The 144,179-nt window shown below is 30.1% G+C and overlaps 1 protein-coding gene across 2 annotated transcripts; it reads left to right on the forward strand.

The window, feature by feature from the left end:
- The first annotated feature begins 14,115 nt into the window (after positions 1–14,115).
- Positions 14,116–102,961, forward strand: Etf-QO (electron transfer flavoprotein-ubiquinone oxidoreductase). Of its 2 annotated transcripts, XR_012758306.1 has the most exons (12): positions 14,116–14,275; positions 28,637–28,744; positions 44,105–44,257; positions 46,099–46,257; positions 57,335–57,531; positions 67,637–67,849; positions 71,962–72,137; positions 75,079–75,290; positions 76,169–76,348; positions 78,647–78,868; positions 97,469–97,711; positions 102,539–102,961. XR_012758306.1 is itself a non-coding variant. In XM_075378907.1 (11 exons), the coding sequence occupies exons 1-11, from the start codon at positions 14,242–14,244 to the stop codon at positions 97,630–97,632; spliced, it is 1,818 nt and encodes a 605-aa protein (XP_075235022.1). In that variant the 5' UTR covers positions 14,116–14,241; the 3' UTR covers positions 97,633–102,961. The 2 variants fall into 2 exon arrangements, 1 of the variants encoding a protein (XP_075235022.1); XM_075378907.1 differs by having other exon boundaries at positions 97,469–102,961.
- Positions 102,962–144,179: the final 41,218 nt, after the last annotated feature.

A 144,179-nucleotide genomic window follows, 5' to 3' on the forward strand; every position in this document is an offset into this window, starting at 1 on the left:
TATACACTGAAGCAACACAACTTCCACTTAATGTTAGAAATTTTATTAACGACATCCGAAATCAACGCCGTTGGATTAGTCTGTAATTCGGTTTTGTAAGAATTTAAAATAAATTGTTTTTCTTCACGACTTAAGGGGTTTTATCGTGGCCTACACGAGAACAAATGAGTAATCATATGAAAAGATCAACGGTTTTAATGAACTGAAAGACGTGTAATATTATAAATTTATAAACGTTTGATTACACGAATACTATATGACTAATTATACGGCGACTAGTGTAAGTAATGATTATTGTGTTCTATATAGATAAGCTCGCGTTGTGAATCGGCGCTGATACAAGGGACGTGACTCTGCAAAAACATGACAAAATTACTAACACAAACGCAATGTTGGTTTAATCTTCACTCTACAAGCTTTCTTTCTTTTTCCTGTTTAGTCTTCGGTAATTACCGTTCAGATAATACTTCAGAGGATGACATGTATGAGTGTAAATGAAGTGTAGTTTTGTACAGTCTCAGTTCGACCGTTCCTGAGATGCGTGGTTAATTGAAACCCAACCACCACCAAAGAACACCGGTATCCACGATCTAGTATTCATATCCGTGTAAAAATAATCGACTTTATTAGGACTTAAACGCTGGAACTTTCGACTTCCAAATCAGCTGATTTGGGTAGACGCGTTCACCGCTAGACCAACCCGGTAGGTTTCATTCTACAAGCTAACTCAATACAGTCTAACCCAATAATTCCCAAATTGTGCGTCGCGGCCTCTTCACAGGGGCGCCGCAAAATATTTTAAAAGCTTCATAATTAATCGAACCAAGAAATTTATAACTATTAATTTAATGTTAATAAAGAAAAAAAAATAATGAAGATACACGAGTTTTATTTACTTTTATCTCTTACTTAGGAATGGTCATTTTTTTACTTATGGTAGGGTGCCATGGAAAGATTTTGACTTGGAAAAGTTTGGGAACCACTGGTCTAACCTATACATTTCTCCCACTTTCCAAGATTTAGTGGTTAGTCTACCGCTTTCCAAGGTTCATCTCGAAGAAAACAATGATTTTTAAATATTTTTTAACGGTCTCTTCTTTAGTAGTTCCTACCGAAATTTATCAGAAAATGTTTTACCTCTCTCATATTCAAAGCGAAAGGAAACTATCATGGTTGTTTAATAAAAAAAAAAGAAAGAAAAGGAATAAGGAAAATATTTCCTCGAAATAAAAAATCTGCAATTTTGCATTGATTTTAGATGGGCAGTACTTGCATTTTAACCGGGCAGTACGGAAATACTAAAATAGATAAGTTTTACTGATCGTTTCAACATCAATTAGTTAATGCCTTCGGCAACTACTGAAAATGCTGTTGTCCTCTTTCAGGAATTATTTTTTGCCAGGTTTCTTCTTGTACATCCATCTGTTATTGCAGGACCTAGATTATAGCTACCGTAATCGCTTATTATTATCATCAATATTCTTTTTTTTTAAACCGTTTATGAAATTACACAGGGAAAGTTTCTAGCTGTAAACGTAATAAGAATTTTTATCAATGATTTCTTTATAATAATTGAAATTGAACTTATATCAGAAATAATTTTTCAACAATGTTTTACCTGTATTGGTTTGGAAATTTGTACGAGACATTACCCTGTTCAAAGTAAAAATTGTTGTTTTTTTTCACTTGTACTTACAAATTGTTTTGAGATTTGGTAATGAAACCGAGCTTTAAAATAGTGATTAGTATTTTTTTCTGTTAGTAGCTTGGGTCGATTAGAAATAAAAACTTAAGAAGTCATTTTTATATTGGGAAAATAATTTTTATCAAGGTATTTTTTTTTGTCTATAACGTGGATTACTATTGAAATGTTGACTAAAAATTACCACTTTTCTTTCATTGTAAGTGTAATCTTTTCTTGAACAATTTCACATTAACAGAAGATTTACTGGGCGTATAAGGAAATATTGTTAGCATTTCACGTGATGTTAAGGAGAGGGAAAAACGATTTAAACAGATAATTATTGTGAAATGAGGACAAAATAATAATTATGAATTCACTTTTCTATATAATTGCCTTCCTGTTTACATTATTAAAATAATTACTCATCGCCGAGTTATACAAAAACATTTTAGAAAATTAAAATCATCCAGTATTCGTTTTGTTTTAAAAATAAAAACAAACAAAATTTTTTTTAGGACATTAACAAAATATATTGAACTAAAATTTTATTTTTTCATCGTATTCACTCACGGAAACAAATATGCCACAATCAATATAAGTAAATTGTTTTTTGATCGCTATGAAATAACGCAATGTATCACGCTATAAAGGCCATTGACCTCAATATGTGGTTCATAGGTCAAACTAATTTAATCAGAAATAAAATCCGATCTCATTGTGGTATGAGAATAAAAATCAGATACAGTATTTAATTTTTATATAAATGAAATATTTTTTATACAGATAATTACCCACTTTTACATAAATTCAGGATTGGTTAGTATTTCTATATATATATTCTAGTTTATTAAAAGTTACGATGTATACTCTACGGGCAGTTCAGCCTATTTTGATATAGTGATTATGCAACCAACAAACAGGAATCAGAGTCCCTGCATTGGTCCAGACTGTTTTCCTTCACCAGATCTTACCAAGAAAGATCTGGTCTTATATATCAATGTGCAAAATAGAGGTCGATGATGAAAAATAATGATTTATCCTAAAAAGAAGTGCAGGAAAATAACCCATATAGAAAAAATACAAGATGCCATTTATGTACCCATCCTGTCCATAGTCCTTTGGAAGATTCAGGCATTTTTATATAACATAGTAACTATACATTACTAACCTACAAATAGGTATAAAACAGATAAGAGTAATGCTGAAAAACAAATTTAGTTTTCGTTTAGAAATAAGAACTGCTCAAGAACAATTAAAGGTTCCTAAAAGGACCAACTGTAATCATCCCCAGAATTTTATGATATATATTCAATTGACTCTCCATTAATATATAAAATAAGCAAAAATAAATCTATACATTTAACTACACTTACCAAGCAATTGATGGGAAGATCATTTAAATGGGTTAGTAATATATTATAAATCGTAGAACAAGAATAATATGTTTTTTTTTACTTTAAAGGAGTGTACTTTTTTTCTGTTTAGCCTCCAGGAATTACTGTTCAGGTATTACTTCAGAGGATGATATATGTATGAGTGTAAATGAAGTGTAGGCTTGTACAGTGTCAGTTCAACCATTCCTGAGATGTGCGGTTAATTAAAACCCAGCCACCAAAGAACACCAGTATCCATGATCTAGTATTCAAATCCGTGTAAAAGTAACTGCCTTTATTAGGACTTGAACGCTGGAACTCTCGACTTCCAAATCAGCTGATTTGTGAAAATGTGTTCACCACTAGACCAATCGGTGGGTAGGATTGACACCTACTGCCTGAAAAGAACCTACGAGTAAATGGTATCCTTTGGAATTGCTTTTCTCTTGCTGCTACTTCTGTGTAAATAGAGTTTAATTTCCTACCATCGTTTATCTCTACTTCCCTTTATTGAGTTTTGTGGGTGTAGCTCAGATCCTGCTTGATCCATACTGAGGATATTGCAATCTATAGACTTAATAAATATTTGTTGTGTTCTAATAAAGAGGGGGCTATCACTAGATCTGTGTAGGGATATTTTGGAAAATACTTCTAGTTTTCCTAAGGGGATTATAGCGATTCTAATCCAACTTAAAATAGAATAATCGAATAACATATTCTGAATGACTCTATAATGTGAACAAGAAATAGACAAATCTTTGTCAGTAATATAATTTTAATTAAACAATAAAACTACATCCATCTGTTTTGATTTTAGGGAAAATCTTTTTACAAAAAAAAAGTATTTATTTATTTTTTTCATAAGATAAATGACTTTAGTGTAAGTGCCAGAAATTATATCACAAAATTTTAGAATTTGGAACCGTTTCAATAATTTCCATTTGTTATATGAATTAGAAATTAAGTTTAACGAAGTTAAATATAGAACTTGTTGCGTAACAATTATAATTAAACCTTCTGTTTATTATCTAACTAATTACTGTATAACTTACTGAGAAAATACATAAAAAGAATGACAATCTAATAATTTCTGGTTTAAGTAAATTTTTTTTTAGATAGTGTAATAATAATATTTGTGTAGTGTACATTAAAACAGATTATAATATTTTATTACTTTATAATACAAGTATATAATAATTAATGGTTATAATAATTATTTAGATCAGTGTTACAATACTTATTTTCTGCCTCTACTGTCCTTGATAGGGCTTGGCCTTCCTCTGACTACCTCCTTCTGTTGATCTCTTACCTTCTCCCACAAATTTTTAATCTCTCTTTTTCTTTATTATATCTCCTTTTTTGTACTATCAATTCTTCTATGTAATAATTCTATCCTGATATCCTTTTCACGTGAACCACGTGGTTTTGGGATCTGAGGGATGTGAAACGCGAAGATATGTCAAAATTTTCCGAAAGTTGAATCATGTTACCCATTACAATAGGTAGCTTTCTCATGAAATCTATGTAAAAGAGTGGTTTGAAACATTGATTTTTTTAAATTTTAATTGTTGAATTTTTATATTTTCAAATTATTTTATCAATATTGTTTCCTTTTAAAATGATGTAAAAAATTCTATAACAACTTTGATAAGAGATGTTGACTTAATTGAAATAGCAGCCGGTGTGTAGTTTTAAGTGCACTTTTGCTGTAAGCAAAATAAAAGTAATTGTAACATTTTATCAGATTAAAGTTGTTCAAGATTTTACAATAAGAAAATGCCATCATTTTGTTTATTTGATGAATTCAATGATCTTTATTTAGAAAATAATTTTATTCAATTACCATAACTAAATGATGATTTAGAATAGAAATCACTTTCAAAAAAGGGCATAACCATTCTCCATAACAAATGTTATTTTAAGGAATAAAAATCTAAAAGAAATCTTTAGGTCTTAAGATTTAAATCCTTTTTTTATTTAAAAAATTTTTATTTTTTGCTAGGAAAGTTGAGTAAAGTGGTTTTCCACTGATTTCATTATAGAACTGAATATACTGTTGCACATCGGTATTCCAAGCACACCAAAATCCAGTTAATATTCAGCCTATTAAGTGACACTAGGTCATTCATTAGTCAGTAGGCATCAGTGTACACCAAAGGGGTTTATTGTTTAATAAACATCATTGCTTTTTGAGAAAACACCTCTCACGTGTTGGGTGCTTTATATCCTTCTCAGCCATGTAAAGGGATAAAAAGACCTAATTAAAATTCAGCAATTGTTCGTATCTAGTCTCATAGTGACCTTTGTAAAAACAGTGCTTTTAATGGAACTTAAATGACTACAGAACTTGAAAAATGTAATGAAGTCAAAGTTCTTTGTTTAAATGCCAAGTTTTTTAAATTCTTTTTCCCCTCTTAAACCCTTAAATTATAATATTGTATGTTTATGTAATTAAGGCCCTTTTCATCATTTTCTAGTAGTATTAGTAGAAACTAAATAATTATAAAATTGATTATCATACTTACACGTTTAGAAACAATTTAACTTACTTTCATGAATCACATTCAAGAATAAGTTCAGGTTAGATTAGAATCTGATCTTTGTTGTTTTCTAATTAGTTATATGTACTAAGTAGCGAGTTTATGGTAATTTTTTATTAACTGGGAATAAACTCTCCAGCGGGTTGATAATTTAATCAAGTAAATAATACAACCGCTGTCATAAAATAAAAAAACCTGATATTTATATAAATATGATGCAAAAATAACTACAAACAACCTGAAACAATACTATTGACTTAAATAAGTTGAAATTACAAAAAAAATTATAGTACTACTTTTTGAAGTTTGTTTTTAATTTTTTATAACAATTATTTTATTTAACGGGAAGCTGAAAACATAACTACAATTAAAAATAAATGCTGGGTCATTCAAGGAAATGCAAAATGTAGGAATTTTATATCTTGGTAAAAATAAGAAGAACAGGAATGCCAAGAAATAATTTTAAATAACTGCTGATTCATCATGACTTATGTATGGCTAACTGCAATGCAGGAATATGCATTATATATTTTTCACCTGAAGGATTCTAAATAATTTTTTAAAAGTTTTACATGAAAATATTTTGACTATAAAAATGATCTCCAGTTGTATATCGTACTATAACTTACTAATATTCAGAAATGATAACAAAATATATATTTTTTAATGTGATATAAAGTAATTTTGATAAGATTTTGAAGAGAAATGCACCAAAACTATCTACAAAAAAAATATGTAAAACTAATTTTGTTTTTATTTACCTTATTTTTTTTATGAAGTTTTTTTTATTTTAAAGACCATTTAGGGTAGTTTTTTCTTTGAAATATACTGAATTCTTTTTTCATATAAAATGTAATATAGAGTATTATGACGTGAACATTAGATTAACTTAATTCAGAAAAATTAAACTGAAAACATTTTACTTTGTGAAAAGTAAAACTTAATATATATAAAGAAAGATATGTATAATACAGGTCAAGTTGAGACCCTGAGTATTTTTTTTTTACATTAAATTATATAAGGGAAAGTGTGCTGAAATCAAAGAATTTTACGTCACAGTTTATGCCTTTTTCTTTTTTCTGTTTAGTCACCGGTAACTAACATGTAGGTAATACTTCAGAGGATATGTATGAGTGTAAATGAAGTGTAGTCTTGTACATTCTCAGTTCGAATGAGATGTGTGGTTAACTGAGACCCAACCATCAAAGAACACCGGTATCCACGATCTAGTATTCAAATCTGTGTAAAAATAACTGGCTTTACTAGGACTTGAACCTTGGAAATCTTGACTTCCATATCAGCTGATTTGGGAAGACGCATTCACCACTAGACTAACCCGGTGGGTTAGGGTTTATGCCTATCTTGATGTTTCGTAACCACCTTTAACAAAAAAACACAACTTAAGAATTGAAAAATTCCTGAAGGAGTATGTATGTTGGGCCTTTTTTTGTTTGATACCTCCAGACTGATTTGTATGAAATTTATCAAAATGATTTTTGTACATGGGACATTAATGCCATTTAGTTTCGATTACAATCAGTCAACAACGCAGGGAGATAATGATCTTACAGTTCCCATATCTCAAACTTTTACTCAAAAGTGTAGAAAATTTAATACCCTTTAGATGATTCAACATATTTTTTGATGATCTTTAAAATGATATGTGAAGAAAACAGCCTTCTTTGTAATTTCTGAATCGTCTTGTATTAATTACTTTTTCTATTAAATTATGTATTTGGGCAATTTTGTTTAATGCAAGGTACAATAAGCCTTTTTTTTTTGCTTTCTCTTCAGTTTTTGTTTTTTTCTTTTTCTGTTTAGCTTCTGGAACCACAGTAAGGTATTTCTTCAGGGGATGATATGTATGAATGTAAATGAAGTGTAGTCTTGTACAGTCTCAGGTCAACCTTTCCTGAGGTATGGTTAATTGAAACCCAACAACCTAAGAACACCAGTAGTACCCAGAATCTAATATTCTGGGTATTACTTTTGTATACCATACAAAAGTTCTAGGATTTAAACCTTAGAAATCTCGACTTCGAAATCAACTGATTTGCAATAAGTAAAGATCAACCTGCTGGGTTTTCAGTTATTGCTTTGCTCGATATCTTCAGACTGCATAAATAAATTTTTATGAAATTTTGTACAGTTAGTTCTAAATGATTAAGTTACTATGGTTCCTGACCTCAAAATTTTACTCATAGTGCAATAATTTTTTTTTACATAATTCTTTTCTTGCATTCCACTTTATTTCCTCCTAAGTAGTAGTCTATCTGTCCATTGAGGGCAAAGTCGTTAGTGATTAGGAAAACTAAGCAATTCTTGCCGGTTTTTATTTTTAAAGAGGTTTAAATGCATTAATTCTTTAAAAAAAGTCATGTACAAAATAAATACTAACATATACAGATAAATATATTTCATTAATAATTAATGAATGTTTTATTACAGCAACGTTTAGTACATTTACTGTTTTAATTAAGGGAGAAGGTTGTACTGTTCACATCAGTTTTTGTTTTTACATGAACTGGGTAAATTTTCAATAGGTATATTGTTAAACCTGATTCTCAGTTATTATTTCTTACCTCTCCTCTTTAAACAATTTATTCTAAAACAGTGAATTTGATTAGCCATAAAGGCTCTCTGTTAAAGCTGTAAAAAATATTTCATGTAAAATTTGATTTAATTTTTTTATGAACGAGTAAACGTAAACAGCTATGGTCATTAGCTCGGCAGAAATCGGTAGGATATGAAAATATGCTATGCCTGAATGCGATTTTAACACAGTACCTCCACCAAAACTGCTGAGATGATGCTACCTACTCAGCCACAGAGGTTGGCAAATTCTAAGTATCACTGATGTGATAAAATCCATCTATTAATGTAAAAAAAATTCATAAAAATGGATTGGATTTATATGAATGTTTTTTAAAGAAAATCCTTTAAAAATATTTATAAATACTGTATTAATTTAGTTATGACATAAACCACAAGGATCTTAAAAAGCAAAGGTTTTCCTATGAAAGAATGAACAAAATTTAATTTTCATGAATATATATAATTATTATTATAATAAAGCATAAATTTTAATACAACATATAAATAGGATAAATTATTTTTTTTAAATACATATTTTTTTTTATTCTTCATAAATAATTATTACACTTCACATGAATACAGAAACAGTACAGTACATAATGATAAATAACAGTACATAATGATTGCCAATACTGGATATTTTTTTAAATACTTTGTTTAATTATCTACCCTAATATGTATAATACACACAAAATGAGGATAATTGCAACATACATCAAGAAATTTTATATATTTTTATGTAAAATAATTTAATACTTATTAAATTTACATCAATTACACTACAAAATAAAAACCTACACAATTTTTACATACATAAGTAAGGTATTTTTATTATCACAACACTTAAATGTATAATATTGCTAATCTTCAATATAATTTTGATAAAACTACCATAGTACATCAGTAAATTTGTGTCCCAGATTAATGAAAATTAATATTAGATATAATTTACTGCCAGTTGTGAGCAGAATTTTTTTAAACAATACAGTAAAACCTCTCAATTTTGATCAAGTTTAATTTAACATATAACCACGATTGAGGTTAGTTTTTTCTAGAACTATTTAGTTTTGATAATTGAAAATTATTTATTAAAGTATATTTATTCTTCTATCACAATTACTTATGTAAACTGTGTGAAATTTAAACCTGAAATAGGTATTTTATTGCAGAATATAGTCTCTACTGTGCATGATTATTTTTATAGAATAAAATTTAAAAAAAATATATATATCAATTTTGCGTATTTTATCAAAAAAGAATGCGATAAAAAAACGATAAACAAGATATACATATTTATCGTAGGAGAGTTACCATTTTACCTAACAATTAAAAAAAAAAAACCTAATAATTTGCAAGATTCTAAATACAGTTTTTATAACTTTTATATTCATGACAACGTCCCTTAGAACTCAGTTGTTTTAATCTGTGTGTTTATCACAAGAGTAAAGAATGAACTAAGTGTCAACATACTTATGCTTCAAGTGAGTTGAAGTACTGATATTAAGTTATGCCTGCTCATTGGAGAAAAATTTTGTCACAAAAACAATGCTCTTATCATTTGAATGATGTCAAATGTAGAAATGGTTTACCGTTTAATAATTTAATTTAAAAATAAATAATTTTGTACGAACAATGATTGGTTCATTCGTGTCAAAGTTTAAGGGAACAGGATTAATTTATGATAAGTAATAATTATGTGCAATTTAAAATTAAATCGATCAATACTTATTTATTTTTCTATCCTTAAAAACATTAATACATTGTTTTATTCAATAACCTATTAACATAAATCTTGAACCGAGAAGGTTTTACTGTAAGTTAATACACGTATGCAAACATAGAAAAATCAAAGCAAAAATACAGCATAAATCTATAAGTAAAAGTTACTTCTCTGAATTACTACTGTACATTTAAAGAGCCTGAGTACGTAAACAGTCTATATATATCATTAATTTATACTTATATATTTATTCAATAAACACTTTTGTCATATAAAATATAGTAATTTATTCACTTATTTTATTCATCATTCAAATATGATATACAAAATACTAAAATTTTGCATTACAAAAATTATTGTGCAGTTTGTTTACGAATTAATTCTGCTACTTAGAATATCAGTATTATAAACAGTGTTATCTAATACTAATCAAAATGCAGTCTGTATTTAATAACTTGAACTTAAAAGAAATAAAAATTTTTTTTTTTTAAATAAAAAGCTTTTTATAACTTTAAAATTATTATGTATGAATGCAGTAATTTAAGGTTAGTTTTATACAATCAAAGAATTACTTTTCTTTTTTTCTACTGAAATATGATATTTTTTTAATAAAGTGATTGAAATTTATTTCATGTAATATTAATTAATGAAAAAATTCATTGTGTATGTATAATTTGATAAATATATATAGCATGGTCCAGCAAACCATTAACTCAGGTACTGCTTATTCTTCTTTACTAGAAAGCTAACTCAGGTTTGATTTATTTGTAGGCACAATCTGTTTACAGAGTAATTTTATAATAATAATACCAATAATAAAAAGTATACAAAATATTATATGGAATTCATTTACCTTAGAATGATTAAAATCAATTCATTTTATATTTGTTTTTAATTTTATAATAATAAAATATTACAATGGGAAATAAATCATTTATTTTTACTTTATAACTTAAAAATGTAATCAAAGTATGTTATGTGAATACTGTGAGTATAAAAGTTGGAAGGAATATCTTAATGTTAGGGCACAAACTCTTGCATAATACATAATTTGAGATGAGAAATCTTAATATTATTGTTGAATTCATGAAAATATATTTAAATAAAATTTGGTGCAATATTTCATTTCTATATAATAAAATTTTACAACCATTACATCCATAAATGTTTTTTCATAATAAAGTGATTCAATACCTTACATCAATAAAATTAATTAAAAAAATAAATAAATATAAAAAACTACAATTGAAAAAATCTTAAATACAACAGGGAAATTATAACTGCATTTTATCCTAACTGTATGTATTATTTTTTGATTGGATATATATCTCTCGGTTTGTTTCTTATTGTAATTTTCACTTTAACTTGAATATATTTGTAATATACAAATATAATAAATAAATCAAAAACGTTTTTAATAGCTTTTTTATCTCTCCTTATTGTTATCACATATTTTCTGATATTGTTATATAGAGTTTATTCATTAAGATTTTGTTTACAGTATTAACTGCAACAGTGTAACATTTCACATTTCATAACTGGACAACATTTAATTTAATTTTAATTGTGAAAAAAAAAACAATGCATAAGTAAAAATAAATGAAAAGTAAATTTTAACTCGGATAATCGTTTGTATGAAGTTAAATTATGTTTGAATACTTTCCACTGTTAAATTTTCTGTAATTATACTTCACAATTATTAGATAAAATATTTTGATTTTTTTTAAAGAAAATTTAATGAAATTAAAAAAAAACAAATGTGTGCATTTCAGATTTGCTTGTCATTAAATGCAATGTGCGATAACTAACATAATATTTTTATAAAGGGTAAGGCACCTACTTTATTTATTTTTATTGAATAAAGAATATTATACAAAAAACTTTATCAGTTATTGATGTAAACTATAATAATTTTATAAATACTGTAACGTACACATATATAAACTTTTAAATAATACTGATTTAAAATGATTTTAAGAAATATTTTCAGCTTGGCAGTGCCCTAATATTATTTCATTATTAAACAGAATTTTAACAGTATAAATCTTTCCTTTTTTGTTATATTTTTTTAAATCAGAAGAGTTCAGTACAGCGATTATTATACTGCACAATATGTTGTACAATCGGTATATTTATAAAAAATGAAATAAATTGTTAAACAAATGGTTTATAGCATCAATAAGAAAACGTAAATAATAAATTGCACCTAAATCCAATAATCTAGTTATCTACATAAAATAGAACCAAAGTACAATGCAACTGAAAACACAATCAAACACAAATTTTTTATTTATACGCACAAGATTCATTCAGAAAAATAATATTTACAAACTAGCATTTATGTAGGCCAAAATTATTTACAATGAAAACGTTAATGAAATTGCTTGCACTCTCAATTCAAATTTCTTTGGTAAATCTATTTGAAAATTTTTCTTTTTTTCTAAATTAGATTTTGCGTAATTTTTTCTTCTTAATAGAAAATGCAATTTTAAAAAAAATATACCTCTTCTTGTAGATGTGAAGAATTAACATATAGTTTAATTTTTTTTTTATTAAACCCCAAATTTTTCTGTATTTTTACATATTGTGACTAGCATTGAAAAAAAAATACTTATATATATAAATATATATTAAATTATAGAAACCTAAGTAATAAACAATTAACATAAAATATTCTTATCAAATGGAATGTAATTTTTAATAGTTATGTAAAATAAATGCCCCCCAATAAAAAATTACCTGAAATCTATACTATACACTCTAAAGAATAAAAAAATTACAATTTAAATAAGTAGTACAAAATTACAAAATAAATTGACATTTATTTTACTAATTTGACAAGAAAAGTAAAATCTGAAGAAATTAGTTATAAAAAAAGTTAAATCAAAAAAATTCTGCTAAAAATGATACTTATAGTTAAAAACCTCTATAATTGGTTTTTGTCTTTAAGTTTGTGCAACTTTTTTTTTTTTACAATTTTTTAATACATAGATGCATTTTTTTGGTGGTAGGGGGGGTCATAGATCAATCATTACTGTTTCTATAATAGTCAGCCTACAAATCATATATTAAAATAATATATAATAAACCTTAAGAACATACGCCAAATTCATGCAAGATATAAATACGTAAAAATTCTCCATTAATAAATAATTTGTAATTACAAAATACAAAGGTATAACACTGTATCACTTTTAAATGTTAAAATTCCCTAGTAAAACACAATACGGGTAACTATGAAATAAAAACTTACTGTAACCGGTACGTGTTGAAACATATATAATCAATCCCCTTCACAAAAATTTAAAACAAAAAGGGAATAACTAATTAATACACATGTAGTAGTACCTGAAAAGTGTAATAACTTCAACAGAGGCAGACGGACTTCCAGGGTCATTGATCGAACACCGTTCATCGGCGCCGCGCACATGTATATAGGTGTTGAATCTTCTCTCATCCTATCAAAGTGAAAATTATTGAGAAAAAGATATTATACCAATATTCTTCAAGATTCATCGTCCTCCATTACGCTCGGTAGCGATGATTGATGCAATGTAGGCGAGCTAAGCGATGTAAACGCTACTAACCACGAATCCAGTTCTCTAGGAGATTCGCAGATGAAAGTTAAACACATCGATGTATCAAAGCCACGTTCACGAACGGTAAAACCAGCTTGTTTTGAATCTGACAACCTATCGACGCATGTATTTCTTAAATTGATCACGCCCAGCGGTCGACATACTTTCTTCTGTGGATATATGGCTGCGAAATGTTCCAGTGAAGTTCTGTAAACTTTTACGTGCACCGACTGACGATGATTTCCAGGACCCACTAAAGTCATATAACCACTCATAGCTTCCAAATTACGATGCGTGTAATTTATTTTTTTATCAAAAAATGCGGTACTGCTACTGCAAGCAACGTCTACTGGCATGATGATGGTAATGATACGGTCAACTAATATCACGTAAGACTCGACGAGACGATTGAGAAATTTATGCCACAGGCAAGGCTCTTTACGATTTATATATATCGAACGGCGACTTGTGCGCCACCACCAAGATGTGGAAAACAAAGATAGCGTAGTACACTATTGATATCTAGCGCTGAAACAAAGAACTACATCGGTAACTTTAGACGTCGATAATTTTGCAATCTATTGGTAGTAGACTGAACTACTATGATATACTGAAAAAAAGCAGTGACCGTGAAATCAGCTGTACTTTTTAATAGTTTAATTATTATTACTATGTTGTTAACGTTAGCTTGTTCGGTGATTGGGATATCATAAAATTCAATTATTGGTTTGTTAACCCGTTTGTGATTGAAATGGCTGCTAGTGTAGTTTTAAATTCAAAATGTGGTGAGTAGTTTTTATATTTTTAATTCAAAAATTTTTGGTTAGATGTATATCGCGTTTTTATCATAATGTACCCATGACCCCGATTTATTTACTGTTTCACATAAGAGGGTGAATTGGTTTTTTATTTGCCCTTTAGCTTGCTTCTTAATTACGTTTAAAAATTTGTTTTTCATCGCATTTATTTCATTTTTTCATAGTTTTTCATTTTATAGGTTATAGCTCTTGGTTCATTATTAATACTTTGTGTTCTACATAATTTAAACATGCAGTATGAAATTAAAATTAGCCCAGTTATGTTTAAATAATTTAGAAATGTAATAAAATTTATCAAATGTATTAGTAAATTTAACTTTTGCATTTTATATATATATATTTTTTTTTTTAACTTGCAAAATTTTTAATACATAGCATAAAATAATTTTGTTTTTGTAATATATTAAATATGCATATACCAAAGTACATAGTACATGAACTGCATTGTGTAAAAACGTTAATATTTTTATGACAAGTTGAACCAGATTTTGTAATAATTGTTTTTAAATAACTTAGTTCAAAAATGTTTCAATCGTATTCATAACCACTTTCAATGACTTCTGTTGATGTTCTCACTGACTTGTACACAAAACAACTAAAACTAAAAGCAAAGATAAGCAAAACAATAAAAATGTATAACATTTGTACACATACACGCTCAAACAGTAACAGAAAATAGTAATGCATTTAAAATAATTTGGATTAATATGATCTTAGGCAAAATAAAAAACTAAATAAATCGCACTGTGTATACATATGTATATATAACAGTTGACATCAAGGAACACCAATCGCTGAAGTTGATCGCTAAGATGTACAAAAACATTTTGAAAGCAATAATTATAAAATTTGTTTTGGTTTATTGTTGCAGAAGTTTATGTTTCAAATTTATTATCATTGTGCTCTGTCAAAAAAAAAAAATCATTTTTAAATTTTTATATAGGGGGTACTTTGTAGCATACTTTTATTATTAGTATAATGTAGTAAAAATATATCTAATTACAGATTATGTTTTCAATTCATGATTCAATTATGTTGAAATTTGTAAGTGAAAGTAAGTTAAATTATACTAAATATCCTTTTGTTTTAGTATGAAAGGTCTTTCTAACCTTTTGTGAAGTTTCTTGTTGAATGGAGTCTACTAGCAGTTGATCTGTTCCTTAGAGATTTTTCTTCTTGTTGTTCTTAATTCGCATTTTTATGTATGCCAGTTTTAGCGGTTTAAAAAATTGCCTAATGTATATGATTTTGATATCTATTTTTATGATGATTGTATTTCAGTTTGTCAACTTTATAAAATTTATGTTGTGTATACTCTGCCATGTTTTCTCCTGTTAAAATTTTTTTTTCATTCAGGATTTCATTATACACAACCATTTGTTGTATTATATAGTGCCCAGTTTCTGTTATATAGTTGTTGTAAACAAAGATGGATTTTGTTCCATGAGATGTTTTATATGTCCATTTATTAATCACTGATACGTGTGTCTTCGTTTTTACAATATTTTATGTGTTATATTTGTTGTTACTTTTATTGGTTAATCCTCATATATGCAAGTCATCCACCTGTCAAACTAACTTAAGAAGATAGAAATTAAACTTTAGTTGGTGTTAGAGAAGTTTTATTAGATTTTGTGAAAATTTTGTTACTTTTCATACGTGAACAATATAAAATCTGATGATATACTAAAATAAAAAAGCTACCATTTTGATTTTTGTAAAAGATTTTAAAAAAACTGACTACATTCTGTGAAATTATTACAAATTTGTACCTTCCTGAAGTTTATATGGTAAATTGTATGGCAATTTACTTTCTTGGCATGAAGCTCTATAACTATGCTGCAAGAAGGAAAGTATTATATTCAATGAAAAAATGGGGTATGGGTTTTTTTGCATTTATTGACATTTCATGACTGAGAACTCAAAAAAAAAAATGTAAGGATAATATTCGTATGTATGTACTTCATACGTACATGTATGAAGCTTAATAACTTTTGACTGGTTATACCGATTTTGATGAAATATGGTACAGAGATTTGTAGTTATAAAATCTCTGGAACAGTTTGTCGGTAAAAGTTTGGGATCAATATTTTCAGGGTGTGTAATAGATAGTTTCTTTGAGTTCAAATTTCTCAAAATTTTTCAAACATAACCCCATTTTACATTAAGTTCAATTAATGCATACATGTTTGCCGGCCTCCGTGGCGCGAGTGGTAGCATCACGGTCTTTATCCGGGTTCAAATCCCAGTCAGACATGGCATTTTCACACACGCTAAAAATCATTCATCTCATCCTCTGAAGCAATGCCTAATGATGGACCCGGAGGTTAAAAAAGAAGAAAAAATCATACGTGCTTATGTTACATTAAAAAAAAAAAAATTGCCCATAAATTCTTCCCCTTCCTCAAAAATCGAAAAAAGGTGTCTTTCTGTATTGCATATTTTTTTAACTAAATATTTTGTATGTTTTCGTCAGCACAGTAGCAGTGTAAGTGGCCAAAAAAAATATATACTAAAATACTTTGCGGAAGGAGCCAAAGTTTAAAAATATTGATTTTTTTTTAAACTTTTTTTTGTATCACTATTTTTCCACCGTATGAGAATAAATAAGTAGTGCTAGTAAAATATAACATCTTTGTTGTCAGCTCATATGTATATATATATTTTTTTCTTTTAATAATACTGTAATGTGATCTTTTTAAAAAATGCAGGCAACAGTGGATCAAACGTAACACTGATTACTATTTTTCTGAACTTTTCTGTTTGTGAATATCAACATTCAACATTGCAAAGATTTTTTGCAGTGACTGTCCTGCCAGCTGCGGTGGCTGTGCCCCATCACATGATAACCAAAAACTGTTTCGTGTGCTGTTTGTTAGTGATAACGGTGTTTTTTTTTCCATTTCACTCTGCATTTTTACATTTAACCATTTATTTATTTAAAGCGTTAGTTAAAACAATACTTATACATTATTTTTTATTTAATTTTCTCATGATTAATTGTATGTAATTTCTCATGGATAATTTTGCAAATGAAAAACTATAAAAATTATAAGTTTCCGCAAAGACTACAACAGCAATATTCCTACTATTTTAGCATGTCAGTGTATAACTGAAAATTGATTAAATAATATACTAACAAAAAAGCATGGAGAAAAAGCATTATTATATGTATCGCCAATATTTTAATAATAACTGATCAAACATATTTCATTTACCACTGTTACACGGTTATATTAAAAAATTAAATAAAATCCATTATCCAAAAACTTAAAAAGCAAGAAGTTGTAGAAAATTTTGGACCCCCAGGATATTTTATAAGAGACTTTTATATGGGAAAAATGGTATGAATGGAAATATAATATTATTCCAAATAGCAAAAGCTTTCTTTTTAATGATTCTCTAAATAGTTAATTCCAGTCATAAACTCTAAGTATTTATAAAATAATTAGAATTACATTTACAGAGTATACCATGAAGTTCCCGCGGGACTTTCATAACCGATTCTACTCGTGAAAATAATGGAAAAGTTTATATAAACGTATGATCTAAAACAGTGTTTTTCAACCCAACTGAGACTGTAGACCAATGACAATTTTAAGCTTGTATTGATGATCACACAAAAAATTACGTACCCAATTGAAGAAAATGCAGGTTTTTTTTCGGATTAATTACCTTTGTTTTTTTTTTGTTTAGCCTCTGGGAATTACCGTTCAGGTATTACTTCAGAGGATGAATGAGGATATGTATGAGTGTAAATGAAGTGTAGTCATGTACAGTCTCAGTTCGACCATTCCTAAGATGTGTGGTTAATTAAAACCCAACCACTAAAGAATACCGGTATCCACGATCTATTATTCAAATCCGTATAAAAGTAACTGCCTTTATTAGAACTTGAACTCTCGACTTCCAAGTCAGCTGATTTGAGAAGACGCGTTCACCACTAGATCCAACCCGTTGGGGTAAGCGGACTAATTCAGACCTAATTCAGAGGAAAGCGTAAAAGGTTCAGACAGTACTGTAAACTCGCAGTTGTACGGTAAGCAAGTGCTCGGGTTACTAAGTTGTGTGCATTATTATTCCCATTAACAAAATGAGTAATAATGCATTTAAAGGTTGTAAAACTATGTAATGAGCATAAAGAAGTTCACGGACTACTAAAATTGTTATGCGCTCCATCAGTGTTCCGCGGACCACCGGTTAAGAAATGCTGATCTAAAATGCTCTCCGAGTTACGGTTAACAAAAGATTTCGGCTATCCAGGTGAAATGAGGTCGTATTGAAATTTTTAGGACATTAATTAAGAAGCAGAATATGTGATTTCTTATGATTTTTGACCTGAAAAATGAAATAAATTAGAGCCCAGAACCATATCTGCAGTACTTTTTGAGAAATACGGAGTAAAAACCAATAAATTGTGTTAAAAATCCCTGTATTTTATGTTTCACGTATAGTAACTTTGTTAAATAGATAAAACGTTTAAACAAAATTTATCGAAAAATTTAATTCTGAACAAAATAATATTACGATAAGTTGAGTAAAACAAAGAAAATTTATAAAATTTCGAATTTTATTTAGAAACAGTTCACTAAACCAAAGTGCATACCAGATTATAATAAATGTTCAACAATGAGCCCGCCATTTTCAACACATTTCTGGACTTTTTTACATCAATTTTCTCAGAATTAAATTTTCAATGAGTTTTGAAATAAATTTTACGCATTTTTTTGTTATTTAACAAAGTTTTTGTATTATAAACGTAAAAAACATGTTTTTAAACAACAGTTCTTTCTGTGTTACATCATATATTATGAAAACTACTGGAGATATGATTCTGGAACTTGGTTTATTCAATTTTTCAGATCTAAATTCACATGTGAACCATCAAGTTTAGCTCTTAATTTGGGTTCTTAGAATTTCACTGTGGTTTTATTTCACTCTTTGCCTAGTAATCGGGGCGAAATATTTTGCAACCGTAACTCAACTAACGTAGCATTTCCAAACACATGTTATTTGATCTTTTTTCATTATTTTTGCTAGTAAAATGAATTCAGAAAGCGCCGATAATACTACGTTAATCATTCTGTATATATGCTGTGAGACTGAGGAGGAAAGGGAAATATTTTGGAAAATAAGGGAAACATTCATCAAAAAAATGTCCGAAAAGGCCTTGTTAACGAAAAATTTCGCCCTGTTTCAGTTCCCCCGGTATAAGAGGTAAATTTGATGTTTTTTAATGTTTTTTGACATAAAAAATGTAATTAAACAGGTCTCAGAACTGGATATCCCGTAATTGAGCCGTCAGCTGCGAGGAAGTTTGGCGAACAGGAATTCCGGCTGACACAATTCCTGACCGGCCATGGGGTCTTTTTCATACCTGTGTAGACGAAGAAGAGCTGCAGACCCCTTCTGACCCTACTGTTGGGAGTTAGACACACCGGAACACGTGACATTCCAGTGCCAATAGTACAGTACAGTCACGGAACGCCGTAACTGGACATCTCGAGGTAGGGACCATCGTTGGAACGATGTTACGCAGTTCCGTGGACTTCGACACTGTGACGGGTTTTGTGTTGGGAATACCGCAAATGAAATTTCCGGTAGCGAGGGGGTGAAGGACAGTTCCGTACGGAGCTACCGTTCGCCTCGGGTGATGTAGACTCTCGAACCCCTGAGCTAAAAGACTGGGCCCCTTCGAGAGTGTCGCCGTTAGAGGCGAAACATAAAGAACCGAGTCCCGGTTGCTGGGTTATGGAGGCCGGAAACGGCATAGCCGGGCCTAACTGCTTAATTGGGGGTCTGGTTTCGGGAGGGAGGGATAAAAAAAAAGAAAGAAAAAACTTAAAACAGAAAAAAGTGATGAAAAACAGGTTTTTTTAGCTTGAAGTATAACTTTGTTAAATGATTAATAAATACTACAAATTTTATTATAAAAACTTATAAAAAATTTAATTCTAAGAAAATTGATGAACTAAATCTATGAAAAACAAAGAAAAAATAAACTTTTATTATTAAAAACTACAGAACAAAACTTAACAGAAAAATATTATGAATTTATAAAAAGTAAAAAAAAAAACACTGTTTTTAGTACAATAAATTTAGACCTTAGTAAAATAAAAACACTTCTAATTTACTTAAGAAAAAGTTCTCATTGTGGTTTAAACTGCATTAATTTACAACAAGTATTTGAAAATCTGACCATCGACATCGATGCACTTTTCAACTCGTTTCCTTACATTCTGTCACCAACCTAATGATTGTGTTCCTTGATAAGGGCAGCAGCATTGAGAATGTGAGAGATCATTCATCGTGTGTGTTTACATTTTGCTTGTATATGTCGCATTTCATCCATCTCCGTAAACAGTACTCTAAGAGAGTAAGGTCTGATGATCTAGGTGACCAATTTACCGGCCCACTATGTTCACTCCATTTACCAGTAAATTTTTCATTTAAAAATTGTCTTACTTCATTCGTGTTATGTGTTCCATCAAGTTGACAGTACATTTCAATTTGTTTCACCAGTGAGAAACTTTCAAGCACTGTTAGAACCTCATTGTTTAAAAATTGCAGATAATTTCTTTCCGTGACACGTTGTTCTGTTATTTAAAGGTCCTATTAATTGGTTGTTGATCATGCCACACCAAATGTTCACAAAAAATCTTTGCTGGAAATTTGATTTAATTACAGTATATGGGTTTTCCTCAGACCACTAATGTAGATTCTATTTGTTGTTTATGCCATTACGAGTAAAAGTAGCTTCATCCGAAAATAATATGAACGGAATTAAGTGGCAATTATTGTTAACCCAGTGACAAAATTGCAGTCTTCTGAAATGATCACCAAGGTGAAGGTGTTGAACTTTGTGAACATGATAAGGACGCAGTCCTTGAGATTAATTTCTTCCATGATGTACTTTGTAGAATTCTGAATCTGATAAAAATTCTTCGTATGCTCTTTGTAGGACAGCTCTACTACATGAAGAATATTTTCTATTTCATCACAATATATTGGTTGATGCTCAGAAGAAACACAAGCACTGGGAAATCTACCATTCTCACGAAGATTATTAAAAATTCTACAAAATCTTTACCGTTTGGGACTAATCCTGAATACCTTCGTTGATATTCTTAATATTTTTCTGTGTAGTTTTCTTTTTAATTATAAAGGTAATTTCCCATGCTCATAACTCACTTGCTCTCTGCCCAAGATCTTCTGAGAAGAAATCTAAAACCGAGTGCAGGAAGTGTACTTTTAAGGACATATTACAACCCAAATTTTTATAAGATGTTTTAAGATAATTGACAATATCATGGTAATTTTCTGTCTTTTGATTTCCCAAAAAAACTCTGAGTAATATTTTTTAATGCTTGTCAATCTGCTTTCTCCAGTGGATTCAATAGTTCCTCAAACTTTTCATCATTCATTAATATATATATTATATATTAAATTTGTGGACCCACAATTATTCCTTCTTTAAGTTTTTCATAATTTTAGGAAACTTCTGTTTAAGTGCATGAAACCAGGAGTATTGACCATTGCCTTGACAAAATTCTTCATTAATCCTAGTTTGATATGTAATGGAGGTAGATGCACATTTTTAGGATTGCACAATAGGTCATGTTTTACATTTTTTTGTTCAGGAATGACTGATTCATGTTTAGGCCATTCTTTTCTAATGAAATGGTTTTTTCATTCCCCACTATCCCATTCACACAAAAAAAATAACAGTACTTTGTGTAACCAAGCTGCAGACCAAGAACAAGTGTAATTACCTTCAAATCACCACAAATATTCCATTCATATACTGCATATTGAAGCTGTTGCAGTATAAATTTAAAGTTTTCATATGTTTCTTTCATACTAGCATAGTGAGCTGTAAATGCTGATGGGAATTTATTACCATTATGCAGTAGCACAGCTATTAAACTAACTTTAGAGGTATCAATGAACAAGCGCCACTCTATTGGGTTATGTTCATTGCAAAGTGTCTCCATAAGATAAGAAATGTCATTACAAAACACAAAGCCATTTTCTTCAGAAAAATAGTCTAAATTCAGATTGACGATTACAATAAGTACATATCTTTGTATTCTTTTGAAGAAGATTCCATCCTTTTAGCCAGGAAGCAAGCATTTCAGACTGTTTTTTGGATAACTTTAAGTCTTGTATGAGATCGTTAAGGTTTTCTTGAGTCAGTAAATGAGACTAAGTTGAACTGCTTTGTATCAGAGTTGTATCACCAGAATCTGTTTGTTTTTCTTTCTTACTTCCATCAGACTCTTAGCTCTCTTCATCTAACGTCACATGTTCTGGAGGCTTTGGTACGGGCAATTCTTCGCAGTGTGGAACTGGTCTAATTGCAGGTTGCAAGTTAGGGAACACCACTGTTGGTTTTGATTTTGACATAATCCCTTTAGTGTTTGTTAAGCAGTGAATAGTCAGAATAGTGATCTTTGTGTTCCCTTCAAATCATAGGGATAGCAAATGGCATGTGGTGTGTGTCATTTTTCCATGCAGTGAGAAGCATAGTGCACAATAAACAACGAGATGTGGCGCCTAGGGCCTTGTGCGTCACTTTACCACATACATAACAAAAATTGTTAGGCTGACTTAAACTCTAGGCATTTTGTAACTAATGACTAATTTAAAGAAATAAAGTTGTAAATATGTAATACACAATAATTCAGACACACAAAGCACTCACAATGACGTGTTTACTGGTTCACTACTATCTAACAACTGGCATTGTTCTAATGAATGTGTGCTGCACTAGAGCATGTTTGTACATGCCTATAACATCTGAACCTGCACAACAATAACAATGCTACCCTTTGAGTTAGCTCATTTGGTTCCATTATATTTACAGTGCTCTTGGAGCTTTTAATTGACAATCGACAAATGGATGAAAAAACGTTTTAAAATATTAAAAAAAATTAAAATAACAAAACAAAAAACTGTAGGTGATGGAGAAATTCTGAATACATATTTGAAAACAGGATAAAAAACTGCATTTAAGTACACTTATTGGTACTCATGAAAAAAAAATCATGTTGACCAGTGTAATAATTCAATAATAACAATAAAAAAAAAAAAAAATATCAGAATGAAGTATTTATGTACTTTTCATTTTTTTTAAATGTGTGTATGTAATTTAATAGGTGTACAAGGAAATCAGATTTTTTAATCAAAATTTAGCTAATTTTTAACAAATTTTACTACCACTTCTATCACATACAAAACATTGACAAAAGTTTCATTGATGCATATGAGGTAATGGATCTTATTTCAGCAGCTTTTCCTAATGGTGATTGGAAAGTAACCATGATTTTTCCTTAACTTCCACTTTTTCCCATCAGTTATCTATGTGTTTGATTTTTCAACTTGTTCAATTATTTGTTATACACATAAACTCTCATTTTTGCATACTAGATTCAGCAAATCTTTTATTAGATAAGAGCACACATTAACTCATTTTTTATATAAATTTTATACAGATTCTTTTTGATCCTCCATTTTAAAGTATTATGAAGTGATTAAATTCAGTTTACTTACATGGTTATCAAAACTAAAATATTTTGCTTCAATATTGTTTCATATATAAACAGATATCTCGGACAGGCATGCCAGTTTTAAAAAAAGAACTTATTTTATAACTGAATATCTCTAATGGAAGAAATTGAAAAAAATTGCTCAAGTTTTTTGTTTAACCCTTGAATACATACGTATATATATATATATATATATATATAAATGGATAAATTATTTCTATTACCAAATAATTATTTTGAATTTGGAACTAGTGAAATATCAATTAGAGGTGCTCTTCTAAATTGTAATTTTTATCCAATCAAATTATATATGATGCTATGAATTAGAAACTGTTCACTTTCAGCATTTTTAATTTGTTTCTTTTTATTGGTTAATTAATTATATTTTTTATGTTAATTGTAATATTGTTTAAAGTGCATAATTATTAGCGTATTGTAAAGTATATTATATGTGTTAACAGTATAATGTATGTATATATTATTTAACTGTTTGGTTAAGAAACTAAAGGGTCAAATGATTTGAACTTTTTTGATGATGACATCTGTTACTGGTTTCAGTATTATCACTCATAACTTTTAAAAGAGAAAGTAATTTTTCTTTCTGAATAAATATTTATTTTTTAATGTAAAATTTATATTCATATATGCCCTTAATTTGATATTTTGTTAATATATTTGTATTACTATTTTTTATATTATGGCATTTTGTTAGATGTAATGATTTTGTAATAGTATAATCTAAATTGGGTGCTCCATTTGTACAAGAATGTGATCTGATTATGTAATAATAGTATTTTAATATATCTATTGCTTGCAGACATATATATATATATATATATATATATATATATATATATGTGTTACTTCATTTTTAATTATTTGGTTGATGCATTGACTAATATGAATGTTTAATTTTCATATTATGTTATTTCACAACAGAATCTAAGCCCAATTACAGTTAGTTATTTGGTGTTGTCTCAATTCAGATTGACCACCTCTGAAATACCATTAATAATCAACTATATAAATTTACCATAAATAGTATATCCATTTCCAGTTATACCAAGATTCCATGCCAGGCTTACTATGAAAAGAGATTGCCGAAATAAATTCCCATTCCCATCTTCACTTAGCCAAGTATATTGATTCGTATTGGTGTGCCTAGCCCACATAAATGCAGTTTAGTCCTACAGATGACTCCATTCTGCTGAGCACATTTACTGACTGTAGAAAATCTGCATTAATGGCAAAATTATTCTAGTAAAGTCTCTTTGGTAGAGAACTTGCATGTGCCAGAACCTGTATGACAAATTTCAACACTTTTGGTCATTCAGTTGATAGTGAGTCGTCATTTAGCACAGTTGGGTTTTTAATATTGTGTGTCAAAATAATATGAAGTTTAAAGGTTGAGTAACATCTCAATTTAAAATGTTTTGTAAAATTGAACACATCAACAGAATGTATTTAAGTGCATACTGAGGCTTACAGAAAAGACTATATAGACTATTTGTGTGTATGTGTCTTGAGTAGCACAAAAGAGTCAGAACACAGAAGACAATGAACATCCTAGATGACTTTCCACTTAAAGAGCCAGAGGAAATATAGAAAAATTTAGTCAGATTTATCAAGAAGAATTTTGATTTACAGATGGAGGATACTCTACATATATTGTAAGCTTTGACAGAAGCTCTGCAGGGAAAATTTAGCATTAGGATCTCAAGATGAAAAATGTTTCTACTGAAATGAATTGTAGGGTTCTTAGAATAAAGCAAAAAGAATGTTGATAGAAAATTTCACTACAGCAACTTGATACCAACCCCGATCCAAGATTTTGTAATTAATCTATCATTAACGACAAAAGTATTGTAGTAACATTGTTAAGGTATGTATGTATTATGTATTTCAGATGCCCTAAGTGTGTGTTCATTGATGAATTGGTATGAAACGCAAGTTTTTTATAAAAATGAAATAATATTTATATAAAAAAACAGAAAACTTTGGCTGATGCTAAGTTTACTTATGGGAGGTGGAGTGAAATGAAATGGTTTACTGATATCTTCTTCACCTACCTGTTGCACAGCAGAATAACAAGTGTGCTGAAATGCAGGTTATATTCAGTTCCCTTCTACAAACTATTTACCACAAGAATTAGCTGTATAGTGAGCATGACTACCCTCGATTCTGACTGGTATCCCTTATACCTAAGGTGCTTTACAGGTATCAGAACTATAATAAACACTGGGGTAGCATAAGCCAAGAGATTAGTGTAATCCACTAGAGTAAAATGATTTCCCATTGTTTTTTTCACTGAGCTTAATATACTGTTGCATATCATCACGTCAAGCCAACATAAGTTACATTTGTGTTTGTAAGTGTTCTCTAACACCTTTCCTTTATTCATAACAGGAGCCGGCTATATAATGAGCTTCATTAATCTCAGAAAAAGCGCTCTGAATAGTGATATTTATTCTTTCTATCTATTGATCATTAGGATGATGGGGACAAATTGCATTAAGAAAAAAATTACCTCTTTCGATAAAACAGCAATGAATTACATATATTTTGTCTTATCAGTAAGTGAAAAGTAATTTTATATTTAACTCAATTTGAATTGGGGTCCTGTTCCATCTCAGAACAATCTATTCATCCAATGATGTTTAAAATAAAATCCCATTTATTCAGTTCTTGTTCTTCGGTATTAATTTTTCTTGCTTTTACTCTTTTGAAATCTACTGTCTAGACTTTCAATCAGTTAAGCAATGCTTTTTTCTTTCAATAACCACCTATTGTTCTTATTGTAACATTTATTGTTCTTTTACAAATAGAATCAAGATATCTAATGGAAAGCTAAAAATAAAACTGAACCTATTTTTGTTCTCATCATGAATATATATCTTTTAAGATTAGCAAAAACTAAAAGTTAATTAAATCAAATGGAACTTGTGAACCTGAAAGGTGGTGCAATAATTTTTGAGATCTGATGAGTAATTTTATTTTTTATAACTCCTCAAACTTGACTGTGCATATTTAATATAGGTACATGCATTAATATAATTAAGAATGATTACATATTTTAGCATCCCATGTCACCAGTTCTAAATGACTCCATCAATTTTTTAAATACACTACACAATACATTTGCATAATATAATGCACAATGCTATTTGTTATTACTGACTTAATTAAATTAATAAAAATAATATTTTTACCTTCATGTCTTTGTTAACTTGAATGGTTTCATTGTTGGGGTGATGTTTTGATGCGGTTCTTTACCAGTCATGATATGGAAAATAATTTATCTTCCTCTCTTTTGAAGCACTTAAAAATACTCAAATTATATTTTGATTTAATCCATCCGAGTCAAAATCTCTGTGACTTGTCTTAAATGCTGAAATTTCTTTGTGGAATATGTAGCAAGAACAATAATCATTAAGTATTCATCTTTTTGTTCACTTGAACAATAACAATATAATCTGCACAAATAGTAGATCTCTCATTTATGGTCATCTTCTTCTTTAAACTTTATGACATTATTGCCTTAAACTTTTTTTACTTAATATTGTAGATCTATAAATTTCATCATGAATTTCGGTAGTGTTATGACCTTCAATTTTGTTATGTTGAAGTATACTATCTCAGATGGGACTTCATAAGAAGCAGGATTTTTTGTCATTGCAGCCTTCACCGCTCGTATTTGTTGTTATTGGAATTCAAAAATCAACTAATGCAACATACCTTCAAAATTATTTTATTCTGCCCTGATTTTATTTATTTATTACCTTATGATAAATTTATTGCTGTTATTTCATATAATTATCATATTTTTGTATTAAGTTATCACATGTAATGTTGAACATCACCTACATTTTAGTTATGTGACACTAACTATTTTTTATTTAACTAGCAAAAAGGTAACAGAACCATTTCTTTTGTTACTTTCTCTAGTAAGCCCGGTGAAATCTTGTTATTCTTAAGTATGTCTGTGTCATATTTGAGAGTGACTTGTTTGAAATTTAACAAGACTACAACTTCCTCTGTTTTAGTTCATTAATTTTGTACTTTATAATGCTGCTCTGACAGCTTTCCTTTGATCCTTCCAGGCAAATGCTGGAGAAGTTCCTTTTTGTTTATTTATTTAGTATAATTCTGAAAAGTTATTTATTTAGTAATGAACCAGCTGCAGTTATTAGGTATGAATGATATTCAATTCGGTATCGCCTAAATTACATTTTATTAGCAGGTAACGTTTACTTATTGTCTTATACATCATGATTGTATAAAGATTTTGATTCCTTAATTCTAATTTATGTTTTTAGTATTCTTGAGTTTAAAAAAAAATGGTTTTTACAAAATTTTGTTTTCATTTCACAAAAATGTATTGCAGGTTGTGGATTAAGACTTTTTGTGTGATTATAGAGATCAGTCTACCTTAGTAAATTATAATTTTTAATTGAAATCATATCTTTTAAAAAATATTGTTTGCTAGGCTTGAAAATTTTTTATCATTCACCAGCTTAGGCAAAAGTAAATAGATTATATACTCGTAATGTAAAATAAATACAAAATTGATAGATATGAAAGACAAAGAGTTTTGAATTATGTGCTATTGCACAATGATTTTACCTGATTTGGTAGCTAAATATTGTCAGACAATAATTGAACAGTGTCGTTATTACTCTTGTTTATATCTTTGATTAAATAAATAAAGAATATAATACTTCATTTATTTTTATTTGCATTGAACTCTCATTTATTTATTGTATGTTTTGTATGATTTCAGTGCAAAGGTTAACATTATTTGCAAAGAGATATTACAGTGAACAAGCGTTTCCTAAGATTACTACTCATTACACAATTGTTCCCAGGGATAACGATCCAAGATGGAAAGGTCAGTTGTATAATTCCTTGTCTTGCATGCGCGCACGCGTGCGCGCGCGCACACACACACAAAAAAAAGCTGCAGCATATAATTCTAAATAATTTACATTAGTTTAAATATAATTCTAAAAAAATATCTGTATTATGAATATATTATTAATTAATTGCAACTTTCATGTTAGTATCAAAGAATAGAATTTATTATTTCATTGATTAATGGGAACAACTTTGTTAAAGTAAATAGTTTAGATTTTTAAAGATTTAATAAAATATTAAACTCTCCCGTCACCATAACTAAGATAAAATTTATTCAGTTTTTAGTACGCATTTTTTATGATAATTTGATTAAATATTATTTGTTAATGAAATTTCTAAAATATTGCATGTTGATTACTGTTCTATGTTGATCCCTGTGTACTTCAGTCACTCTGAGAAGTAATATAAAACATACCGTTATGATGTACATTACGGAATAGAAATGTTAATTAATGTACAGAATTGGTGGTGTCTAGGTATCTGCAGTCAGAGTAGACAATTTTTTAAATTTCTAATAGTTGAACATTATAAAACACTCAATTATGCAATCATCAATAAATACTTAGACGTTTGTGTATAGGCCGTTTGTTTTTGGCAGCTCAATTTTAGACAGATATCCAGTGCGAGGCTATGACAGTTTGTTTTAAAGGCGTTCGTTAGAGGCTAGCAATAGTAGTGTGTGTGCATTTCATTCTGTACCTAAGTTCATGCTGTCAATGTCAGTGCTTGTACAGTAAGCACAAGAAGTGAGATGCAAATTACCGTGTAATTGTGTTTGTATTGGTTGGTTATTTATATTGTGTATTCTACACAATTCTATATTTATATTGTGTATTCTACAATATAAATGTGTTCTGTTTTTATCAAATTGTAAATATGCCCCCTAAAAAATTAACAATATTCCATAAAACTCTTTGTAGTCAAGCTAGAGAAATAGCGACTAATGTATATAAGTTTATGAACAAAGAAGCAGTTGTTGCAAAAATTGTAATGGGGTAAACAAAGTTCGTAAACACATCACAATCCACTGGTATTTCAAAATGATCCATTAGTTGAATAATAAGAGTTTCAAGAAATTGGTGAAAACACAAGTACATCTTTTAGAACTCCAGGTAAAAAAAACAATGTACCAAAACAAATAAAAAATTTGTTACCAGTTTTAGGAGAATCTATTTGTTTTCAGAGAGGGAAAACTAGTCTTAATAAAATTTTGAAAAAACTGGGATTTAATTGGGTGGGTAAGAATAAAAAAATAACTGTAAAATTTTAATTGAAACATATGACATACAATTAAAATACATACAATATTCTTAACTCATTTACAACAGTACCATCGAGAAAATGGACCTATTATTTACACTGATGAGACTTACATTCAGAGTAACTACATCGAACCAAAGAACTGGCATGACAACTCACCTGAAGGTTTTACTGTTGCTATATCAAAGGGCCAGAGGCAATTATAATCCATGCAGGGAGTATAAATAGTTTTGTTCCAAATGCATCGTTAATATATAAATCAAATCAGACCGCCAGTGGTTATCATGATAATATGAATTTTGCTAATTATGAACATTGGTTTATTTTGGAATAATTAATTCCAAATTTACCACCTAAAAGTGTTGTAATGGGTAGTGATTCTTATTAACAAAGAAATTAACAAAACTCTTACATTATCGTGTACAAAAACTTTAATGAAAGATTGGTTAACAAAAATGAAAATACCATTTTCACAAGACATGCTGAAAAAAGATTTGTATGAATCTGTTCAACTTCATGAACCGAGGCATAAGACATTTCAAATAGATAGGTTGCTGGCAGAAAAAAGCAAACTGCGTTAAGACTGTCACCATACCACCCTCATCTGAATCCGGTTGAATTAAATTTGTGTGATCTAAAATCTTCGGTTGTTAGAATCAGAAATGTTACTTTTAACACTAATGACGTGGCTCGTTTATGCTAAGAAAGGTTTAATATAATATCTAAAGAACAATGGAAGTCGAAGTGTAATCATGTCATTACAATTGAAAATGTATATACAAACAGAAGGCCTGCTAGATAATGTAATTGACAGTGCTTGTATGAATTTATAAGAGGATAGTGATTCTGAATCTGATACTACTAATTTGGAGGATGAAAGTGAACAAATGTCGGTAGTTGAAATGTTCACTGACATTGACTGATTGACATAGGCTCTACTTGTTCTATAAAAGAAATGGGCTCTACTTGTTCTATAAAAGAAATGGGCTGTTCATAAAATTATAAATTTTTAAATTACTGTACACCACCAAACTGTGTAACATTAAAACGTTAAATTTTATTAATCATTTTACTGTTGCATGATATGTTTTTAAAACTGTAACTTTTAAGTGTAGAAATATAAATGTATTGAGGATGTCGTAAAAGGTAAGAAGTTAAATTTCATTACTTAATAATTACATAAGTAACTTATTACTAGGTCTACAAAAAAGTATTTTTACTTTCTATTCAAAGGAATAACATAATTTTTTACCTCCCAGGATACATAAGATGCAGCTGGAGAAGCTCTAATCAATAATTGTGACTATGACTGTACCGTCTCTGTAGTTGATTAAGTTTTTGTCCTTGGTGAAAATACATGCGTACTCCTCGTTTCAGAGCGGGTAATTTTATGATTTATGCAGCTATGTCCAGTTGCCAAAAATAAACAGTCTGGGTACATATGTAATCAAAATTTGATTTAAATAAAAGAAGATCTGAATGGTAAAATTATAATAATAATTGAATAAACAGCATGTAACAAAACACTGCAAAAAGTGTGTTTCTGTACAAGTGTATAAAATAAAAATAGTTGTTTATGAAAAATTATGCAGTTTATTTTTGACAATCCCTATCAAATGTAAAAAGGTTTTTTCTTACATTTTATTTATGATAAACCGAATGTTTAAAAATGTTACTGCACATTTTTTTACAAGCTTAACATGGTTTAAAAATAATTTTTTTTTAATTTTAATTTTAATGTTTACGTTTTATAAACAATGGTAGAATTAATCTTTTTGTAATGTTTTGTAAATATTGAATATGTAGTTATTAATTATTGTTATTATTGTCATTGCCGTTTTTTAAAATAATTTTTTGAATTTATTCCAATGTTTAGCATAACTCTTTCTTTGTGATGTTTGAAGTAATATCTATCTAAGTGATAGTGATATCTGAATTGTAGTTTTGTTTTACATTTTGTTTTTTTTTTATTGAAATCTGGTGGGAGGTTTTTAAAATATGTATTGATTATTTGTAATATTTTGTAACTAATTTTTGTGTGTGATATCTCCCTGTCGCTTTAAACTATACTTTTCGATTCTGTAAAGCAAATTTGAGAAAATTAAAGAAGTATGAAAATAGTTTTCATCATGCAAATTGATTGTAAATTTAATGAGGTGTAAACTTGGCTGTCATCAAGCAGTTACATTAATGTTATACCTTATAACCTGGATACAACTACCAGCCAGGTAGAACCAACTCTGTTCTGTGAGGAAAAGAATTGATCGGGTGTATAGAATTTATTCATTAAAAATTAATTTATTGATAATTTTAATATATTTTTAATTGTATATTAATTTATTTTTACATTATATTACATTTCTCAATTATTATTTATTTCATGTATATCATTTAATCTACATATGTTGAAGTAAAGTTTATTTCTTATATATCTTTTGTCTGCAATAACAATGGTTTATTATTCAGTTCAATGATTTTAATAGAGGTCTATTTTCTAAAAAGTGTTTTATTTGAACAATACACTTTGTCTATTATGATTTAATTATGAAAACATAAGATGTAAAACATTGTATGGTTATTATTTTGTGTAATATAACTCGATATTTCTATTGTTATAAACTTTATCTTTTATTTCTACCCCTTAAAAAGATATTTTTCAATATTTTCAAAAAACAGTGACATTCATAATTCCTTTTTTTAAATAATTTGAAATGAAAAGATATTTAAGATGTTTAGCTAATTTAATAAAAATTTCAGTAATGGAAGAAGAAGAAGACTGGTACAGATAATTTTTATTCTTTTCTGATATCTGTATTTTTCCACCTTCTGCTGATTCTTTTAGCATTGTTTAAATCGACCCTTCTTTTCATGATATATCTCGGGCAGTTTGCTTTTCTATTCTTATTTATTTTAAGTTTCTGTTCTTATTAATTTAATCTTTTCCAGCCTCCTCCATGCCCATATCTCAAACACATGTGCTACGATCAAATGCCAAAACAACTGTTAATTTGTGTCGTAAATTTAATCTACCTAGAAACATCCGTGGTATCTTGTACAATGATAATGAAATTTTGGATCGGATGTTTCTGTATTTGCGTAGTACTAGGTTACTGCAAAAAATTTAATATTGTCATATATATTTTTTACGCTAGAAGAGTTTTGATAATTTTTTTCCCTTGCTTTCAATTTTGATTTTTTTGGTTCTATGTCTTAAATTTTATTATCCGAGTAGGGAGTCTTTCGCACTCCCTATCGGAATTAGTTAAATTTTATATAGTTTCCTTCTCTATTATTTTAGCTTTTATATTTTAAAGACTCCATCTGTGATATTAGTTTTGAGTTTTATTTCACTTTTTTAACCTTTGTTTTAACTTAGTTTTAAATTTTTTATTATATAATTTGTATTAGTTTTATTATTTTAGTGTTATTTTACCTTTTTATTAAAAAAATTCCGGGCGATGATAACGCACAGGCGTTTTTCGCCCTCCCCCCCAAACAAAAACTTAATTTCAGTTAAACGATTCTGTAGCTATTGCTATTCTTGTTTTTATTTTGTTTTCATTTTTACAATCTTCCCTTAACAGGGTACTTAAACATATATGTACTGTTTTATTTGCTTCTTTTGTGTAGATATTCATCGGCTTATTGTTTTCTAACTATTAACTGTAGCTTTTCTAATATTATTTTTTATTATATGTCATAATTTATTATAATTTTGAAATAATCACTTGGAATATTGTGTGTTTCATTTAAAGATTTGATATCATTTGTGAATCTTATTTAATTAATTCTTCTTCCTTCTATGGTGATTCCTTCATTTTTTCTACAGCATCTTCTTCATTTCTTAAAAGTATACATAATAAACAAGTTTGGGAATAATTAACACTTTCCCTTACTCCTCTTCCTAGGTTGATCATTCTGTTTTCTCATTCTCTATTTTTATAACTGTATTTGAGTCAGGTACAATTCTTTAAGTAATGTTCTAACTTTACATTGTACTCTATTTGAATTTTTAATATTTCCAATACTTCATCCCCTCTGACACAATCAAATACTTTTTCAAATATCTTTTTGTATAGAAAACATATATATATATATATATATATATATATATATATATTCATTTTCCTCTTCTAACATAGCTCTCACCAATGTTTTTTATTAGTCTAGTTACATAGCTTGCCGCCTTTCTTTCATGAGTTCATATCATTTTTCTGTAAGTATTTTTTTTGGTACAATTTTTAATCAGTATTCTTTTTAATATAAATTAATGTGTGATGTATGTATACCTTCAGTTTAGTTGTTATACTGACTTAAGGCCGCTTTATGCTTTCCTTTTGAGTTCGAATTAGGTATGAAGCACATATTTGTGAATTTTCTCTTGAATTGTAATTCTGTTATATTTCCTAAACACATCAGGCTTATTCTGATTCATAAAAAAATTTAAAAAGTTAACTACATTGCTATTGAGGGCTTTTTAAATGTTCATTGTATCTTGTTTTTCCAATGTAAAACGTACAATCATAACAGTTAAGTTTATATATTCCGAGGCCATTAAGACCATTGCTTTATTTAGTGATTGTGTACTGCTTGGTTTTATATATGTTTTTATGTTTGGTTGTTTTATGTAAGGTTTGTTTTATGTTTTTTCCTGAGGTCTATCCTATATTCAACTTAAAATTTTTGGGCTATTTGCTCTAATTCTTTAAGTATGCTAAAGTATGATGTATTTTTGATTTTGGTCCTATATAAAATAAAATAAAATGAGGGTGCTGTTATATCAGTTTGTAGATGCTATATATTTTGTAGTGTTAAGTTCTCTTTAAATATGGTAACTGTTTGTTCAGGTTGTACCTTATGAAATTTTCTTCCTGTTGTTAGCTAAATCTAATTTTAATTTCTGATTAGCTAAGTTTACCAAATCATTTAATAATGGTATTTTTTGTTCTTGGATGTTTGTAGAATTTATTGGATTTTAATTGTAATCATGAATAGGAAGTAATGACAGATTTATCAGCAAATACATTGTAGAAAAAAAGAAATATTATAAACAAAATACAAACTGATAATATTGTTTATATATTAACTGTGAGAAATGTAAATTGGTTGAATAATGAAATGATAATGAATTGTTATTATCATTTGGAATGTTTAATGCATTCTTTTAGATAAACAAAATGTTAGATAGGAAAATAAGTTTAGCCTTTTTTTCTTGAGCATAGTATTATTATATTATCTTTTTTTTACAAAAATGTAAGTGACAGCATGCAGATAAAAATTTCTAAAGAAATTTAATTAAACAATGTGTTATGTATGTTTTTTAATTTTTATTTTATACATCATTGGATCAAGTCTTAAGAATCAACTACTTTTTTGTGAATTAAATGTATTTTTATCCAACTTAAGTTGATTATGTTTTTTAAGTGAGGGCCAGTCGAACTTTACTGTTTGTTATACACAGATAACTCTTGTGTAGCACATTTATTTGTATCAGTAGCTATGTGGTAGCACGTCCAGTCATGTTCCTGTTGATTGCAGTCCTTTTAAATGATTACCAATGCAAATAAACTCGTGAAGTGTGAAATTCAAATAGTAATTAATTTCTTAATGTCGAAAAACAAATCTGCTGTTGTAATCCACAAAGATATGATTATGGCTTAAATTTTATGCGTGTAGATAAAGTTAGAAAATCATGTCGTTCGTGTTTAGAGGGCAAGACTAATGTTCATGATGAAGAACATTGTGTTAAGTTGTCTGTAATCGCAAATGTTTTTTTGAAAAAAATTTACAAAAACCTTCAAAAATAGACAATTTACAGCTTCACAATTATCTAATGAATTTCTTGATTTTTATGTCATTTATTCAGTCATGTAAAAACTGGATTACAGGAAGTTGCGCATTAGGTGGGTGCCAAAAATGTTGACAAATAATTCAAGGAAAAAGTCTTTCCACACTGCTACCAAAATGAAGGTGATGAACTGTTTAACTATGTCGTGACAGAGGTGAGACTTTGATATCCTACTCTAATATGAAACAAAGCAGCAGTCTATGCAGTGCCAGGATTCATCATCTCCCAGGCCCAAGAAATTTAAGAAAAATATTTTGGCAGAAAGCTTATGGTCACTTGAGACAACCGAGGGATATTGATTATTGAGTTCTTGATCCTGAGAGTATTGTAAATGCCTATTGGTATTGTGAAATTCTTAAAAAACTTGATATACTATTTAAACAAAAAAAAAAAAACATGGGAAGCTCCCCATTGGGATTATGTTTCCACGCAATAATGCCCTGGTAGAACAATTTAGAGCAGGCCCTGTCGCAAGTATATTTTTTGATTGCAGTGAGCCATCACTTTGAAATAGACAGGACCAATTGCTGGCATCTTTCTGCCCATCTGATAGGATCACCCAGTTTTTAAAGCTGTCCTTGAAAATTCTCATTTACAATGGTACGAGTCCCATCTATGATGTACAGCACCAATGAATGTTTTTATCCTCTGTGGAGACTCAATGTGATAAATTTTAATTATGACCTTATAACCTTTAAAAAAACAAAATCTCCTATTGCCTTTAAGCAAATGTTTTACCAATTTCTATCGAAGACAAACCCAGACACAGTAGTATACACAGATGGGTTGAAATACAATAATACTGTTGGATGCACTTTTGTTGTATGTTACAGAATGTATTTGTTCGGTCTACCTGGTATTACAACTATCTACAATGCTGAACTGTGCGTCTTTAAACATCATCGGCTTAAAATATCGTCTCGTACTCATTTGTAATGATTCGTGTAGTGCACTGCAAGATGATTTGTATTCTAAACATCCTATCGTCACTGAAATTCGTACTGCAATCGCCGAGTTGAACTGTCACAACACGACAAGTTAGTTCTGCTAGATCCCTAACCGTGTGGGAATCCTGGGTAATGAACATGCAGATTCTGCTACTAAAGATGCTTTTAGCCAACTGTCTTTCACCATTCGTGTTACTTCTACAGATTTTATTAATTCTATTAAACACACACTTCGTGGAAGGTGGGAGGGTGACTGGACTACTACAGTAGATAATAAACTCTGACACATTAAGCGTACTATGCTACCATGGAGCTGTTTAATCTGGGAAAACTGTAGAGAGGAGGTTATTACTTGCCATTTACAAATAGGGCATGCTAATCTTTCACATGGACACCTAATAAGTCAGATCGATGCAACAGTTTGCGATCATTGCGACTGCCTACTAACGACGCACTACATCCTTATGGACTGTGTGTGTTATCCAGCATTGCGGCGTAAATTTAAATTAGGAGCTAACATCCTAGATATTCTAGGAAACAATACGATAATGCTATCGAATATCTTGTTTCTTTAGGCCATGCATCTGTTTACGGGCTGTTTAATAATAATTTTAATTTGTTTTCATTTGTAACATTGTATTATGTTTTTTCTGGATGATGATAACGCAAAAGTGTTTTTTTCCCTCCCAAATATAAAAAAAATCATACACTGCAAACAAAAACTGTTTTAAGAATTAAAGGGAATTTGCTAGGAAGTCTTCGAATACCCTCTGTACAGTCCTGATCTTGCACCTACAAATTATTACCTTTTTCTCCATATAAAACAATGGCTTGTAGAGTTTTGAAAGTAGTAAATAGATTGTTTAAATCACTCTGGTAAAATGTTTTCTATTGTTAAATAATAGAGCTAATAGTATGATAAGAAAATGTGTTACATTGAATGGTGACTATATGGAAAATAATAAATAATTCATATATTATGTTTATTTAAATTAATAATAAAGTTTATAATATGTTACTCACTTCTTTTTTTATATAAAATGACCATCATTTAAAAAAAGCCTCTTATATCAAAGAAATGTTTACTTTTTATATTTAAGTCTGGTTTACATGATCTTCTGGTTATACTTTTATTGTAAAAAGTTATTCATGCTTGTAAATGTTACATTTGGATAAATTACTATTAACATCTTTTAAGTTATTGGAATAACTTAACCCCTCTAGGTGTGAGAGAAGGGTCGCATGGGTAAATACCAGATATGCGAAATGTAGGGATGCTTCATAGGTTAGGGACAGGAAGGACAGCTCTGTAGCTGAGGGATGGGCTGGCTGTCCAGGAGAGGAAGCCGGCATGTCCTGATGATGCTAGGGAGACCCCGGTGGGATGCCTCTACAGAGGGCTAGACAGGGAGGGCAGGCTGCTGCCACGACACCAGGTGATGCTAGATTGGCAGACTGGTTGCCTTAGGGGTGTTTAAATCAGAGAAAAAAGTTATTAGAATAAATTGAAATAGAATTAGTATACTGCATTGCAATTTTGTATGCATTTTGGTATTCCCTATAACTGTAGAATCTAGAAATCAGAAATTTTACATACTTACCTAAAATGATATATAGATGTGGAGAATGAAAAAGGAAAAAATAATATTGGTATTCTGCCATATAAAAAATACAATTTAGTCTAAGTTTTGCACATAGCACATAGCATTAAGTTGTTTAAATTTTGGAACATTCAAACACCAGTGTGAATTTAAATGAGTCATTCTCATTTACTGCTACATAGTTAATAATTTTCTTAATAAAAGGACATTTTGTAACTTCGTTTTTGCTTTTATAATTTTCTGTTAAAGTATATTTATGATTTTATATTTTCAAATTGCATAACATTTTTTTATTATTGTTTAGTGGTAATGTTAATGGTAAAGTTTTTTCTTATATAGTAGCTGGTACATTTTTATAAAACCATCCTTAGAGGCTAATGAAATTAACCCAGTTTAAAATTTCAGCTGTTTAAATCAAAAATATTTCAATTTACTACCGATGCAAAAATAATTGCTTTTTTATTGCAAAAAAATTGATTGTGCAGAAACTATTGCTAATATTTTTTTTTCAAATGGCTTCCTTGAACAATTGGCCAAATTAAATTTATATAAAATTGTGACCTTTTTGAATGAAAATTCTGTAGTAGTTACATAATCTTTACATAAAGAACTGAGGTTATCTTTTGATAATTTAAAAAAAAATAATTGTAAGGTTAAACAGGACTTGTGTATCTCATTGAATTTATACACTGAGTAAATTTTCATATGAATTGAATTGTTTGATTTGAAATCCCCGTTCTAAAAAAAATTTAATTTGATTAATCATGAAAATTTTAATATCTGTATTAAGTCTTTTTTAATAAAATTCTCATCCAGACAAAATTTACAATTTTTTCTTCATAAATCCTTTACTCTGTTGTTCATGTTAAAAACGCTTAATTACAGTGATTATTAGTGCAGTTCAAATGCATAAATGTGTAAACTCATACTGTCAACACAAAAAAATGAACTAATAGTAAAATGGAATAGAGGTTGTAGTATCTAGAAATAACAAAAGGATGATTAAATTCTTTCTGGTAACTTGCAGTGAATATTTAAAAGAATTATGAAATATCTATTTACTATATTTAATTATATTTTTATATTTATAGTTTTTTTTTGTGTTAGTATTTATCTAAAATTAAAGTTCTAAGCTTCCTTAATCATTTATTGACCTATTGTAACTATGTAGGATTTTTCAAAAACCAGTTTTTATTTTTCTGGTTGTTAATGTATTTTTTAATCATTATTATTAAAATATTACCATCTCCCTCTTTATTGTTATATTTCTGGATATATTGAGTTCTTCCTGAGCCCTGCTGATGATTGTAAATATCTCTCTGTACATTTGGTATTGTAGTGTAACATTTAGTATTGTAGCTTGTATATTTTTAAAATAGGTTCAAAGGAATTGAGAAATGTTGAATGATACTGTTCTTAAAACAGTTTGGATTTAGTTAAAGTTTTTTTGGTTTATAAGCTGTTCATTTTTAGTTCAAGAAACACCATTGTAAATGCAATTAAAATAAAATTAACTTATTTTTAATTTTAGAAACGTTCCCAACTTCCTTAAAAATTATAGTTTTATAAATGAATTTATTTTTGTACTGTTTTGAACGATTGATTGATTTTAGTAAAAAAATATTTGTTAAAAAAGTATTTATCTCAAAGTGATGTGTTATTAGGGTGGGGAAATAAACAGACTTCATGTGGGTCTTCATCTCTCTGTAAAAGTTAATTAAAAGAAAATAAGTTGTGTAAATTGCTTTCTTTTAAACTGACTTCATATAAAGGAATATTCTACAATTACATTAATTTCCCGCCTAGATAGCGCTGTAGTAGAGCTATATCTCTAAAGGGAAAGTATTGTAATCGGTTCAATTTGGGTATATGCAATTTTCACCGGATCTTAATGTTGACACCTAAGGAATCCAAAAACCGGATGGTAACTTTCCGGATGCTAATGTTCATATGTATGTGTGTGTTCGGTGTCAGCCTCCTCCTCATAAGAAAAATAACCTTATATCTCCAGAACTACTGGACCGATTTTTACCACACTCGGTCATATGACATATATATACGGGGCATTTATACCGATAAATTTTTTCAACTTAAAAGCTCAAGGGGGTGAGGCTGTATAGCAAGGTCACCCTCAGTATCTTGAGATTTCACCTAATTAAGGTCATATTTTTCTTTGGCACATTTGTTAAAAATTAAAAATAACAATATTTGCAAAAAAATACTTTGCAAACCGCACCCACCCCAAAAAATGCTCAAACTACTGTTTTGTTCTGATGGCACTTATGAGTAATAGAATTAAATAAATGAATAATATTTAAAAAGTTAAAAAGTAACTTCGTATGGCTGGGTCTTGAACTTGATGGTCCGGTCGACACGGAACCTGATGCGTTAATCTTCACAACACGGAACCTGATGCATTAATCTTCACGGCTACACCAGTCTGCCGTAAACTAAATTTGTTTTATGTAAGCTGTGAAATTACAGCTTACAGAGCTGCCTTTACTAGGACTTGAACACTGGAACATTCGACTTCCAAATCAAATGATTTGGGAAGACGCGTTCATCACTGGACCAACCTGGTGGGTTATTTTTAGTGCCTGTCCTTCTTTTTAATTAACGTTAAAAAAGTTTATTTAATTTATATTATTTCAGTATTTCAGCTTCTGTACTGAAATTTTATTCAATTTATTTTCTCTAAATAAGGCATTATTTAGATGGAAACATATGCAATCTTTATCTTGTGGATATTGAGTAAATTCAACATTTTTTATACAGTAATTTTTTGTTCAAATAACCTAGTGAATTGTTGTTATGCATAATATTCTTATTACATTTTGATACTAGATTGTGTGGACATAACTTTGCACACAACAGCCTAAAAGGCATTTTTTTATAATCCTAATTTTCTGATCCTTCTTGTGCGGTTTTACGGACCTAGCAAAGACGTAGAACTTGTACCCAGAAAACAAGATTACACACAAATTTTTGTTTTGATATATTCTTTTTTCCTGCCAGTCCCTATATATATTACAAGAGATTAGGATGCATGTTGTTAACTGATAATAACTTTGGTTAGGCTTTTTGAATTACCACAGTATAAGAAACTAAAGCTCCCAGTCTGATCTATTTGTATAACTGTTACTACAAAATGTTATGATGCTGAAGATGTAGTTTATGTATGATCAAGTTAAATTTCATTTAACTTGATCTTGAAAGGGTAAGTAATAAAAAATGAATGATTTATCCACAAACTGACTGGGAAACAGGATAAACAATCTCATCTACTTCTAAAAGATGCTTCAAAACCTAAACCAGGTCTGGATATTAATCCTATCATCAGTTCTTTAGGAGAGTAGAATATCTTTACCCAGGACCTGGTTAAGGTATTTTTAATCAACAATTTTGGGCTGAATGGCTTGAATAATTGTAAGAAATTGCATTTTCTTCACTTACTAAAAGTTATTTAAGAATAGACAGAGGTGAAACCTTGTTCTTCTTTAGAATTTGCAGAGAATGAAAATATTCTAATGGAAAAAAGCTACGTATCCCCAGAAATAGTGAATTGTTTCTGGAAAAGTTCATTAATGTTAATCCATTATTAATTTCCAAAATGTTTGAAGATACTGGGAAAAGAAATGTGTGTGTGTGTGTGTGTCCATGAAATCGATATATTCAATTTGAGGATGATTTTAATATAAGGTTTTTATTATTTTTCTGAAAATATTTTTATTTATTTATTTTATTAAATATTTTTATTTGTTTTTTACAGATCATTTGTACACTTTTGTACTTTATTTGGTATGGATATTCTGCATGCAATCATACACATTCCTAATATTATTCCTGATAATAATTTTTATTCCTTTACTCCTACTCACTTTGATTCCTTCTTATTGGTTTGTATGACTTTTTTTTCTATTTTAGTCTATTGTGTTTATATGTAATATACCAACTTTTTTATTGTGTTTGTGATTAATGTAGTGTAATAATTATTTGGTTCTAATTTTAAAACAATAAGGATATGTAATCAAATTTTATGTTTGAAAAATTAAATTTATTTTTAAAGAAACTATTATATGTACTGCCCTGAGGCAGGTCCTTTCTTCACATCCATTTCCCTTTTCCCAACTGCCTCTTCTAGTAATTTTTTAATGAATCCTTTTCCTTTCATGTTATGTCCCATATGGTATACCTTTCTATGTTGATTTATTAATATTCTGTTTTTGTTAACCTTCCTTATATTTCATTTTCACTTTTTCTATCTACTTAATCTTCTTAGTACCGGCAATTCGTCATCAAAATAGGCTGTATTTGAAAATCGTGCGTTAGGGGTGATGAGGGAAGCTTAACTCCAGATTTTTAACATCTCCCTTCCCATATATTTTTGAAAAACTCGAAATACTCAAAAAGGTTTTGAATGCGTTTTTCTCTGAATCTATGTATTTTAGAGAAAAGTTTAAAAAAAAAAATGTAGAGGACATTCTCCTTTACAATTAATGTCTTTGAAGTTATGCCGTATAATTTGAAATTGAAATACTAGGTGGCGGTGAAGTTGTAAAAAACATTGTAAACGAGTAGACCGGTTTTGAACATGTGCCCAATTCACAACACTTTCACAAGCTACAGCTCCAAAACAGTAAGTTGTACAAGAAAATTGTTTAAATAAAAGTTGTCTGTTTTTTGAGATGAACAACTTTTCCAAGTGCAATACATGAAAAACATTTTTTTCCGGTGAAAAAACCGAAAAAACATGTTTTTTACAACTTCAGCGCCACCTAGTATTTCAATTTCAAATTATACAGCATAACTTCAAAGACATTAATTGTAGAGGAGAATGTCCTCTACATTTTTTGTTTTTGGAAAACTTTTCTCTAAAATGCATAGATTCAGAGAAAAACGCATTTCAAAAACTTTTTGAGTTTTTCAAAAATCTATGGGAGGGGGATGTTAAAAATCTGGAGTTAAGCTTCTCTCATCATCCCTAATATATGGAAAAAACATCAATTTGTAGGTAAGGATTTTAAATAAAAATACAAATTGACTGTACTACCTCCAATTTTTATGTCCAAATTTTAAATGGCTCTAGTCTTTCTTTTCTTAGTATCCTTGTTTCACATCCATATAGAAGTACACTCTAACATAATAATTCACAAATTTTATGATAGACTCCTTCTATTCTAGTTCCACACTATTATAAAATAACTGTTTTTTTTCTTTTAAATGAGTCTTTACCTATTTTCATTATTCTTTTTTATTTTTTTGCTATTATTGTTTTCACTTTATCTAAGTATCTATTCAGTTTTATTTGCTCAGTTCTTCCTTTTGTGCTGATATTAATTGGTTTTGAAGATTCAATAGCCTGCCTACAGATCAGGAAGGCTAGGATATTGTAAGCAGTCTGGGATCAAGACTGTAAAATATTTGGGTAAAAACATAAACATTTTATCTGTGTTTTGATTTTTAAAGCAAGTCTTTCAGGAGTATATTCAAGTGAAATTTATAATGCATTTCATAGTACATATGTAGGTTATATATTTATATTTTCTTAGATTATTTAACATAGAAAAAATGTTCTGTATATAATAATCACAATAATCTATAAAAGCAAAAATAAAACTTCTGATCTCTATCAGTTGCAAGTAGTCTCTTTGTTTTATCATATTTAAATTTCATTACAGATGTAAATATGGAAAGATATGTAGATGAAGCAGATGTCTTAATTGTTGGAGGGGGTCCAGCTGGTATGTCAGCTGCCATCAGATTAAGACAGCTTGCTGAAGCAAATGGAAAAGAATTAAGAGTATGCCTTGTTGAGAAAGCTGCTGAAATGGGTAAAGTATTTTTATTATTAGTTTATTTATCTTTTTTTTCTTACTTATTATATATATTTTTTTAATAAAGTAACAGCTAAAAAGTATAAGAAAACTTAGTGTTACAAAATGCTGTATAATCTTTATTGTTGTTCGCTGTTATTTTTTGTGACTAAAATTGTTGAATGTAACCTTATAAAAACAGCTCAAGTTTTGCTTGTGATACCAGACACAATAGGGAAAATGAGATGTGAAGTAACTTCATGTTGCTTTCTTTATAGAGCCAAGTCACTATCATACGAAACATAACAAAAAGCAGAACAAACTGCCGGTAAAATGTAATTCTATAAATGTGGAATTTTCACTCTATTTGCAAGAGGGAGTTTGGTAGAAAACATAATTATTTTCAGCAAAATCAGTGAAATTAGGACGACTGTTGCCAATTATATCTTTTTGTATTAAGACTAGTACAGATAGTATGAATCGTGAAATAAGCTATATTTTTCAACTATGAAGCAATCTGATCTTTAAATAGCAATCTTTTGGTATTATTAAATATTTTTTGTCGTTTAAAAATTTGTTACCGTAAACAAATTAATTTTTACATAAAAAGTATAACAATATATGAGTATTACAAACTCGTAATTTTAAGTAAACATAGTTTTGATGAAGAATCTTCACACATCACTGTTTGTCATACAGAATAAAACAAAAGGTGATTGGAAAAAAATTAACATCTCATAAAATAATTGTTTGAAATTTTAGACAGTTATCTAAATAATGTGGTAGTCTAAGTTATAACAAAATCACAGATGAAGGCTTTTTTTTAACAAAGTGTATTTTTTAATGTAACAGCCAAGATGGGAGGCAATTTTTTTATCCAATTTCTATCTCGATTACATTTTAAAATGTATGGAAAAATTTAAGTTTAGTTTAAAAAACACAATAATAAACAAGCTAAAAGCTTATACAGTTTTTCTAGTTAAAAGCTTATTGAAAGCAGAATCTACATCTAAGTAACACAATAGCTGAACTTAATTTCATTATGCCTATCCAAAGGTGGATTTAATTTTTGTGTTTTTCTAAATTTCTGTTGTTTCTGCTATCAATATAATTTTCTGTCTTCATATATACGTATATACCAGATGTCAAAAATTAACATTTAAAAGTAGCTTGCCGCAGAGCACTGCATCCGCAGCATTGTAACATGAATGCAGCATTGGTTTGTAGTCTGCCACACATATTGACATGACTGGAAAATTTTATATCATGTTATATGTGATATCCAAAATTACAAGTTTTCAACATTTAAATCGACCTTTTTTTATTTACATTATAGTTTTCTAAATAATGATTTATTACTATTATTGTAAATACAATTTTTTCTGATAGCCTAATAAAGATTTATTAGCCCACAAAGCTTCAGGAAAAATAAAAAAAAACTTTACTGTTAATAATTGTTAAAATCATTAATTTAGCAGCTGTTATTCGTATGTAGAATTTTGGTTATTTTAAAAAGATTTGTACATAGATTTAAAAAAGAAGTACATAAAACATTCCTGTTTTATTATGTTATATGTTTAGATTACTTTCATATAGCTTTGTATTGTGTTTTTCTTTTGAGGGTAAATAGGTACATTTGTACCTATTAAAATACTAGATTTGATGAGACATCATGTGCATTATCCACCTTACTATAGAACACTGTAGACTACACGCAAGATGTGTATATCATATGTAGTGGAATTTATGGATACCTGACTGTATTAATGTATAACATTAATTATTTAAATGCTATTTTTGTTATTAATTGGACATATATATTTCTTTATTGTAATGTTTTAATAATATTTTTGTTTTAGGCGGTCATATTTTATCTGGTGCTGTTATTGATCCAGTCGCTCTTAATGAATTAATACCAGACTGGAAAGATAAAGGTGCCCCTCTAACAACTCCTGTTGCAGAAGATAAATTCGGTTATCTTACCGAAAAATCAAGAATATCTATACCAATTCTTAAGGGTATTTATTTATTTCTTTTCTATTTTGTTCCTAATATTTTGTGTAACGTTTATATGTTAAAATTTTTATTATTTTTTTTTGAAAATGGTTTCTGTGATTAACCCATTTATCTACTTATATTCCCTAATTGTAGTGACTTAAGGTACAAAATGATAAGTACCTTAATGGATATTTAGAAATAATTTTAATTGTTTAAACGTTTGCATTGGTGATTTTGTTTAAAATCATAAGTTTCCAATCTTTCAAGTCGCTTCAAAAAAGGGATGGTTTTCAATTCAATCCCTGTTTGACTTTTGTTTTATGTACTTCAAGCTTTACTCTTCATCAAATGATTCTTTTTTATTATTTAATAAAGGAAGTCTGCGTTGTGGTGCCTTGTAACTTTTTCAAGATAATTTTATTGGAAAAAATTTTAAATAAAAAATTAAACAGTTAAACAGTTTGAAGATATAGATATTTTGCTGTTGTTGCTTGGTATTGAATTTTTAAATTGTAATGTTACTGAACCTGGAATTATTGTTATATTCAAAATATTTTTTGTATAAAATATTCAAGAAAATTGATAGAAGAACCTAGTTTTAATTTTTCAGTTAAAAATTACTTCATTTTATTGCATTCCAGGAAGCCTTAGTTCATGCTTTATAGATAGCATTCTGATTACATTGTTCCTTTGTACTTAATTTCTATTAGTGATTTCCCTTCTTTTCATTTCTTATAAATTTGTTTCATGTAGTAGTTTTTTCTGGAGCAAACCGTTCTTAAAATAAAGAAAAACTAAAAAAAATCTATTTAAAATGTATTTAAAAAACTGATTACAAAATACAACCCCAAAAAATTAAAAAAAATCTTTTCATACTAACTTAAACTTCAACTTCTTGAAGTTGTTCCAAATTAAGGGGGTCAGTAAGTTGATGTTAGTACTTTTATTTAATGTAGTATCAAATTCAAGAAGTCAAATTTTGAAGAAAAGTCAAATCTATGTATATGTATATATTTTTACTTTCCTTATATCATAGCTCTAGAGATTTGCTACAAGAAGGAAATCAGTCAAAAAATGGGTTTTTCATTTCTTGATGTTTGACAACCCAGGAACTCAAAAAACAATGTATACATGTACGATGGCGTGTTTGAAGCTTAATAACGTTTGTCTGGATAAACTGGTTTTGATGAAATTTTGTATAGAGACGCGTGTATATGGGACAATTTGTTGGTAAAATTTTGTGATCAATATCAGCTGGGGAGAGAATGGGATTTTATTTTTTTCAAAATGTTGCAAATATTTATACACTTTATACAGCGCGTTTCATAATGTTCTTAGGAGTTAAAAAATTCAGTACAAAAAAAGTATTTCACTTATCTAAATGAAAGTTGTACGAGGTGATGCAGGGACTCAAACAGTTTTTGATAAAATCTATAAATGTTCAATATGTGCTCCTCTGATGACATGGCACATATCAACATGAAAGTCTAGCTCTTACCAAACTCGTTCTAACATGTCATTTTCGATAGAGTTGATTGCATTTATTATGCGATCCTTTAGCTCAGCGATATCGTGCGGATTGGTGGGATAAACACCTTATCTTTCACGTAACCCCAGAGAAAGAAATTACATGGCGTGAGGTCTGGTAATCTTGGTGGCCACAGCATAATGTGTTGGTCTTTTTCAGACGCACGTCCTGTAGCGCCGAGCTAATGTTAAGGTATTGTCGAACCTCGTTATGAAAACGGGCAGGACAACCATCTTGCTGGAAAATGAAGTCGTTGAGTAGTTGAGTCATAAGCCATAATTGTAACATATCCAGGTATATCATACCGGTTACTGTCGTTTCCATAAAAAAGAACGGCCCATACACTGCCTCACAAGAGATCGCACAAAAAACGTTTGCAAATATTACACTTCAATTTCATCGTTCCCAAAGATTAATTCTGTAACTAGCCAATAAGAATACCGTATTTTAATAACGAATCAAATATACAAAAACGATTGATCAATCAAGAAGTCACAAATTCCCACCAATCAGAACTGTAAAAGAGACTGACAGTTATTGATAAGGCACTAAAGTCAAACCAGTCACGATCCTTGTTTATTAGCCAATCATAAGGTGAGAATAAAACTTATTAGTTGGAACGCAACAAATTAACAAATAAGATAGATGCCATCCCTGAATGTTGTTAATGCTATAACTCATACCATTAAGAAACCCTACATTTTATCAGACACAAAGCCTTACAACCATCCAGAGAAAGATTCCTTTCGGCCAAACAAAAGATAGATTGTTGTCAACATAATTTTATCCGAAAATCATAAAAGCAGTATTTTTTTTTAACCAATATATATCCATTTATTATTCAACGAAGTGCATACATATAGTGCAAGATTTGAATTTAATACGTGAAAAATTTATTTTTATGGATTATACTTATCAAAAATTTCAAAAAGGAACCTGTCCGTGCGCAAAATAACGTATTAAATTTTTTTTACGTATTTTTCAACTAACATCGATATGTGTGGCACTCGTCAAAACAGGATATGGATTTTCTCGGATATGAGTATTAGATTTACATATTTATAATTCATTTCACCTGTTAGTTTTATCAGTCGAATAAACTTAAAGGCATATAGCGGTTTTAAATTTTGATTGTTCACCGGAATGGAAAGTCGGTCGATACACGATGACATGTAACAAAATAGTAAATAATGTTGATTTTACGAAAATTATAAGTAGTATTTAGTTTTTCCTGAAGAATCGCAAGATGTACGATAAAGCAACTGGAAATTTGTCTTTCAGGCCCTTAAAAGAGCCTGACTGTGTGATAACTAGTCTAAATACATAAATAAAAGAGAATCGAAACAATATAGATAAATAGTTTTCCTTGGTGATCGGATGTTAATAATTCTAATATATAAAAAACGATACTTCTGATATTAGAAAACGTGCTTCATAAAGGTTTGGAAATATTTTCGGAATTTTGTGTTCCCAGAAGATGTAATTTTAATGAAACTGAATAGAATTATATTGTTGACAGTCGGTATTAGAATTATAGGTTACGTTTTTCCAATAGCCGATAGGAAATGATAATTTTTCTTTGGTAGGTAAAAAAACGACATTATAGTAAATAAATATTTAATGTTTATAGGAGGGTTATTTCTATAGACCGCTAGGAAATTTCTCTCCTTAACGTTGACGACCCTGAGTCGTTCACGGTCACGTTAGAAATGTATACACTATATTGTTGTCTGTAATTTGTCGAGTTGAAGTATCTTTGGTTACTTGTGATTTATTACGTTACTAAATGAATAGGAAAATCCATGTTGCTGCCGACTGTGAAATACGTAGTCATACTTTTTTTAAACCGTCAATCAAAATGGTTAATTTGGCTGAAATTCGTAGGCAATTGTTTGCTGTGTGCGGTGATAACGTAATGAATGAAAGAAACGTCCGAAAATGGTGTGAAAGGTTTAGAAATAACAGAATTAATGTGTTTGTTGACTAACGTTCGGGAAGGTCCTCTATAATCACCGAGGATTTGTTGAAACGCGTCGATGATGAAATCAGAAAAGATCGTCGCTCAACGATATCCGACTGGCCGTTCTTTATCCTGATGATTCAAAAGCTGCTATTGAGCACATTGTTCATGACTATTTAGGCTTCAGAGAGGTTTGTGCACGTTGGGTGCCGCGCGTCTTAACCGAACGTCCAGAAACGTTGGAACGTCCATGAACGTATTTCACAGTCGGCGGCAACATCGACGTCCCTGAGCGATAGCAGGTTTGATTTACGAAAGTTTCTATCGTTTCATTCATCTCATTTTGCTAAAACTCATACTGTATTTACTCACGGAAATTTTTGACAATCATTTTATTCTAAAAGTATGTGCATGATTTATGAGATAGATTGATTTTATTGTCTATATTGAAATTAAAATGCGATAATTAGTGAGATTATTGTATTGGCTGAATATTTTATTTTTGAATGTTTTCAAAAAAAAAAAAATTGTTTGAAAATTCACATATATGAATTGACACGAGTAAGTACAATGTATGTCAGCATGTATGAGGTTATATCGTATATAAAATTACACAATTTGATTTGGGTAATCCTTTATTGTATAAATATGTTTATTAGCTAATCATATAGTATAATATTTTTCATCCACTCCACAAAGTCAGAATTAAAGAACATTCTTACTTTTACTTTTTTTTTGCTCATTAAAGAGCTTTCAGGCATAAGCCCAGCAGTGCTTTCTTTAATTTTTTTTTCTTTCTTTACATTTACACATTATAATAAAATATAATACATTAAAATCTATAGAACAAATATTTGTTCAGTCAAAAAAATAATTTTTTTTTATTTTAAAACTATTATCTAAAATTTTCGTACAAATTTTTTTCTGAATGTTAATACAGTACTGTATTAACATGCAGATATGTATGTATACTGTATTAATATACAGATAACATGTTATAAGAAAGTTTTAAATTTTTTTAGAAAAACTTTTTTGACTGAAAACATATTTGTTTTATAAATTTTAATGTATTATATTTTATTTTAATGTGTAATTGTAAAGAAAGTAAAAAAAAATTAAAGAAAACGTTACTGAAGATGGGCGCATATGCCTGAACGTGCATTAATGAGAAAAAAAAAGTAAAAGTAATAATGTTCTTTAATTCTGTACTTCATGGAGTAGCTGAAAAAATATTATATTATATGATTAGCCAAAATTTACATACAGAGGAGATACAGACTACAAAAAGTTTAATTTAAATAAATTAATAAATATATATTTATATAAATAGAGAGAGAGAGAGTGAGAGAGTATATAAAAGAATCTGAAACAGAGGCTTATTTATAAATAAATTCTTCTTTCACCCATTATTAATTTTGTAATTGTAGTTTTCGATGAATTAAACTTGATTTGTGTTCTTGCATTAGTAAGTTGCTTATTGTTTATCACCATGGAATGTTTACTGTACATTTAACCTTTGTCAATTAATTCTTGTGATAGTAGTAATATTATATTACTGTCCTTATGTTGAATATTTTTATAAGATCTTATTTTTGTTAGTTTATTTAATTCACCATATAAGCTTTGACTATTGTTTGTTTTGTTGTCATCATTTGAGTTGTGTAATTTTTATATTTGTTTTGTTTACCTAATTATTATTGGTTTAACTTAATTATTTCTGTCTGTTCTACTTTTGCCTCTGTCAATCAAAATAAATTATTATTAATTTAATTTAATTACAAAATAAATTATTATTCTTCAAAATAAATATTTTGAAGAAAACTTTATTCATCTTCCGAAAAATATATTTAAAAAAATCTGTCTGTAATTTATTCTGATTTAAATAAAAACAGTAAATCTCAATTACATGCATTTTGTGCTGAAAAAATACAGCTGCAGATTACCAGATACGAGACAGAAGTTACCTCTTAAAATTACTTTTATATATAAGCATTCCTAAAAATAATAAGCATTGTATGCCAGATAAAACACTTTATAGAAAATGTAAGGAATGAACTAGTTTTATGTTCATTTTTGTTGAGGTAATTTACTGTTGAACATCAAAATGTAGGCTATGTTCAGCCCTGCAAGTAACTCTTTTGTCATACATAGCAAGTAATGTAAAATAAACATTAATACTCTCAGAGAAAGCGACTTTAAATTCTGATTTTTCAGATGCTTTATGTATGTCACAATCATAAGGAAAATATGGTAAACAAACAAATTTGGTTTCTCTTTCTGTTAACAAACAGTGCAATATATACATTGCCTTTTATTTATTTATTTTTTTTTATGACCGCATAGGCTCACTTTGGTCAGTCCATTATCCAAGTCTGTTTAATGGGACTGTTTAGGCCTTGCAATCCTCCCAGTACATTTTCATACGTTCTGATCTTTGTGCCTTTTCTATTGTGCAAAAAAATGTTCTTGTGAGTTTATTCTTGTGAGTGTGAAGCAAGTGTTTTTGTTCTTGAATTTTATCTTATCTGTGGTCTTCTGATGTAAGGCCAATTTCCTTCAGATTCTCTCTTATTTCTCTGATCCATCTGCATCCTGTTTTGGTGTTTTTCGAATCGAGATTGTACCATACTAGTATCAGAAGTCTTGAATCTTGCATTCTCATGATATGTTCAAAGAATTGTATTCTCCTCTTATGCATGGTGTCTGTGATGGGTTCTAACACTTTGTACACAACTTTATTGGGCACAAATAAACCACTACCCGTCTTTCTGGTACTTTTTATTGATGCAGGTTCTTTCAATTTTCTGGAGTCTGTCCATCTTTGATTTTTTGTTCAGAGGGTTTGTGGTGCATAAGTGGCAGGCTTCTGGTTTTATAACTGTGTTGTAGTATCTTAGTTTTGTGTTTATTGATAGGCATTTTTTATTGTAAGTGTACCAGGTTAATTTTTGAGCTTTAGCTAGTTTTTTCTTCTTATTTGAATCTAGGTTTTTTGTTTAGGTTGTTTGTTATTATTTTACCGAGGTATTTAAATCTGGTTACTATTTTGATTTTATTACCATTTACGTTTACTTCTTTTAATTGTGTTGGTTCTTGGCGCATAATTCTGTCTTTTTGAATGATATTTTGAGGCCAATTTTATTTTGTAATGTTTTGAAATTCTAATATCTTTGATTTAACTTTGTCAATGTTAGTTGCTAGCAGTGCCAAGTCATCACCGAAACCAAGACAGTTTGTTTTGATTTTTCGGCCTATTTTTACTTGTGGGGCTAGATTATTTTTTTTTTTCAAATTTTGGACCCAAAATAAATAATGTAGTGCTTAAGGTAACAGACCTGTTTTTAACCTTTAAGTCTAAGGTACTAGTAGTACTTTAAAAAAAAATGGACTTTTACCAAAGGTCTTTCATTAAATAAATGGCCGCCAAATTGTAAGATTTTGAAAATATTTCATTTTTGGGGACCAAAAACCATATGTGTGACAGGTGGAAAAAATCTGAAATTTTTACAGCAGTAAGAACCTCTTGTGTAATTTAAAACCATATAAAACTTATTTTATATGGTTTATTCTGAACGTACATAATTCTGATTGTAAACATTGTAGAAGGCTCAGTTACTGTTCTGATTTCAATGTGATATGTTATATTGTTGCTAGTGTTAATGCTGTGGTTAGGTAATGTACACTTGTTTATATAGTAATTTTATTAGCAGTGAACTTCTCTTTTATGTGATATCTTTTATTTTCAATTTTCTTAATAGAAAAATTTTTATTTTAGCTATAGAGAACCTGGGGTAAGACAAAGTAGGTGCAATTGGTAGTTTTATAATTTATACTAACTTTATTGTTATTGTAAGAACTCTTGCATTTTATGAAAACAAATTATGGAGTGTTCAACTGGCATTCACACTGAAACAGTATGTCACAAAATGACTTGCATTAGATATTCAGTATTGTACAATATTTTAGAGTTTACTGAACAGCGAATAACATTGATAAGATGTGATTTAAGACCTAAATTTTTTGTTCTGGCTGGTGGGTCGGGTACTTGCTCTCTGTGTGTGTGTCACATACCAAAATATAAAATTCATGTTATCTGTTCTAAAAATGAAATTTGATTATAAAATTCTCCTTTCAACCATGGTATGTGGTATAGAATGAAACGTGCAAGCTGTCAGAATGTGAAAAATGTCCAGACACTAATGAAGTACTCACATTACTGCAAGAGAGGTGGGATGATTTTGATTTTGAAATTATCTTCAAACTGTGGGTTTCTGTTGACCGTTGTTAACTAACTACTCAAATTCTTCCATTTCAAGAATACATAGATAAACTTGCTGAAAATTTAAGTAATCTAAAAAGGCATAATTTTTTTTTGGAAAAAAAGAAGCTAATTTCCTCAACATTAAAAAGGAAAACTTGTAGGAGGGTGGATGTATTGTAATGGGAGACTTCTCTCAAAATTTTCCTTTTTTTGATACAGGATGAAGTCCAGTCATATTACTGGTGAAAAACCTGAAACCTATGCCACTGTACATCCATTTCTCATATATTTTTAAAAAGAAGGAAAATTACAAATCCAAAGCTACTGTGTCAATAGTGAGTACGTGAAGCGCAATACTACACCGTTCTTCTGCTTCCAAAAGCAAGCTATGAAGTTAAAACACTGTTGCCCTAAGTTAAACATTTTTTTTTCTGATGGCTCCTCAGCCAAGCATAACAACAAAAAAATTTCACAAATTTGTGCTACCATAAAGAAGATTTTGAAATCACAGCTGAATGTCATTTTTTTGGCTCATTCCTTGGAAAAGGACCATGTGATGACCATATTGGAACTGTAAAAAGGACTGTGACTAATGCAAGCCTTCAAAGGACAGTCAACAATCAAATTGTTACATCTTCTGAAATACACAATTATTATAAAGGCAATATTAAAAACATAATGTTTATTTTCTGCTCTAATAAAAATATTAAAGAAACTGAATAATACCTCAGTCCTCGTTATCAGGTAATCACAACAGACCCAGAAACAAGGAACTTTCACAGTTATGTCCAAGAAGTCAGAAATGTATTCTGAAAGTCCGAGTGATCTCTGAGTCAGAAACATTTATGTTAGTATCGGTACACAAGGATATTAGTATTTCTGATTGTTTTATAGGTTTACCAAAGCCAAAATGTAAAAATTATGTCTGCTGCATATACGATGGCAAGTGGTGGTTAGGCAAAGTCATTGAAGTCAAAATACATGAAAATGAAGAGGATTATCGAATACACCTTTTCAATTTGCAGGGTCTTGTACTTCATTCAAGAAATCATTGAGGGATAATCAAACATTGGTTCAAATGGAAAAAATTTTAATGATTCTCACACTTTCAGAGCTTTTTCTGTCAACTATTGGAAGAGGACACAACATTGCACCAAAAATGAATGAGGACTTGTCAGTTCTACTCAATAAAAAATGGCAGGAGCTCTACGTTATGTTAGTTAAGTTTGTTATCAAAAAGTGTAAGATTTATTTACAACTTCCATTAACAGGAGTAAAATAAGGTAAAAGTGAATTGAACAACTTGTTAATGTATTTCAATTGTTTACCATTTTGTAATAATTATTTATCATTCTGTAATTGACTATTTATTAACTATCAATATATTCATTCTAATGAGTTTAGTTGTAATTTTTTTAATCTGAAAAAGTACATAACATTAGTATTTTTGGATACGTTGTTTACGTTTAGAAGGAACTGTGTTTTTATCGATTTTGTTGGCTTCATTACTCATCAAGCCCTTTGAGTAACAAAATAAGTTTTATATGGTTTTAACTTACATAAAAAGAATTTCTATTGTAAAAATTTCAAATTATTGCCATCTGTCCCACATGTGGTTTTTGGGCCCCAAAAAACGAGGCATTTTCAAAATCTTACGAGTTGGCCACCTTTTTTTTTTTAATGAAGGACACTAGGTAACAGCCCAATTTTTTTTTTAAAAGTACACTAGTACCTAGGAGTTAAAAGGTATAAAACAGGCCTGTTACCCTAAGCCCTTCATTATTTATTTTGACCCAAAATTTGAATAAACAATAATATTTAAACGTAACTTCAGTAAACATTACAAGATTTGGTTATGTAACAGAATGAATTTTGATTACACTAACATGAAGTTCCATCTTTACTCTTTCCAAAAATCTGTTGACCCTCTGTACGCTGCAAAATAAGAACACTACAGCTGATTGATAAAGTAACAAAAATGGCTGTTTTTACCTGTTGGCTAGTTACAAAATAGTCTATTACTCAAGAAAATAATTTTTTTAAAAGTATAAAATAATTCTTTTTTCTACTGCAAGGTGGATAGTTATAATGAATGCACCATATATCATCAAAATCCAAAATAGGTGATGCACTGATCATTTTTTGAATTAAAATGGCATACTCCTTTCTTGAAATCTTAAAATGTTATGATCATGTTTCTGTTTCTTTTCCTGTTGTAATCCATTATTAGCTTGAGATTCGTGATTTGGTCTGAACAGTCTTCCAGGGTCTGAAACTTCCCTGGTATTCTTCTAGTTCTTTCTCGAGTTGTGTACCAATCCTGTTTAGGATGATTATAGAAAGAATTTTCAAGATACATTGTCTTAATTTTATAAACCCTAGTTATAAAAAAAAATTATAAATTTGACTTGAAAATTATTTCTTTTATTATTTTTATCCTTCTATTTGTAATTTTTTGCACATTGTAAATAAGTGAGCATTATTTTGTAAAGGGAAAAAGGTTTTTTCATCGACTGTAAGTGCCAAAATTGAGGATCATGGAGATCCTGATGCTTGCTGTACAATATTTGTTCTCAGTTTATCTTTTATCTAGGCGCTTTTGAAATATGTTATGTGATTTGCCAACAAGTTCGTGTGTGCCTTTTCTGTTTTGTTTTTTTTTTTACAATACTTATTTTTCCAAAATTATAATTATTGTTAAGCTGTGTCAGTCATTTAGTCTATTTTCACTGTACTTTTTTACTGATAAAGAATTATCAAATTTTATACATTATTTGAAATACTGTATTGAGTTTATTTAAATAAGCAATTATATTTGAACAAGTAGTTACTTTTTTCCACAGTTTATACATCTAGTTTTGTTGCATGTGTGAAGATAAATGATTGATATCAAATCATGATGTGGTCTTTCATCAAATGCTATTTTTTATTTCATTAAACTCTTGTTTAGTTAGATTAAGGGTACTGAAGTACAGTTTTATTTAGTAGTAGAATGGTCTTGGAGATTAATAGGCTTAGTGATTGAGTAAAACATAGTAAACAAATATCTAATGGATTGCTGCTGAGAAAATAAATGCTAGGAGAAGATAATATTGGGAGCAGAGAAAACCATGTGTAAGTAACTTTTTAGAAACTCCATTGTATTTCTCCATTACTTCTTACTAAGAAAAATAGTAGCTGCTGTTGTGAAACTGAGTATTCTATGGCTGTTCACAAAACTACGTGTTAATATATTTTTTTTATGTAACTGAAAAATCCTTTATAACATTTACAGTTTTGGTATCTATATTTGATTTTATTTTTCATTTGTACTTTACTAATTTTTTTTTCATCTGTATGTGTTTGTAGGTATGCCGATGGATAATCATGGTAATTATGTAGTTAGATTAGGGCATGTAGTAAGATGGTTAGGTGAACAAGCTGAGGCAGCCGGTGTAGAAATTTATCCTGGTTATGCCGCATCTGAAGTTTTGTACCACGACGACGGAAGCGTTAAAGGAATTGCTACCAATGATGTCGGAATAGCAAAAGATGGTTCACCTAAGGTAATTAAATTTAAATAATTCATTTTTTTTTAAAACACTTTTCAGTTGTATTTAATCACTGAAGATGAGTAATCTTTTTACTCATGGTAACATCCTATTACATAAGCATTTGGTTTTGGGTTGTTGAGTGGATGAGATGCCTTTATTTTTATTTGTTTTTCCACATCTTCTCTGAACATTTTCTAACATTACAGTTGGTCATTTCTTTCTAGAACTATCTTACAATTGATTTTACTTCCTGTTTTATAATCGAAGACATTTTTTCTTCTCTTTCTTTTACCATACACTTTAATGACCTAAACACCTCAATTTATTTGTATTTTTTTTTTTCAGTATCAGATTCCATACATCTTCCTTTCCACTATTTTACCCAATAACTCTTCAATTGTTTTTTATGTATGTGAATTATACTATACAGTTTCAAGTGTTATAAGCCTTGTGCAGAACAGAATAACATTTTTTTAAAGTTAAACTGTTCTGGAAAGCCTATAAGAAAGCCTATAATTCTCCCAAGGATGTTAGTTTTTTTTTTAAAGAGTAGCAAATGATATTACACATGATCAATTAACCCATCCTTGAATACAGAAGGGCGCTTAGTTTAAATATGTTAGCTTAAATACCAGATCTGATATGTTAAATATCAGATCTAGCTTAAGCAGTTTATTCACCAAATTTATGAATTTTTATTAAAAATATGGAAATTAACTGAAAATTATTTAATTTATTAATATCCTGAGATTTTAAATCGTATTCTGAAAATACTAAAATACAGAGTATGGCAGGAATAGAGATAACTTTTATATGTATTCAGGCTGTCAGTTTTAAGTTGAAAAATTTATGTAATCATTTTGAACGAAAAACGTTCTTTATGCTTACCTTAAAGAGTATGTTATTTAAATATAAGTACTCCCCAATTGTGAATTTAAAATTAAAATTTTTGCTACTCTTTAGCGTGAATTTAAAACTTTAAATTGTATACCCATCATTTCTACTAAAATTGCTATTGATTTGTCTTGAATATTAGTTTTCAGTTTTCCAACAGTTCTTAATAAAATATGTACTTTTGAAGTGGTCCTAAGGAAATAATCAAATACAGACATATTGGTGACGAAGTCTCCATGCAAACTATGATGAAAAATCACTCCTTTTGAAAATATTTCACTTTACAACAGCCATTGTATTCCTTGCTGTGTGTGCAGTTACAACATAGAGAGTTGAAACCACCCAGTGGTAACATTATCCTGTCAAGTTTTGAAATGAAGTAATCATGCAGCAGTATGATGTTGCACAATGAATTAACTGTCACTAATGTTCCTTCTTGTTCAAAGAAATAAGTCCCTGTGACACCAAAGGCTTTTGCCATATAATATCAAACGGTTAGATACAATGAAGTGGATGTTTGTGAAACATATGAACTTTTAAACTTTCATAGACATGTATGATTTTTGCTTGGAAATTTGCTGAATTGATGTGACAACTGGGTTAGAACTCTTCATTTTATGTACGTCAGTCCACATAAATTTTAACATTTATTTATAATGCTGTATCTGAAAAACCTTTGTACTTTTTTTACAGCTTTCGTTGTTTTTTCCTGTTTCATTGTCGAGGTATATACTGTATATCATAAAAATATTTTCTATAGATATTTTTTAAACCCAAAATTTATCTTTTATGCCAGTAAATTTTATTTGTTTTTCCTTAAAAGCTTTCCTGTTTTGGGTAAGTTGGTTTTTGATGCCTGTAGTTGTTTTTTATTCATCTTTTGTAACATTACTTACCAGTAAAAAACTTTCTATGATGTTTTAGGTATGGTCTAATATTACTTTTTATTATCCTCATTTTTTTATATTTCATCATCTTTATTTTCCTTTTGTTTGCTTTTAAATTGAATCTCTTTTCCACCTATAAATCAACTTATTATTAGTTTTACTTGACTGATTATCACCATGAGTCTTAATACTTTATAGTATTTTTGTTATTATTTTAACATCTCACTTATCCTCACTAAAATGTGTTAACAAAAATTATTTTAAAATTTATTCTTTTATAAGTATTTAAAGTTTTCCATTATTATTTTTATTATAATTATATATAAAAATTATTAAACAGATCTTAAAGACTTAAATCTAATTATTTAGAAGTACATTTTATATTAGTTAAATTAATAGAAAGCTTAAAAAGTTATTAATATATAAACAACGAACAGATTGGTAAACGAAGGAAATTGAATTGAAGGTTGTTTAAGATAAAGAATATTTATAATAGCTGAAAATAATCGTGCAGCGATAAATTAATTAATAATGATTAAATATTAGTTCTTTGCTGTATGACTATTGGTTGCTTATATGTTTCATATACTAGTTTTAAAATAGATTTCCCCTTCCCATCATCAAAATAGTGTTTTACTTATAATGTTAATTATGTTTTTATTTGAATTTTAATTGATAGATGAAAAATTAATTGACCAAAACAATTTAAATTAAACTGAAAAAGATTGACTAATTAAAATCTCTTATTATCGGATTAGAATAAAATAATCGTAACTAGTTTGTTATATTTATTATAAAACTTGAAGGATATTATAATATTTTAAATTAGTAAAATTATTTACAGGAAGTTAGTAGAAAATTACATAGCCAAATTTAACTCCAATAGTTCTCCAAAGTGGATGTTTGTATTTCCTCTTAACTCCTCAACAGATTTAAAAATATGAATGAAATTTTTACTAAATTATTTGAACTTTCTCAAGAAAGTTTTTAGTTACTGAAATATTCACAATTTATTTATAGCAGCTGTTTTTATTGAAAGTCTAAGAATGCTTCATTTCTTAAACTTGTAAATATTGAAGGAAGATCTGCAAGCATACCGAGTACTTAAAGTTAGGGTTGAGTTGGGATTATAGTTATTTATTTTAACTCGAGGTACGTGGCTAATAATTCAAGAAAGCTTAATCCAAATCTGTGGGAGAAGACTGCCTAAGTGATAAAGATGATGTTTGCAGAACAACATTGCACAGGACTTAGAAGGAGATCATCAAAGATGAAAAAGGATGCAAATAGGCAGCCATAGACAAAGTTATTAACCATTTTGTCCATATGCTCCTGTATATATTTTATATCAAAAAACAATTTAACCACCAAATTCAGTAACAGGAAAACCTAAAAAAAAGCTAATACCAATAGTTGACTTTCACAGGATCCGCATCATCATTTGGTATATAATTCCATAATTACATCAACAAAGAAATAAACATATAAAAATTTAGAAAACGTGAACTTTAACAAACCACAAAATTTGTAACAGCACAACTTCACTGCCATACTGGAATGATGTAAATTTAAAACATTGCATACTATGTTTGTAAACATTGTTGCCAACTGCTACCACCCACTATGTCTTTAATTAAAATATCTTTAAAAATGATCTGTTGGTTAATGATTTCATACTTTAAATTTATAAATATAATATTTTTCAAGTATAGTAATTTTTTTATTGTTAGAAATTTCCAAAATTTCTAATTAATTTTACTGTCGGTAATATTATGCTTACATTGCAACAAATGATCGGTCATATTAGACATACCCCTCTTTCTGTTTTTGTAATCTTCCATAAATCTTTTTTTAAAAACCTGTTGTGCCAATATAAATTTTTGTTACATTTAGTTTTACATATTCCCCTTAAATCCTTTTCATCATTATTATTCCTAAATATTTTACAATATGGTTATTCAGTTTGCATGCTTTTTTTTATTCATAAACATTAATAATATTTTTTTTATTGTTTCATTTGTATAATTGTATTCTAAGAAGAAATCTGAAATGGACACCACATGAATTCCTTGTACGTCTATTAAATTACATATACACTTTTTTGCTGCACTTATTTAATCTTATTTCATTTGAAAGTGAGATATGATCCTCCAATTCTTTAGTGAAAGTGGACAGTTACACGTTTGCTAAAATATTAGTTTTTATTAACATCAAATATTTATACAGTTATTAATTCACAATCTTACCTGAAATTTTAAATTACAGTAAAAGTCCCTTGATTACTCTTTAAATAAATTGTTTACCAAATAATCCAGTAATAAAAACTATAAGGTTCAAATTAATATTTGTAACCTGTATATAGGTTTACTACATACATACATACAGTATACAGTTCGCTAAACAGAATAGTTTAATTATTATAAACTTTTATTTATATGACACACCAGTAATCTTGTACATATTATGCACAAGTGAAAAATATTTTTCAACAATCACTTTAAGTTGAATACAATTCAAAAATAAATATACAATTTTTATTGGAATTTGCTAAGAAAACCCAAAAATAATACGATTCTAAATTATAATTTTCGATTAGTATTAAATAATCAGATCTTTCACCAAATTTTTTATTTTTATTTTATTTCACTAATAACTTTTTTCATTTTTTTTTTTATTGTCATTGAATTATTATTTATTGTAAATTTTTTTTACAATCACGAGTTAATAATTATTAAATCAATATATTTAAATAAAAAAAGAGAAGTTAAAAAAAATAAATAAAAAAAATTAGAAAAAACAAAAGGAGATAGTCTGATTTGAATTTGTGCCTTCCCTTTAAGATCCAGATATTTCATTAATTAAAATTTTAATTTTAATTTCGATTGCAATTAAAAAGGGAAGTGCCACAACTAGACATTACAACAGTGCTAAATCCAAAATTTCAAGATCCTGCGGCTATGTACAAACATCATGCATAAAATAGTCAAAATGGATTCAGGGATGGTCAAAGTGATTGATATTTCCGTTAAAATATGAAAATCGAAAAGTTTTGCAATCACAATATTTGCTTTACTTCATACATGGAAGTAAAAAATTATTAATAATCTCTGTGTTATTTATTTTCTTGTTGCAGTTTTGAAACATATCATGGTTCTTTATTCTCTGCTTTTTATATACCTTTATAATTTTACTATCAAAATCATTAAATACTGTTATATGTTTTATTGCACCTATGTTTTATTGTTCCTTGTATAATGTATAACTAAAAATTAGGTTTTTATATGTACCAATTTTTTGTGACCATGGGTGATTAGAATTTACATGTAATGCTTGTTGTGGGTTTTCTATTGAACGATGTTTATATAACATTGTTTTGCTTATTTCAATCTCAATATCTAAAAAATGTATTTTCTTTTCCACTTCACACATAAATTTTAAATTATCATTATAATTATTAAAAATTATTTATATATTATATCTTATATTTATACAATTATTTATATATTTTTGTAATCTAGTATTTATAACTGGATTATATATGCCAAAATATCATATCTTATATGTAATAGCATGTGGTGTTTACTCGATATACCATGAACTATAATACTTTCAAAATATTGTATAAAAATCTCTGACATAATTGCAGAAATATGTCAAAGGTTTACCTGTATGTAAACCTTTTATTTGTGAATAACATTAGTTCTTGTATTCAAAATACTTTTGGAGACAAATTTGTTACACTAGTGATTAATGCAGTTGAATACTGGGGTTTCCTTAAATTATTTTTTATTATTTCTGTTGTTTTATCAACTGGTATATAAGAGTACATGTTTGTGATATCATAACTTATAATTTTATTGTTAGAGTTTGCTTTAATAGATTTTAACTTATTTATTACTTCATAACCATTTTTAACACAATGTTTATATTCAAATTCATTTTTATTCTAAGCATTTTAGCTATAAAATATGCAGGTGCTGTTTTAAAATTTATTTATGGTCTTATAGGATTATTTATTTTATGTAACTTCAAAAATCCAGTAAGTTTTGAGGATGATTGTACATATGGTTACAATCTTTAGTAATAACCTACTTTATTATCATACTTAGATATTGGTTCATATTTAGGTATTAAATCCTTTATAATTTTTAAATATTTGTTTTTAGTTTTTTATAACTTTTAAATAATTTTCTTTAATGTAATGATCCGTACGTTTTTTGTATTTATTTTTATACTTAATGATTTGTGTATTAGTCTTATTTGATTTTAATAATATTAGATCATCATCATTAAGCTTATTTTTTAATTTGATTACCTCAAATTTTGTTGTCATATGTTTATTAATTATATTATCTTTTTTTATATTACGGCTAATTACATTTGTCATTTGATTCTTATTCAAAAAATCCAATCTTTCAATATTATATTCCATATCGATTGTGATATTTTTAATAGTATTATAGATGTTACTATCATTTAAGTTAAATTTGAAAGTTTTTTGAAATTATAAATTTTTCTTTATTATCAAAATATATAGAAGTAAAGGTCTAAAAATTGTTATTTAATCCTGTTTCTTGTTTTTGATATCTATTAAAATTACTGTTATGAGAATTAGGCTTATTATAATTTTTATGATATAAATTTTGAATTGCACTGTGTCACTTATTTCTTTTTTCTAATTCCTCAACTGATCTATCTTTTTTGTCAAAAGTTTTATTTAATCTCTCTCTATATTTCTCTCTTTCAAAATCAATTAAATCTTTTATGTGCATATAAACTGAAAATTCCAGCTCTAAGTATTTATAAATGTAATGAATATTAATGTATTATTAACAAAAACCTGTCCTTACCACGTATGTAATATGAAACCGAAATTTTTGTAAAGAAAATACATGTTTATTGTATGAAAATGATAAAAAATATTTTATTCGAAATGTCGCCTATCGCTACATTTTTCCCATCTCTCTGACAATTTATGAATGCCATGCCAAAAATCTGTTTCTCTTTTGAGGCAAACCAGTCATCGAGCCATTTTCGTACATTTTCATAAGAAGTGAAACGCTGCTTAGCAAGTGCGTGTCCCATCTATGCAGATAAATAGTAGTCAGACAGTATCAAGTCTGGTGAGTAAGCCGCATGTGAAAGTATTTCCCAACTGAACGCCTCAATCGTTTCCTTGACCAGTTTTGCTGTGTGATGGTGCATTATCATAAAGCAAAATCACTATGTTTTGCCTTTTTTGATATTCTGGTTGTTTTTCTCGCAATGCTTGATTCAAATCGATCATTTATTGTTGGTAGCATTCATTATTAATGTTTTCGCCAGGTTTTAGCAGCTCATAATAGATCACGCCCTTCTGATCCCACCAAACACAGAGCATTGTCTTCTTTACATGGTGATTTGGCCTTAAAATCTATGTTGATGGGTCGCCTGGAGTTACCCGTGATCTTTTACACTTAGGATTCTCAAAATATATCCACTTTTCATCACCTGCCATATTTCGATGGAGAAATGATTTTCTTTTGTACCTGGCAAGCAGCATTTTGCAAGTGGTTTTTTGGTTTTCTTGCTGTCTTTCATTCAGTTCAGATGGGACCCATTTTCCCATCTTCTGGATCTTTCCCATGGCTTTTAAATGTATGGAGATGACTTTTTGTATTACATTTAATTGATCCGCCAGTTGTTGCGTTTGAGAGTCATTCTCATCCAACAATGCTTGCAATTTGCTGTTTTCAAACTTTTTCTGTGTTCTTCCTTGTACTTTGTTTCTCACATCAATATCGCCTCTTTTAAATATTTTAAACCACTCAAAGCACTGTGATTTACCATGAGCATGTTCACCGTAAGCTTTGACAAGAATTTGATGCGATTTTGTAGCAGTTTTCTTTAAATGGTAACAGAACAACAATGCTGTTCGCAAATCATAGTTTATAGGTACAAAACTCTAGATGTTCAATGCTAATTAAAACTATGCTGTTGTATGAAACTTGTATTGTTGTGAGCTGAAAATCTTTGTCAGCTGTCAAAGAAAAAAATTAGATGAGGTTTGACAACTAGCTGTCAACTACATTGACAGCTAGGGCCATCTATGGGTTTCATATTTACACATCTGGTATAAGCCTGTTTAATTTCTAATATTTTAAGTTTTTATTTATTTTTTGTTTTTGTTGTTTATTGATGTAATTACAGAATTATATACCCACTGATGCTGCAAAATCCCACAAAAGTCGACTATTAGTATTAGTTTTTTTATAGGTTTCTCTTTTACTGTGTTTGGTAGTTAAGTTATTGCTTTTTAGTTTCTTTAGCACAGTGTTTTATATATATATATATATATATATTTTGAGCTTTTTTTTGTTTATTTTGTGGTGTACTCAAGATTATTCAAATATTTTTTGTAACACAAGTAACTTACCATAAAACTTGACATATTATATTGAAAAAAATAATAAATTTATAGGTTACATTTGATGTTATCTGCTATGAATAATTGATTTCCTTAGTGAATATATTCCTGCATGTATACAATTTACTGTAAATAAGATATTTTTATGAATACTTTCAAATAATAGGGTTAGGGATAATTGACTCACATCCTTACAAAAAGTATAAGTACTATTATTCGTTCTTCCTTTATCTATTAGCCATCTTTAACTTTTATTTGCAATAAATAATTTAAAAAATACCAAATAATGTTTATGTAAACAAAACGTTTTCATCTTTATGTAACTGCTAAATTGTTGTTATGTTTGGTCCAAATGTTTGACCACTTTATCAATTTTTATACATGTATTAGTAACTACCCCCTGAGATGTACCAGAAGTTATAAAACCATTAGTTGTTAAGAAATGTGGTTTACCATGTTACTTGGGACCAGTTTTTTTGTAAATTATTATTTTTAATTCAAATATACTATTAAATAACAAGAAAATAAAAATGTTTATAATTTTTTTTTTTTGGCTTAAATCCACACCTTTATCCATTTTTGTTGTCAAACAATCGCTATCAGTGTAAGCTAAAGAAATACTATTAAAAAAAATGAATAAAAAGATTAAGTAAATGTAAGAAAACATGATGAAAAAAATGATAAATATTAATTAATAAAACTGGATAGTCTGAGATGGAGGTTTCAATGGTTTAAGATGTGTTTAATCTAACTCTGCTTTTTATTGAAATTGCTTAAATTTATTTTTACTTTTATTCTATAAATGCTATTTGGTTATACTTGTTTTATAAGTATCGTTGTTTGTTAATTAATACTTATTTAATTTCAAAGCATTTATTTATTTTTTTATATAGTATTTCTTCATATCTACTGATTGTTTAATCAGATTAGACATCTAGTTTTAAATTTTATGTAAATAAATATCTTATGAACAGTTTTAAACTGGTTTTAGATTTTCCAATTTATTTCAATTACTGTTTAACCCAATTCTTTATTTTTCTACTTAAAAAGTAGTAATTCATTTGACAGAATAATTTTTTCTTTTTGTTTATAAATTTTTAATTATGTAATTTTGACTACTTACTTCTAAATACAGATAAGACATTATTAATAAAGTCCTGTTAACTAAGGCCTCTTTTTGCTGAGTTCCTGCCCTTATTAGTTTCTTTGTGACAAATCAGATGAAATATAAAATTAAAAAAAAAAAAATCAGTCAAGTTGCCACCATATCATACATATTTTACATTCTGATTACAAAATTAAATGATTAAAGTCTGCATAATTTAACACGTGTTAAAACAAGATATACAGTATTTATAAAATACTGTACATACATAATGTATTGTAATATATTCCATATAAATTATGAAAAATAATCAAAATAAATCTGTAAACTTGTACCTTTGTATGATGATCTCATAATGCTAAAGTAATCATAGGGTAAGAAAATTCAGAAGAAGATTTCCATTAATTTATTACCATTTTAGATATCATTAATTTAATTCGATACTATTTTGTATTTAGTTTAAATATCACTTTTATATTTAAATAAGTTGTATATATATAATTTGTATATTTAATGTTAATTATACAAGGCTAGTGAGTGAAGCAAGCATTAAGTTATGTTGGTTAACTTAAGTTGATATTGTATGAAGTTAAGTACACGAAATCGTTAGGTATTAACGATTAACCTAACCTTGACCTTGACCTAAACCTAACTAACCTTATGTATTAACCAAATACATCACCTAGTTAATTATCACATAAATACAATATTCTCGTATATTTATTGTAGTAAAACCTTTAGATGATAGTAGATTAATGGTAAAGAACAGAAAATTATATTGAATGAATGTATTAATTTATTTTTTATATTTTTATTTTATTTTAGGATACATTTGAAAGGGGTATGGAGTTGCATGCTAAGGTGACAATTTTTGCAGAAGGTTGCCACGGACATTTAACAAAACAATTGTCATCTAAATTTAAATTAAGAGAAAACTGTGAACCTCAGTCATATGGAATCGGTTTAAAAGAAATATGGGAAGTTACACCTGAAGTACATTCTCCTGGAAGAGTGGAACATACTATTGGATGGCCACTTGTAAGTAATTATACTATTTTATTTCCTGTAGTGATTTACTTGATAGTGTTTTATATTATGAAAGACCTTTAATAAGTTATAAAGATTAAGGTAGTACGAGAAAATCCAGTGTAAAAGTTTAAAGAAAATAATATATGGAGTGATAATAATAATATATGGAGTGAGTATAGTGATATTGGCATGTTGTGGAAAGTATGAATCTACAGCTGTAAATTTCTCTTTTGCAAATTTTGTTTGGTAAAATTTCATTTTACCAAACTCTTCCTAAGGTTCAGATCCATGTTGCTCAGAGTAGGCTTTTCTTTCTAAAAAAAGCTTCCTTTGCCATTGCAATTCTTGTCTTAATCTCTTCTTTACTTTTCCAGTCTTCAGTTAGTACTATCCCTAGATATCTATAACCTTTTACTTGTTGATTTTTTCTGCTGTTTCAACATCCATATCTTCCCTCTCATTCGCCTTCATATCTTTTGTTTCCTCACATTTATTTTCATCTCATATTCCTCCATCCCCACTTTGTAAAAACAAATTCCCATTTATTCTTACAGCTGCTTTTTGCTTCATATGCAATTCTTTGATCAGAGTTTCCTATCCATCCAATCAACTCCTTTCTTTCAAAATCATAAATAACTTTTCTTACTTTACTCTGTGAAATGCCTTTTCCATATATATAAAACACAAGCTCAATCCTCTTCCTCTTTCAAAACATCTCTCTCCAATCATTCTGATTAATCTCTTGTTCCTTTTCCTTTTCTGAATACAAACTGTTCTTCCTCACCATTCTCCTCCATTTTTGTAATCGACTTTCTATTCATAACTCTCAGCATTATTATTTGCAGTACTTTGTATCAAGCTGAGTGCTACTTTCTTCACATTTTTATGTTCTAACTGTTGTACGTGTCTGTATCATTATTGTTTTAACAAAATCTTCTTTCCATACTCCACTAACATAAATTTTATTGCAAATTGACAGTATTTCATCTATTCCTTCATCTTTTGGAAGTTTATTTACTCCTGTTGCTTTCCTGTTCTTCATGTCTAATAGGTTGAGCAATTTTAGATCTCAAAATTGATGGACCTTTCTCCTCTTCCATAACTTCTTCCACGTCAGCTTCCGATGTTTCCAGTTTTCTTCTCCTTACATACAAGACCTCTATGCACTCTTCCCATTATTTCTTTATCTCATATTCTTTATAAACTCTTTTACAATCTTTTTTCTCAATTTCTTTCATTTATTAGTAGGATTTCTTCCCATGTGGCATTTTTTACTTTCTTATACATGTTGTCATACTTCTTTTTCTTTTCTAAATCTTCTATGTCTTTACATTCTTCTTTTAGCCACCTTTCCCGAACTTTGTGTTTCTCTCTTTTATTTGTTATTCAGTCTTCAGTAGAATTGTTGTATTCTCCTTTTTTGTTATATAATTTTTGTTTTCTTCAATTTTTCGTATCTTTCTTCTGTTAACCAAGGTTTCTTTGCCTGGGTGCCTTCATAGAAACCAATCCATTTCTCTGAAGCTTCCCTCATAGATGATTTTATCCTTGTCCACATTTCCTCTGTAGCTTCATTTTCCATCATTAATAGAATATGATCACTTCCCATGTTGGCTTGTAACTGCATTTCTGTATCATTTTCAACCAAAAAATGATCTATCTGAAAGTGAGATCCATCTATTGGTCTTCTCCAAGTATATCTTCTTTGTTTATGATTCTTAAAAAACTTATTCGTAATGAACAAATCCTTCTCTTGGCAAAATTGAACCAGCCTGACTCCTCATTCATTTTGTGTTCCCAGTCCAAACCTGCCCACCACTGTCTTTCCATCTTTGCCTTCTCCCACCACTGTGTTCCAGTCTCCCATAATTATTTTACAGCAATCCCATTCGTTCTATAATAACTCTTCAATGTTATTGTACATACTCTGATGTTGGCATGTACACTGTAACTATTACTAGATCTTTTGGCAGTCTTTCAATCCTTAAAGCCATTACTCTATCATCCAGATAAATTACTTTTTGAACCATTGCTACGTTATTTTTTACAGTTACTCCAACTGCTTTTTTCCTCTTTCAGTTCCTGAGTAATATAAGGTAACTTCACCACTCCTCAACTCTCCTTTTCCTTCCCATCTAACCTTGCTTATTCCTGTTATATGCATTTTATTTATTTGTATCCATTATTTAACTTTCCAACTTACCTGATGACAATAATGTTGCTCAGATTCTGTGTATCTATTCTTATTGCTTTGTCTTTTCTATGACATTCCTTCTGCTGCCTCCCCTGGTGATCCAAATGGGAAGTCATTTTCCCTCCAGAATGTTTAACAAAAGAAGACAGGGTATTTTGTATCCTAATGTCACTGACTTCCTATAGAAATTTCTTTCACTTTTGGGGGTGATTTCTCACTCCCAGGGCAAAAGAGTGACCCAAACTCCTATCACTCATCCATTCTCCTAAAAGGCTGTTGGCATATATAGGGGCGGAGCACCTTATCCTAGGAGCTGTTCAGTACTTTCATTTCATAGCTGTTTGTATATATCAACCAACTATTATATAGTCATCAATTGTTGCCCCCTCTCTACCGCAGGGAAGTGAATTTCAGGATTTTCCTTTCATGAAATCTAAGACCTAATTGTATCTCTTAGATGCTTTAGTACTTTTAGAGAGAAAGATGATAAAGGAATGATAAAAAAAATGAGACTAACCAACTTGTCTGATTAGTAGTTCAGGTGACATCAGAGAAATATTTCAATTCCTGTTGGGCGATAAAAAAAAGATAGATTGACTTAACAAAATGATTTTATTACTAAAAGTTGAGTAGTATCTAACTTATTTTCCTGCATAATCACCAAAACAATTGAGGCATTTATTGTACCGTGATATCAGCTTTCTGATGCCCTCTTCAAAGTAGTTTGCTGCCAGTGAAGTAAGGTATGTCTTGACAGGTTCTTGAAGTTCTTTGTTGGTGGGGAAGTGTTGTCTGCCCAACCATGCTTTCAATTCTTGAAAGAGATGAAAATCACTAGTTGCTAGGTCTGGACTGTATGGTAGATGGTCGAAAACTTCCTACCTGAATTGTTTGAGAAGGTCTTGTGTCATGTTTGCACAGTCGTTGCATTGTCGTGGACCAAAACCATGCCAGATGAGAGCATGCCTCTTGTTTGTTCTGGATTGCTCTGTGGCGGCGACGTAAAGATTCACAATAAACTTCGTTTGTTATTGTTGTCCTCTGCTCCAAAAAGTCCACCTCAAGACGTAGCTCGACTCAGATTGATGTAATGGAGCCAGCATTGGCAGAGGTTTGGGGGGGGGGGCTGCAGTCACATGATGTACAGTCCTGGCTCCCGCCTATTCATGTTTACTAAGATGCTTGATTGGAGGTTGAAAAAAAAAGCAGATACTTACGGATAATGTTAAGTTAGGATGAATACTAGAGTTTAATAAGTGGCAATAAAATTTTTTGTGTGCCATTTAGTAAAATATCATATGTTCTAGGATAGAACAGTTTTTTTAAACAAAAATCTTTTCATCCACATTGTCTTTTTTTTTACATAACTTAATTTATTATAAATATTAGAAGCTATTTTACAGAAGTTGTATTAATTTATTGTATTACTGTTATATTATGGCTTAGGTTCTTCCTTATGTATTTGATATTAAAATTACTGTCAAAGGTTTTGATAGGTTGTAGTTGTATTAATGTGCTTGATTATTCTGTAAGCAGCGTTTATTTAATTTAATTTTGTTATCTATTGATTCTCAGAGTAAATAATTTTAAGACTAAAAAAGTGTTACAGTATGTGCATTATTGGCATCAAGATATGCTTTTACAATGTCAGAGAAGGATAAGTTGTTATGACTTACAACTAGTAATAATGAAAGAAATGTTTCTCCTGCTTTTTGTGTGATTTTGTATACAAGTACTTTCTACAACAGTTTTTTGTTTTAGTACTATTATAAAAAAAGTAGAACATTTAACTTTAGTTCTGGTGTACTACTCAATCCCTGTTTTCATAATTATATTTTTATTTCCAAAAATTCAAATTATATTCCTGCATTTCTGGTTCTAATTTTTGTTTTATTTACATGTATTATTTATATACTTTTTTCTACAGGATATCCATACATATGGAGGATCATTTTTATACCATTTAAACGAACCGACTCCATTGGTTGCAATTGGATTTGTTGTTGGACTTGATTATTCAAATCCTTATTTAAGTCCATTCAGGGAATTTCAGAAATTTAAGCATCATCCATCTATCAAAAAAACACTAGAAGGTGGTAAAAGGTAACTATGTTTATTATTTTTTTTCCAGAATCTTGGTTTATTTATTAATATTCAATTTTCCAATTAATTACATAAAATTTTTAATGTTTTAAAATTTTAAGTATACAATATTTTTCATTTTAATAACATTTTTTTGTAGGTTTCATAATTTCTGAATGGTCCAAAGAGAGGGATTTGGTGGTATTTATATGGCCCTAGGCTTGCCAGCAACTTACCAGAGATTGTCAGTGACATGTAAATGAACCTCTTCACAATTGAAAAGGCAAAGCAGTTTATATGTCTTCCAGTAATTAATACGAAATTTCAAGATTGGCTATTTGTTTAAATTAACAATTAATACAAGGTGCAGCAGAACCGACTTAAGCGGTTAAGAGGGGTCAGTGACTCCATTTCAGTAACCAACATGGTTTGGACCACAGCACGTCGTGACGTTGAACATTCCATGCAACAGTGCCGTTCCTAATGCGAACGCAGTTGGGTCCTGGGTTTGGCAGCAGTTGGAGGAAACTGGTAGCACATTAAGAGGAGGTACACATGGCTGATATAGGTTCATCAGAACACAAGAAAACGTGCAGCTGGTGAGAGCTGTGATTGAGCAATTGCCAAGATGTTCTACTCAGAGGCATGGCATGCTGTTGCCTTGGGGATATAGACTGCAGTTTGAGAAGGATTCTGCATTTTGATGTGAATTTTCAACCCTTCAAATTAATGGTCTCAAGAATTGAGCCCAGCAGACTATGCCGACTGCTAAAATCTGTTTGAACAAATACTTGTACACATCACTCCCGAGGCAGCTTTCTTCAATAGTGACAAGTCACACTTTCACCTCATTAGGGCTGTGAGTAAGCAAACTTCCCGCTACAGGGCTGAAAATAACCCCTGAATTATTTACAAAAGACGGCTACATTTCCCTAACCTAATTGTGTGCCATACTACTTTGAGGAGGACAGCATGACCTTGACTGAATTCCAAACGTTATGTCTCAATGTAAAATTTTCTGCAGCTCAGAATGGAAAAGATTGTTGAAGAAGAGCGATTGGGGAACTTGATGTGGGATGGTGTGTATAGTCACCTGATTTGAGCATTTGTAATTTCTTTCTTTGGGAATATCTGAAGGAAAAGGTGTTTAATTGTCACCCTCACACTGTACCAGACCTAAGGGGGTGGATTATTGAAGAAGTTGATGCCTTACCCCTACAATATGTGTGAATGAGCTGTACAAATCTTCAGAGACCAGAAGTGTGTCTCCAACCAATGTGTTGCTGCTAATGGCATCCATCTTGAGGACATTATTTTCAAAACTTAATCATTACTAAATGGTACTGCTAACTTAGAAAATAAAAAAAAAATTCTCTATATACACCCATTACTTTTTTATAACACCTTAAAACTGCTCAGTCGGTTGTGTTGCGCTTTGTATGTTATAATGAAACCAAATGTTACTTATCAAGTGAAATGTTTTCTGTAGAAAATCCTTTCCATTGAAAGGATCGTACTGATTTGTTGCTGTTTTATTCAATTTTCAGATCAAAAGAATATAAAACCATCAAATTTATCCCTTAACTTTGGTTGCAAGATTTTCAGTTTTATTGCATTTTACTTTTAGAGCAGAAATTAGAGCGAATATATTTTGTTAGTCTAATTTGAAAAGAAAGCATTTCCAGACAAATTTATAGAAACATTTTTGCTTACATTAATGTCTGGAACTATTGCTGCACTATTTTGAATTGCTTGCTCTATATATAGAAATTAGAATAGTAAAAAATAAAAGATTTTCATTTCTTACATTTTTTATCTTTCTTGTAACAAAACATAAGAATTATATTATTGTAAGACAACATATATATTAAATTAAAGTAAAAAATATTTGAACAGATTAAACTTACTGTATTTATTTTATTATGTATACAAATGAACATGTATTTGTTGAAAATGTAACAAGAGTTATAATATTTTATATGACTAATTTTTTTTTCACTTTTTAATATTTTAAAACTATTAAATTATCTGAAATATAAATAAAATCAAATCTAATTTCTACAATTCTAATAAATATAAAATTAAAATTGCTAATTACAATTAAATTAAAATTATTATTTATCCATAATTCAGATTAAATAGCCTGAAGGATTTTGAAACAGTAATTCCTAATGTTTTTATCAATGAGAAATGACTGGATGTAGAAGATAAATGATTATATTGCAGCGGACAGTTGATTGAATGGTTGTAAATGAATTTTTCCTTCATTAATTTCTACAATTTGTTTTAATTACCTGTCAAAAGTTATAAAAGGCTACATGCTTTTCAATCTCTTTTGTGGTATTGTTTATTATAAAGGAAAAAAATATTTCAGTACAATAACTGTACAGAAATACTAGAATTACTGCTTTTTTATGTTGTATGGATTTTCATTACCGACTTGATATTTCATGAGGGTAAAAAAATATATTTTCATATGTATTTAAAAAAAAACCTTTGGTTTCAAGTTTGAATACTTTGGTTTCAAGTTTAAGCTGAACCAAATTTTTTATACTATAATATTTTAAGCTTTACAGCAATTTTCTTGGAATTTTCTTTTTTACAAAGTAAAGGTTTTGAATCATTCTATATGGAATGATCTCTAATGGTGGTGTATGAAAAAAAATACAAATAGGGTATTTTGTTTCAGTAGTTGAATTCTAGTTGAAAAGTTTCTGTTTTATCCAATAATTTTGTTAAATTTTTTATAATCGAATCGTCTGAAATCTAGGATATTGCTGTAGCTTCTATGTCTGTTATGGTTTTATCTTATTAGAATTCAAGATCTGTACTAATAATCGACCTCATGATCGTGAGTTTTCAGTGGTGTATGTTATTTCCTCAGAAAATAGAGTTACAGTTTTTTTATGTATATGATCCAGTAATGTATTTCATTAATTTAGTTCTTTTATTGTTTTAATAGGATAGCATATGGTGCAAGAGCGTTGAATGAAGGTGGCTTTCAATCTATACCAAAGTTAACATTTCCGGGTGGCTGTTTGATCGGTTGCACTGCCGGTTTCTTAAATGTACCTAAAATAAAAGGTACACATAATGCCATGAAATCTGGTATGCTTGCAGCTGAAAGTGTTTTTGAAACCGTAACTAATGAATCAGCATCTTTTAAAACTACTGGTAATTGTTCTCTTGATTTTTGTATTAAGACTAATGTTAAAATTCCGTGTTGAATTGAAACAATGTATATAATATATTGTTTTACTACAGAAAGGATTGTGTTAATTTTTACGCTACATGTCCCAGTGTTTCTTATTACTGATGCACATAAAGCATCTTAAATACTAGAGGCGCTAGTCAAAATTGCTTTCTGTCAGACCAATGTTACTGTATGTAGTCCCTGTGGTAAACAGAATGAAAGTGTTGCTTGCATAAATGAATATCATCTATTTTTCTGTAAGCGATGGCATGATGGTACATGACTATCTATCGGCTGAGTGAAGAAGCCAACAGGAAAATAATTAGTTTTTTGCCTTTTTTTAGCGAGCATGGTATGGAATGCTCATTATTCTTAAGGATAGTTGTACTATTTTAGAAAATGACTTGTGACTAATGTCAAGTTGCAAACTGTTGTAGTTATGATGCTTAACAACATATACTCTAATGATGTTTAATTCAGTATTAACCAATGAAATTTAAGGCAATAGTATAATTTTGATAAGACAACAGTATAATTTTGTGTAATCTGTATAAGGTAACAGTATTAATTTCTTGAATCTTTAAAACTCTTCAGCCGAGAAATTTTTTATGAATAATTTATTAATTACATTTAAATTGTACAAAACTATTAATTTTTGCAAGCCTAGTACATTTACGTAACGTTTTTGAAACTTTTATCATAAAGTGCAGTAAATATTATTAATGTTACTGTGGGTAAATTTTCTTTATTAAGAAAAACCATCAGTGATAACATCAGCTGACGCTAGAGTGAATAAAAGCAGTGCTTGTTATATATTTATTTACATCTTTTTTAATTTTCCATCTTGTTTTTTTTCCAGCTCCTGAACCGGTTTCATATGCAGATAAAATTAAGAACAGCTGGATCTGGTCAGAATTGAAACAAGTTAGAAATGTTAGACCATCATTTCATAATCCCATTGGACTTTTTGGTGGTATGGCATACTCAGGTTTTAGTCTGTTGATTAAAGGACATGAACCTTGGACATTTAAACATGGAGGTGAATATAACATTTATATTATTTTGTATTAATTCAATTTTTTCCTTTAAAATATTTTGAAATAGTCAACAGTTATTTATTATATAATATTAATTGCAATATAAAACTTTCTTGTAAGTAACTTGGACATCGATATATGTTGAAAGCCAGTTAATGGAAAGCACATCTTAATGTTTATAAGTAATTCTTAATTATATTATTAGTAAACCCATTTATATATGCATGTATAATTAATATTTTCGGTTAAATTATGATAAAGAAATATACTTTTTTTTAAGATAAACGCGGATTCATTTATGTATGATATGATATTCATTCGTATGATGGAACAATGTGACTTCGAGTTCAGTCGGTTATTCTTTCTTTGAATCATTAGTTTCACTGATTCTAAAATCAAATGCAACTTTTTTTAATCAATTCCCTGATTTTTCAAATCCTGTGACTTACTTAAAGTGAAAGAATAACCTGTTTTCTCCTCCCATGTAGATTTAAAATTAGCACTGCAGTACAAAACACATACAATGAAAATAAAAATGTAAAAAAAGGATATTAACCTTATAATCTTTGTAATAGAAGAGATGTATATACAGAAGCAGATGGTTACATTAAATTGCTGAAATTATCTACAATTGAATGTAATATATCCACAATAAAAGAAAAATAATATAGTGCTCAAAGTATTTTTATATTCAATTGATTTGTATCTGATAAACAGAAATATGCTGTAACTGTTGGGTTTATGGCATGTGAGATATATTGGTGAGCAGAATCCTGGAAATTGAAATAAGATAAACATTCTGGCAACTGAAGAAATTTTTAACATCACTATCACCTAATTTTTGTTATACATAACCTTCTTGTGCTGAAATGTTATTTTTTAATTTTCTTGTTCAGATACCACATTATTTATATTTTGATATATTTTTGTAATAGAATGAAAGAAATATATCTCCACAAGTGACACAGTTGATGTGCTGTAAACAGAATTGTTTATTAAAATTTATTGTGAGGAACCATGCTTGTATACGTTTTCTTATCCCAGAAGTTCCTTCTTGCAAAAATATACTTTTGTTTATGAATGCATTTGATGTATACTTACAACTAATTGTAGTTTATGTGATAACTTTTTTCTGTTTAAGCGCATTTTTTTACAATCAGAGGTTAGTAATTATTAATAAATCAATATATTTAAATTTAAAAAAAAACAGTTAAAAAACAAGAGATGAAGTTGGATTCGAACTGATGTGCCTTTCTCTTCTAAGATCTAAATATTTCATTAATTAAAATTTTGACTATAACATAGAAACCAATGAAAATAAGTACTCTACTCATGATATATCGTTGAAAAGTTCTCAATGAGGGCTTATTACTGCAGTTAAGAAAAAGTCCAAAATCCAAAAAATTTGGATTTTGGGCTTTTTTTGGACACTTTTGGTCCAGTTGATTGCAATCAAAAGGGGAGGTGCACAACTGTTCTAAATCCAAAATTTCAACATCCTATGGCTAATCATTTTTGAGTTATGTGAGATACATACATAAGTACAGACATCACGCTGAACTAGTCAAAATGGATTCAGGGATGATCAAAATGGATATTTTGGTTGAAATCTGACATTTTTCGCATTGTACTCCTTTGTACTTTGTACAAGGAGGTAATAAATTAAACTCATTTAACAGATTAAATGAATAAAACAAGAAGGAATGTGATAGAAAGGATGATCTTGCTTTTCAAAATAAACAAATTTTGCAATAAATTTGTTAGAAATACAATAACTTTGTAGTTTTGATACCAGTTGTATCTTGTCTAATTTTAGTCTTATCAAGTATTAATATGTTATAATAGATAACGGGAAAAATCTAATCTGCTTCTTGTTAAATAATAGTTTCATTATTACAATATTTTGAAAGTGTAAAAAAAATAGTTAAGGAAAATTTATCTAATCTGAATAAAGAAATATAACCTAAAGAATTAAATGAAGAAATATTTGCATTTTTTTTTAAATTAAAAAAAATTTAAAAAGACTATTGGCTCCTTATTTGATATAGGTGGTATGGGAAATTCATTTTGTGGGCTTGTCTAAAAATTCTTAATTCCATTTTAGAAATTATGGAAAAAAGCCTAACCTAAGCTAGAGAATGCAGTAGAGTTAAATGTCTATTTGTAAATCAGATCCTTTTACGTTGTCCATAGAAAAAAATACATGTTTTTTGATATAAAAATTGTTTTATTGCCTTAATTTTTTATTAAATATCTGAAATTTTAGCTTCTGTCACATTTGCTTTATTTTATTTTTTCAGATCCAGATTATAAAAGATTAAAACCTGCTAAAGAAGCCAAACCGATAGATTATCCAAAACCAGATGGTGTTATTAGTTTTGATCTTTTATCATCAGTTGCATTAACGGGTACAAATCATGAGGGTGATCAACCGGCACATTTAACATTAAAAGACGATACAATACCTGTTAAAAATAATCTAGCTGTATTCGACGGGCCTGAGGGTAGATTTTGTCCAGCTGGTGAGTAATACCATATTTTTATTTTTGAGGAGTTATGATACAAAAAAAAATAAATTACTTAGAATAAGGTTAAGGGTCAGTAGTCTAAACATTGTCTTATAAACTGTTTTCTGATGAACATAGGCGTTAATCAACGCCGGTTGAAATTATCCATTGGGTAGTTAATTGCTTGCTATCTGTATTTAGGGAGTAGCTGCTACATGAGTTATCCTTTGGGAGCTGCTAGAACAACCTGTTATTGAAAGTGCAGTTCCCAATTAGCCCGTTGACTAATGTATTGATCCCAGTAGACTTCCACATGTTTATTCCTATCCCTATCTTCTCTTCATTTTATTTTAAAATTATAAATAAAACTTGTTCTAACCTCAATAAAAAAATGAATTTTTTAATTGGTAACATAATTATTTAAAATAAAAAAAAAAATTAGCAGTTAGACTTTGACGGGATATAGATGTTTTGCTAGACCAATCTGTTGTATGCATTTACTGCAGTATTAGTAAATATTTGCTTCTCTTCATTCTTTTATATCTTGTGTGTTTTTCTCCATTATTTATGAATAACACATATTTTATCATTTTAAAAGCCATGTCAATCTAAAATATGTATAATTAGACATAAAAAAACATTCTTGTTTTAAGATACAGCATTTTCTCAAGTGGTGCTGTTATTGTTGTTACTGAAGTTAAATAAAATTTGTATTAATTTGGTTACAAATTATATCACAATTACTTTGATTATTACAATTTTTCAAATTTGAAATTGCTAAAAGATTTGTGTGTGCGCGCTCACGCGCGTGTATTCGTCTTATATAAAATTTGAGAGTTTCTTTGTTTGTATCAGCATCATAAAGAACCAACTGACTGATCCCTTTAAAATTTCCAAAATGCATTTGCTTTATTCCAGGGAAGGTTTTAAGCCATAGTATGAGGCCCTAGCCCCTCTTGGTGGGGGGGGGGGGTGAAGTTGGAAATTCATTAGTGAAGTGGGAAAATATTCATTAATGAAAACAAAAATTAATTCATTATTATGTTTCTGTCATCATGACAACTGAAAAAGGTTATGGCCTTTTCCTTGTCAAAGGTGTGTTTGTACTTCAGTTGCTGTAGTTACTACTTATTCTGTCTTTTGTAATTTAGTTTCTTTTTCAGCTTTCTATAAAGCCTGAATACCTTAATTGTTATTTATCAGTATTATACTCACAACCATTAGGGTCTGAACGGGATTTGAACCCAGAGTCCTTAGATGAAAGACCAAGGTGTTACTAATCCACCTTTTCTTTTGGACTTTTTTAATTTCAGCAATTTTTTCATCTTCTTATTGCCGATGTGAAACACATTACTTGTTTTTTTTTTCATAGTTAATAGTTTATAAACAAGAGCACAAATAGAATCTAAAGATTCTGAATCCTGCTAAAAATAAACATGTTTTTTAAAAAAAAACAAAAATAATTAAAGAATAGATTTTTAAATATGCCAACACTTTACAAAAAGGTTTATAAAACTAGATGTAATTTTTAAAATAATCTTTGGGTTGATATGATCATGGTTACAAATAAACTATTTTAATTTGATTTTTTTTTTTATAAAGAATTATCTATTTTCTTTGCTGCAAATGAAATTCTTGAAAACATTTTGAATCTAAGTGCACTTTAAATTTTATATACAAAAACATTGTATGGTTTTTGTACAGCTTACACCTTCATTTATCTTTTTTCACATGCTCGAAAATAATCTGTCCTATTTGATCCATAACAAACATCTTCTGGCAAACTGTTCTTTGACGAATGTTCTTTGGTTGCCTTTGGTAGCAAAGGAAAATTATTTACTTTTTCCTTCATTCTCAGCAATGCTTCATAATAGTTTTTATTTCTTCACTTTTTATCAGTGATAATACAAGAGAAGACCTAAAATCAATTTGACTGATTTTACTATTATTTGCAAGTCTGTATATTTACCATGAATTTACTATAGTGAAATTTGTTTTTTCATCTAATGCAAAATCAAATGTACCTCTGTCCATTTTCTGCAATTCTTGAGAACTGTTTAATGGGTGATAAGAAGTCTATTTTCTCTGACAGTGCCAGTTACAAGTTGGTTTCTTTTAGGTTTACAGTTTTTTGGTTTCTCCTTGTAAGATTTTTGAACATCAATGTCTTTTTCAGTATGCCTGCTATATCAGTTGTACCTGTTGAAGGGGTCTCAGTTAGCAAATTTTCATCAATATCTTCTTCATAAGTTGCATCGATGGCAGTTGCTTGTGGCAACTGCCATCAATTATTATCATTATAATCATTATTATCTTCATCTTCTAAAATGCTATGTGATTCATCAAGTGTCAGTGGTTTTTGAAAATTCCACATTTTAACAAATTGTTACGCTTCAGTAAAACAAAATTAATACTGTTAAATATATTACATGAGAATCAGTAAATACTTTTTCACTAATCTATGAAATTGACTGAGTACATAGTCGTAGAAATTGATCATTTTATAAAACAATGATTTCTATAAAAATAGTAAAATCAAAACAAAATGTAATGATTAAAGAGAATGCTGTATCAGTGTGATAAAATGATAAATAAAACAAAAATTTTGTTGATTCAAACATAAAAACAGTATAGTGTGGGATTGCAGGTTATTATTTGTAATGTAAGAATAAGATGTTGATGAATCGCATGCCGTGTGTGATTTACCTAAGAAAATAAAGGCAAATTCCTCAGTGTAAAAAATCTTGTAGAAATTAAAAAGATAAATGTTTATGAAAAGGTTTGTTTTACACACAATTAGCTGTTAATCGGTTAATTTAGATGTGTAAATTGTAAACATTCTTAAGAAGACAAAGATCAAAATTTATAAAATATTTAGTATTGGTAGGGGTGAATATGATGAGGTTAAAAGAATATCACTAGATAGAAAGAAAAGATCAACACTTAACCAGTCAACCAGTATAAAGAAAAAATCATTTAGTAATTTATAACTATTTTAATATTATGCTGTATTGTATTATTATTTTATCATTATGCTGAATACGAACTCAGCATGGTAGGTGCACCTATTTCCTGTATAAATGGGGTAAAACACCAATGGCCCTTTGTGAATGTGGTGAAAATCAAATTGTTAAACACATCACAGAAGTTTGCCCTAGGACACTTATGAAGAGAATCCTGAAGATTTCCTGATGGCGACTCCAGAATCAGTAGCATATATTAATTTGTTAAATCTTTGTTTGTAATTTTTGACTAATTGTTATTGTGTTTTGATGTCATACGCTAAATAAAATTATAATTATATTTTCCATAATCATTTATAATGGGTAATATGAAATTAAACCAACTTCATCCATTTTGAACGTATGAGGGTCATTCAGTTATTAGACACAAATATTTGTAAAGGCAAAACAGTTGGTGAGAGGGTTATGATACTTCTAGAACAGTAAGCTGGTAATCCTAAGATGACTTTTGATCAGCTGTTTGAGTAAAATTGTTTTGTTTATAACTTCAAAATCTCATTTTACGATTGGGAGTTCTCTTGAAGTTTGTGACTTAGTTGAAAAGTCCCGTGATCTGTTTTTTGCTTTCCAAAGGTAAAAACCAGTTAACATGACAATATAGACAAAATTGGTATGAACTGCAGAAATTTTAACAAGTGGGTAGAAAAATTAAAAGATTGTCGAACTTCAATGACGGACTAGCACCATTCTGGATATACAGTTGTAGTTTCAACTCCAGTGCTTGAAACATGCACAAATATCATACAAGAAGAACAATGGCTTACAATTGAAATTATAGCTGAAAAATTTGAAGTAAGTGTCATTATAGTACATAACATTATCACCAACAATCTCGACTATTGTTAAACAAATACCAAATAGCTTTCAAGAGAGTAGACAGATTACCATAAGGAGAGAAGCATTCAACATTATTATGTGCTCAGCGCTGAAGCAACATTATTTTCAGGAAGGTGATACTTTTTTGCGCTGTATTCTAACTTTTAATGAGGTATGGATTCACTGTTATGAACTGAAATCAAAAAGGAAGAGCATTGAGTGGAAGCACACAAGTTCACTCGAAGAGAAAAGATTCTGGATCTGCCCATCAGACAGGAAAAATAATGATGATGACAAACTTTTGGGATACAAAAGGCCCAGTTTTTTCAATCTTTTAGAAAATCAGTGAACAGTAAATAGCACATACTACTATGGCTTTCTTGTCAACAAAGTTTAAGTTAGCAGTGTTAAAAAAAAACCATGGATCTCATCGCAAAGCCATCATTCTGTTTCATGATAATGTCCAACCTCACACCGCTCGGCTAACTTGAGAAATCTCCTCACTCACCACTATAAAGACCTGACTTGACCATTCAAAGTGGCCATCATTGGTTTGTACATTCAAGGAGGCACAGGATGGTAAGAAGTTTAATTTAATGATGATAATGTCAAAGTTACAAATTGGCTCCAACAGCAAGACAAAGATTTCTTTGCATCAAGTGTAAATAAACCAATCCAGAGATGGGACAAGTGTATTAATGTTGCTGGAGAAATGCTGAAAAGTGAAAAAGTATATTGATTTAATACTAGTATAACTTAGTATGACTTATACTAGTATAATGAGAAATTTGTCTTCAGTTATTGATTGACCCTCATATATAAAACTGTTTTCTCATTTAATGTATATATTATATTCATTCATTTATGATTTTGTCTTAACACAATTAAGTATATGTGGTTTGATATGTTATCCAAAAAAAAAGAAATAAATTATAAAAAAGAAATGGATTATAAAAACATGATCAAAGTCATACTGATTTTTATTTATTTATTATATATTATACATATTTCTATTTATTCATAAAAAGTTTGCAGGAATTTAGCTTTAGAAATACTGAAAGTTTTCTTTTATTATGGTATTTTTCTTACATGTTATTTACTTTTTTTTTTGTTCTGATATAAGATGATATGTTGCTGTTTAGCATTGTAAAATATCTTGCACCACATGGTAAAATATTGTGTTGGAGGTGAAAAAAAAACTGTACCAGGGATTCTTTGTTTACTTTTCTTTTTTCTTAAAATAGAAAAAAGAAAGATTTAGTTTTACTGCATTATATCAAAAAATATTCTACAATATAGAATAAGTAGTATTTTAGAATAATATTTCAGGTAGCTTTATTCTGTATCTTTACACATTCGTTTACGTGTCACTGCCTCATGGATAATACATCACCATATGTTTCATTCATATTTTCTTTCCCGCATTATTATTATTTTTAAATAATATTTAAAATGTAAAATTTATTTGTTTTATTCATCTACTCAGTTGAAAAATTTATTTCTCATATAACTTAAATATTGTTAATGACTGATAATATTTTTTATTTCAATCATTTTAAAAAAATAAGTTGAAATAAATATATTCCGTCCTTTTTGAAGAGAAGAATACAATTAATTAACAATAGAGCCAAACATTAACTAATTCAATGAAATGTTAAAACCTAACATAATATTATCTATTAATTTAATATCTTGTTTAATTTTTACGTACTTATGGTGGGTTGTGCATTTTATTAATAATAAAAAAAAAAAAAACAGTCTTTTAATTAAGCTATTTTTATAATTTTAATGATACTTATTTTTTTATCTCTTATAAATTTACATTCGCTTATGTAATATATCATTAATATTAGGATTTAAAACACATTGTATACTTTTGATCCTACATGTAAAAAGGACTTAGTAATTTGATCTTGTACAAGATAAACAAGTGTAAGCTTTGTTTCTATATGCCTTGTATTATAATGGGTGTTTCAAAAAGGACGCAACCCTAAGATTAAGAAGGTTTTAGGTAAATTTTATTTCTCCCTACCTATCAGTTGGCAACGCTGTACTAAAGCTTAGCAGCTTGTAACAGCTGAAATATCCTTCTAGTAGTGCTATACCAGTATAAATTAATTTCTATTCTGTTATTATACATTACGAAGGCAAAATGTGTTTTCAAAAAACTTTGGAAAGCCTTAAAAAAGTGTCTTATGAATATAATTGTACACAATTTTTTTACATATTAATTAGGGTAGGGAATTCTAGGAGTTCACATCCATATCAAAATTTGATGATAATTTCCCTTCTGGACCTAAAGAAATTAGATTGTTTGGTAATTTTTTGATGAACCGTTTCCTCACAATCTGATTATTACTGAGTACAGTTTTGCTGTAGTAGTTAATCGGGTGATGTAACTGTTATACAATCTCTGCCACTCGGGAAGGCAGTATAAGACTTTGAATAAAGGAAAAGTTTTTAAAACCAGTTTAGTAGTTCTGAGAGAAAACAAAATCCTGTGTTTTTATATAATAATATTTTTAACATTTTATCTGTCTTTATTTCAATATAACCTTAATTAAAAATTGCATAATAAACAAAATTAATAAAAGCATATAATATATGCATATAAATAATACGATTGGATTATTTATTTTTCTTTTAAATAGTCCATTATATATCTACACTAAGCAAAAACACTTTATGAAAATAAAGTAGAGCTACTATTTTGTTAATTAGATTAATGTCACCATCAATTATATAATACTAAGTAAAACGGCTTTTGTTAATTATATATTTAAAGAGCAGGATTCTCCTTTTTGTATATTGTATTATAGTATAGTACTTTAAATCTTGTGTGTCAGTAACACTATATTAATTTTATTATAACCTCTTCCCTTACTCCTTTGTCTTCATCGAAGTAATAACAGTATCCATTCATCCCATACCAGTTATTCTTTGCTATTGTTATTATTATCATTACTTAATAATGTAGCATTTCCAGATAGATTATTTATAATTATCTTATTGTTGCATTATGTTTATTTATTTTATTACAGTATCTACGTATTTTTATTTTTCTGTTTTGTTTTCCATTTGTGTACATTTCATCTTCTTATTCAAATTAGATTAAATTTTATTATTAATAAAAAGTTTGGCGTTTCCCAATAAACTCTTCAGTTGCTAGTCGTCCCTTATTGTCTATATTTAAGGTACATCCTCTTAACACACAGATGATACTAAGTATGGTTACTTAGATTGCATAACTTATTCTGTACACTGATTGTGTATCGTATGTTGTTTTACAACATTGAATCATCAGTTTAAACCAATGCTCAAAATTGAGATTGTTTTAGATGGTGTGGCCAGAATTAAAAAACTGTTCAAATTCTTGCTTGAATCAATTAAGATTTTACTTTCGGTTACTCTTTATTTTTGCAGGGACTGGATGTACTTCTTCAGTGTATTTTAGCGATTCATATATTAATTAAATTTTTTTATAACTATATACTATGCAGTTTATTTTTGTCAAGGATGAATTTTTATGTCGGGTTAATTTTTTTAAAAATGTTATTGTTAGTGCTTGTTCCTGTACAACTCATTTACTCTTTTTCTAGTCCATTAATTAAAACTATACAAAGATACTTGATTGAAATGTATTTGATTTGTAATCACATATATTTGAAAACCACGTTTTTTTTTAATACTCCATACTCCAATTAGAGAAATTAAAATTTCTGTCAAAATTTTACTAAAGATTTTCAAAATTAAAAACGTTGCAGTTTTTCTCACCTACTGTGATTTAACTTTTTGTACATTCAGTACAACTATTGAGCACTAATAATGAAGTGGTTGCCCTGCCAGCTTTTAGGTGATGATACGATACTATAGATGGAACATGGATTGTAGTTAAACAAATTCCTGTGGTGTCTGTAAAGGAAAAAAGAATAAAGAAATCTGTAGCCCACAATCGGAGGGGCTGCCTGATCGGCGATATACTGTATAATATTTATATGGGTACCCGATACCCATATAAATTCAAATTACTGCTTTTAATTAATCTTTGTCTGGTCATTGATAATTTGCCTATGTGGCCCTGTCTCCAGCAATCCCTTTATCATCTATGCACAACTGTGTCACTTTTAACATTCCATGTTGCAAAATCTACAATAGTTTCATCAAATGCAGTTCCATCAGTTTGTAATCCACTGTTTATTTTTTATAAGAGTAAATGCTACTTTTATACAAATCTCTTATTTTGTTAGTAATCTACTTATTCTCTTTCTTAGTAAACTATACTATACAGCTTTTTATCAAACTACACACCGAGCTGCTGAACCTTTTTCACCAAACACATGTTTTATATCACAAGGATTATGCAGATTATAACATGTTCTATTACACAGCAAGACATCTTACACTGTTTCTTCTTACACTTACATTCTGTGGTGTTGTAACACTTCATGAAACACATTCGTTACCCAAGTGGAAACTATCATGCCGATCAGTGGATGGTTTTGTGAAGCGAGTCTCAAACGATATCTTATGGGTACCAGAATGAATCCTGTTGTATGCAGCCCTAGCTCCAGTATGTGCATCCTCTGCTGGGTGGTCCGTTAAATCGCTAGTACTCGTGGTAACCGAATAGCAGTCCCAATTAACACTCTTTCAGTGGTTGTTGGTCCACTTGGAAAAACAAACAAACCGGGGAGTTTAAAAGAGACTTCAGCCGATCTTGTCAGCCGAAGATATAGCTAATGTTAAAGAAACAAGTAATGTTATAGAGGGGGTTAAATTCTCCAGTATCAGGTTCTTAGTGCTGAGATACAACTACGAAGATAAATCCTTTGTTAAGGGTTTCTCCTTTCCTCATAAATAAGAGCATCATAACAGGTTGTGCGTCTCCAGAATCTGACATCATATGCGCTTATGATGACATCATATTAGTAGAAAAGTGTGTAAATTATAAAGATCTGCACAGCAAGGTCTTGAAAATGCCCCGTTTATAAAGAAGAAAAAACTGTTTTGAAGATCTATTCTGAACAGAATGTACCCTTTCCTATGGCTGGTCGGAAATAGAGGAAATCACTACCATGAAAAGTTTTCTACAACCTCGTGGTAGAGTTGTTGTTCTCCCTAGCAATATTCTCTGTAGGAATGTACAAAAAGAGAAAAAATGCGCATCTTGCAAAGAACTGATCAAAATGGTAGAAGCTTTGTCAGACCAAGTAAAGTCTCTCATGGCTGCAGTAACAGCATTTAGTACTGGCAAGAAGGTAACTTCTGCCAGAAAGACCGGTAGTTGGTTACCTAAAACCACTTCAGTCAGTACACCGCCACCGCATAAAGTTCTTGCTGCATAGATTACGCTGCAATGGGATCTATTAAAATATCTTTTCTGATGCGGCTTCTCCTTCCTCCCAAGCTTCCGAATCCCCATCACCATCTCAAGGTCTCTACAAGGATATGGTGGCAGATGAAGTGCCTAAAGAAGCAAATCACTTCCGTAAGGTTATAAAATCAAAAAAGGAAAAGCTGATAGTATTTGATAAGTAATCTGCACGCAGAGTTTATGTAGAAAAATATATTTTTTATGGGTATAAATATTATTCAGTGGAATGTTATGTATTAAAGAAAATTCTTTAATACTATGTCTGCAGGAAACTCACCTACGTCGGTTCAAGGAACATCTACAGTATGTAGCAAAAAAGGCTGATGCTTTTTATGAAATCCATAGTCATTCTTCCCGATTGGGAGTTGAATTACTACACCATGCGTATCCTTTACAAAGGTGTCAGCGAAGCTATTATGCTGTATGCTGCGACTGTCTGGGCTCACCGCATAGCTTTTAGGTATTGCGCAAACATTTTTCTGTGGGCTTAGCGACTCCTCTTGCTGGCTGTTGAAGGCGGTTGTAGAACAGTATCGCGGGAGTCAGTCTGTGTTATACCCAGAGACAAACCAATAGATATCATGGCTATTGAGCGTAAGGAACGCTACATTTTCAAGGTAAATAACCTATTGACGTCAGAACGAAAGAAGGAGATTGAAGAGCGCGGCCTTGGCAGGTCAGGGAGGACGATTCCCCCACAGGTCGCTACACGCTTGATGTATTTCCTACAGTGTCTGATTTAGGTCCGATCGGATGGTTCTCCCGCAATCGGTATATCACACAGTTTCTCTCCGGGCATGGTGCCTTTCGGGCGAGTTTGGATAGGTTTCGTTTGGTGGATTCGAGTCAATGCCCGGATTGTGGGACTGATGATACAATGGACCACCCTCTACTTCTGTCTCCAATACGAGGTCGAACGTTCAGGAGCTGTTAGGGAACCTGAGAGAATACATTCTTTTCTGCATCTTCGTATTAATTGGATGATCCGCGAGGAGTGGTCTATAATGGCTGGTTTTCTTCGCGCCCTTGCGATGTGTAGGTCTGCTGAGGGAGTTTAATCGAGGTACTCGATCGTGGTAGGATCCCGGGTGGGTAGGGTTCCGGTTTAGGCATTGGATTGGTTGGAGGTAGGTGGATTAGCATCGTACCACGGTTATATTGATATTGTTTGTGATTGGATTTGAGGCTCCCGCTGGTGGGAGTGGCCGTGCCGTCGGGGTATGTTAACCCGTGCGACCGGGGGTGTGGCTTCCCTTCGCCCGCGTCGATCTTGATTGTGACTTGGTAATGCTATGCGAGACACCATAATGTGACCGGGTGGAGGAGTGGGGTTTGTCCCCGGCTCCTGCGCGGACCGGAATGAGGTTGCGTTCCCCTTGTTAGGTGACCTAAATCGGTCGACTTATTTGAATGCAGGTCTGAATTTTTATGTTGCATAAGACATAATTTTGATCGGTATGAGTGTAGCACTGATTTAACTTTAAACTCGTTCGTTTTCCGAGGCATTCACTGTCACGAACGGTGCTGTCGAATCTGGACTAGGCGCGGGGTTCGCGCTTCCACGGTTTCGGTCGGTTACTTTGAGGGAATCATGTTAGGTTGGATGCGAAGATGTCCGTTTGAGGCCTACGTGAAGGCGAAATTTGATATGTATTTTACTGATGCAAATGTCTGCCGATGCATTTACATCGGTAGCATCCCGACCGAGGCCTGGCTGATGACTGTGAGATGTAATCAGTTAGAGGGTCTAAAGACGACCTACGGTAAAGCCCCTAAGGTCTCGGAACGGAACTTCACGTACCACTTTTTAACACAGATGAAAGTAATTTTTTTTGTGGATAAAACGCACAAGAAAAATTGTAAACCGAAGTTCCTAATCTTGTATTTCAACCTCTGATCAGCTACAACTCATAATCTTCAACTATACAGTGAAAAATATTTTCGTAGAATTTTATCGGTTATTGTATTTTGTTATAAAGGGTCACTCTGTATAAACTTGATGTAGAGATCGTTTTGTGTTTGCATATAAATTAAGATGATCTGGGTAATTTTATATTTCATTGCCAGAATCACCAGTCATATTTTATCACCAGACTTCTAGACCTTGCTAGTCATATTTCATCACCAAAATGGTTCTTCTAATTCTGGTGATTTTCCACGGTTTTTTTTTACTTTTATAAATTGTAAACGTACACTGGAATATAACTGGAGAACGAAATATCGCACTGACAGGTGCTGCTGCCATCTTGTGGTTTCATTCCCCTACTACTAACCATTCAAAACTCACCGACCCACGTCCTCTCGTTTTCTCTTGATTTGCATTGTTACGGGGTCGAGTGTGTGTATCAAGGAAATATCACCAGGATTCTTCGTTGACAGAATGAGAAAACCGGTTGACCTTCGGAAAAATATGTAACTGTAATTTGTGATCGCATGGAAAAATAGATGGAAGTTATTGTAGCATTTAAATCTATTTTTTATTTCATGTGTTTTTCATTTTTCACTTGCGAATTACGAGCGATTGTGCATTACATTTCAGCCATTCCTCAAATGTAATCATATATTCAAGATCAATTAGATGCGGTTACCAACAGTTATTATAAGTAATCTGTGATATTTAGGTCATCAGGAAAATAAATATTTTCATACAAATTTATTGGGGTTTATTGAATTTTATCACAGCGTATCATTTTGTATAAATTTTGCAGAAAAAACTTTTGAACAGAATGAACTCATTTGTAAAACTCCGCTGATAAACAATCGAGTTGTTGCAGCCAATTTATCCGGCAGTATGCTTGATTTTTATTAGTTTATTATTATTTGTTATTCATAATTTTTATTAAATTTACCGGAGGAAATAAAAGAGACAAAAAATGATCAGCTTGCATTACGGTACGCAAGGGTAATACAGGTTTGTCGTCTGCAACAGCTTACAAATGAGGGGTCATTTTGTTCAAAATCAAATGCTTAATAAATATCGTAATATGTAAATATTTTTTCAAACAAATAATTACAAAAAAAATTAAGTTGGCCGTCATTTTGGAACTTTTGAGGGTGACGTTTTCAAAATTTGTTATTTTGTATAATAAGACACAAGTCTTAGATTGGCCAAATACAGTGGGAGGGGGGGGGGGTCCAAAAACAATGTACTCGCTGTTTGCTAGTCCGTATCTCGCGACAAATTTTTACTTGACGTGACAATTTTTGGCACTGAGAGAGGGTTATGGTATGTGTTCGAAATGACCACCAGCAGCTTCTATACAACGTCAAATGCGCCGAATTGCACATTGAACTACCGCTGTTAGTGTATCTGGCGTAGTGGGAGCACATGACTACGATTTTTTCACATAACTCATCGATTGTTGCTGGTTTTTGTCGGTACACGCCATTCTTGACGGTCCCCCAGAGGTGTCAAATCAGGAGACCGAGGTGGGTACTCAACAACATCTCTACGACCGACCCACCGTCCGGGTAGAGTTTTATCGAGGTAAGACCTGACATCTCGATGGTAGTGAGGCGGGGCTTCGTCTTGTTGCACGTAAAAAAGTCCTTCACCTTACAGGTTTTGGATGGCAGGCAAAATCCTTGTCTGAAGCACATCAAGATAGGCCTCGCCAATTACGGTACCGTCGAAGAAAAACGGATCGATCAAACCACGTACCGATAGACAACACCGCACAGCAACCCCTGGTAGATTCACTGCCCTGTCGCATGAGCGTGAGAATTTTCAGGATCCCAGTAGACACAATGGTGGCGGTTCACACAAACTTCCCTGCAAATTCCTCATCCTCGTCAACCATGTGCCGAACCGTTCACAGTACTCCCTCCTTCGATCTGGGTCGTCCTCATGGAATGTACACCTTTCCACTTTGCCCTTTTCAGAAGGGGTCTTGCAATTCATCGGATCATCCCACTCTCGCGCGCTCCTGATTTTTGCGGTGATCGGGTCAAATGTTGCATTACCGTAGCACTGGACGCCGGACTTGTAGATGTTCGTGGTCGGCCGGATCTTTCCTTGTGCACATCTTTAACAGTTCCCCGTCGGCTTCGAATTTATCGCGAATGCGGGCAGTTGTTCGATATGTTGTGGCAGTGTTCCAAATTCTCTCTGCTACTGCCGTTGTACCTCGTGAATGTTCTCGTACTTCCAGTACTGCTTCAGTACAGCCTTACGTTCAATAAACGATAAACGAACCTCAGCCGTTGTCGCTACTCGACTGTCGGGAATGGAATGGAATGCAAAGTTGGCAGGAGTCTATTACTTCCTACTTTATCGCAGAACCTGGACAGAGTCCCTTGCTGCTGGATCATTCTAATCGGGCTTGTTTTTTTAAAAGGGTTATTTTTTAATCTCGGATCTAATTTTTCAAGTTTTGTCTATTATTATTTTAGTGAATTTAAGACGGATTTAATTGCATTCCAATCCGTTGTTAAACCAGCGTTATCGAACCCATTTCATGGGCCGACCGCGGAAGGCTAGGCTTATAAAGCCTGTCCTCCCGACGTAATTCCCCTTCAGACCGTCCACTGAAGTCCTTTCGGTGCTAACTCTTTAATAGGCTAGCAGGAATACGCCACAACGGGGCACTACCTGTACGGAGGGAGCAATGCGTCCCCTTTTCCGGAGGAGTCGCAATTGCTGGGTTATTTTATCTTACTGTAAGTTTTGAAATAGGAGAGGTTGTGTAGAAGCTCTTCATCCGCTTCTGGTATGGCTGCCCTTCAGGACGCATCTCTGCTGGGCTCTGTTCCGGACTCCAGTCCGTGATGTTGAGACGAGTGGCTGGTCTTCCTACTCGACTGTCTTCTGCTGGACTGGCTAAAAGTAATAGGAAGAATCGTGAACCATTCTTTCCTTCGATTCGATTCTTTATACTGAACGAAAGAATCGAGAATCGGTTTGCGGGAGAAATCGATTCTGTTTACGATTCTCAACAATGAATCGGGTAGGCGATAGAAAACCAAATCTTTTTCAGTTACGATTCGATTCATAGCAATCTTTCTTAAGGAGTCGTATAAGAGTTGAAAAGAGAAGAAATGAAGACACTAAATAGGTATGCATCAGTCGAGTCGAACAGGAGTATGAAGAGAGATGAACCGCTAAATATGAGTTAAGAAGAGAAAGAGAGCATGCGCACTAGAGTTTACATTACTGGTAGTGGCGGCAAGGAAAAGATAGTTGAATCGGACGAACGATTCTTTTTTACGAATCCTTTCTTAGAATCGAATCGAAAGAATCGATTCCCGAAAAAGAATCGTTTATCCCACCACTACTGGCTAATATAACTGGCTCCTTCCACGACCAACCACCCGCGCATGCGCTACATAAATTGCTAGCTCCGCCTATCAAGATAAATTTAATACCTTACACTTCACTGCACATTAGATTAGTGAGTGTAATTATTTTTGTTAGATATTATTTAATTACAAACAGTGAGTAAATTTTTTTTTTGAACCCCTTTTTAAAATTAAAGTAGGTTTATCCGTTCCTGATAAATAATTTTTTTGTTGAAAATCACCAAATTGCGTCCAGAAGGGAAACGAAGTAAAATACAACTTATAAACTTTTTTCCTCATTTTGGTGTCCTGAATCAATACCTGAAGTTCGGGAAATACGTCGTGGAATACTCTGTACAAAAAAACATTTTCTTTCTCTTAGTGTGTGTTAAATTTTAACATAGCCAATTGTTTTCTGGTAGTTTTTTTTCATTTAGATTAAGAGAAAGTGGCAGTTGGCTATTTTGCATTTCTTAAAAAAAAAGTATTTTATTTTGCTGATATATTAATGTTTATCACAGCCTATAATTTTCCGATTTTACATGAGTTAGATGTGTTTAGTGAGGTAATTAGTAAGATCGAGATCCATTAACGAGGTCGTGATGTAGAAATTAAATAGTAAAAATTACTAAACAATTTATTATTTTATAACGCAGAACTGATTATGGTTTACCAATCCATGATTTTTTTTTTAGTATTAAGCAAGTGCCATTGTCACAGTATTTATTGAACTTTTACCTTTTGATATAAAATTGGTTATACACACGTATAATATACACATTATAATACATTTTATAATTTCTTATACACATATAATATCTTTAAAACTAATTTAAAAAATACAGTGTATTTAGTAGTTTACTTAAATGTTTTAATTAAGTCGTTCGTACAGCCACCTTCAGTGTCATTTCAGTGACATTTGTGATGTTATATGGATATCCAAATTTTCTTTTAAACTTGTTAAGCTTTCAATTGATTATTACTAATTAAATGATAAAGGAAGATTTAATTAAGTGAAGCTTTTTAAAAGATTGCCTGTGAGTTTCATAGTTTCATATTCCTATCATTTATATTGTATATTACGTCTTTCTTGTGTATTTTAAAAACTATTTTTAAATTTTATTTAGGTAATGACTCCTTAAAACAGCGTTTAAGTGTTGTATATGAGAGATTATTAATCTATAATAAACCTTTATTGTTATTAATTTATTATTACCACCCTCGACATTTATTTTTTGAGCAAAGTCTAAGCTTATATGTGTTATCTACACAGTCATTCCAAGAAAGGCAATGAACCAAAAAAACATTATACCAAAAATGTAGTCAACATTTTTCTATAGTATTTATAGTAACAAAAAAAAAAGTTATTATTTTACAAGATCTGTTCAGAAAATAACCGAACTTTATTTATTTAATCATTATTATTAATTTTACAGATTATTGGTCTGTCCCCCTTCAAAGTTCTCCCCTCCCCTATTCATACACTTTTCCCAGCGATGTTTCTGCTTCGTGAAGCAGTCCTGGATAGTTTCATCTGAAATCTGAGACAAATTTAAGTCCGTGACGAATTTGCTTAGTGTCATCAATAGACTCAAAACGACGTCCTTTCATCGCTGATTTTAATTTTGGGAATAAGGAAAAATTGCAAGGGGTCAGGTCTGGTGAGTAGGGAGGCTGAGGGAGAACAGTCATCTGATTTTTGGCACAAAACTGACGATTGGCTGCTGAATGTGTGCGGGTGCATCATCATGGTGGAGGAACCGTGAGTTGTCTTGCCACATCTCTGGTGTCTTTTTGCAGATTTTTTCACGTAACTGTTGTAAAACACCTTGATAGTACACACGGTGCACTGTTTCACCTTGAGGTAGGAATTCAAAATGCATTAGTCCATTAAAATCGAAAAAATAGAGTACATTTTGACATCAGATCAAGACTGACGTGCTTTCTTGGGGCGTGGAGATCCTTTGCCGATCCATAGTGATGATTGAACTTTTGTCTCGATGTAGCTGTAAAGCCGGCTTTCGATTCCCGTTATGACCCTTTGCATGAATGTTTCTTTGTCATGACGTGTTCAAGAAGTTGTCGACAAACGTCCACCTGATGTTCTTTCTGCTGTTCGGTCATCAAACCTTGATGAACCTTGAGGAACAAACTTTGCTGCCACTCGATGTTTGTTCAATTTTTCTGTCAAAACGTCATGGCATGATCCAGTCTAAATATTAAAATCTTCTGCAAGTTCTCTGACAGTCAATCGGTGATCAGATTGTTGATTTTCTGAACACGGTGACATCAGATGAAGATGAAGGCCTTCCTGGTTGAGGGTCATCTTCAATCGACTGACGATAGCTTTTAAATTGAAAAAAAAAATTTGTAACATTGTGTACGATCCAGAGTGTCATCTCCGTAAGTTTGTTTCTAAAGTTGAAATGTTTCTGCGAAAGTTTTTCCCAGTTTCATGCAAAATTTTACGTTGTGTCATTCTGCCCAAAAATCACACGTTGCAAAAATCCTTATAACACGTTACTCTCAAATAACAGTAACACGAAACTAAATGAGATATCAACAATCCAAAAACATGTGGTTACAGAGGCGGTTATATGGAACACAATGCTGCCAAACATGTGTCACTAACTATCTCTGTTGTCGCATAATTAAAAATGTCTGTTACTTTCTGAACAGACCTCGTATAGTAATTATGCATAATAATTAAGATCTTCAGTCATTTAGTAGTCACAAACTGATTTAGGATATCCGAAAAAGTTACTATATTGATTATATTTAATTACTAGTCATTAGATAAACACATTCAAGTTCCATTTAATAATTTTACCATCCTAAAGGAGTTTACATTAGAAGAGGAGCATACTTTTATTAACATAGAATTCCTGTTAAGGATATTTATATGGAAACTTTTCCTCTTTATGTAGTAAGTAGTTTACTACACTACTACAGAGTAGTGTAGTACACTACACTACACTACTACGCACACACATAAAAAAGCAGTACATAACTTAATTGATAAATTCTCTCAATAACCTCATAACTTTTTGATTCAACTTGTTTCAGTTTTAAGCAATAGACTCCAGTGTAGAACATCTGGTTTTACATAGACCGATGTTAACATGCAATATTGAATTTGAGGTAAAGATTCACTTGAAAAGCAGCTTTATGATTTATCCAACAGATTTTGTGTACTGATGGTTTTCAAGTAATTTTCTCACTGTATTTTAGGTAGATTTCATAAGAAAGCTACCTATTGTAATGGGTACCATGATGAGATCCAGAAAATTTCAACATACCTTTGAGTTTCACATACACCAGACCCCAAAGTCACCATCAGTTTAAAAGTTTATATATATAAATATTTCACTTTCTTGTGGACACAATAACTGCCTTAATTTTGTACCAGTCAGTTTCAAATTGATACATAAAATATAATGATACAAAATCTCCGTCGAGTATATTAATGGACAAAATCGGACCATGGAGGTGGAATGGGGTGCCTTTTGAAGAAAACCAAAAAATATATATATATAAAACTTTCTTATTATGTAAAATATCGGATTCGTTTAAAGTTCCTGTTATTCTTTGGATAAGGGCCTAAAACTTATTTAAGTAAAGTTTTTTGATATCGCCAACCATTGGTCCAGAGGTGGAAAAAATGGGGTTTTGAAGACAAAAAAAAAATCATACCTCCCTTAATAAGAACAGTATCCAGTCGGTTTAAAGTGTTTGTTAGTCCTACAAACATTACCTAAAACTTTTGTCTGAAAATTTTTGATATGACCAACCCTTATGGCAAGGGATGATCAAAATGTTGCTGGAATTGTAAGAAGATGAGGCTTGTTGCTAAACATGTGAAACCTTTTTCACATTCAACCATCGTTGTATTGAGTAAATTTGAAGTTTTTGTTAACTTTCAGGTGTAATTTTTTTTTTATCCCCTATTTAGCACCGGTGAAATCTACCTCAGCCTTTCGACGTGCCAAAAGGATCTTTTTAATAGTAAAAAATTACCTACTTATTGATTCCTCTATGTACTTCAGCATGATATTTTTGTCTTCGTATTTTATATTATTTACTGGTATTTATATGAAAAAATGTTATCTTTATTTTGTTTTTTAGGTGTGTATGAATTTGTCCCTCTTGAACACGGCGATGGACAACGGTTACAAATAAATGCGCAAAACTGTATTCATTGTAAAACATGTGATATTAAAGATCCCAGTCAAAATATTAATTGGGTCGTTCCAGAAGGTGGTGGTGGACCTGCTTATAATGGAATGTAGTGCAATTAAATACCAAAAAAAAACTTTAATGAATCGGATATACAAATTCATAAATCAAGTTCACATTTATTAAGTACTGGTAATGCTATAGTTGTAATATTTTGAATATAAATATTTTTTACATCAAGAATAAACAATATAACCTATTTATAAATACTAAATATTTATAATATTTTGTTTGAAAATGCCTTAGTATATTTTATATATTTGTAAGATTTTACTTAATATTTTTTTTGTGAAATATTTTTGTTCTCTATGAGAAGTGTGATTTAATCTTTTACCTGTGCCAAATTTTATTTATGACATTTTTACTTTTCTTTTTTCTTTTGGCAAAATTCTCATTTTCTTTAATATTTCAAACTCTGATGAGATATTAAGGATGATTTAATCCTTAGCAATACAAAGTCAGAATACCTATTTAATTGATTTAAATATATAATCAATGATTTGGTGTTATGTTAGTAACACCAAATCATTGATTTGGGAGGTTTATTTTATTGAAAATAAAATAATAGTAAATAATCTAGTATTTAAAAAAAAAATAATAGAAAAATACATAATTCTGTTTGCTATGTTATTATATGAACCCCATCTTTAGCATGGCAGATAATCAAAATAATATCCTGCTTCCTTTCATATTTGCTGAATAATTTCCAGTATAATCATAACAACAGTTTCCATTATTGTTTTATACAAGCGATGTAAAACAGAAACTTTCACAGAAAAATCCTTATTTTTTATATGATTTCACAAAAAATCTAACGACACAGGATCTGGAGTTAATGATAATCAGGATATAAGTATTTCTCTACCCGTTTTTCGATTAGAAAAATGTTTCATTAATTACTTTTCTGAACTTCAATCTAAATTTTGGTGGTGTTCCAGACTATTTAAATTCAACCTGACCGTATTGTTTATCAATTTGTGGGGAAAAAATTGAAACGTGTTTAGATAGTATAGCCTTATTGGTTTTTCTGTGTTGATTCTGTAATCAAATTCTCATAATACTCGCAAAGATTCTCAAAAAAATTTAGTTGTCTCATTTGGTGATTTTACACCCCAATTTATTAGTCATCCCAAATCACATAACGTTGACATAAAAGTATACCAGATCAATGAAAATAACTCTTATTAAGAAATTTTTATCTTTTGTAGAATAACGATTGAAAACTTGACGTGTTTGGGTTGATTTTACATATTAGTTTAGATTTATGTGATAGTAATCATAATAATATTTTCCATGTAAAATTTTGTTAAGTGGATTTAAAAATATCAGACTTCGAACAATGGAATGCGATTAGCACATTCCAGGTTCCTAATTAAAGATTGTAAAATAAATTTATCTTCAATAAATTTTGGCATTTGAGTAGATTCACCTTTTTCTTTATTATCCTTTTTTTTAATTTTTGAAATAGTATGGTTATTGATTTATGTATTATAACTACTCTACTAAAATATATAATTAATACATGTAGTAAAAGACAGGGTTAAAACATGTAATTACAGAACAAGTAAAATTGGAACATAATAACTGACTTAAGGAAGTAATGAATTTAATTTATATTAGTTCTTAATTACATTTTAAAATTTATGATTTTCTTTCCTAAGGTAGTAAACATCTCTTTTTGCAATTTTAAAATTAGATAGTTTTTTTTATTAATTTGTCATATTAAAAAAATCAGTTTCGAAGAATCTGAGATTTTTGTGAGAGTTCTTGATGAGAAAAAAAAGAAAAAAGTATTGATAGACTTTTAATAAGATATTGAAAGTTTCAAGTACAGATCAATGGTTTCTGTAAAATATAAAAAAAAGTAATTGTTTCATATAATAATTCTTTGTTTTCTTTATTATATTAACTAATGCATACATAATTGTAAATATGTTAGATTATATAAAGGTGCTATACGATTTTATATTTTTAACTCAGGAAGAATGTATAGAGTGACGATATGAGAGTATATGTACTCTCTTATATCTTAAGTGGGATTAAAAAAAAATATTAAGTGGTTTTTATTATTTATTTATTGTGCAGATAATATGATTTATTTTTTTATTAGTAATATGTATATAGGTACTTTGAACTATTTTTATTGATTTTTGGTTTATTGTTTGTATTTTTAATATGATTATTATACTTCATCTTTCCCTGTTATCCTTAATGTAGTTTGTATTTTGAATACGGTGCCTTTTTAGTGTTTGTGTGCATAAGGGTGCTTACAGACTAGAGGTTAAGAGCTTATTAGTATAATTAACATTATTACTAGTATAATAATTTGGTATTACCATCTATTTGAATTATTCAAATGCTCTCAAACAACATTAATAAATACTTTTTTCTGATTAGCACAAAACAACAAATTATTAAAATCACATTGCTAACGAATAGGCATGTCATTCCGTGGCTGAAAAATTGGAACCACCATAGCAATTGTTTGAATGAATCGAGGATAATCGTGGTAAATCCATAGTCATTGAATAGTATAAAATATCATTCCTTAAATTTCATATTAATACTTAAAAATAATAAATGCATGAAATAAAAGTAAAGCAAAGGATATAATAATAATAAAAGGAAAAATGATTTAAATACTAAATAGATAAAATAATTAAAAAATAAATAATTTAAAAAGCATTAATGAAAAAATGTACTTTTGCTGGTACAGTTTAAATGAAGGTGAAGGAAATAAAGGGTTTTTTAACATTTTTTAGTTACTATTATTTAAAAACTTATTTTTGTAGAACAGTATCTGTTACTTTTGTTATAAATAAATTGGCAGGAAGACCTTTAAGTAAGCCAATTTATTAAAATTTATAACAGTAGTATATTAAGGCTGTTTCTTCAGGCCGAAGTATTGATGAATTATACAAAATTATCTGATTTGATAGAGATGGGTATTACTATTATTAGTTTTTTTCTAGGAATCCATAACTTTTTTTGGCAGCAAAGGTTTTGTGTTCGTTCATATAAATATTTGATTAAGTTCAGATTTTTTGTTCACTAAATATCAGTTAACAGTATTCACATTTATGGATGCTTAACAAAGGTCTGATAGTCTGTTTTTGTATCTTGAACTACTTCCTGTTTTTTGAAGAATCATCTGTAATTATTTTTTAAACAGAAATGTAATTTCCCTGTTCTACATATATTGCTATTTATTACTTTAGTTATTTTTACCCAGAATGTTTTATCAGTATGAACTCGGTGTACCAATTTATAGTCTTTAACTGTTTTTATATATAAAAATTTGTAAATTAAAATACAATATTACCCTTTATCTAATTTTTTGGATAGTTTAAAACTGATATGATTTATTATGTTTTTATTCTTGCTGCTTATTTTATATTTTAATAATTCTTCCATGTTGAATAAAATTAAGTAAACCTGGACTGTTCAAAATTGATCTGCTTTCCTATTTAGGGTTGTAATGTATTAATATTAATCTGTCGGCTACCACTTCTAGCTCTAATCTGTATGCACCCTAAAATATTTTTTTAATGGTGTAAATGTATATGAAATTTTTGTGTCATTGATTTGTGCATTATGGGGTCGTCCATAAATTACATTATATGCCTAAGAGGGAATAAAAGGGAGGTTCAATTAAAATTGTGGCAGTTATTGTGATGTTAAAGGACTAATGAATTTTTATGGCACATCTGGCTTTGAAAAAGTCTGTTTATTAACTTGGAAGATTATGGTAAACTTCTACACATCTTAATAGTTTCATATTTTTGTCAATACTTTTTCATTAGTGGTGCACTAAATTTATTTATATTTTATTCTATAGTGCTAGGGCTAGTCTCATTGTCTAGTTATTTGCATAAAGAAATCAAAAAATTATTGGGAGAATGTATTGTTTTTTTATGTAGTCATTATCAAGGTTCTTTTTGGGGGGGGGGATACTGTAGTGATAAACTGATTAATCCAGAAAGTTATGATATATTTTATCAAGATTCAGCTTTCAATTTTTGTAACTTTTTATTTGTTACTCATCGGTAGCTTTTATTTTTTAGCGACAAAACTAAAAGCATTTATAAGAACGCTATCGGATCACAATGTTGTTAGGATATGTGATCTTCCAGTCCATCCGTATAAAAATTTGCAAGCCTGGCTTTACTAAGTTATTCTTGATTATCAACATTGAATTATGTGCCTATGAAAAAAATTATTAAAATAATAATTATATACCGAATACATTATTTAATATAAGGTTTGAAATATAATGAATTTTAGAAAAGATTTAATTTGAATGTGGATATACATTTGATCAATTACATTTATTGTGATCATATGTTCACTAATAAATATTATAAATAACAAATAGAAAATTGTAAAAAAAATAATAAATGGAAGAGATTATTAAAATTGTACAATTTTGGCAATTAAAATTTACAATTTTAAATTTAGTTATTATTTAATAATGTACTCGTACATTATATTAAACTATGCTACAAGAAATATTTTTATTATGATTAATTATAGTTGTTATTGATGCAATTTTAATTTTAAGGGGGAATGTTGTTAATGTACCATAATTTATGAAAAGGTATTGTTTTTCTGTGACAATTTATAACAAAAGGGAATGCGTAGACTAAAAGCAAATAGCATGACTTAATTTATGGACAGCTCTTATTATTATTGTTATTTATTTATTTATTTTTTTACTAACTAATTTCTTTTTATCTCTTCTTTTCATTTAATAAAATGTAATTTTTACAAGTGTTGTACAAATGTGAAATCTAGTTTTTTAATATCAGTTAATTGTTTAGGTTTTATTGTAAGTGTATTACTCATGGAAAAGCTTTTTTTTTGAAGATTGGATTAATCATCACTTTATGCAAAAAGCCTAGGCAACATCATTAAGGCATATTATTTATATGAGTTTTTTAATGGACAGTTCCTTTTCAGATGTGAGCAAATTACATAATAATGACTGATGGTTTATTAATCAGACAAATAATTTTATAAGAAAATTGAAATGCCTTCATTGTGTGCCGATTAATATTCATGAGCTGGCTTGCTTGTAGTTCACCCAAAGAATTATACAAGAGTTCAACAGCTATATAATTGTACAGGTATTCATTATTTTGTTTTATCTGTATTATTTAACAATTGCGATTGATAATTATAACTTTTTGAAGAAATATTTTATAGATCTAATGAAAGATTGTATGGTATCAGTTTAAAGATCTGTATATATATTTCTTAATTTTCTGGTCAATAGTAATCTGGATAGAGATTTTTTGATATCGGTTATCTGAGCTTATAATTTTATCTGTTAGTTACAAAGGAAAAAATGTAATAAGTAATAAATTTTGTAATTTGTATATATTTATTTGTTTTTAATATTTCTTTTTTTATCGATTGATGTGATTGTTTTTTACTTCTAATTGATTTTACATTATTCCAGAAGTCTTTATATGTAGTGGAGTTTAATTAAATATGGACCTACAGGCTGCTGGATGCTTTATACGGTAAATGTTCTTGTAACATGTTACATCGTGCATTGCTAGGCTGATGTTTTATTATTGAGAACCTAAAGGTCCATCCATTGATGGCTGGATTATAGTTTCAAAAAGCCCCATTAGTATTAAAATATAATTACTTCAGAAGATGAATGAGGATGATATGTATGATGAGTGTAAGTGAAGTGTAGTCTTGTACCGTCTCAGTTCAACCACTCCTGTGATGTGTGATTAATTGAAACCCAGTCGCCAAAGAACACTGGTATCCACAATCTAGTATTCAAATCTGTATAAAAGTAATTCTAGGACTTTACTAGGACTTCAATGCTGGAACTCTGACTTCAAAATCGGCTGATTTGGGAAGATGCCTTCACCGCTAGACCAGACCGGTGGGTTAGACAGTTCAAGGTTTGGCAGAACTAATAATTTTTTAATGCTAATGGCTGGATTATACTGTGTCCCTGGGCTTTGATCTTTTGTTGAGTTCTGTTTAACTATAATTATAAATTTTTTAATTGATAGACCAAACAAGTTTATTAAATGGAGTTTTTAAAACTTTCATCATAATACTTTTTATCACTCTTGCAGCCATCATCAGTGACTGATGATGTTTGTCACTTGATGTTAGCATTTTTTCCCTAATATGTGTTCATTAGTATATTGTCATTTTTATATTTTATAATGTTCCATTGCATTAAAGTTTGTACCATTTGCATTAAAGATCCTATTCTTGGGTCCACACGCATGTGTGTAAATTATCAATGGTGTTAACCTTTTAACTAGTGCATAAATTTTTGTTACCTTTTAACTGGTGCATAAATATTTGTTAATGTGCACTCCATATTAAATTTTCTAAACAGTTTTGTGTAGCTTTTTATTTTTTAGTTATCAGCATAATTTTAGATAAAAATAGATAGATTTTATTCCTTGTTGTTTAATCCTAATTGTGGTAATTCATTTGTTCTTGATATTAAAAGAATTACTTGATTGTTCCAAAGGTTAATTACAGTCATCTCTTGAAAAACAAAATAATAAAAGTCATTGATTTAATAGTTATTTATTTTCTTTAACTAAAAACTTGTAATTATCATTTGTAAATTAGTATTTATTCAGTATAAAAATGTCAGTCAACCAATTTAAGATTTTTGTAGTTTTACAGGACTTCTTGCCATAAACTGTTGTGTTAGAGGAAATACAGTTCCCATTGTTTTCAATCAATGGAATTAATTAACATGTACAAATATTACTATAATTGCATGTAGTGTATGGAAGTACACATAATTAAAATTTTGATAATAGAAGTAATTTAGAGATGCGTCAGTAATGGTGGACATATGATTATGATTTGCATTTGGACCATGTAAGTATTCTAAATACACCTGTATGGCTAACTCTAAAAAAACAAAACAAAAACAATGCTCAGTAATATCACTTGACACAGTGCATAGATCAACAACTCTGTATAATGAAAGTGGTTGCAAATCTTAAAATGTTATGACATGACATGACCTTTAAAATTTTATACATAACATGTTTGGTTTATTTATTTTATTTTCATTTAAAAGATTTAAAATAATTTTTTTCACCTACTCTCACTGCCAAAAACACAATTATAATGCATCTTGGCCTGGTGATTCAGTATTACATACACTTATATATATGTACACTCATTACACAAAGGACATAGCTGCATACTACAGGTCTTGATTCAGTAAAACTGTATCAAGAAGCTTTACTTGGAATTCCATAAGACAATTGATCATTCAAGCTTGATAACATTTTTTTATCCTGAAAGAGGATCTGCACCAGCATTTTTTTATTTATTTATGATGAATTATGTAAACCAGTTTTCATTAGGTGTAAAGCAATTTTCATTGCCAATTTCATATTCTGTACTTAGGATTACTGTTACTACAGAGAAAGTGCATTAAATTATACAAGGGAATACATATGTTAGCTTTTTAGAACCGATATATATTTTTTTAAATTTATTTATTAAGAAAATAAAATGCTTAATAAATTTTTAATACACCAGTAAATGCAATATATTTTCAAATTAATGCAGGATTGCTTAGTGTGAGTTACTGGTAAAACATGATAGGTGTTTTACCTGAAATGATTTTTCCCGACTCTTATTTATCAAGTCTGCAAGATTTAGTTGTAACAGTTATTATATCTGAACTTGTCACGTATTTAGAGTTGCACAGAGGTAACCTAAATCATTTGCCGTAACAAATTCTCACACAAAGAAGTATCTATCATAAATCAGCTGATGATTGTGTCCTTGGCTTTGTCTCGCAATGCCAAATCAAAGCAGTCATGATGAATTTGAGAAAAAAGGTATTTTCATAACGAAATATGATTATTTAACATCATGCTGAAAAATTAATTCCCCTATTTTTATGTAAGAACACTGTCAAATGCTGTTGTTTAATAGCTCAGGAATAACAACATTTAATAATATCGCAAGATAGTGAATATTTTAAATTACAAGATAATAATATGAAAGTGAATCACTTGTTCCTTGGAAGAAATAAAGTTTCTTCTCTATAATTACATGAAGATTTTCATCAGCCAGTTAACACAATTATGATCAGACCATTCCATATGAGTTTGAGAAATAAATCTGCTTCACAAAAAGTAATAATAAATTCTTCTTAAAATTTCATCCCTTTGTCAAAAAATCTTTATGAAGAGTATGAATAAAAAAATAGTCAATTAAACTAGGTCTTAGGATGTTGTTTGTCGGTTATACTTTTAACTACAATTACTTTAGAATCTTTTTAAACGTGTTCCAGTTATTTGTAGCTTAATGGAAGCTGTTTTGGCTTTGATGGTTTTTCACCCACCGGATTGGTCTGAATTGATAGTGAATTCATCATCGCAAATCAGCTGATCTCGAAGTCAAGAGTTCTAAGGTTCAAATCCTAGTGAAGGCAGTTAATTTTGTAAAGATTTGAATTCTGGATTGTGGATACCGGTGTTCTTTGGTGGTTGGGTGTCAATTAATCACATATTTCAGGAATGGTTGACCTGAGAGTACACAAGACTAACACTTCATTTACATTCGTATCTATTATCCTCATTCATCCTCTGAAGTTATGATGGTCTGGAAGCTAAACAAAAAAAAAAAAAAGAATAAAAAGGTTCTCCACTAATGTATTCGTAACAAGTTGTTTGTTTTTTAAAGTACAATTACTACTAGGCCTATCTGATTGCAGAACATTTCCAGTAGTCTATTATTTTCGCATTTTTGTTCACTTTACATTATCTTGACAAGTCAATAGTGTAGAGTTAAAATGTCTTCCATGGGATTCATGATTGGCAGCAATATCCTTATTATTTTTCATTAACTATGAAGCATAAAGACTCATTCTTGTTTTGTTTATTTAAACTGCATTATTTTCAATACCGATACAAACTTCTTTTTTTCTGTTTTGCCTGTGGAACCACTGGAGGCTAAATACCTCTGAAGATATTACTTCAGAGGGTGATATGTATGAATGAAAATGAAGTGTAGTGTTGTACAGTCTCTGGTTAACCATTCCTGAGATGTTTGGTTAATTGAAACCCAACCACCAAAGAACACTGGCAATCCATAATCTAGTATTCAAAACCATGCCTTTATTAGCATTTGAACCTTAGAGCTCTCTACTTTGAAATCAACTGATTTGTGATGATAAGTTCATCTTTAGACCAATCCGGTGGGATAATATAGATACAAACTGGACCGTAATTAAATAGCAATTGTATAAGCCAATTACTGCTAACTGTAAAACCAAAATAATTCCCCCTATCTATAAAATGTTACAAAATTTAAATGTAAGGGTTTCTTACCCTACCATATGTACTATATTTTTTATATGATGAAAATTTAAACTGTCTGGTATGATGTTATTAATAATTTAGTATTTTTGTTTTGCGGCTACCAGACAGAAGGTTGAGTCACCAAGTTTATCCATAGGTAGTTCTGTTACTAGTTAACATCATGAATACATTTATTTTATTATCCTCAATAGTTTTTAGTAGTATCCTCAACTTGAAGAATCTTGCAGGGTCAGACCTACACCTACAGAACTAATAATGGGGAAGAAGGGATCTCAAATTAGGAAAGAGAATGTATGTTGAGGTAGTACATCTGTTAATGATCAGGGTAGTTTATGTTTTGCTCAGAACAAAGTGTGGTGTAATTTGATGTTCAGTTATGCTATACAAGTGGTCAGGGTCTTTAGTCGGAAGTGATAATATACTATTTTCTGTAATATTTGAGCATATTATATTCATCTTATGTTTATACAAGGGATGTTCAATAATTAAGACAAATTGATTTAGAGAAAAAATTATCTATTCAATGACAATGAAAATTACACTACTTTTCAACATAATCTTCAGCAATATTTAGACACTTATCCCATCACTATGTTAGTTTTCTGATTTACGCAGCTTAGAAGTCTTTATCTCGCTGTTTGAAAAATTCATGTACTGCTTTTTTGATCGCTTCGTTCTCATTGAACTTCTTGCGGCGTAAAAAGTCTTTGAGCAGGCCAAAAAAATGATAATCAGATGGGGCAAGATCTGCACTGTACGGAGGATGTGGCAACACCTCCAAACCCAACTTCTCGAGCGTTTCTCCCACTTCTGAGTGACATGGGAGCACACATTATCATGCAAGAGAATTGCACCTTCTGAGAGAGTGCCCTGATGTTTTCACCTTATCTTGGGTCTCACTTTCTGCTGGAGGATGTTAAAATAGTACTCATTATTCATGTTGTGTCATTCTTCTAAATAAATAGTCACCAAATATTGGGCCTTGTGAATCCCAGAAGACCATCAACATCATTTTACTGGTTGAGTTTTGAATTTTTTTTTGGTGGACGAATCCAAATGTTTTCATTTAAGACTTTGCCGTTTGGATTCAGGTTCAAAATGCTGTATCCATGTTTCATCACAGATTATTAAAGCCTTGCACCAAACTGTTCTTTGAACTCAGAACAAATTCAAATCCGGGTGTCTTTATGGGTATGGACTTGAGTGAACTGTCTTGGAACCCATCTCAAACTCGTTTTGTGATAATTCAGTTCCACATGAATGATGGAATGTGTTGTTCCAACACTAATATTACATAAACTACCAATCTGGGAAATCTTGACTTGCCTATCTTCGTGAATAAGATCATTTATATGATTTTGCAGGGTGGTATTCGAAACTTCAAATGTGTTCTCCCCAAATTAAACTGTTTCACCTACTTGTCAATCTTTTATACATGTTTATACATGTATTTTATACATGTTAATCCAGTTTAAACACTTTTCACCATACTGTTTGAACATGTGTAAATTTTCACTGGTTTCACAGTTTCTGGTAGCAAAATTCTTATCACTGAACATTGCTCTTCCACCGTAGAAGTTTCAAACACATTCTGAACTCTACAAAAGAGGTTATATATGTATTACTTATGATTAAATGTGTTCCAAGGTTGCCAACTTGATCCTCAAAAAGTTTCATTGTCATTGAATGGACTGTTTTTCTCTACATCAGTTTATCTCATTAATTATTGAACATTTCTCATGCTATATTTTAAGGGCGTAATATTTTTCCAAATTTTACATATGAAAACCAATCTCCAATGAAAATTCTGTATAAAATTAAAAAATCCACAATGATGTGCATCTGTGTGAAATTAAATTGATGATGTGCATAACTTCATTGATGAGACAACAGTTATAATGTACGGTAAAAATTAAATCTCATGATAAAAGAATCGATAATAATTACACGATCGATTAATATTTCATTTAATTTATACATGTTGTATTTATCCACCTACAGGAAAATTTATCAAAAACATTACGAATAGATAATTTATAAAGTCGTCGGTAAAAAAATGTTTAGATTATTTTACGTGCAAAAGTCAACAAAACATGCACATAAGAACATAATATATAAATACATAAGGAAATGAACATGAATAGGTAATTAAACCTGTATATTAAAGTGAAATACATTTTATGAATGTTAAAATGATGAACAGCTTATAAATCAAAAAAGCCATTATCTGAAGTTTTTGTTATACTGAATTTACAACAGAATCGCATCATTGAGTCGAGAGGTGAGTTGTATGAGTAATTAGTATTATAATAGTAAACGTAAAATTAAACCCCCTTGATCTGTTAAAATAATAGCACAATAGAGTTTTGATTATTCAACCTTAACAGCTATTTATAGTTTATTACAGAAACTCATTTATCGCATATTATTTTACATATAATTATCCTTTATTTAATACAGAACACCTACATGTTTATACATTAAAAATTAGCCTTCACTTTTTATGTAATAGTGTTTAAAAATAACAGTCTATGTTTATTTTTAAAATTATCTCAGCTAATCATGATTATTCAAACATCTGTATATTATTTTTCTATATAAACCAAACTAATTTATGTGAGCTAGTTCATTAAAAAAAAAAAAAAAAAAAAAAAAAAATTATATTATATATATATATATATATAAATTACTAAATAAAAAAAATTTGAAATATCAAACATATAAAAATGAAAAACTAAATAGTATCTATGACAACATTATTCAGAACATTTGGGTCATTCTCACAGCCTAAATCCCACAATATTAAAATTACACTGAAATAAAACTAAATTCAATTATTTTATTTTTGTACACAGTTATAAATAACTTAATAGTTACTAGGGCTGTTCAGAAAGTTCTTGTGTTGATATAGGTGTAAGTATTACCAAATGACTACGATATTTGTAAAGTGTAATCCTTTAAATGACATGACGCAAAGTTTCAGATTCATGCATTTAGTTATTTGTTTGTGTTGACCGAGATTGAAGTTCAAGCTGTTATAAAATAATTTGTTTTAAAATCGCCGACGATTCCGACGATCTCTGTAACCAAACGGTACTGTCTTGGCCTTTCATCCAGAGGTCCCAGGTTTAAATCCTGATCGGGTATGAAAAATTCCATACCTGGAATTTTAATGCTATAAAATTTTCATTTCATATTCCCATATACAAGCTTTGTAGCTTACTTTGTGAATTAATCTTCAAAAAAAAAAAAAGGTTTGATCTCTACAGACATACCGAAAGAGTTAGATTCCAGTTAAAGGATTCTTCTCCTTCGTTTTCAATAGTAAAAAAGTGGCTGCTAAATATAAATATAAATACATCCAGTCAACATTATGAACGCTCGAGATGCCCAAAAACTGCTATGACTGATGAAATCATCATAAAAATCCACAGTGCCGTATTAAATGATGACTAACTGAAAGTACTGAAAACTTGCTTACATTGTAAACATCAGAATAGATTGTGCCTACTACATTTTACATGAAGTTTTGGGTCTGAATTAGCTTTCCGCTCGATGGATGGCATAATTGTTTACAATCTACCAAAAACGCATTTTACTATGTTGAAACTTATTTAAATATGATTCTGCTGATTCCATTGAAACGAGTGTGAGCACATGAAACTGCGCCAAAGAAATTGCAAACAGTTCCATCTGCAGGAAACGTGTGATGACTACGGTTTTTTGGAATTATTGTTGTGAGATGCTCACAAGTTACCGAGAAAAAGGCAGTGTCATTACTGGGAAGCATTAATATTTCATTATTGGCCAACGGAAGGGGTGCTGTTCAAGCTAAACATTCATATCTGGCCAAAAAAGAAAGAATTCTTACCATGATAATGCACCTGCACAGACGTAGGGTTGTTTCTGCAAAAATCCATGACTTTCTTTTTGAGATTCTTACTCGGTTGCTGAATTTGGCTCTCTGTAATTACTTCCTCTTATCAAACCTGAGGATGGCCTCTCGGAAGAAGATTCATGTCTAATGATGGAAGTCAAAGCTAATAACTGCTTATTTTGCAGTTAAACAAGTCACATTATTTAAAAAGTCGGAAAGTCCTGTCTGATTCTAACAAACTGCAAAACGACTACGTTTAAAATTCTGAAATTTCTTTGTCAGGCCAAGAAATTTTTCCCTAATCCAGAATATTGAGATAAGACATATTTTACCGTGAAAGTACTTTTACAGGATTCCGTACTCTCAGTCGCGATTGAAACATTTTATTAAGTTTTTATTTTTGTAAGAAAATAAAGAAAAATCGTGACTGAGAATGTAGAATCCTTTGAAAGTACTGTCATGGTAAAATTAAGGTAAGATATGTTTTATCTCAATATTTTGTAAGGTAGTTTATATTAACAGAATTAATTTAACAGCATAGAATATAATTTAACAGTACAGAGGAATAATAATAATAATTACGTGTACAGTAAATATCGTTTATAGTAACCTCCAGGGAACCGACGATTTTAGGTCATCATTATAACAGATAGTTACAATAAGCAATGTTTAGGTAGCTTATGCCACCTACACGGGTATTGTTGTACAGTAAAATAATCAGTAAAAATAATAATAATTTATTTCCGTAATAAAATAAATAAACAAAAATATGCAATAGGAAACGGAAATACAGTAGAGTAAAAGAAGATAGAGAGAAATTGTAAAAATTACTTTTACTGTAAAAAGTCTTGTTATTTTGCGTTTAGAGCATTTCGGTTTTTGAAGGTTCTTTTCTAAATCAAAACAAACACTCTTGGTTTCTTATTAGCAGTTTCCGTAAAACTGAGAACAGGCAATCTGTTTTTAATGCCGCTAAAACTTCTGGAAGATGTGGCGGGTTGATGTCTTCATCGTTATCTACATCCCCGTCTATTTCTGCTAGTACTGAAGCCTCTACGTCATCATCGGCTACAGTTTCTAAATATTTGTTAACCTCTTGTTAATCTTCAAACAATGCATTTGGTAACGATTGGTTTTGCAGACTATTGCCCCGTTCCGCCAAAGATTTTTCTTCGTATGCGACGTCAATAACTTCGCCAGCCTGCGGCAAAAATCCTGCATGTCGAAAGCAATTTTTTACATTCATAGGAGATAGCATCCAGAATAGTTAATTGTGTTTCCGTTTTTTGATCTAAATCCTGTATCATTTATAAAAAGGTGTTTTGTAGCGGACGTTTATCGCTTTGATCTAAGGGCTGTAAGATTGCTGTCATTTTCGGTGGTAAGAACTTTACGAGGTGTGGCTATTAAATAACGAGACCGATGCTGCTGCAGAAAAACTGCGCATGCCCCAAATTCACGCGTGTGTAGCGTGAAGCCTTCTCTTTCGATTGTTGCCGCTCAGTTTCTGTAGACATTATACGTTTTTTTTGATACCTCCGAGTCCTCAGTTAAGCATTTTTTCCGCAGAGGATGAGATGAATGTTTTGTAGCGTGTGTGAAAAATGCCATGTCTGACCGGGATTCGAACCCAAGACCTCCGGGTGAAAGGCCGAGACGCTATCACTCTCGCCACGGAGGCCGGCCAGACATATTAGTCTGGCCGTGGCCTTCGTTTGGATAACATCTATTTTTTTGTTTCGTCCAAAAAATAAGTGTTGTATTGGAGCAAAGAATTGTGAAATTCCATATGAAACGTGGAAAAACCGCTGCTAAAACTTATCTTTTATTAAAAATAGCACGAGGTTAGTTAGGTTAATTCATGAGATTGTGTACCTTCACCGGGTTCCTGAATGTGAAACTATTAATCAACATTACTACCTTGCGGTCCTCGCTCAATTCCGTGAAAAATAGATAAAAACGACCCGAATTGTGGAAGAACAGGTCATGTGTTCTTCATCAGAACAACGCATCGGCTCGCACTGAATTGTCTGTCAAGACGTTTCTAGCCGAGTGTAACATCCCAGTGTTAGACCATCCGCCTGACCTGGCACCATGTGACTTTTATCTGTTCCCCAAGGTCAAATCTGCATTAAAAAGAACAAGATTTCAGACCGTTGAAGCTGTGAAAGAAAAAGCGGCACGCGTCATTAAGAGCTCACAGAAGAAGACTTCCAACACTCTTTCAAACAATGGAAAATTGGCGTGGAGCGTTGTAGAGGAGGAGTGTACATTGAAGGTAATAATAACTAAATATGTATTAATTTAAATAAAATATTTTACACCGTTACTCGCGTTTAATAGCCACACCTCGTTTACACGAAAGATTTTCAACTTTTAGATGAGCCGGACAGTTGTTAATGACTAGCAGTATTTTGTCTTTTTCAATCTTTAATTCACGGTCCCGTTTTCGTAACCATGAGTAAAGGTATCGTTTGCCATTCAAGCTTTGTTACTTTCGTGCATAACAGGAAGCGATTTCAAATTTTTAAAACGTCGTGGTTTAGCACTTTTCTCTATAACTAGAAATTTTTTGTTCTAATCATATTTGTAGCGGTTAGTACTGTTAGTCTTTCTTTTGATAATTCCCCCCTCACCTTACACGTTTCGCCATTAAACCGAAGAGTTCTTTCAGGCGTCATTTTAAAAAAAGACTTATTCATCAGCATTATAAAGTTTTTCGTTCGGATAGCCGTTTTCTAATCTTGGCCAAATGGTTTGTAGCCATTTTTCGGACACACCGGTTGGACCTGCTGCGGCCTCGCCGATTTTTCTGTTCGACACAATATCGTGACGCTAAAGGAACCGTTGTATCCAAGCTGAAGTTATTTCACGTCGTTTACCGAATTTTTTGGAAAAATCGTTCGCCTTTGTTTGCAATATAGGGCCGCTAATAGGGATATCACTAACCCTCTGGTATCTAAACCGTTTTAACAGCGCCTGGTTTACATCATTATCTTGACTACGCTGTAATTTTTTTGGTTTCATAGAATTTGTTTCGAAATTTTTCTTCATTTTTTCACGATATTGTCGAATGAGCTACGCCTAATTCTTGGAAAATGTCTTTATTAGTTTCACCATTCTCTAACCGCCAGATAATGTACGCCTTTTCCTCCATCGTGAATGTCTTTCGCGAAGTCATAATTAAATCACTATTGAATGAATTACACAGGATATGTAAAATAAAATAATGTGACTGCACGATATGATTCGCTCATAGTAAAAGATTAATAATTGAATGTGGCTGCTTCAGTTTACAATAATCTGGTACAGGAAGAAGGTAAGAAAAACAAGAACTATAGTATATATGCAGATAAAAAGGAAAAGGTGACTGATTTTAACACAAAATACTGCTGCAGCTGCAATTTAGGTATATTACTTACTTATGTGTCACTTTCGTCCGTCATTATAAGCGATAAAATTTTGCATTGCAGTGGAAAAGTAAGTCATAATAACCGATAACCGATGTAATTATAAACAATTTACATTCTGTATTTATGTATTAACAGCGCAAATGAACTTATATGCTCGGCCTACCCGGTATTACGAGTGTGTTGACCGCTGAACTACTCGCTATAAATAAGGCTCTATCTCATTAACCTTAAATATAGAAACGTTCTTATTTGCAGTGACTCGTGTAGTGCTCTCTAGGCGTTAGAAAACTTTTATTCCAAACATCCTGTCGTCGTTGAAATTTACATGCGATCGCAGAGTTGAATAATCGCAACACAGAAGTAAGTTTTTGCCGGGTCCCTAGCCAGGTAACGAACAAGCAGACTATGCCGCCAAAGAAGCGTGTATTCAAACTCCTTTCACCACCTGAGTTACTACCTTTGATTTTATTAATCGTGTAAAACAATCGCTGAGAGCAAGGTGGCAAAGCGACTGGGCGACTACCGTCGATAGTAAACTCCGACGGATTAAAGATTCAGTGTTGCCATGGGACTCCTCTTGTAGAAAAACTCGACGTGAAGAAGTAGGTCTCTGTCGGTTACGGATAGGACATACGAGGATCACACACGAGTACCTAATGTCAGAAGGACACGCACCCCTATGCACACGATGCAACTGCCGTACGACTGTGCACCGCATTCTCATAGACTGCATATGTTATGCGGGTTGCGTCGTAAATTTAATCTACCCAGAAACTTCCGTGGTATCTTTTATAACGATAATGAAATTTTGAGCCGGATGTTTCTGTTTTTGCTTAGTACTAGGTTACTGCAAAAAATTTAATATTGTCATATATATTTTATGCTAGAAGAGTTTTTGATCATTTTTTTCCCTTTACTTTCAATTTTGATTTTTTTGGTTCTATGTCTTTAATTTTATTATCCGAGTAGGGAGCCTTTTGCACTCCCTATCGGAATTAACTAAGTTTTATATAGTTTCCTTTTTCTATTATTTTAGCATTTATATTTTAAAGACTCTGTCTGGGATATTAGTTTTGAGTTTTATTTCACTTTCTTAACTTTTGTTTTAATATTTTTTTTATTATATAATTTATATTATATTAAACCTTATTTAGTTTTATTATTTTAGTGTTATTTTGCCTTTTTATTAAAGAAATTTCTGGGCGATGATAACGTACAGGCGTTTTTCGCCCCTAAACAAAAAAAAAAAAAAAAACTGCATACCAAACCAACCAAGAGACAAGTTTTTTTAATCACTATATCCGATGTCATTATAAACGATACTAACTTTAAACACACACACACACACACACACATATATATATATATATATATATATATATATATACACACATATATATATATATATAGAGAGAGAGAGAGAGAGAGAGAGAGAGAGACACACACACATATATTGTTATATTTTTTGTTTTAAATAAAAAATAACCATATTGTTTTAGTGAACAAACAAATTGTCTTCAAATAATGAATCAAAATACTTAATGTGTATTTTGCTAGTGACAGGATGACATGAAAAACACCAAAGGCTTTGGATTGATGTTACTATCGTACATTAGACCGATTTGGCAGATCACACAAGATTGTATTAGTTGAAAACATGCTATATATATTTAATATTAAAGTAGACAACATTAGAACTTTTTAAAAACAAGAGATCATAAGTAGAACTTTGAATTAAAACTTTATTTCTTATACTTTATATATTTTTCAAGTTGAAATGTATTAAAAATGTTATATGAAAGCGTTAAGCAAGGAGGGAAGGAGGGTTGAATGGAATCCAACATTTTTACTTAAAAATTTATTTTTTGTTAAGCAGAATTATATTTATTTAAATTTTTAAATTAATTTTTGTGTTACGATTAATAATTTGTTGCTTTTACGCTTATAAAAGTAATCAAACAAAAGTTCTACCGTAATGTTTTCCTTATTGTCGATTAGGAAGTCTTCTTTTTTATATTAAAAGTTGTCTATTATAATGTGTAAAAAGATGGAAGGTTAAATGAATGATATGACCGAGTAAAATAAATAAAGTAGGTCACTAACAACATCAGGGATATTCTTGTTCTTCATATTACATCTTCTGTTCTATTTTTAACATCGTAGTGTTTTTTGTTTTTGTTTTCATTACTGATGGGGAAGTCGTTGTACGGTACGGAAATGTAGTGCATGTTGTGTTAAGCTAAGCTACTGTTATAACATTTTGCCTTTGTCCTGTTTATACGTTTGTTGTTATTAAAGGGATGGTTTTTAGGGTCAAGTAGTTTGAAATTATTAAGGGCTAAAGTTATTTTTGAAGACATTTTCTATGATACTAACCTTAATTATTTTTTCATTATATTTTTTCTTTAACATTATCGTTTATCATTATTTAGTTTATTATCTTTTATTCTATTTACTGTCTTTATATTTAGGTCATAAACATTATATACAAATAAATACTTGTTTAAATAATATCGATGTTTGTCAGTTATCTTAGAATACCCTTTTTCATAACAATCAACATATAAAATTAATTTTTATATAAATTTTATATTAATTTTCATATAAATTTTCATATAAAATTAACAATTATTTAAAGTATCCAATTTTTCCTGTTTATGTTGGTTTTATTTGTCTGTCATGATATAATTAGTTAAATGACTTTAATGAAACTTGCTATATATACAGTATTTATTTTAACTCTAATTGTGATTTTTGTTGTATTAATAGAGTTAATTCTCCTAATAATATTGATTTGGTTTATTTGTTTAATTTAAAACAGTTTAAATAAATGCACTCTGTACTACTGTTTTTCATCTGTTTTATCTGTAATGTTTTTTTTAAATTCTGTACTAAACTGGTGTTTTTCTTATATATTAAACAAATAGCAGACCCAGCAATTCTTCACTATTTCTGGATTTGAGTATATATATACTCAAATCAAGAGTATATATATATATATATATATATATATATACACACATACACATACAGATTACATGAACACAATTGAAAGTTGATAAAACATTCACAAAATTTAACCTTTCCCTTTCTCCCTTTTCCTTTCCCCCTTTCCTTTTCCCATTTTCATTTTTGCCATATTCCCTTTCCGAATTTTCACTCTCTTTTCCCCTTTTCCTCCCTTTCCTTCTCCCAATTCTCTCTCCCTTATTTCCTTTTTCCCACATCCTCTTTCCCCCTTTACTTTTTTCTTTCTCCTTTCCCCTTTCCATTTCCTTTTCCCGTTTTTTCTTCTTTCCATTTTCACCGTCTTCCTTCTTCCCTTTTGCTTTTTTCAATTTTTCCGTATTTCCCTTTTCCTATTTTTTCCATTTTTCCCCGCTTGTAATCGGTCTACAGCGAACACATATCGGAAACATTGAAATTGAATCATAAAATATTTAGTATAGCGTGTATTGCTTTTACGTCCAACAGATAGCGCTGTTCTTTAAAAAAAAACATGTATTTACCTGTTACAGGCATGCCATCTTAGGTATATAAAAACACGTGTATATTCAAATGCATTGTTGTGTAAAAATTTCAAAGCAATCTGTGAGAAACTTTTGGAGATTTAAGATTTTGAACAAATGAACATTTATATTTTTATTTATATAGATAGAATTTAATATTAGATGAAATATAAACCACCAAAACACAATAATTGGTAAGTTAAACTTAGTTTATTAATATTTCAATAACTAGTTTTCATGGTATCCTGCATTTTTAGTTGCTGCTAAATTCTATTTTTATTATATTATTATTTTTAATAATTTGTCCTGTTTCAGAAATTGTAACATTTTTCCATTGTCTTGCACTTGTACTGATCAGTACTGGATAGTATATTGCATATTAAACAATTTCTGAAATAACAGGTCAAATTAATTAAAATAATAAGTTTTAATGTAATAAAAATAGAATTTAATACCGACTGAAGATGCGGAATACCGCGAAAACTAGTTAATGGAAATTATAAAGAAAACTTTAACTTAACTAATTACTATGATTTCATAGTTAGTATTTTATATAATATTCAATTTTATTAGCACAGTGATTATAATGTTGCTGAATTATTAATATAAAATGAACTTTAAGGCAGTAGTTACCGCCTATCCTTTGCTGTGGTAATTTTAGCTATGTTGAAGACCCATTATCTCAGGAACTGATTAATGGTACAGGGTTCAAATTTTTCTGGATACTTTGTATTCTAAGTAGATTAGATGCATCTAGAATTATAACTACAAATCATTTTCCCTAATGAAATATAAATTAATACATTTTTTTTTCAATTTTTGGGGTTTTTTTTAAACAGATTATTGTTCACATATCTATAATTCTAGATGTACTGAAAGATATATACTATAGAATAATGACAAAAAGATTCAAGTTATTTTCAGTGGTTCCTAAGATAATTTTCATTATCTTAGGAACCACTATGATAAATAAAATAAAATAAATTTAAATATGATAAATGATTGAAATATGATAATTGATTGATATGATTTAATATGATTATGATTTAAATATGATAAATGTAGAAAAATATGATTTTTGGGAAACAGGATTTAAAAATTAATAATCAATTTTTTTTAAGTTACCTTTTTTAAAACTGCCCAAATTCATAATCTAGGTCATCGGTGTTAACTTCCTGATGTAGCTTTAGCTTTTTATTTGTGCTTGTCTGTATTGCCTTTTTCTGCGCTTCTTGAACTGTTTTTTCCGCCTTGGTTACCCATTCCTCATCACTCTTTTTTTAAATATTTACGATATTAAGACCCAGATTGATCCCACGATGCTGCAGAACTTCACACTTGCCAATGCTTCCATTATTAAATGTTGATGCTGCATCATTTATTCAAAACTGAAATGTTTCCTTTCCCACAAAAATATTTTTTGGCAACTCGTTCAAAATTATGTGGTTGAGAAACTCGTTGGAAGTTCTGCGTCTGTCCATTGAGACATTTTTTCAACAAATCTTTATAAGATAAACCTTGAAATATTGGCTTTATAGACATATAAATCATAATCACATTAGGGAAGAGGTTTTATGTGAGTAAGAACAGATTAACTGGTAAATTTGCCTGTTTTACTGGAAAATTTGAGCGTCGTCATTTGCAAAACATCTGTGATGCAGTTTTAAAAAAAAAAAATCATAAAAATTGTGTTTATTAAGATAAGTTATGATTCTTATACAAATGACTCAGAAAATATTGAGAAATAAGCTGTGAAGAAATTCCAAAAAAATTATTTTTTGACCCCTTACCGATTACGGCTGCCCTGTAGTATTATAGGGCAGTCGGGGTTTAGTAAAGTAAACTAAACCGTGGTTTATATGTAGCAGTTGTTTATTTTTTATAAACATTATTTTCAGGCTTATTAAGAGTATACCACTCTTCTACCATTGATTATTACCGGATTAAGTATTGAAATTAGTAATTTATTTATTGCAATAATAACTATAATAAGATTGATTAATATTTATTTAGACCGGTACTATTGATGATAACTTTGCTGAAGAAGAAAGTGTAAAATGTTGCTAGTTGGGCTTTCTTACTGGCATATAATCGAGTGTCTTTTTGAACATGGTGCTTTTATGGGTAAGTTGGCTAGGTTTGGCTTGACTGGCTCAGGTCTGTGTCCGGAATGTAGAGTTTATGACAAGGTATACTGTGTCCTTTATGTCTGCTCAAATTACAAAGCTGAGCGTACTAGAAGAGTTAGAGAAATTGCCAAAACTATTTCTGATTTAAATTTGGAAATTAATTGAAAAACCCAGAGGGAGTGAAATATAGGTACTGGCTTCCTTAAGAAGCAGAGGGTGTTGAAAAGGGATTTGATGCTCTAATAGATAGCAACGAGTAGCAACCTGGGTGGCTAGGGGTCCACTTGGGCATTTACTTCACCAAGATAGGCGTTTTAGCATTGAGCCCCAGTTAGTTGAGTTATTTATTTTTAGGATAGAGGCAGATTTTGTTAGAAACTGTATGATTCATACCATTGGCATCATCACAGAGGTCAAACTGATGACTGTGATATGTTACAGATTTAGAGGATCTAACAGATGACCTCTGATAAAGCCTATCAGGGTCAGGAATAAACAGGATGGTATAGAGACCAGGATCATCACAAGGCATGTGTTTTCTCCTATGGGGGTCAGGATATACTATGGGGGTCAGGATGGGGGCCTCTTATACGTCAGAAATTTTATTTTATTGACATTTAAAGTAATATCTACATTGCTTTCTGAGGAAATTATGCATTATGCATTATGTGTGAATTATCTCCACTACATATGAGAAAATTAAGTTGATAATTTTTTATTTCTCCGATATCTTCATAGTTATAAAATAAAATTACAGAATATTTATTCGGTTAAAAATTTTCTGTGTAAATTACTTTTTTATTATCAGTCAGTTGTTGACCGATTTGATATTATTCTTCATTCAGTTTTGTTTTGTCCTATTATTTACTATATACTATATTATGTCATCATATTTACTATATCCTATAACCTAAGTTATCTATTTCATAAATTCCAATCTTTATCTTCTTTTTTTTAACCTTTTACTTGTCCCTCCTTCACCAAATTAACTAAACCTGGATGTCTTAATACATGGCCAATCAATATAGTTTGTCTCTTTACAAGATTCTGCTACAAATTTCTTTCCTTTTCTCTTTGTCTTAAGACTTCTTCACCTGGATTTTTATCAAACCATTTAATTTTCAACATTCTTTTGTAATATAGATGTTATTCAGTCGGTGTATAAGAAGCAATAAAATTTATGAAAGAAAGAATTCAAAGATGAAAAATTAAGATAGGAGACATAATACAAGAAAATTTGAAAAATTTTATAATTTAGGAAATAAAATTGTAGTAGATGAACAAAGTAAATAAAATGTTAGCACCAGTAGTAAGACCCTTTATTTAGAAATAAGTTTACTAATATCAAACGTAAATTAAAGATTTATATTACATTCACAGATTTCTTGATTCAGGATAGTTGTTGATTTTATTTTTTAAAAAAATGCACCATATTGTTTTAGAGAAGCCATTATTGTGTGAAAATGGCATTTTATAATAAGCGTGTGAACAATGCAAAATCAGAAAAACAAAAGAGTAGGAAATTTTTAAATCTGATGTTATAAAAAACGGAACATTTAACAGGAAATTGAGGTACTGAAATAATGAAGTTTTAAAATGAAGAGGTTTTAAGATAACTAGAACTAGAAGAAAAAATCCTACAACACATTCTTACTTTAGTAGATCTCATTTAAGTTAATAAAGCTTTTAAACAAATGTAGTAGTGGCTTATGATAGGCCAATGCAATTAGTCGTAAGCTTAGCGCGATTGATCCTTAAGTAAAGACATTCTCTTTGATTAAGGTTGGAAATTATAAGCATGGATGTATTTATTTAGAAAAATACTATTTATGTACATCACATACTTTTCTTAAAAAAAAAAGAAAAATGTCAAGTATACGTTGTGTCATATTTGGATTATGACATAATAAAATCGAATTATTTAAATCGGATAATCAAATAATTAATAAATCAAAATACATAATTATAATTTATTATTAATTAATAAAATAAATTTATAATCATAGTTTTAAAGGAATATATTTATATAGGCCAATCTCTGTGGCGAAGTGGTAGTGTCTCAGCCTTTTATTCTGAGATCCTGGGTTCAAATCCTGGTCAAGCATAGCACTTCACACGCTACAAAATTCATTTATCATCTAGTAACTGTAAGTTGGCATAACCCTGTTGTTATTGTGTAAATCAATAAATTTATAGTATCATTGAGTATTACAATTTTTGAATAACATTAGCAGCAGCGTGATAGTGTGTAACAATTTATAGCATCAAAACGGGAACTGAATAATAAAAAAATATCTTATCAAATTTATTAGCTTTAATGTTTGTTCTGTTATTTATCTACTTATCGAGAATGCAATTTTGTTTGTGTGTGTAAGTTTTTTTTATAGAACTGGGTTATGAGAGTGTATCAAGAAAAACTGTTTGTTTTTTATCAAGAGAGGGCAGGATTTCTGTAAATAATAGTTACAACATACATTAATTGAGATCTTCGTAGATTTTTTCAGCTAGTTTCATTAAACCCTGTTAAAATATATTTGTATGATGCTCAAATATTTTAACTAATTGTTTGATTTTCTTCAGTTTTTAATGAAACAAAACTAATAAGTTTTCTGAGAGATACTCACATATATTTCTTTTTTGTCTAGATGAAATTAGTTGGCCCCTAAAACGTAAAGATTTGCAAAAAACTCTATACCCCATTTTTGACATGGTCACCATACTTACCCCCTAATTATAGCTATTTTAAGTATATTCTTGTAGTCATTCTCAGGAAAGTAAAAAGCCGGATATTTAACTTAATAGAAAAAAAAAACGGGGGAAAAATTATTTCCAAATAATAAATAATAATTTTATTTTAAACTAAGAAATATTTATGGAAAAAAAAATTATATTTCATTACGGCTCTTAAATATTAAGGTCTTTTAAATAACTATTATATAAAAGAAATGCCACCGGGAATTCCATTTTCATATCAAGTATTTTTATTTATAGAGATATGATGAAAATTGAATTTTGGTGTGATTCATATAGTCTCCCTTTTAATTTACAGAATTATTAGCTTATAAATAAATTTTATTGATTTGTAATATTGGTATGTATGTGTGTGTGTGAGTGTGCACATGCATGTACAAATTGTTAAGTGAAACTAATACAGTAAGTATTGTAACAGAAGTGCGAGTGACGTCATAATGGGTATGAGTAACTCATATAGTGGATAAAGACTTTTGAGACGCTAACAAATCTCCACCCCTATTTTCCCCATTAACAATGACGCCTGACGCCAGATGTCCCCTTTTCGTAAATGACTTGCATGTGATGGTGATGTGACAATAGCTTCTTCGGTTTTGTATCAACAAGTTTCTTCCCTTCCTCTTTACCCTATCAATCTGACTGAGTTTCTAACTCCCTACCCCATCTCTCTCTTTTCACTCATGGAAACACATAAACAAAGTAAATGTTACTAAAGGGTTTCATTTATTTTACACACTTGACCGAATATCTATTCACGAATTCTCTCTATCTCTCTCAGTTTCATGTAACATAAAGTGCTTCTTTCGAATACTGATAACAAAAGTTTTTTTTATTGACAGTGGTAAGAACACTATTGATGCATTTCTCTTTTTCTCTCACTTAATCTTTTTCTCTCTATCTATATGTTTATTTATTTTGTAAAAATATGATCTTAATTTGTAATGTTTATTCTTTTTTTATTTTCATTATTTTGCCAGGTTTTTTTGTATAATGGCATTCTTTTATGATGCCTTTCTCTCTCTCTGTCTCTCTCTCTCTCTCTCTCTATTTATATATATATATATGTATATATAATTTAGAGTAATTATATATATATAATTTAGAGTAATTATAATTTATATTTTAACAATCAAAATTTAGACATGATAGCGTGTCAAAATAATCACCTTATAATACTATTTTCACAATTCTCAACTGCATCAGACAAATAATTCAAATAAATACATATAACTTTAAATTGTAGTTTTCATGTAGTTTTGTATTATTAGTGCTAATTTTCCTATAGATAGATTATATTAAAAACTATTTTCAATGATAAGAATTACTCTCATCTTATGATTGGTTAAAAAACAAAGAATACGATTGTTTGGAATTTTGTGCCCGATAATGATAAGAATTATGAGGGTTATTTTTTTTACAAAGTCCGATCAGTCACGAAATTAAAACCACAGTGAAAATAAAAAGTTTTTTGTTTGTAACAAGTACTTACATAGTTAAGCTATTTCTCTACATAGTCATCACTCCTATTTAGACATTTGTCATAGCTTGAGACCAACTTTCCAATTATCTCGTCATAGAACGGAGCTACCTGTGTTTTCAGCCATGTTTCTACGCTGGTCTACAGCTTGATGTCAGTGCCAAAATGTTGCCCTCATAGCCAGCATTTCATGTGAGCAAAGAGGTGAAAATCGGATGGAGACAATTCCGGGCTGTATGGTGGGTGAATAAGAATAAGCGGATAGGAATGTTTATCAGGCATTGTCTTTCTCCATGACAATCGTCGGCCCCATACTGCAGCTGTAACAAAGAAGCTTCTGCAGCGTTTTCGTTGGGAAGTGTTTGATCACCCACCGTACAGCCGCACTTAGCTCCATCCGATTTTCACCTCTGTCATCACATGAAACGCTGGCTAGGAGGACAACATTTTGGCACAGACATAGAGTTGCAGACCATCGCAAAAACATGACTGAAAACACAGGCGGCTCCATTCTGTGATGAGGGTATTGGAAAGTTGGTACCACAATACGACAAATGTCTAAATCGGAGTGGCGACTATGTAGAGAAATAGCATAACTATGTAAGTACTTGTTACAAATAAAAAAATGTTTATTTTCACTGTGGTTTTAATTTTGTGATTGATCGGACCTTGAAAAAAAATAACCCTTGTATTTGTGTTTTCACTGGTGTGTTATTTGACACCCATATCTTGTAAACTTTTGCTTCTTCTAACACTGTTTATCAGTCATTGACAGAATTCTATTTGTGTTACTTACCATGTTATGAGCTGCACAGAAGTTTATTTTTTTTAAGTTTCAGTTGTACCAATCCTATATATCTGATATTACACCAAAATAATGGTATATGTTACCATTTTTCTACCAACTCCCTTGCAAGTGCAGAAGGGGAAATAGGATACATCACCGTAAATACCCATACAGCACAAACAAAATCGGTACCATATCAACATGTTAAACAAATTTATGTTTTTCCTTTTTAATAGATTTGATTGTGTTTAAATTGAATAATTTATGTCTTAAAAACTGTCCACAGGAACAAAGTTAACATTTGTTAACCATCTCATAAACACAAATAAAAAATCCACCAAATTGATGTTCACACAAACACTTAAAAAGAGTCACATCTTAATACTGTTCACCACAATGAAGAGTAAAACGTAAAAAAGCTAAAGCGCACTGTGTTTTGCTAAATGAATTGACACGTTTCACACATACTTTTGAATACATTCTTACTTAGTAAGTGTGTATCAAATTATAAAAAACTGACAGCAGTAGCATCAATTGATGGCTATGTTAAAACAGCCGCACCAATCATTGAGGATAGTCACCAAGAAAACTGATAATATTTTAAAGTAAGATTTAAAATCATTATTCAATTTTGTTTGGTTTATTATTTTAAAAGTTACAATTTTAAGTAATTTCATTTCCTACTTATCTACATCTGTATTTTGAAACTTCTGAAAAGGTTTTATAGAATGAAAACAAATTATTTTTTTTATCATACAAAATTTGAGATTGAGTTAGTCATCTGCTATTCAAACTTTGTTATAAATTAAAAAAAAAATTGGATAAGAATTAGGTAGAATATTTTATTGATATAACAGATGCTAAATCTTGAACTGTATTTGACATATTTAAAGGATGTTGCTTGTCATCTACCGTCCTTCTTGATGGTAGGTATCATTTATTGTTGTAAGTTTCATTGCTTTTCCACTAACTTAGATTGTTAGGATTTAGTAATTACAGTTATAATATTGGTTCATTCATGTGCAAGTGATTGTGAACAGTCAAAACTGTTAATATTTCTGATGATCAACTATTTTACTATTGATCATTTTATCATTTATTTTTCGTTGTTACGTTTTTAGTTTGCTACTGCATTATTTTTTTTTAAGTTTATTTAGGTATTTCTTAAGTGGTTTTTGAAACAGTTATCATATTATTTTAAGTTGTCTGATCGTAGCAATATTGTAATAATAATTAATTTCGTTTCATTAAGAAAATCCTGAATTCAAATATCAATTAGGTCTAGCTTCTTTGAAACTATATAAACTTTCTCTCTATTAAGCAACAGTAATAAAATGATGTACTAGAATAAATAAACAAATTTTAAAACCAGTTTCTCAAAGATGGTTACCGTTGATATATTTAATAAATTATTAAAAATATTTGTATATTTCCACCTACCAATTAAAAAAAAAATTATAAATAAAACATTCAGGTGAAAATAACTGTCAGTCCTTTACTAGGATAAGGAGTTAATTTTTTGTTTTAATAATGCAAAATATTGTTATTAAATGTGATTTTTAATATATTTTATTATTTTTTAGAACAATGCTAAATATATATCAATTTTATAACATTTTTTCTAGTTTATAATTTACAAGTTTATAAAAATTGCAAGAGTAAATAATCTTTATCGGTGCAGATTTTAAGATTTAGGCAACTATTGAATAATTTCAGCATTATTATTACTGTTTTTTATGTGTAAAAGTTTAATGTATTATGTAGTAATTAAAAATGTGAAAAAGAGAAGTACAGTAAAAAAGAAAAGAAGGAGAAAGCCGAGGATATTTCATAAGGAGAAAATAAAAGCGGGTAGAGAAAAGGGTTGTTGGTTATGTTTCAGCTCATTAGAGTAAAATATATAAAATAAACCACCCCTTCCTGCCAGTTGTTACAGATTTTGCTTCCACTGTACGTACTTATTCTTCATGCGACTGTGTAACATCCCTGCATATCTGAAGTTTGCCTCCTATTTTCATTTTCAGTTTATATATAACGTGTGGCTGCTCTTCAACATTTTATCTTCGTACATTACAGCCGCTACTTGCTTCACCTTCTTTTTCTATGAATGGTACTCCCGCTTTGTCAAATCTACCATCCTCAAGCAGATAGAGGATAGTTTGCTAATAACTTCCCTACAGTTCTTTCTTCTCCTTCAGCATTCTTCTAGTTTCTTATAACTTTATTTACTCTTTACTACTTCATGTCTTTTTCATTATATCATCTTCTTTTCGTCATATGTTTCTCAGTCATTCACTGTGCGAAAATACTATTTTTATTTTTTTTTATTTTGATATAAATATTTCTTTTCATGTTTGTTTTAACTTGAACTAAATTTTTTTTCTCTTGAAAAAATAATAAATAAAAAAGATTATTAAATAAACTTTTAGGTACCAGACATGAAACACACATCACTTATTTAAAAAATACAGCTATTCTCAGGAATAAGAAATATCCTAAACATAATTTTTAATGACAGCATGTTAAGTTCATTTAAATGATGGTATTATTAATTGTAAAATTAACAAAACTTCACACAAAGCTATATAATGAATCTTTTCAGGGAAAGATATTCTGTCTAGTTTCTTCTGTATCTTAGATGTTTTTATCATTAAAGCTATATTATAAGGACTGGTAAAGGTAGTATAAAATCAAAAATTACCGTAACCCATTTTATCAATAAATAAAGCAGTTTTAACATTAATATTAGACTTTATTGGTATAATTATTATCAAGATACAAAATTTGCATCAAATTTTAATAAAATCTGATACAAAATTTGCATCAAATTTTAATAAAATCTGGATTGTTATTAAGTTCTAACGGTTGCAAGATGCGCTTATATTGGATGTACAAAAAAGAAATTAGATTTTAAAGGTATTTAATGTTTCTTAACTTTGACTTAAAGTAATGAATCACAAATAAAACGAAATAGTAACTTACAAATGTTCAATGCGAGCATCTTTTGTCATAAGGCACATTCAATACGTAGAAGAATTCATCCCATACTTTAACCATCGTGTCTGGAATAATGTAAGCGACATGATCGATCCAATTCTGTGATCAAATCAGCAGATCAATAGATGAGGCACATGACAAGATTCTTTATAAAACCTAAAGGAAAAAATCACATCGGGGTCAGATTGGGTCACCTTGGAAATCACTGCAAACAAGCTTTGTCATTGGGCAGTCCAGCGGTTGAGGAAAACATTGAACCGATTCCTTACAAAGTTGTGCCATTGAGCTGCATCATTTATTGTCAAATAAAATTCTTTGGTCCATATTTCAGTTGAGAAAAGAGCCCTTTATGCAGCATATCCCAATAAGAAACTCCTGTTAGGTTTGCTTCAGGGAAAAAAAATGACCCGTAAACTTAGCGTCTGAATACCACACTGAAAAAATTTAATTTTGGGCAGTCGCTTTTGCAATGTAATAGTTTTCACTGGGATTTTCTTATTCCTGGTTATGAACTTGAGTCATCGCTAAACACAGTATGATCAAGGAAGACATCATCTTCATGCTGCAACATTTCGATAGCTAAATCAGCTCGCACAGCATAGTCGATATGCTTCAAAGCCTGTAACAGCTGTAAACAATACGGAGGCATAAGTAAACATTTCCTTAAAATTTTCTACACAGTCATCACCAGCATTGTTAGTTTGTGGCTGGCCTTCCTAACAGCTTTTTAGGACTATGCAGGAAAGACTCCCTGACACGTTTCCTTTTTGCAGACATCCGGTCATTCCAAACTGTTTATAAATGTATTGTCACTTGGAGGATCACGATTAAACTTTGTTCGGAAAGTACGTTAAACTGTATCCGCAGATTCACATTACGCAAACTAAAAATGCAGACCTTCTGTTGAGGAATCGTCATTTTGGGATTGTCAGATGGAAAAATGAAAAATCAATCTTACGGACATGACGTAATTAAAACTGTCTTTTTTGCTCTTTAGCCTTAAATCAACATTGTACACTTCATCCAAGAGATATTATAATAAATTAAAACTCCAATATTCTTTGTTGGACACCCTATATAGTATTCTAGTCGGGTGATAAATTATGGACCACTATCTTATAAGATATAAGACCACTTGTCTTATATCTTCAGCACTTCATTTATTACCGTTCATACTTCCACATATAGTATCATCTTTAACATTATACATCATTATCTTCGGTCTACCTTTTAGTCTCTTTCTATTTGCTTTCCAATTTAGCATTTTCAATGCTGTTCTTTATTACTTGATTTTCTTCACATGCTCAGAGTCAGTTTACAAGACAAAATCAGATAATAAATTTCCTAACGTTAAAGTTTTTTTTACAACTCAATTTACACCTCTTTTTTACAGAAATGCGTGTTTTAATAAGATACATATTTTTAAATTGTTTTTCGGTATAACGCCCTTTTGGTTTATTTATTTTGTAGTTTTGAAATCTGTAAATCAAAACGTCCATGGAATATATAAAATTATTAATGTAATTATTTCACTTTCAAGTTTGGGATATTTTTCAGATCACTAATGTAATACTTTTGTATCATTATCCTCAATAATTATCTGCTGCAAGAATTCATTAACTTTTTTAAACCGCAGAAGTCGAGTTCTTTAAATCGATATGATTTTTCCTGCGGTTCGGTTCTGTGCAAGTTGCGTAGGAACCCGTTTTCTGAATATTTTTTGGTTACTGAAATTGTTGTTAACAATATCTCAGATAGCGTGTTGTGAAGGATTGAATATCATTTTTAAATCTTTGAGTTTAAACGGCGTTTATCACGCAACTTCTTTGGTTGCCAGGATACGATTTTATAGAACTTTGATGTAATGCGGCTAATGAATGCGGTGCCTTTGGAGGAATGGCCCAATGAATATAAACATGTAGCGTTTGATCGCCCTACTGTCGGGAAGGAGCTACAGACTGTGTGGGAGTTTCTCGATGAAGTTATATTGTTCTTCTATCGTCAGTAAAGTTTTGAAAACCAAGCTGTTTTCTGTAAATTGATAAAATCAATAGCAACCACGGTTTATTGCACTAATTTATCTAACAATGTACCATATAATTAGTTATAAGATCTTACGCAGAGAGCGACAGAAGTACGCGCGATTAAAGCTTGTTTTATATTTAATTGTGATAATAAAATGATCTATAGGTAATATTAAAAGAATTCTTAGGGATAAACTCTGGTTTTGTTGGTAAAGTGACGCTGAACGGAGCCGTGAAAAAAATTCGATTTTACCAACTACTAATTGTTTTGTGAAATTCATTACATCAGTGTCATATCTGCTGGCACATTTTTAAAATTCACAATAAATTTCATTGGTGTGACTTTTTTGCTTATAAAAGCCGTATAATTGATCATAACTCTTTTACTCTCTTTTACACACATCCTACAACAGTCGAGTTTCTGAACCGCCTATAATAAAATAAGATGGTATTTAGAGTTGAGACTTGCTCTATCTAGCGTAAAACGTTTATACTAAGCGTTATCTAAAAACCAATTCTTATAGTAGAACATCAACAGCAGAAATTGAATAGAGAAACTTATTTTCTGACTTCTCCACGATTTATCTGTATTTTCTTATTTGACACACTTAAATGGTTTTATTTAATAATCCGTTCAACGAGTTTAAAAATATTACGATTTCTACGGTCTGGGTTTAAGTATAATTAAGTTTAGTAAGAAAAATTTTTGAATTCACTTGGCCTTTTTTGAGTTAACCAGGCTAAATCGAGGGTGTACCGCTAATTACGAAATATAGTTCAGATGTATCGGCTGAGAAATAATGAGAATTAATATTACAATGTAGTTAAATAGCTTCAAACTATTCCGTCAGTCTGGATAATTTCTATTGTAAATTAATATTAAAATAAGACGAGTTTGCGGGTTTATACTTCAATCTAATTTCAATCCTTTATGCTATGTAATTCATCGCGTATTATAACTTACAAGTTGAGATTATTCTCTTGATAGCAATCCCTATAGACGTTAAACACTAACCTAACCTAATCTGTGTTGTTTAATATTTTAATAGTAACGTGTGCGATATCAATTCATACGATCATGAAACGTACAATATATATAATATGTATGTAAAAGCGGCAACCAGTTGTAAAACTTGTTGGCGTTATAGGTCAATCTCTCAACCTCCACAAAAAATTGTTTTTAAATTAAAAATGTATTTTTATAAACGGCTTGTATATAAAAGTCACATTACCAAATTTCAAGGTGGTATGTTAACGAAGATATGAACAGTTACTGAAATTTGTTATCCACTTCTTTTCTTTTGAAAGATTTTTCCAATTAAGACTTCAGCACACATAAATCAATAATTAATTATTAAAAAAACATTTATTACAATAGAATTAATTAGTGAAAACCAGCCAGTGTTAGTTGTTGTATGTTATATACATCTTTGTTTTAAATATTGTTTTGTACAATACTGTGTGATTCACGAATTGTTACCGTTGCTTTCTAAGTTTATTCTACAAGCAAATATAATAAAAAGAATTCATATAAACATAGGTCCGGAAACGCTCCGTTAAGCGAGTTACGGTTGACGAAAGATTTCGTTCTGATTCCTGGACAAAGAGTGAAATAAAACCATCTGAAACTCTAGGAACCCAAATTAAGGAGTAAACTTGGTGATTTCTTATGTTTTTTGACTTGAAAAATTTACTAAAAGAAGTTTCATAACCATATCTTCATAAAAACAGCGTAAAACAGAAAAATATTTTATCTAGAACAGCTTTTTTAACTATGTAAAATTTTTAAAAAAGTTTGTTAAGTGACTGATCAATGTGTAAAATTTATTATCAAAGCTATTTATGTAAGTTTATTAAATATACGTTATTTCAGTGATTCCCAAACTGCGCGCCGCGACCCCTTCACAGGGGCGCCGCGAAATATTGTAAAAGCTTCATAATTAATTGAACCTAGACGTTTATAATTATTAATATAATGTTAATAAAGTAAAAAAAAAAAAAAAAAAAAAAAAAAAATGAAGATACACGAGCTTTATTTACTTTTATCTCTTCATACTTTTAGTTATGGTAGGGGGCAGTGGAAAAATTTTAATTGAAAAAGAGCGCCTTGACTCGGAAAAGTTTGGGAACCACTGCGTTATTTAATATATATTATTTAAATTAAAAAAGCAAAATCTATTTTATTTTTTTAAGAACGTAGAATAATACAGAAACAATAACATCTGTAAAAGGGTTTCCTGTGCGCAGGTACGAGTCATTGCCGGTCTCTGTGGCCTGAGTGGTAGCGTCTCGGCCTTTCATTCGGAGGTCCCGGGTTCGAATCCCGGTCAGGCATTTTCACACACGTTTCAAATCATTCATCTCATCTTCTGAAGCGATACTAACGGTGGTACCGGAGGTTAATTAAAAAAAAAGGTACGTGTCATTTATACTTAAAAAATAATGAAACTCGAGGAAAGAAAAATGTCTTACAAATAATATTATAAAATAAAAAAGTTCTTATAAACGTCTTTTTACAAATAAAAAAGAATGTTGATTTGTTCTTATAAGTAATAAATAAACTTATTATAAAAGATCTTGTGTAAAGATATTTTCCAATCGCGTAGGATAATTAGCATAAATTAATAATAATGTGTAAAGCCAAATAAAAGCAATCAATACGAGATGCATAAATAAAAGACAGGAAATAGTATTCAGGATGCATGAATTTAAAAATTTGAAAATTCCTAAAACTACTTATTGCGCGCGCGCGTGTGTGTAGATATTAATACCGGATGATTCAAAAAGTATTTTACAACTTTAAAAGCATATAAAAATTGATCGAGTTAATTTACATATTCGGTCGAGTCTCATTTCATAGCAAAACATATCAAGATTGTAACCCACCCAACATTCACTTTGTTTCAATATGACTTCCACTTGTTATGCGACGTGCATCCCACCTGAAGGCGATTTCATTCCAGTATGTATCCGGCAAGTCGAGCGTTACCTCTGCAGCTGCGGCGTTAATTCGAAGTCTTAGCTCAACAAGATCGGCAGGCAAAGGCGGTTCATAAACCCGATCCTTAATGAAACCCCACAAGCAAAAATCTAGCGGGGTCAAATCTGAGGAGCGAGGTGGCCGTGCGATTGGACCTTCACGACCGATCCATCGACCTGGGAATCGAGTATTTAGAAACTCTCGGCCTTCGTCTTGCTGATAATAATGGCATCCATGTTGGTCATCATCGTCTAACTGAGGAATTAGAAAATGTTGAAGCACGTTCAGATAAACTACTATACCATTTACGGTTGGCTCCTGGAAGAATATCGCGCCCAATAGTCTGTTTTCTTTAGGTACTAAAAACATTGACCTTAGGGCTATCACGAATGCGCTGCAGTTTCATGAGAGTTTTCGTTACCCCATATTCGGCAGTTATCGGTAATCACCTAGCCGCTTATGTGAAACGTTGACACTAAAAATGTATCGTTGTCTTCAATTCTGTCCATCATTTCCACACAAAATTGCCGCCGTGCAACTTTGCCATCATCTGTAATGTGTTGAACCACGGTTAGTTGTTCGGCTTCGACTGTAATCGTTTACGTAACACGCGCCGACGGTCGTTTATGGAATGGCAGTCTGACGTGACTTACGTCGAGTTAATCTCTTCGGACTACGTGAAAAGTTTTCTCAGAGTTGTTCCATAGCAGCTTCAGGAACGCGTGAGTGTCCTGGTAATTCTGTACGTTTAACAGAATAACCTGTCGATGAAGGTTTTTTGCCAAGAATACTTTTTTATTTTTTTTTAAGAGGTGGAGGAGCCCCATTTACGGGCGCCTAGGCAGTGTCGGTGTCGCTAAAAGGTACCGCAAGGTGTTCTCAAGTGCGTATTTATACCTGCGCACTACCGACTAAACCTCCACCCTTGGCTCCCCAACCTTCCTGAAACAGCTTAAGGAAGTATTTCATCAAGAAGGGGGGTGATACCCCCTCACACACAGCCATACAACAATGGTGCACAGAGTAAGGAAAACAAGAATCACACACATTACGCCACAAGCACACCGAACAGTCGCAACAGATCAACAAACACGCATCATACACATCAAGCGCACAAGTACTAGGAGGCTAGGAGGCTTCCTACTGTACTTAAACTGTACGAAAATTACGTTAAGCTGTATTTGCTGACTGCAAATCGTGACCAAACCAAAACACACAACGAGCACGTTCCGCACCAGTAAATGTAACAATTTTTAACAACATTGGTGACAGCGCTGGTGGCCGAATTCGGTACTAATGAACTCTGCGAGTCAAAACTTTGCTTTGCTATGAAATGAGACCTCAACCGAATTTGTAAGTATCGAAATAAACTTTTTGTATGCTTTTGAAGTTGTGAAGTCCTTTTTGAATCACCGCTGTATACCCATATATGTGTGTGCGCGCGCGCGCATGTGTGCATGTTACAATTTTTTAAACTTGTTGTATCTTATGTCAAATCACAATTAATATAAGAAATTCAGTTTGGTGAACCATCAAACGACTCTCCAAACATTTCGAAAACGACGATGTATTTATATTGGCTATAACATCTGCACATTGACATCTGGTTACGATTTTAATTAGTTTTACCTTAGCTACCGATTACCTAATATTTTATTAATTGTGTTAACAACTTATGACGGATCCGAAGGGTCCAAAAAGGCGTTATTGAATAAAAAAAGGATTTTAACACTTAAAGGTGGGATCAGTCTTGTTTTTTAATATATGTGTGGACGAAACTATCTACTAGCATGATAGTTTTTGAACTGTAAATAATTTAAAAAAAAATAAAAACATACACACATATATATATATATATATATATATGTATATATACACACACACACACACACACACACACACACACACATATATATATATATATATATATATGTGTGTGTGTGTGTGTGTGTGTATGTGTGCGTGTGTGTTTTTGGAAGGTTTTATGTTTTTATGTTTTCATAAGAATTCACTCCATATTACACTTGCAAATAATTAAAAATATAGTCAGATGTAGTGTAAGAAATTGTGTATACAGAAAGAAAAAGAGAGAGGGGCATGTGAGCACGAAAAGCCCTCTGAAATTCAGGAAACTTAAGCTCCTTATAATCTAAAAGTTATTTTGTTTTTCTATAGAGATGATTGTATTATGAAAATCATTACTTTCAGAGATAGATCTTTAATTGATGCCTGGCAAGTGGTGTTTTATCTTGAACAATATACGATTATACATCAATAATTAATAAAATTAACTATTTAAAGAATAATATAAAACCTTACTAAGAAATAAAAATTATACTTAGTCGATTCTTTTTAAATTTTATCGTTTTGAAGTCTATGATACTTTTAAAATATTACCAGAAACTTACTAAAACGTAATCTTTTTTCTTATAAGTAATTTTTTTTATTAAAAGACTGTACGTTTCCTCATTACGAAAAGTGGTTCGCTGGAAACTAAAAACGCCAAGAGATCTTAAAGAAATAAGAAGAAGAATGTAACGAAACACTGTTAACATACTACTACCGAGAGTGAACTAAGGCTTTCTGGAATAAATAAATATTTATTTATTTTTATTTTTTGATGTATTTATTTCTCACAGAAATTTATACGTGAGAAATGAATCTTTGTAACGAATGAATAAAGTCGTGCCGTTTTTTTTACTTTAACTTTATTCGCGTACATTCATAAAGAGTAATTAAAAAACATTTTTTAAGTCTACTTATAAATTTAAGACCCTTCAACTCAGATTTCTCAACCGGTTTTATCTGCAAAATCTTTTATTATCAGAATGCAAACACGTAGAGAGTATCACATTCCGCTTTAACAGTTCAGTATTAAGCGGTAATGGTAAAAAAATTTACGGATTATTTTACGGAGGTCGCCTTTTAAGTTTTTACAAACGACCATTATATGGCACTACTGAAATGTGACATTACTATTGTTGCAAAATTTGACTTTTAAGTGGTACAAGGGTGGCAGCTCAGAAATCAGCCGAGTAGCTTGTTTACAGTGGGCGTTAAAAAAAAAACAATTTTGTGAAATAATGGAAATTTCACGTGAAAGTTTTTATTGGATGACTTTTTACGATTTTAGTTAGGGCTTAACTCAACAACAACGCCTCGAATCGCTTCTTTCAACTTTTGTTAATGAATCGCCATCAGAAAAGACTATTTACAATCGGTTTGCAGAATTTCGTCTTGCTCGTGTTTCCGTCAGCGATGAATTTCGTGAAGATCGATGAAAATCGGTTATCCTTCCGATAAACATCGATGCTGTACGCAACATGATCGAAAAGGATCGGCATGCGACTTACCGTGAGATAGAGGTATCCTTATGCATATCGAAGGCTACAGTACATTCTATTTTGCATGAACATTTTAGCTGTGAAAAAGATCGGTTCCCGATGGATTTTGCATAATTTGACCGAAGTTCAAAAAAAGCTCGTGTCAATCGGTGTAAGGAAATGCTGAAAAAATTCGACCGAGGAAGTTGAATATCCTAACAGGAAATGAAACTTTGGATATATTGGTACGAGCCGGAAACTAAGTAACAATCAACCGTTTGGGTTTTCCAAACAGAATCCAAGGAAAGGGGTTCGTTCGCGAAGCACTTCCAAGAAAGTTATCGCTTTTTTCCGTTATACTGAGTATGTAGCAATTATTGCTTTAGAGAATCGAAGAAGACTTAATGCTGAATGACATACAACATATATATATAGAGTTATCTCATAACTGAACATACACAAATATTTATAGTGGTGGTCGTATAAACCATGAGACCCTTGAAGTCTTCCAAAACCATATTTTTGAGGTATCAACTTCAGAGTGAAAAAAATGTTTCAAGAAATGGGTACGCATGCAAAAGTGTATAAATTTTAAAGGCGAATATTTTGAGAAACAATAAAACTATTTGTACCAAACATTTTTTTCTGTAATTATTTTTGTAAAAACTTAAAAGGCGACCCTCATAATATCGTCCAACATAGATCATATATTTTTTCTTTAAAAAAAACTTGTACTTCGAATTGTTTAGAAAACATTTTTGGAACATTCATGAATATGGTGGTTAAACTTTGTCAAAAATTGTTATTCGTGCAATTAACAATTACATTTGCCTGAGAACTATTTAAAAACGATTTTATCTATATTATAGTTAAATTTATACAATCCGTCTAGTAATCATGAACATGAACACTTAACTTAGAATTTTTATAGTCCTTTTGAATGATTACGTTTTGATACAAAAACAATGATATTTCTTATAATAGGATAATAAGGGATGTTTTGAGATTTTGAGAAAGAACAACGAACTTATGATACTTCCCTTTGGCAGTCCGAAGTTCTGTATGGATGTTCCGTTCAAAAAAATTGTATTTAACTATCTGTTTACGGTTTTGTAAGATGTGAAAGCACATCTTACATGTTTTAAGCAGTACTGCAATCTTTTTTTGCCGTAGTAATTTTTCGGGCATTAGCAAATGTGGAACTAATTAATTGTTACATTGAGATTACAAATAACAAACAATCTGCTTTAAATTGAATTATTTTCTATTTTCTCTCTCTCTCTCTCTCTCTCTCTATATATATATATATATATATATATATATATATAAAATCCTACATTTTATGTATCATAAAAATGAGATGAAACCGGTTTCCGAATTACTTTTCTTTTTTATGTTTTTGTTATACTATAATATATTACATTGTAACTGGTTATCGTGAAACAGTGGAAGGATGGAATACAGCTGTCGATCAGCTGTTCCAAGTACAAGGTAACAGACCTCGACGCGTTGTGTTGTGTCCGGTTTTGCCGGAGTAGACACGCGGCACACGCCACTGTGTTTGTGTGCGTGTGTCTAGTCTAGCCGACAGATGTCAGCTGCATTACGTTCATCACCCTCCTGGTACTACCTCTTATTCACCCTCAGCGTGTCGTATAGTTGTACGTATGTATGCGCATTATACAGTGTTAGTACTTCAGTAGTTACAGAGAAAGAGATAGAACGACCACCTGGAATAACCGTTAAATATATTTCCCCCTCTACTTAATAAAATTTTCTTTCTCGCTCACACATGTACTTCTTTCTCTGTTCTATGAAATCAACATGTAACAATACTCTTGTACCGTGCTTTTAACAGTATTGTATATATGTATGTCTCCAGGCTATTTAATCAGTTATCATTTAATTCCCCGCCTGCTGTTTTACCGGAAATGATCAATAATTATTTCCGGAATATATTCTCCCTCTCTTACCATTTTATCACTTTATATATATAAACTCAAACATGAAATTGAAATGTGTTATAATTTGTTACGGTTATGTTGGAATTAATTATTTAAAACAAAGTACGTTAGAGCATATAGTTATATTAAATTCTATACGTATAGAAAACTGAAATTCGATTTTTGGGGCTTTAATTGTTGATGCGACTATAAATAAAAATATTTAAAAAACGTTGATGTGGACACCATATGACTTCCTTGTACGCCTATTATTACATATACACATTTGTAAAAGTTCATAAAATTTTATTTCACAAATAACTTCTGATTTTTTTAATTTTTTATATTTTTATTTTTATTTTTATTGAATATTATTATTGTAATTTTTTTTTATAATCACAGGTTAATAATTATTAATAAATCAATATATTTAAATTAAAAAAAAAACTTAAAGAAAGAGATGAATTGTCTTTTCCTTGTAAAATCCAAATATTTCATTAATTAAAATTTTATTTGGCTAAAACTTTGGAACCAGTGAAATTAAGGGTATATTCTTCAAAACTACATGTAATCGAGAACGGTTTTAAATATCCTGAAATGAGACACCAGTAACTGCCGAAATAGATCGTAGAAATTGTTATTAATAATAGCATGAACCAGTTCTAAGTTTATTAGGTAATGTGATGAGGAGTGTAATGATCTTTCATTCTATTCAACTTAACCCAGTTTTTTTCTTAAAAATTCACCTTAAAGTTTGTAAATCACGAAAAAATAATGATTATTAAAATATTATCGACGTTCAAATTAATAGACAAATAATAACATGCGATTTAAAATTTTAAACGTCTTTATTGTTGAAAACTATAACCATACCGGGTTGGTCTAGTGGAAACTCGTCAAAAATCAGGTGATTTCGAAGTTGAAGTTCTCAGGTTCAAATCCTAATAAAGGTAGAACTTATATTGGGATTTGAATACTAGAGATCGGTGTTCTTTGATGGTCGGGTTTCAATAAACCATATATCTCAGGAGTAGTCGAGCGAGTTTGTTCAACACTAAAAATTTACCGGTTCAGTTACATTACACTGGTAAGTCGCTAATGGCTTTAATTGTTGATGCGACTATAAATAAAATTATAGAAAAAAAACTGATGTAGACATCACATGACTTCCTTGTACGCCTATTATTACGCATAATATTTTGTAAAAGTACATAAGATTTTTTTATTTTACTAATGATTTTTGTCCATATTTTTTTTTATTGTTATTGAATTATTATTTATTGTACATTTTTTTTACAATCAAAGCTTAATAATTATTAATAAATCAATATATTGATTGGAGACGGATTCGAATCGATGTGCCTTAATAGTTTTTTAGTTATGCGTACGTACAGACGTCACGCCGAACTAGTCAAAATGGATTCAGGGATGGTCAAAATAGATATTTCCGTTGAAATCTGAAAACCGGAATTTTTCGCAATCCCAATACTTTCTTTACTTCGTACTAGGAAGTAAAAAACAAAAAACCCATAGGTCGATATTTGGATTTTATTTTTTTTTATCGTGTAATTTTCTATATTCAGTTTTATATATATAGAATCTTATGAAAAACGGATGTTTCAAGAATGCATTCTGCAAGTCAAAATTTAAAAAAAAAATTCTTACATGTATAAATTATTTGAAAAATGTTTTTTTTTGAGGTTGTTTGAATTTCTGTACTTTTTCTGTTCAAAATTTTTGTTATAAAGCCTGAATATTGTCATCTAAAAATAATTGGGTCATAAATTATTGCTTCAAATTTATGGTTTTGTAAGTTATTTGACTTGAAAAAACTCCCGAGTTTTCTAGAAAGAAAAACGGGATAAAATATTCCGACTCTAAATTCAACAATAAATTAATGATACACTTGTACTTATATTTATTTATTTTGGATTGGTTTTATTTACATCAATTTTATCAGAATTAAATTCCTTAAAAAAGTTTCTCATAAAGTTTTATTGGTTTATCGGGAGATAAAAGAAAGATCTCACCCTCGAATAGTTTACCTTGGAACACGTTAGATCATTTATTTATTTGCGGTTGTTTCTTTTTTCCTATTTTTCTATCTGTCCATTATCTTTTCATTCCTTCTGATATCACTTTATTTTGTTCAGCTCTGTTGTTCTTGCGTTTTGGTTCTTCTTGGAGCCTTTTATTTTCATCTTTTCATGTTCTTTTTAAATTTTTTCTTTCTCTTATAATTTCTTCAGGTATCTTTAGTTCTTTTAGATCTTCTTGTGTGAACCGTTTGCGTTTAGTTTTTTTTTACTTCGGAAGAAATCAAAAATTTGTTTATTCAATCTACTGTTATAAGTAAAATATAATTCGCCTTTTCCTTATCGCGTTTGACAGTATTTTAGTATTAATATAAAGTTTGTTATTTGGAATTAATTTTATCTGATTATTCTGAAATTAATTTTCTAGTAGATCTTTGTTGCAGTCTTTGTTGCAATCTTTGTTGCCTCATAGAGTGTTTCCGGCTTTATCACAGTTTTATAGCGTCGAAATTTTGAGTTCTATGATAGACTGTTTGTTGTGTGTGTTTTTTGTTAGTTGGAAAGCTAATTCCATTTTATTAGTTCTAACTGTTAACGCTCTTTTATTTAACGAACTCTAACCGATCCGTTCTCCGACATATTTGAAATTTTCCAACTTCTCTATTTTTTTGTTATTTACACTAATGAAATTCGGCCGGTTGTTATCATTAATTAAAGTTTTTGTTTTCTCAAACGCGATTTTTAGTCCCATTTTAGCAACTTGTTTGTCTAATTTTTTAATTTTTTTGTTCAGTTTCTTTCCGGTTTTTGGCGAATAATGCCGTATCATCAGCGAAAGCTAAACTGTTAATCTTTTCAGTTCCCGGTCTTATTTCACTATTTTAGAAACTTTGTTTAGACTAAATCAAAAAATGTATTTATGTTTTTCTTTTCCGGTTTTTTAAATTAACAAAAACCACGAAATTTACTGAAGACACAGATCTGAGACCGGAATTACTTTTTAAAATTGAAATATGAAACGATTAATAACCTGCTACCGTAATTCGTATCCTATTTTTTCGAGAACAGCATAGTTTTACATCGAGATGAAAGTTTTCGTTAACTGTAACTCGAAAACGAATTACGTTTTCACATTTAGCTTAATTTGAAAATTTTTTCTTATTTTACGTTTAAATTGGCTTCTTGCATAGTATTATTTTTCTTAAGGAGTATTCTGTAAATACATTTTAAAATTATATATTCATATAATAGCTATTTAAAACGTTAATTCATATATTTAAGTTGTTATTTCCGATTTTCTTTCAGAAGATTTAACAATTCTTCTGATTTAGAATGTTCTAGATCGTTTGGAAAAATGGACGTTCTTTGGCAATACACTAAGGTGTGGGCCACGCGACTGTGTGGCGAAGATTTAACGATTCTTCTGAAAAACATTTTCATATTTTAACTCAGTTTATGGTTTTTCTGTAGATTCATCCGCCTCCTTTATCCTTGTGCCTGCTGACATCTATCTTACTAATTAGCATTATCAAGCGGTATCACTTTTTAGATTCTCTACAATTTCGGTCGATTGCTGTCTTAGCATTAGAGGGCCGTTCAGGACTTATTTTTGAGTCCTTTATTGTTTAAATACGGTATCTCGAGATATATTTGCAGTAATGTAATCGTTTCTTGTATGTTCCAACAGGGCAAATCCCACACGACTCTGGCAATACAGAGTGTTTCTAAAATAGTGAGCCGGCTATACTTTTTCGGATTTTACTTGTGAAACTATACAAAAAATATCCGTAGGAAAATGGCTATTACTCCTTCGTTCTCTCACAGTCCGCCATTCTGTTATTTTTATATACAAATTTAAATCTCAAGTTCGGATAGAGGAATCACATTAATGTTTTGAAAGCATCTTTGTAATACATTTTTTAAATTATAAAAAAATCAGGACTTAAAAATACGTTCGCAAATTACAAAATAGCGGCCATATTTATTTTTCAGTCTGTTATATATCTCGTAAATATAAGTTTTATCAAAATTTATGTTAATTTGCTAAAATATGTACCCTTTTATTTTGAACAAAATAACATTTTATTTTTGATAATCTGTTAACAAATAGCCGAGTTATGGCAGAAAATTGATGTAATTTTGTGTCTGTTTTCATGTCCTTCACTTTACGTTCAATTCGATTAAATATTTATTTTTTTTATTTTTTATAATTCTAGTATTGTAAATTACTATCAAATTAAGTAATAATTTCTTACAATACAATTTAATTTTAAATAATAATAAAACGATTGACATTATTAATTTTTTAGCTTTGAATAATTTTACTCAGCGACTATTACTGCCGATCATGTTAACAAGGTAAAAATGCAATGTACATTATTTAAAAATAAAACCACGTGATTTTAAAGTAAATTACACTCGTAAATCTATAGATTTAAAATAGATTTAAGAGTGTAAAGTAATTTACAATCGTAAAGATATAGCTAAACAAAGAAAAATATATATAGTCATTTCTTGAGGAGGAGTGCATATTAAATAAAGTAAGTATTATTGGTAATTTGTGATCTTGATGAAAAAAAAATGTTTTTCAGATTTGTTTGACCGATCCATCTAAATACGTGTGTTTCAAAATGAATATAGGGGTTTTAAAGTTAACTTTTAATATTTCATTTTAATTAACTTTTTTAAAAAATCGCACAGGGTCAGTTCCAGCAAACGTGGAAGCCACGGCTTACCAAACAAGCTCTGTCATCTGGTCCTCGGCGACCGATTCAGCGGTCGGGGAAAATTTCATTCAACTAATCACGTAAAGCGTTATGCCAGTGAGGAAGCGCACCATATTGTTGCCAAATAATGCTCATTGGTTTCGTATTGCAGTTCAGGAAAGAGCATAGTTTTAGCATATCATGATAGTTCATTCCAGACGGACTTGCTTTGTCGAAAAAGAACGGTCCGTAAACTTGCCGTCGGGATATGGCAAAAAAAAAAAATCAGTTTAAGGGAGTCTCGTCCACACTGCAATATTTCGTGAGGATTTTGTGATCCCTAGATATGCACATTGTTTACTTTTACATTAACATGAAACGTTGATTCGTCACTGATTACGACACGATTACAAAAGTCTTCATCGTCACGGTACGTCATTTCCATTGCAAAGCTAGCACGCAAACCATAATCTGCAGACTTTAGAGCTTGTAAACATTTAAAACCGTTTGAGTTACTCTTTCATGTCATGCGTAATTAATGAATTTACGTGAAACTTGAGAACTTTACATAGCTATGAAACACACGTTATTTTACTGTTTCAGCAGTATGTGTCGTTATAGCGGGGAAAATAAAAATGTTGTCCGGTTGTAGACTGTTATAAATATATATGTTAAAGATTATGGCTTTATTCTTCTGCCTTTTTCCTGTTTAGCCTCTGGGAATTACCGTTCAGGTATTACTTAACTTCAGAGGATGATATGTATATGAAGTATAGTCTTGTACAGTCTCAGGTCGACCATTTCTGAGATGTGTGGTCGACCAAAGAACATCGGTATCAACGATCAAGTATTCAAATCCGTATAAAAGGTACTGCCTTTACTAGGACTTGAACGCTGGAACTCTCTACTTCCAAATCAGCTGATTTGGGAAGACGCTTTTCACTACTGATTTACTGATTTTCACTAATGGACCAATTGAAGGATGGTATTTAGGATAAATATCCACATGTGGCCAAAAAAAATAAAATAATTCTTTCACCCTGATGGTACGCCAGCACACATATCTGGAGTTGTATAACTCAATGATCTACGCTTCGAAAAGTTTTTTCCACGCCGGATGTGGCTCCCAGCGATTATTTCCTCCTCCCAAACCTGAAGGAAGGGCTAAATGAAGATTCATTTCAAATTATGAGGTCAAAATTGAAACAACCGCTTGTTTTGCTGTTGGAAATTTCGTCGTTCTTAGTGTATTTAATTGCAAGAAGACTACGTTGAACAATAAAAAATGAACTGAAAAATCCTGTA

Source organism: Lycorma delicatula, chromosome 11 (assembly GCF_047948215.1).
Source record: "Lycorma delicatula isolate Av1 chromosome 11, ASM4794821v1, whole genome shotgun sequence".
Taxonomy (NCBI): Eukaryota; Metazoa; Arthropoda; class Insecta; order Hemiptera; family Fulgoridae; genus Lycorma; species Lycorma delicatula.

Bases quoted from the DNA above. Each gene is read 5' to 3' on its own strand.
- Etf-QO (XM_075378907.1), top strand. From the start codon at position 14,242: ATGGCTGCTAGTGTAGTTTTAAATTCAAAATGTG. The intron at 14,276-28,636 runs GTGAGTAGTTTT...GTATGATTTCAG, and splicing joins AGTTTTAAATTCAAAATGTG to TGCAAAGGTTAACATTATTT. The intron at 44,258-46,098 runs GTAAAGTATTTT...TTTTTGTTTTAG, and splicing joins TGAGAAAGCTGCTGAAATGG to GCGGTCATATTTTATCTGGT.